This window comes from Molossus molossus, unplaced genomic scaffold, assembly GCF_014108415.1.
Source record: "Molossus molossus isolate mMolMol1 unplaced genomic scaffold, mMolMol1.p scaffold_m16_p_20, whole genome shotgun sequence".
Classification (NCBI taxonomy): Eukaryota; Metazoa; Chordata; class Mammalia; order Chiroptera; family Molossidae; genus Molossus; species Molossus molossus.
This window is the reverse complement of record NW_023425356.1, coordinates 45,145,750-45,267,174: the sequence shown is the minus strand read 5'-3', so window position 1 is coordinate 45,267,174 and position 121,425 is coordinate 45,145,750. Positions and strand designations below refer to the sequence as shown.

Sequence of the window (121,425 nt, the reverse complement as noted above, 5' to 3'; positions counted from 1 at the left end):
CAGTGGTTAGAGCGTCGACCTGCGGTCCAGAGAGACCCGGGTTCGGTTCCCGCTAAGGGCATGTACCTCGGTTGCAGTTTGTCCCCGGCCCTGGTTGGGTTGTACAGGTGGCAGCCACTGGATGTGTCCCTTTCACATCGATGTTTCTCTCTCTCTCTCCCTCCCACTCTATCTGAACAAAATATCAAAAAATGTCCTCGGGTGAGGATTTAAAAAAAAAAAAAGAATTACGGATACCAGAGAATTCTTCAGGGCAGTACCATAGAGACATGAAACAGAAGACCAGGTGCCAGATTGTGATGTTAGGACACCAGATTTTTAACTTTTGAAATGGAAATCGGCATCCTAAGTTTCAACCAGACACCGAGCCGAGTTCTGCTTGATCTGCAGCTTTCTCGTTCGTGCCGGTTGTCATTTTGCTTGAATACCGACGGGAGGCTGAAGCCTAGGACATGTTCTCCTGGACTCGCCACATCGATCCTTTCCAGGTGAGATTTCGGCTTCGTTTGCTTCTCAGGTGTATCAGAAAGCTCGGCAGCAAAGCTTGGAAAGGGCAGCCGGGAGCAGGGAGGGCATGGTGCTGGGTCGGGTGTCACCCAGTGTCTTGGCCTTTGGGAACTTGCTAGCAGCCCTCCTTTTGTAAGAGACAAGAGTGGGCCACTGGGCCTGTAAGGCCGAGTGCTGTGGAGCCCCAGGGAGAACGTGGTCAGGCCTGGTGTGTGAGGTAGTCGATCTTCCTTCAGCAGACACGTGGGCATTGTGCTGTGAGCTGCGGATGTCATCAAGATGGTCCTGACTCCCTTTCCTCGAACCTGCAGTCCTAGCAGAAGAGAGCTGCTTGTGAAGAACCAAATGCCTCAGGATGACATGTTAATGGCAAGGGAACTAAGGTCCAGGGAAGAATCACGGGGTTGGGAGGGGAGAGGTGGGTGGAACCCACATTGAAGAGGGGCTGATCCAGGCTTGTGTGTATAGAACCCTGACTCCAGACATAGAGCCTCCTGGGCCTGAGCTCCGGCGTGAGTATCTGGGTCGCCAGAAATGTCACTTCAGGGGTTTCCTGTGGTTCCGTCAGGTGTGCCTGTCTTTGGAGAGGACAGTCTCAGTCCACTGTGATGCGTCAGTGGCTCTGTGGCATAGATGTTACTAAACAAAGGAGCCTCTGGCACATAGGCCAGCGATGAAACATTCATTCTGTGTTTTCAGAGTTTGCTTTTTACATGCCAAGTTTATTTGGAGATAGACTTGATTTTTACCCTGAGACTGGTTTCAAGGCCAATGGTGTTTTCTGACTGCCTTCAGCGGGGCTGGGGATGTCTACTGCAAAGGTTAAGTCCCACTCAGATGACAGTGCAGATGTTGGGTGCCCATCTTCTCTTAGAAAGACTGTTAATGCCTGGCCGGTGTGGCTCAGTGGGTGAGCATGTACCAAGAGGTCCTGGTTTGATTCCCAGTCAGGGCACAGGCCTAGGTTGTGGGCCAAATCCCCAGGAGGGGCGTGCAGGAGGCGGCCAATCATGTTCTCTCTCATTGATGTTTCTCTCCCTCTCTCTAAAATCAATAAAAAGAAAAGACTATTAAAATGCAGACTCTGATTAAGTAGACATAGGGACTGAGATTGCACATTTCAAACAGGCCCCCCCGTGTGCCAGTGCCTCCAGTCCTTGGACCACCCTTGAGGAGCGCGGACAGGTTTTGCTGCCTGTAGTTCCCACAGGCGCCGTTAGATGGCCCCATTGTCCATGGGATTTGCTCAACCAATAGCCTCCAAGATGAGAATGCGATGTTAGCGTTTATTGAACTCCATCTAAAAACTAGTGTTTGGATTCATCGTTTCTTCTTCTTTTCTTTTTTAAAATTTGGATTCGTTGTTTCTATGTTGGACTGACTCTGGTGGAAAAAATGTTTAGTTCTACTCCTTTTAGAAAAGGAAATGCCTGCGCTGGCCAGTTTGGCTCAGCGGTTAGAGTCGGCCGTGTTCTAGAGAGACCCGGTTCGGCTCCGCGAAGGGCACGTACCTCGGTGGCAGTTTGTCCCTGGTCCTGGTTGGGGTTGTGTGGGAGGCAGCCACTCAATGTGTCCCTTTCATGTCCATGTTTCTCTCTCTTCCTCTCTCTCCCTCCCACTCTATCTGAACAACAGCAACAACAAAAAAATGGAAAAATGTCCTCGTGGAAAAATGTCTGGGGTGAAGATTAAAAAAAAAAAAAAGCCCTGGCCAAACGGTTGGAGCATTAGCCTGCGGACCAGAGAGTCCTGGGTTCGGTTCCTACTAGGGGCATGTACCAGAAGAAAAGAAAATGCCTTCTTGAAATCAAGTTGCTTGTCCAAGAATTTTCCAGCTATCTACTTTCTTTACCATGAGATGCTAAATTCAAATAAAAATATGTCAGAAATTAGCATTTAGTGCTACATGAAAGTTACAATAAACAGACAATTATTTTCGCAGTCTTAAAATTTGGATTTTAAAAAGAAATTAATGTTATTTCTAGTAATTTTATCACTATAAATTCCCCTATAAACCTCACTGGTATAAATAAAACCATTCAGGCTTCCCGTTTGCACCATCCAGACCCTCCTCCGGGCAAGGTGTACGGGTCATAAAGTTAACATGTAACTGAATGAGCCCATTAACCTTCACAGCATCCCTGTAAAGTAACTATTTTAGGTTATCCCATTTTATAGGTGGGGAAACTGAGGCACGGGCCAGTTAAGTAGCACCCAAGAAAATGGTAAGGGGCCATTCAGCTAACCACATACTAGATTGTCATTCATGCTCAAACATTTACTGAATGAATTAATGTTTTAAATTTCCAACTAAGTATATAATGGCGTGTTCCCTGGTAACTGTCCCCTGAAGGGTTTCATGAGCTGGACTGGACATGATGTGGTACCTGTGGACTGGCCACTTCTCTCTGAAGCGCTTGGGTTCCATTTCGACGCCACTCTGAGTGGCTACCTTGGATGACAGTCCTGTGTGTAGTTGAACTCTCATCTCCTAACGAAAGTGCTCTACCCGATTTCTGTGGCTGAGTGAATGGAAGGAGCAGATCTGGTGAGCTCCTGAGGAAGGGACACAGACCGGGATGAACAGGTGAATCAATTTGCTTGTGACACGGTGATACACGGCACTAGGATCCACTTGACTGTCGGATAGCCCAGCCTCAGGGCCACTGAGCCTGTGACAGTCGCCAAGTCCCATGGACTCTAGACAGCAGTTTCCTCCTAGGACAAGGTGACTCTTAGGCCAGTGATTTCAGTAAGTCAGGTGACAGGAAAATGCATTGAGCTCTTCTGAAATCTAACAAACTGGCTGCAGGCACATGTGATGGGGAAGGGAGCCAGGAGAAGGCCCTCAGGTCTTTCGCCAGTGGCCTCAGAAGCCGCTTGCTCATGGTCACAAGCGCTTAAAAATTGCCAGCAGCCGAGTAAGTGCACATAGTACTTCTTTTTAATGAGATACGACTACATCGACACGATTATGATTTTCCCATGACTCTGGGAGTTCCCCAAACCCACATCTGCAGAAGGGAGTCCACAGCTTCCTCTTGCTTCTTGTGATCCCCAGCTGGGGACATCTGCTGGTGACCAGCTGCCAGGTTTCATTCTCCCTCCCAGGGCCTCGTCTCCATGCAGGTGACCCTGCTGGCCAGCCCGGGCCCCTGGGCAAGGGGGCTGGCAGGAAGTTGATCCTCAGATGCGGGGCAGGCACAACAGTGCCTGCATTTGGTAGGCCTCGTATGCGCGACCAGAGCTGCCCAAAAGGAATAGGTGATGACAGTGGCCATTTCGAGGCCTGACCCCACCTCCGCACCCACGATCAGCCCAGAATGGAGACTGCAGGGTGGCCTGCCCGTCCCCTGGGCGGCGTCTGCACCGGCCTCGGGATGCCCTCCGGGCCGGCCTGGGTTTCGGTTCCGGGCACCTCCTAGCCCCGCGTCACGTGGGGCTGTGGTTCCCGTGGCAACGCCAATCCCGGCCGGACGGGCGCGGAAGTAAGCGGGCGCCGCCTGTCCCCCGCCCAGTCCCCGACGCGGCATCGCGGAGGCCGGACATGCGCGCGCGGCGCCCCCTCTGCCTCTGGGTCCTGCTGCTGCCGCTCGCGGGCGCGCTGGGGCGCGGCGACCCGGCCGGGCCCGGGGAGGCGGCCGAGGGGCCCCGGGGGGCGGCCGAGGGGCCGGGCTCGGGGCGGGCCTGGCCGCCCTTCCAGGACCTGCGGGAGCCGCTGCGGACGGCCGGCGCCCTCTTCCTGCGGTACTGGGCGCTCTTCCGCTGCCGGGTGTGGCCCGAGACCTGCTCGCTGGACGAGGAGGCCCCCGCCGGGCCCCTGGGTAAGACCTGGGGCGGGACGTGCACGGCCCTGTCCCGGGCTGATCTCAGGACCACCCTGGAGGTGCGCCGCCCAGCCCCCACCCCGATCGCTGGCGGCGCCGCATGGGCCGGGCTCCCCTCTGCGGCTCCGACTCCGGACAGCTCACACCTTGCTGGCTTCGAGTCCCGGTTGGACAAGCCCAAGTCCCTTTTCCTCCTCTTGTGTTGCTTAAGGAGGCGGCGCCTGGGCTGGGAGGCCCGGGCCCGAGTTCTGGTTCCGCTGTGGCACTGACATTGTGTGGCGGGGTGGGCAGGTCACTGTCATGGACCAGAGGCTCTCTGGGGCTTCTTGTGGTTTCTGGTGATAATTCTAGATCCAGTACTGGTTCCGGGCTGCTCACCCTGTCCTGGGGCTCAGAAGGCCTTTCTTTAAATCAAAAGATTTCTAACTTCCAGCAAGTGGCTTTTGTTTCGTTTTTGCCAATTCTGGGTATACTAAAATTGGCATTTGACACAGAATTTAGAGGCCTTTGGGTTTGGTTGTGGTCAGGTTTGGAACCCAGAGCCAGCAGGAAGGATGAGAGCCCCCAGCCCCCGCGGCCTCGGCGACTTCCCGCGGCTGGTCTGGGCTCTGGGCGGCTGCGGGGTGAACTGAGCCTCTGCGAGGGCTGCATCGACAGCAGAGCCATCGCTCCGTGAAGCCAGGGGTGTCCACCCGTGCCCGCTCCTTGGCAGAGCTCGAGGGAGGCCCAGGAAAGGGCAGTGAGGAGTGGCTCCGGGGAGGGCAGAGGACCGGAGGAACTGGAAGAGCCGCCAGGGGCAGGGAGAGCGGGGGAGCAGGGAGACCAGCTTCCTCCTGGCCCCAGGCTCCGATCCTATCTCACTATCTCACGATCTCACTCCTCGGTTTGCAGCCTGGAGCCTTCCCCTGCTGGGCCGCCAGTATCTGGATATCCTGACCACGTGGTTCTGCAGGTTCCAGGAGTGCAGTGACCACGGGGACTGCAGGGTCTCCAACAACTTCACAGGTTGGCCCTTGTGTGCCCCTGAGGGGCTAGGGATCTGTGGGAAGGGGAGCAGTGTGGGGGAAATGGCGAGGGTGCAAGGGACTTGTCATCATCCTGCCCATAGCCGGCACACCCTCCTGTCCCGCCATGGCTCCCAGGAGCCCCTGTCTCCAAACCTGCAGCCTCATGGCTGCCAGCAAGGAAGACCTGGCAGAGGAGGGCACACACTAGCTGTCCTCGACAGGTGTTTGCTGATTGGATTAAAATGAATAAAACCAGGGTATTTCGATGAAATATTTAGGGAGTCCTGAAACTTCCACATGGGAACAACCTCATGGGCATGGGGGACCAGGTTCCTCCTCCAGACCAGACTCTGCCAACCATGCTGGCGGGTCTTCGGGACCTTCAGAAAGGGTGACTCCGTTCTCTCCCTAAGTTCAATAGTGATTTCTCAGATTCTTCAGAAAATAGCCCTTGGATCCCTTCTGCTGCCAGGCCTGCCCACCGGCTCGTTCTGAGGCCAAAGTGAGGCGGCCTCAGCGGTGTTTGGAGGTGCTCACTCTCCACTGTGCTCGCTCGACTGTTGCTGAGCCTGGTGGGGACCGCACCTGTGTGCCCCTCACTGTCGCCTTCTCTTCCCCACTCCAGGCCTGCGGTCAGACCTGAGCGTGCGACTGCATGGCCAGCACCTGGCCCGGGAGCTGGTCCTGACCACAGTGAGGGGCTACTTAGAGCTGCCCCAGCCCAACAAGGCCCTGGCTCTGTCCTTCCACGGCTGGTCCGGCACAGGCAAGAACTTTGTGGCCAGGCTGCTGGCAGAGAACCTGTACCGCGACGGGCTGAAGAGCGACTGTGTCAAGGTGTTCATCACCCTGTTCCACTTTCCTCACCCCAAGTACGTGGACCTGTACAAGGTGAGGCCTGGCAGTGCTGGGCTGGAACGGGGCTGGGACAGCCCAGGGGCAGCCCTCTGCGCTGGGCGCTGGGCCCTGCAGAAGCCGGGGTGTGGGGTGTGGGGGCCGCGGGCCATTTCGTCAGAACCTGTAACCCTCAGAGACATCACTGCGCACAGTCGGGGCCCTGCACGTGTGAAGGAAAGACATGTCCCAGACAGCACTGGTCCCGAGCTCTGCCTGGCCACACACAGCTGAACAGAGGGCCGTGTGGCAGTCCTGCTACAGAAGCAGGGGAGATGTCGCAGAAAGTACAGAGTGGGGGAAGGAAAACCTCCCTCATGATCTCCCCTCTCACGGCAGTTAGCATAGCTGGCATTCTTCTTGCAAGCCTTTCCCCGGGCTGTTTGGCGTCACTGTAATTATAGGGGACAGAAAGCTGCATGTCCAGTGTTTCTGAAGAGGCCTGTCACATCCTACGTGATTTTCTCCAGATCGCTTACATGTGGGGGACTTGGCTGCTCTGCCGCTTTGGATTTCTTCCATAAAAGTAGGCTGGACAATGACCCCAAGCCCGCGGCGGTGGCCTGGCAGACGGCGCCTGTCTGGCTCTGGCTCCAGCGTTCAGAGTGCGACAACCTGGGAGATTGGGCGCGCGCCTCAGGGCGGAGATGTGCTGAGTCACCTGCAGTTTCAAGGTGGCCTTAGAGGGCAGGGTAGGGTGAGCTGTGGAAAGAACCAGCTGGTTCTGACTGTCGCAAAACTGGGTCTCAGATTCCCCGTCATGAAAAGTGACACGTACACTCTCTCAAAGCACATAGGTCTTGTCACACACACTCGGGACTGTCGTCAGAATCCGGAAAGGCTGGAGGCAGTGGGTGTGGGCTCTGCTAAAACACCTGCCCGATCTGGTGAACCCCACAAAGCAGCCTGTGTTCAGCCGAGAGCTATCTTGCTGTGATGGAGAGCCCCCGTTCAGAGTTGGCTCGTCGCATACAGTTCTCCCCGAGTTAGCACAGTGGGTGCTCTGCTCCTAGAAGTTCAAGGTGGCACTGTGGCCACCTCTGGGCACTTGAGCCTGTCTCTACCTGTGACCCCGGGGAGGGTGAGTTGGCTGTTAGTTCTGGGGCTTCTTCCCGGAGAGGAGGGAGCAGGGCCTGGGCCTGTTCCCAAAGGCAGGCAGGCCCTCCCTCTCCTGGGCTGGCTCCATGCTGTTGGCTTTCAAACCTCGGGGTGCAGGAGATTCACATGGGTAGCTAGTTAGAGGCAGCTGCCCCCCCCCCCAGGTTTGAGTTTGGAGTTCCAGGGCAGAACCCAGCCCCCGGGACCCACTGCAGACCCCTGGGAAGTAGCGCCTCCCGGGGCCCCCTGGCTGGCTGCGCCTCCCAGGGCTCCCCAGCAGCTCTGTGTCCTGCAGGAGCAGCTGGCCGACCAGGTGAGGGCGACGCAGGAGCAATGCCGCCAGGCCCTGTTCATCTTCGATGAGGCCGAGAAGCTGCACCCTGGCCTGCTGGAGGCCCTGGGGCCGCACCTGGAACGCCAGGCCCCGCAGGACCACAGGGCTGCGCCCTCGAGGACCATCTTTCTTTTTCTCAGGTAAGGCCTGAGGAAAACGGCTGGGCCAGGGGAGGAAGGACCTCTGTCCGGTGCTGCCTGCACCAGGCCTGGCCGGGGGTGTGTGTGTGGCCGGAGGGGGGGGGATGTGGCTGGGGGTGAGGGCTTCCGAGCTCTCTTGGGCTGCAGACTCTCCCGCAAGGGAAGCCAACGCGACTCCATGGAACCTGGAAGCCTAACCCCTTGGGGTGTCGCAGGGTGGGGGGCCTCAGGTCTCTGGCTCCTGCCCTGATTCTGTCCCCAGGGCACTTCTGAAACCCTCTGATTCCTCCTCGCCACAGTGGCCCCGCCGGCAACGACTCACTCTGAGGACCGGCCTGGGGAACAGCAGCTGGCCTCCCCCGTGGTTCTCAGGATGGGGCTCCCCTCAGACCCCTGTCTGCACATAGCCTCCCCAGCGAGGGACTGCTCACACCTGGAGTCCCCTCTAAGAAGGGCTGTAAGGTGGTGGCTTTGTTTTCATCGAGGTACGGCTGACTTAGAGCAGCAGATGGGCCGTCTGTACCCACGGCCCCTCCTGTGATTGCCGCGCACTGTGCTTCACGTGCTGGTGTCTCTTTCACAAATTGAAGGCAGGACTCTCCACCAGCCAAAGATGACAACTCACTTTATGGAGATATGTACTCCATTATGGTGGTCTGGAGGTCTGCCCATGTCATGAACTGGCCACCACAGGAAGTCTGACATCTGTCGTCGTATGTAGTTACAAAACTTTTTTCTTGTGATGAGAACTTGTGAGATCTCTTAGCAGCTTTCCAATCTGCAATTCCGTAGCATTATTAACTGCAGTCACCATGCTGTATGATACATCCCTGGGGCTTATTTTTATAGCTGGAAACTGGTACTCTCTGGTCCTCCTCACCCATCCTCCCCACCCCCACCCCTCACCTCTGGCAGCCACCAGTCTGGTCTTGGTATCTATGAGCTTGGGTTTGTTTGTTTTAGATTCAACATTTAAGGGACACTATATACTGTTGGTCTCTCTTGGCCTGACCTACTTCCCTTAGTGTGATGCCCTCAAGGCCCATCCATGTTGTGGCAAATGGCAAGAGTTTGGTGGTGGTGGTGGTTTTCTGTGGCTGAAGAGTAGCAATTCCATCGTGTACAGGCCACATTTGACTTATTCATTAGTTCGTCTGTCGATGGAAACAGGTTGTTTCCATATCTCAGCTGTTGTAAATAATGCTGCAATTAACACGGGTGCACATATCTTTTCCAGTTAGTTTTCATTTTCTTAGGATAAATACCCAGAAGTGGAGTTGCTGGATCCTATGGAGGTTCTACTTTTAATGTTTTGAGGCCCCTCCACACTGTTCTCCAGAGTGAGCACACCAGTTTACACCCCTACCCTGCCAAGTGCCCAAGTGTCCCCTCTTCCCCACATCCTCACCAGCATTTGCCTCATCTTTTTGGTAGTAGCCACTGTAGCAGGTGTGAGGTGATGTCTCATCATACATTTCCCTGATGATTAGTGATGTTGTGTGTCTTTTCATGTACCTATTGGCCACTGGTATGTCCTCTTTGGGAAAATATCTATTCAGATCCCCTGCCCATTTTATAATCTGGTTGCTTGGTTCTTTTTGCTATTGAGTTATGAGTTCTCAGTGTATTTTGGATACTAACCCCTGATCAGATAATGTGACTTGCAAGTATTTTCTCCCCTTCAGTAGGTTGCCTTTTCCTTCTATTGATGGTTTCCTTTGTTGTACAGAAGCTTTTCATTTGGACATAGTCCCATTTCCTTTTGCTCATTGTATTTGCTTTTGGTGTCCGATCCAAAAAATCGTCACCAAGGCCAATATTAAGGCGCTTACTATGTTTTCTGCTTGGAGTTTTAGATCTTACGTTCAAGTATTTAATCCATTTCGAGCCCATTTTTGTGTATGGTATAAGATAGTGGTCTAGTTGCCTATTTTTGCATGTGATTACCCAGTTTCCCCAGCACTATTTATTGAAGAGATTGTCTCTTCGCCATTGTTTATTCTTGGTTCCTTTGTCATATATTAATTGACCATATATGCATGGCTTTACTTCTGGGTTCTCTATTCTGTTCCATTTATTTATGTGCCTATTTTTATGCCAATTATCATACTGTTTTGATCACTGTAGCTTTGTAATACAGCTTGAAATCTAGCTCACACACTGGGAGTCCCCTCTTAGAAGGGCATTATGTTTTCAAGTCAGCAAATTAGTTGAAAATCAAATGCAAACTACCCTGGAAAATTCTTAATGTAGACCCAGTGGAAGGTAGTTTCCCACTAAGTCCAACCTAGTGCGTTCTCTCCCCAACCTGGGGAGGTCTTTTTAAAATTCTCAAGTCACAAGAGGAAGTCACTGGCTGGAAAGTGGGGATAATGTGCTGAGTGAAGAGTGTTCCATGGCTCCCGGTTTGCACCCCCCCAGGCAGGACCCTTCCTGCCAGGCTCTGGGATTGGCTGTGCACTAAGCAGACCTAGAGATCAACTTGTCCAGACCTCTTATTTTATGGAGGCTCCAACTGGGAATGTGCTGCCCAAGGTCTGTTCAAGTCAAGTCTGGGTCCCTCTTGCCCCAACTTTTTAAATTAAGTATGTTGGGATGACATTGGTTAATAGGATCATATAGGTTTCGGGTGTGGGTTTCTGTGTTAGAAGATCTGTATATTGCATTGTGTGCTCACCACCCAAAGTCATGTCACCTGTCACCACACGAGGCCCCGTTCACCTCCTTCTCTCTGGCAACCACCACACTGCTGTGTGTGCCCATGAGTTTCAGGTTTATATCCCACGTGAGTGGAATCATGGTTCTTAGCTTCTTCCTCCCGATTTGTTTCACTTCCTGTTGGCCCAGCTTGAATGCTTCACAAGCAGCTTCTTGCACTGAGAGTGGAAGGCAGACCAGCTGTCCCCTCCCCCAGCTTAGGGAACACTCTGTGAGGATGGAGAAATAGGGTCTGGTTTTCCTTCCAGGATTGGCGAGTGGGAAGGATGAGCTGTGAGGGGCAGATCCTGTTTCATGTGGACCCACAAGATGAGAGGCCACTGGTTTAAACTGTGAGATTTTGGTGCAGGGAAGTCAAGTCCTTCCCGGTCTGTAAGCGAAGGCCGTGGGGCTCCGGCTCCAGGGGCACGGGGCAGGGAGGCCGGCTCCAGGGGCACGGGGCAGGGAGGCCGGCTCCAGGGGCACGGGGCAGGGAGGCCGGCTCCGGGGCACGGGGCAGGGAGGCCGTGGGACTCCGGCTCCGGGGCACGGGGCAGGGAGGCCGAGGGGCTCCGGCTCGGGGGCACGGGGCAGGGAGGCCGAGGGGCTCCGGCTCGGGGGCACGGGGCAGGGAGGCCGAGGGGCTCCGGCTCGGGGGCACGGGGCAGGGAGGACGTCCCAAGGTGGTTTGAGAGAGAAGCAGAGAGCGTCTGTGTGACCGGCCACCTTCGGAGGTGGCCTGGAGGCACACAGCTCCTGGTTGCAGTGAATTAGGTGGAGGCCCCAAAGGCAAGGGCGGCCGAGGAAGGCGTCACCGTATCCTCAGCCCTGCCAGGCAGTGGGAGTCCAGGGGGCCCTCTGAACTGCTGCGCACTGACTGGAGGGGAGCCTGGTGACCAGCCCACTCGGCATTCTTTCACTTCTGCAGAAATGCCCTTAGTGCGCAGCTTCTCCTCCCGTCCCCGAGGCTGACACTGACCCTTCCCCCACATGGGCCTGGGCCAGTCCTCAGCACTGGTGCCAGGGTTCCCTAATGTGACCAGGTGACCCTGCTCTAGCTCGAGACAAAGTTTGCCTTTGAAACATTTCAGTCTCAACACCCTGCTGTAGCTCTGCCCTTTGCCCCAGTGACCCAGACTCTGTGCACTGTCCGAGGTCACCACTTGGGCCGCGAATGGAGGAGGCAGGCTGGGAGAAGCCACCCTGGGGGCCTTGCACCCCAGGATGGCGAGTGCAAGCTGGCTGTCGGGGAGGGGGTGCAGGGCCCACCACCCCAGGGCCAGTGCCATCCCCACCCTTTAAACCTTGACGATTTTCAGTTATTTAGTGATGGGTGGCAAAGACAATGTATTTGAATATGTTAAAGAACAAAAATCCAATTGAATACATTTGATGACCTCATTGACTTTATTGAGCAATTCCTGAACCAGGCAGCATCTCATCTGATAAATAGAAGTGTGTTTTCAGGCAGAAACTAGACTGGGCGTGGGAGTTACTGGCAAAGAAAGGACTGAGCGGCAGGACTAGCTTCCTTTGCTAGGGGAGGGGCCTGTGTGACTTGCCCTCCCTGGGACCGACCAGGACGCCCGAGGCTGCGCTCCTGAAGGCTGAGCCGGCGGCCAGGTCGGGAACCAAGTCCAGCTCCGTGCCGAGGGCTCTCAGCAGTGACGCTGTGGTTTTCTAACAAGTTTCTGGGCTTGATTTCTGTAACGAGTGGTAGGGATTCTGGTGTCTGAAAGAAAATCACTAGTTTCATCCTGAAAGCTTTCCTAAACCTGCTGCGGGGAAGGTGCTGGGGTCTGCGGGCCTGCCCGGTGCGGCGGCAGCTGAAGCGCGCAGTGTGAGGGGAGCTGGAGCGCCCAGCTCAGTCTCCATCGGGGCCAGGAAACTGCTTTCACCCCTTTCCACCGCGTGGAGGCTCCGGGTGGCCACAGGCAGGACAGGGCCACAGGCTCCGGAGGGCAAAGCGACGCCCTCTTCTCACTGAGGCTGTAAAATGGAGACAGACATTAGTGGCTGTTCTCTCTGGGCTGTTGTCAGGGAAAGAGGAGAAAGATTGCATACCCCAGGGCGTGGAAACGCCCTAGAAATGCCTGTATGTTGCGTGACCCTGGAACCCGAGGAGGGAGGAAATCTTCTCTGTCCAGTCCAAGTCTCTGACTTTCCAAATAAGGAAAACAGATTAATGCCTGAGTCAGGTTTCTATCTGTTCTGGAGAGACAGCAGGTCAGGTGTGGCAGTCGCTCCGGGAAGGCCTCTGGGCAGCGAGATTACTTATCATCCTATCCCCGAGCCTGGGGAGAGGGCCAGTCTCCAGAGATGATTTCTGCCCCGCTGACCTCCCGGTCAACAGGTAACCTCTGCCAAAGGCTGGCGCCGACAGTCCCCAAGGGCGAGGGGATGAACAGACGGCCCAGGTTCCGTGGTGGTGGGGAGAGAATACCTGTAACATGAAAGGAGAGATGTTGGCTGTGGGGCAAAACAAGGGAAGTGGAGACAAAGGTACAGAGATGTCTGCTCACTTAAGAAACATTTACTGCCCTGGCCGGTTTTGCTCAGTGGTTAGAGCGGCAGTTCTCAACCTGTGGGTGGTGACCCCTTGGGGGGTCGAATGACCCTTTCACAGGGGTTGCCTAAGACCATCGGAAAACACATACTTCGGATGGCGATTCGTAACAGTAGCAAAATTACAGTTATGAAGTAGGTAAAAGTAACTTTATGGTTGGGAGTCACCACAACATGAGGAACTGTATTAAAGGGTCATGGCATTAGGAACGTTGAGAACCAAGGATTAGAGTGTCGACCCGTGGACCAATGAGTCAAGGGTTCGATTCCGGTTGAGGGCACGGACCTTGATTTCGGTTCCTCCCCATCCAGGTCGTGCCGGAGGCAACCGGTCGATGTGGCGCATGCTCTGCCCCCCTCCCACTCTATCTAATGATAAATGGAAAAATATCTTCAGGTGAGGAATTTAAAAAAAGACATTTACTGACCACCGGCTATGTGCTAAGCACTGGAGTCCATGCTCCTGGCCCCGCCGTGCCCTGGATGCCAGCCCTCCAGCCTGTGTAAACCTGGGGCATAAGGATGGGGCAATCCAGGAGCAGGTCTGACCTCAGCTGGTACTTGTGCAGAGTGACCTCCCTGGCCGGCCTTGGGGGGAGAGGGGCAGCTGGCAGTGTCACTGGCTGGACGGGGCAGTCCCAGAGCCACTCAGCTTCTCTGTGCCCTGGAGCCTGGCACACAGGATGCAGTCAAACTATCAGACACTTGGGTAACGTCCCTGAGAGCGTCAGAGAGGCGGGGAGGAGGCAGCACGGCCCATTCCAGGCCCCGCCGCCTCCCCCCCCCAGTGTCCCTGTTGGTGGCACTAAGATTTCTTCTCGCCCCTCATCTCTCTAACCCAGTCCTCTCCTGTGCTTCAGACCCAAAGCCCTAGTTGCCTAATGATGTCACAACCCCTAGAGAAATCACAGCACAGTAAGTCCAAGCTTCCGTCTCCACCCACCTGTGCCCCACTTGTGAGGGGCAGCTCATGGCAAACACGTGCTCTGTGATGAAGTCCTCCCCCCACAGCCGTCCGCCACGGCCCGTCACCTGTGACACCTACCTGATTTGTTTTTTAAACCCTCATCTGAGGATAGGTATGTATTTTAGAGAGAGGGAAGGAGAAACATCTGTTGTTCCCATACGTGCCTCAACCGGGAACTGAACCCATGACCTCTTGGTGTATGGGATGACGCTCCAACAAACCGAGACACCAGGGCAGGGCCTAAACTGATTCTTAAACCCTTCTCTCCCTCCCCTCTCTAGACGGGGACTATTACGAAGCTCCCTCACTAGCTTTCTGCAACCATCCCCTGCCTCTCCAGTCCCACCTCTGTGACCTAGAACGATATTCTCAGGAAGTAAAACGACCGGGTCACTCCACCACCTACACTTCCAAGTCTGAAACCTGTTCTCCATGGCCATAAGCTAAAATCCACATGCCCCAGACAAAGGCCTCATACCGGCCGCGGCCCACCCTTCATGGCTGCACGCCAGCCCCTCCAGGCAGCCTCGAGCACATCTGCCTGCCCCATCCCCCTCTGACGGCTTCTCCCTGGGCCTGGGCCGCCCCGGGTCTCATCCACGTGGAAGTCCACGGAAAGATGTGCGCTGGGCTCCCTGCACCCAGCAGTCTCAGCGTGTGTCAAAGGGAGACTGGGTGGCCAAGTAGGACAATGTTTTCTGCGTAGACCTTGTGTTGTGACAAGATCTGGGGGAGGGGAGACTCTGTCAGTGTCAGGTTTGAAACCTAAACATGACATCTGTTGCTGGCCAGTGTGACTCAGTGGATCAAGTGTCACCCCAGGAACTGAGAGGTCAGGGCTTATACCTGGGTTGCAGACTTGATCCCCAGTGGGGCGTGCAGGAGGCAGCCGATCCATGTTTCTCTCTCTAAAAAATTCAAAAACATATAGAAAAAAATAAAAAGAAAAGAAATCTGTTAACAAGCTCTTGTCTCTTTCAGTAACCTCGGAGGCAATGCCATCAACGAGGTGGTCCTGGGCCTGCTCCAGGCCGGGTGGTCCCGGGAAGAAATCGCGAAGGAACACTTGGAGGCCCGCCTCCAGGCCGAGATTGTGGCGTCCACAGGTAACTGACTCCCAGCCACAGAAAGTAAGCCGTAGGGTTAGAATGTGCTTTTGAGGTGGACAGGGACCAAATGACCTGTCATCAACTTCAGGGAAGCACAAGAAAAGGGCCAAGATAGCTGCATTCCTTTTCTGAAAATGCTTTGAAAAGGGCAGACTGCCCCAGGCCTGGAGACAGCAGCAGGCCATGTGGCCTGCAAGCCCGTGGCCCTAGGGCAAGGCCTCCAGTCAGAGGGAGGGCGGCTTTCCCTGCGGCCACTGACCCGACCAGCCGGCCGGCCCCTCCCCACTCCCGTGCCCCCCCGCACCAGGCCTGGCACTGACGGCAGACCCTGCCCAGGCTGGGGGCTCAGACCCCCACGAAACTTTTGGTCTTCATTTCAGACAGTGGCTTTGGCCACAGCCGCCTTGTGAAAGAAAAGCTGATTGACTCCTTCGTCCCCTTCCTGCCGCTGGAGTCCCGCCACGTGAGGCTGTGCGCCCGCGACGCTTTCCTGAGCCAGGGGCTCCCGTACACGCAGGAGGCGCTGGACGAGATCGCCAAGATGATGGTGTATGTCCCCAAGGAGGAGCAACTCTTCTCTTCTCAGGGGTGCAAATCTGTGTCCCAGAGGATCAACTACTTCCTGCCTTGAGAGCAGGATGCCACTGCCTGCCTCGCACCAGCAGGACCTGGGGTCGGCCGCGCTCGCTCCCTCTCACACCCTGTTTACCAGGAAGGCCTTAACTCAGAAGCCAGAGCCAATTTAAAATCACTTGGTGCCTTCGAAAGCCACACGGGAAAGAAACACATCCCCCGACTGCTTGGCATCTCAGCTCTTGCCTGGACTGGGGTGTGGGGCCTGAGGCTGCAGGGCCCCCGTGACGGGAAGGGGACAGGGAAGGGGACAGGAGTTCTGCTTACCGGCAGGCGGGTGGGCTGGCTTTCAGGTTGTCATCCCCAGAGGGAAGCTGTGCAGCTAGTATCTGTGAGCAGATCGGGAAGAGCCTCGGGCTGAAAACAAGGTACACAGAAGAATTAAACATGTTTTTAAAGTTAGGGCCTGACATCCCTGTGCCACATGTAAATATTAAAGTTTTTATTTTTCTAAACCCTTCAGCCTCCTTTCTTAATGACCTAGTAATCCTGTTCCCTCAGCAAAACTCCAAATGCAGATGAGGCTGCGGGGCTGGGCACGTGGGCACTGGGCACTCCCCCAGCTGACGGACAGGACAGGACAGTCACGGGCTGGGCCTTTCTGCCTCACACTGAAGACCCTCCCACAGCACACTGCTCGTGTGTGGACACGTCCTTCCCGTGTTCCTGGCCCCTTATGCACACGTGCACTGTGCTCCAGCCACTCAGGAGGTGCTCACGTGCTTCTTCCCCTCACAATTCTGAATTACACACAGGCTGTACCTGTCATCGCCTCCAATGTCCCGATTTAAAGCCCTCTGAGCCCAGGTGAAGTGCACACTTCTGTGTCCCCCATGGGACACTTCACAGCGCTCACTCAAACAGCCGCCTCGGCGAGGGAGCCCCGTCAACGGACCGGCGCCCTCCTGTCAGGCCAGAGTGTCTTGGGGGGAAGGCGGCAGGCGCCTGATCCTACTCCGTACCCAGCTCTAAGACACGTTTTAAGAGGCACCTTCCCAGAGTCACAGACCGTCAGCATCTGTTCAGCACTGGCCAGCACGTCTGATGTCACCAACACAGGTCCAACCCTCTCCCAGCCTGGGGAACCAAGGTGAACAGGGGACATGGTTCCAAGCACTTCTCTGGGGCTGGGTGCCCCGGCTCAGCCGCTACCATGTGCAGCGACAGGAAAGCTATGACCCTGTCTGACTTTGGTTCCACTTCTGTACAAGGGAGCACAACTGTACTTACCTCACAGGGCTTCTGTAGGATTAACTCAGTTCATCTCGATCCAGTGTTCACGTAACAGAACAACAGAAACTCTTGGAAACTGAGGTCAGTTTTGACACCATACTCCAAGGCAAGGCTGGGCCTTCCCCTCCGTTCCAGTTCCTCGAACCCTGGTTAAGAGACAACACCTGGAACTCACCATGTGCCGTGCCCTGTGCTAGGCACTGGAGAGCCACATCCTGTGTGATCTTGAACACTGACATCGGTCCCACGCCCATCACCCTTTAATAAATGAGGGAACGGGGCTCCAAGAGGTGAATTACCAGGCAAAGTATGAAGCGCTGGTCAGGAGAGGGGGTTCGCCCCAGGCAGCCTGACTCCAAGCTCCTGTGTCTGATGACCTTCTAAAACACTTTCCAGATTTCCTCTGCAGAGAGAGAACACTTCCTCAGCACAGGCCGCAGCCTCGTGTGGAGAACGTCACAGTGATACAAAGGGCACAAGAATACAACAGGTGTCTTACCTAAAGACGGCAACAAGACTCACCTGAACTAAACCAAAACAGGTGGGAGAAACGGAGGGCAGGTGGCTGAGGGGGTTACAAGCTGATGTTTACCAGCCCCTCGAACGACCTCACGGGCACACTTGAGTGCATCCTGCTCACACCTGATGAAAACCACTCTAAGGCAATGACTCATTATTAAAAACACTTGAAGACCAAGTCAAACAAGAATAGAATGTTCCCTGTGAGGTTTTGTACTTCCTCTTTCAATGCTACTTTGGCTCCAAACATTTTTGGAACTTACTTGCAATTGTCCTCAAAATGGACTCGGAGAGAATTAAGTCTCTTTCTACAGCCACCTCACATTGGACGGACGGACGGACGGACAGACAGACACACAGACACACACATGCATAATTACTTACCTTATGTACCAGCTGGGCTGCAGATGATGCCTTTGGTCATTTCCAAAAACATGATCCATCCAAGGGTGAGCATCCACCCCTACAGAGGACATTCTAAAGAACGTACTGGAGGGATGACTGCTAACATCAGCTTCCCCACCTTAGACATCTACTCCACACAGAGACAGAGCCTGCTCAGATTCTGTCAGAACCATGGGAGAAACACTCCAATCAAAAGAGCCTACTTTGCCAATAAAATATTGCAACCTTTATTTAAAATACAACACAAGTTGGCAAGCCTTGTGAGACAACAGGCGGACAGCATTCCCCTTTCAAGGGCCTCATTTATTTACATCAAGTTTAACACTGTTAGCAGTTCACAGTCAGACAACAGGGTGAGAGAATTAAATTAGAAAAACAAAACACCTGAAAATATATTACACTAACAAGAACAAATACCTGACAACACTGGCAGTGTGACCCATGACTGACATGTTTTCAGTTAAACCCCACGTTGTCTCATCCCCTTAGCAACGCGCAGTGCCAGGCCCTCAGACCTCACCCTCTGCGCACCCACCACACACACACCTGCAGAGCATGACCTTTGGTATAAACGTTAAACAAGTTTTAAAGAATCTGAAGCATATGTTTTAAGACAAAATTCTGTCAACCAGCACAAAATATTCACACTTATTTTGCCAAGCGAACAGAGCTGGGTTCTCCAGCGATGGTCAGAGGCGGACTGCAGAGGAGAGGTGTTGAGCACAGACCCACACCCCAGGCGGCCTGTGCACGGCTAACAGCCAACCAGGCATGGCTTGCACTCGCCAGAGGGCCCTCTGCGGAGTCCGCTTGCACCCCCTCCCCCAGTGAGTGCAGCACCAGTGTCTGCCTGTTCCCGCTAACAGACCCAGGATGTGAGGGAGTTCAAACATGCACCCTAAGGAACGTAAGGTGAGTACCACATTGTCCTTTCTAGCTTCTAAATATTAATTTCTCTGAAGGACAGTCAGCCTAACCAAAGTGATTTCTCCAGATCTCAGAAAATTGCTTTCATAACAGAGTTCCAAAAACAGTAGCCACTGTGAAAAATAGCTCGTCAAAATGGAGGCAGGTGGGCACACCCGGCCATCAGCTCCCAGAAACATCTGTGCCTCTCGGCATTCCGGCCACTCGCAACGCTGCTAAGGTCCTTCTGGACGGTGCAGAATACCGGCTGGGATGCAACACCGATGACCCTGAAGCAACGCCACACCCTGCAATAGCTTCCGAATCAAGAGTACATTTATTTGGCATACCTGTATTACTGTTACAATTGCTGAAATGAACTGTCCTCATTTATGAATATTTTATTAACCAGAAGTCCCATTCTCCAACTAAAGTTTATGGTGCTTAAACCCATGATTTAAAATGATCTTAAGGCTCAGAAGCAAATCTAAACAAGTTCCAACCTTACAAACTCTATTTCCTTTCTTTAAGCCTAGCATTTGACAGTTTGTTTCCACCATGTCCCAGAAGAGTTAACTAGAAATGCTCCAAGACCGAGTCGTGTGTGCAGCTCGGAAGTTTGCAGGGACAGGAGGCCCCAGAAACGTGCTGCTCCAGCACAGTGATGAAGAGAACAGACACAACACGGGGCACAGGTGCGGCTGAGGACTTCCCGGAGCCACCCTTTCCGCAGAGGCTGCAGGAGTGAAGATCTGCTCACACCCCATCTGACCGCGGGCTGACTGAATACTGCGTGCAGGCTGCTCAGCAGTGAGGAGGTTAAAGGATACAGTTTTTCTAGGAGAGGTAAACAATGTCAAATTTATAATTGTACATAGGAGCAAAGTGAGGGCACCTGGAGGGAGGGGCGGCTCCAGTCAGAGCGCCCTTCCCCGCTCCCCAAGCAGGATGGAGAGAAGCGCAGTGGTCTGCCAGGTCAGCGCTCCCTCTGGGGAGAAATTCCAAGTGGGACTCTCCTGACTAGGGCTCTGAGCCGCTGCTACCCAGCACATTCATTTCTACTGGTTCTAGTTCAATAACGCTGCAACATCAACCTGGCTGACAAGTCTTTTCCTCAGCAAACACATGAAACCCATCCCTGAAGGCACCATCCTCTAGGACTGATCTCCACTATTCCCAAGTCAGCCAAGAAGCAAGAGGACCTGCCCAGCCCCCCTCCCCTGGGGAGAAGCATGGGATCTTCTCCCGAGTATCACAGGATGACACCTTCCCCACCTTCCTGTCCTTTGGATCTAGGGCATTGACTGCACACACTTGATCTCAGAGAGAACATAGACGTTAGGTGGAGGGCATGAAAAGCAGCAGAACCAGAGCAGACACTCATCTCTTCGACACTGCAGCAAACTCCACAGAAGACAGCCTGGAGCTAAGACAGTCACTGAGGTGGATGCTCTGGAGCAGGGTGCTGCCCACGGCACAGCCTGAAACCTGCCATGCGCCCCAGTGATACAGGAGGATGGGGCAGGCAGCGGAGGCCCCGTGGGAACAGAGAGGTAACGGGAATTGTTACTCCAGGCACTATTGGCCTGCCCAAAACAGCAAGCCTTATATTAGATATCTTTTAAGTCTGGGAGTTGGAAAACTCAAACTCTATCCCAAAGACATAAACATCCTGCTAACAGTGGGGCACGCTTCAGAACCAGCCCAGCGCCTTCTTCTGTGACCAGGTTGTGGCCGGCAGCAACTTCCCTGGGTTGTCAGGTGCCCGTGGGGCTGGCCTCTCCCCTTCTCTCCTGCTCCCACAGGTCTCACACTGAATCAGGCATTTACAAAAGAACTGAGCTACGGGCTTTTCAGAAGCTAAGACAGAACTGGAATCTATTAATAAATACATCAGAAAAAACTTAGGGCTAGAGACCCACCTACATAAAGAGGACTGGTCACAGATGCTTAGGGCAGAAAGCTCGGCCCAAAATTAATGCAAGAAGACGATGAAACCCAAAAGGCATCTAGAACAAAACTACAGACAACCCGTCAGCCCAATATGAACTCCCGCAGGAGCAGAGCCTGACAGCAGCGATGAATCAGTAACGGACATGGAAGGGAACAGATGTCAGAATACAGTGCAGTTGTCACTCAAAGTGGCCACTAATGCAGTTTCCTCTTGGGCATTTTATAATCTAACAGGTGAGTTATGTTAAGCTACTCTTCTTAGAAAAAACAAACAAACGTGGATGATGAATGTCCAGCTCATTTATAACTGATAGGAAATCCTAAAAGTAATTTCCAAAACACTGTGTACAACTGTCTAACCTCTTCTCGCCCCCACATCCCTGCCCTGCAAAAATAAAACAAAAAACCCCACGCAAGACACAGGTTAAAAAAGACACTGTCAACATCAACAGGTGATGCGTCGGCTCCCACCACATTCAGGAGGCTAACCGACTGAACGTGTAGTGGACACATGTTCAAAACTAACAGGGCCTTGTTGCGGAGCCGAGGCCTGGAGGAGCTCCCCTGACTGCAGTGAGTGCCATTGCTACTTTTAATGATTCTAATTGAACCAGAATGTTGGTCCCTAGTTTTCTGAAGTCATTCAGCACTGAGCTACAATTTTAGTAAAACATTTACTATACCTGAACATATTCTTTTAGCAGTTTCATATTTATAAATGTCATAAATTACAGAGGTGACTTTACATATCTGCATTTTCAGGTCCCCCACAGGTAAAAGCCTGTAACTCAATCAGCATCTAACCAACTGCTTTAACTTTTAATAGACATTAATAATACAACCTTGTAAGTTAGTTATATTACATTTGATACTTTTTTCTCAAAGTGCTTTCATATACATTATTTCAGTCATTAAAATGGCACAGAGTAAAGTTGTTTGCTTTTTTTTAAGAAAAAGGAATGTAGGACTAGGCTTTCTAAAACTTAAGTTGGTATTTCTTTATTACAAAGTGCAGATTGCTGTGCTGCTGAGGTCTGTCCCAAAGAATGACTCCACACAACTTTTTAAATCGCTGACTTCTGTCGAATGCCTGCTTTGCTAGTGTGGCCATCACTCAGCATTTAAGCCCCTTCGGGTCGGAGTGCTGGAGCGTGTGCTTCAGGTGTGCACGCGGTGCAGACTGATTGTCTATCTGAGCCACTTTGTTTGCAGCATCTCAAAGCAGCAGGAGCGGCGAGGGACCCCACAACCAGAAAGCCGAGAGATCGGAACTCTAGCCTTGACTCTGCCACTAATTAACTGCTCTGAGATCATGGGCAAGTAACTTAACTATCCTTTCTTCCAATTTCTTAAGCTGTCAAGAAAAAGGATGATAGTGCTCTGATCAACGCATCAGGTTTTCTTTGTGTGTGTTTTTAAACTGCAGGGGATTTTGTTGCACATCCCTGGCTAAGATTCTCTGGACTAAGTTTATTAAAGTAATAGCAGTAGTTAACATTTACGGAGTGCTCACTAATGCCAGGCACTGAAGCCAAGTATCTTACATATATTATCACTTAATCCTTATGACAACCCGAGGTAGTTACTATTATTATCCCTGTTTTCCAGTGAGGAAACTAAGGCTCAGGAAGATTAAATGACTTGCTTTCTAGTGTGACCTCTTCATCATTATCTACATTGTATCCTCAACTCAAAAGCTCCATAACTTTAGTTCAATAAATATGGGTTATGTCTTAGCAGAGTCAGCATATTTTATTAACTGGGCACTATTTTATTAGCCAACTTTCCAATATATTATAAGAAAATTCTAATTAAAAATCCAAAATGCAACTGGGGCAAGGAATCCACTATAAAGACCTCAATGTACAGAGGTCATCTGGAAAAACACTGAGGAATTTCTTAGGGCCAAATTTTTTTAAGGCTACATTTCTGAAAATTATGATGGAATTCTGTAGGAAAATATATACATTTTAATTTTACACAAAGCCCTTTAAGAAAATACTTCATGTAAAGCACAATGAAGATGTATTCTACACAAAATACTGCATTTTAAGGTAGGAAGATCTAAACTGAAACTGACTCTCTGCACACGAAGGGCTCGGCTGCGGAGCCCAAAGCCGTGTGCACACGTATACTCACACATCTCCACTCTAGGGAGTTCTCACCGTTTGGAGGAGTCTGTTTGCTCCTGCTCTCAGCTTTGCTTTTAAACCAGATAGAATTAAACTACATTTTTAGTTTCTAAAAGCAGTTTTCTCTGCTTTGAATTCAAACTTTTAAATTTCCATAAAGTTATTTTTAAACTCTGGTCCTTTTCAAGTAGAAAAAGGAAAAACCTAAATCACACTTTATAAGTTGGCAGTGCCCCTTTAACCTTAGCCCTGAGCTCTGCCCCTGTAGCTCCACAGTTCAAGCATCATGTGGACGGGTGCTGCAAGAGTCGATCTGCTGTGGACAGATGGAGAAGCTCAATGCACGAACTCACTGAGCACCTACTACAGGCAAGACAGAGCCAGGTGCCGCCCCTGAGTAAGACACAGCCCCCAACCTCAAGATATTCTCGGGTGAGAATACCGTACTGGGGAGCTTAAATACACTCAGTAGTGTTCCTCCAAGGCTTATTTTCAGAGCTCTCAAGGAAAGATCCCTTGTTTAGGAAGAAAAAAAATCCCCTGAAAAACAATTATAATCCCTCAACTTGCATCCCACAATGACAGGGATAAACTTAAAAAGCAGCATAAAATATTCTAAAGTTTTAGCTTTCCCTGCCCCACCCTTAAAAGGTTAATTGCTAAAACGATTTCAAGTTTCTGGAAGTGAGTAAGGAAGGGGGCGGCTGAGGAGAGGCAGCGGCTGCTGGTTTCAGACCCACGCGAAGCGGCTCGGGCTTCTCTCCCAACCATCACCAGCTGCTTGCGCTGCGCCTTCCAACAGCGGCAGAGCCCGCGGACCCAGCAGGAACACCCGGTGCTGTCTCCTTCCTTCAAACCCTTCTCCTGGCCTGGGCCTCCTCTCAAGCAGCCATAAGGATCCAAGTTTCCTCCTTGGTCAAAGATGCCAAACTCTGTCCAAAACAGTTTTTCCCTCTCAGTATTCTAGCCCAATTAATATAATCTCAACAGCTCTAAGTTTCATGGTTTGCTGCTGAGCAAAGAAGAGAATGAAAAACACTTCCACGTAAGAACACTGCACGGAGAGCTCTCTGGGGAGGCTCCACAGGGCGCCGGCGCCCGCCTGCAGACCCGCGCACGCGCATCACCACCTCTCGGGACAGACAGAGATGGGCTGTGGTTGACAGCGGATCGAGGGCGGAGGCAGGAAGAAGTTCACTCCTCACCAGTGCTGAATTCCTAGCTTCCCAAATAATATTCCTTTGGAAGAAAAAATGTATTTCTTTTTTTGTGTGTTGGGTTCTCCTTGGGGGCGGGGTCATAAAGCTTTAAAAACAGAATGGAGCGGTAACTGGGATTATGCCTGATATTGAGAATATTAGTATCTAAACAATTAGATCTAGCTCCCTGTGACCCTAATTAGTTTCCATAATTATAAATGAGTAGGGAGGGAAAAGGCCTATCTTTCAAAGGCAAAACATAAAATTGAGGGTTAAGTCATTAGGTGTCCCGGATCTAACTGGTGTTCCCTGGAAATGATGTGCTCCTTCAATTATACATTCTTAAAATAAATATTAAAGAATATTCCCAATGTGATCTTCACAAACAAGCACAACGAGGGGAGGGGTATGTGAAAGTAGAAAAGCATGTGAGAATAACTGGGGTGATGCATTTGAAATCCGCGGAGGGGAGGGGAGAGAGTGAGTGCACTCCTCTCTACTTTCTACCTGGACTGTGTCTAAGGCGACGAGGGAAGGGAAAGGTACAGAGAAACCACCATTGGGACCAAACCAGCTTCTCCTCTCAGTCACAGACCTCTGGGCCTGTTGGGTTCCAAGGAGAGTCCCTTTCGTGGGTCTTCTGGTTGATAAAGAAACATACAGCTGCCAAATCCTTGACTAGTATGTCAGTGTGCAGGGGTACTGGATCAGAAAGGGTTCCCTGCGAGAACCTGTCCGTGACCACTAATTTCAAAATCAATGTTGGTTAATGCCTGAATGCCACCAGGAATAAAGGAAGACAGCCCGCCCAGCAGGAGGCAGAGAAGAACCACTGAAGAGACCCCCTAATCCTGTCCATTAGGAAGTGACATACTAGACTGGAAGAAGCGACTTCTGCTGATCAACAGGAAATTTTAGGAGGCTTCAATCTCCCAGCTAGACTCCCCAGTATTCTTACTTCCGGCACCGGTGAGCACACCCATGGAAAGCAGGACAGGAGCAGACAGGCCACCTTTCCCAGTTTTGTAATTCCGGTCATCTGATTCGCAGTTCTTACTGCAGCAGTGACCTTGTGGAAGCAAGGCTAACAGCTGCTTCTAGAAACCTCGCTTAGTCCCTTCCCAGCTTTCCTTTCTTCTGGCTCACCAGATTCGCTAGGCGAGATGGAACACGACCCCCATCGGTACCTCCTGGCGCCCTCCGCCAGCTCCCTCTGTGCGGGACAGTCCCGAGCACTGCCGAGGGCAGCCCTGTCTAACCTCCTGGCAGCTCCAGGTAAGAAAGGGTGGGTTTGGGTCTTCACGGCACCACTCACATGTTCCCTGATGTTCCAGTGCAGCTTCCAATCCCGTCCAATTTCTCTCTCCTATGAGTTTTGCTTTTTGTTATTTTTGAGATGAACCTGTAAACGTGAGATCTCAGAGAGCTGAGGTACTTCACATAAACACACTCAAGTATCAGTCTTTCATTTTTTGAAAACAAGAACACAGGAAAACAAGTCCCTCCCCCTCCCCTCAGAAACGTGTGCCTGTCCCCACTAGGCTAACAGCGGCTACCTCTGCACCACATCGCTGATCTCCTGCACACACGACAGTAAGTTAGTAAGCACGGGATTGGCCCCGGGCACCCCAGCCGCTGCCGAAGACACCTGCAGCTCCTGCAGGCTGAGCTCCAGTTTGCTCACGGCCTCTCGGAAGGCGAACTTGTTGCGAGTCTGAGGGATGCAGTCCACGTAGCCTGAGCAGTAGTCGAGCAGCTGGTGGCCGGTGTCCACCAGCTGGCTATTGGGCACCGGTTCCGAGAGTGCACTGGACAGTAGGTCAGCACATTCCAGCAGGGCCTCCTTGCTAATTTTGTCGGCTGAGATTTTCTCAGCTGCCTGTTTGGTTTTCCTCAGAGCCACTTTAGTACCTGCTGTGCCGTTGGCCATTTTGGCTGGCGAGATGGAAGATGTGGGCAGAGGCACTTGAGGTGGGGGCACCACTGGCCTCCCAGCTTTCCCACTAGTGGGCACTGCCCCCAGAGCCGCCTTTTTCCCTCCTTCCTGTGTTTCTGACGCGGGCTGTCCGGCAGCGGGGGCCGTCGGCTCTTCCGAGGGGTCTGAGCACACGGGTGGATGCTGCAGTAGTCTCATCACTGGTGGTGGGGGTGGGGCACACTTTGGTTTTACCCGTCGGGGTCGGTCTTTGTCTCCAGAAGATGTGACCTGATGCTCGGACAGGAGCTTGAATGTGTTCCCCTGAGAGTCCGTGCCAATGAGCTGCACGTCGGCTGGAGTGTGCTTCAGAGTGGGGGAGATGAGGACGGGCACTTTGTGGTTGTGGGCGGTGGGGGGGACAGCCGCAGCCTTGGCTGGAGAAGCCCAGCCTGTCTGCTCAGCACCCTCTGGGACCCCCGCCATGCCAAGCCGGGCCCCGCCGTTCCTCTCCTTGCTCTTTGGGGCAGCTGCTACTCCAGCCACCCCCACCCCTGGACAGTCCTTCTCTGTGACAGCTGGATCCCCGGAGGGGGTTCTGAGAGGAAGAGCTGTGGCTCCTTTGGGCAAAAGTTTGGCTTTTGGTCTCTCCCTGGTTGGAGCAGCACCTTCCTCTGATTTTTTGGGAAGCATGTCATGGGCCCTGTCCACATTCTCTTCTGGTTGAGAAGAGGTGGACACTGTCCTTTCCAGCTGGATTTTGGACCTCTGGCAGTTTCTGGGAAGGGTCATTGCCATCCTATCCTGCTCTGGAAGCCCTGAGGACATGGAAGACGTAGAGTTCGACCTTGGAAAAGGCTTGGAAGTGGCATCACTGGCTGCGGGTTTACCTGCTCGCAAGCCCAGGGTCTTTTTGATTAAGCGTGGCGTAAAGAAGCCCGTGATGCCAGACCACCCACCGCCTGCAGCACCACTGCCCCCACCGCCACCGCCGTCGTCATTACAGAGGTTCCTCTGTGCAAAGCTCCCCCCATAGCACTTGGGGGGCACAAGATTCGCCTCTTGCTGGGCAGGAGTGAAAGAGAGCCCATCAGCATGCTGCAGAGAAGCAACAGATGAGAAGTTACCCGTGAGTTCGTATTTCTTGTGGGGCTGATTCTCCATTTCTCGGAAGGAGCTGCTGCGTTTGGGGGGTGTGGGAGCATTTCTCTTTTTCATGAAGGAGCTGAAGAAGCCTCCCTTCCTATCCCTGGTGAAACATGTCTCTTTGGCATCTTCCAAGAGGCTGCTGGGTGACTTGTCTCTTTGTTTGCGAGGCAGTGCTGGGGACCCACTGGGGGCCTGTGCACTTCTAATGAACCCTGATGAGAAACGGCCAATCAGTAATGTGAAAGACAAGAAGGCATTTGTTACACTCGAGTTACTAAGGTCTAACTGTAAGAGTCAGAGGAAACTAACAAACACATTACCATTTCACACTGATCAGTGTTCCTACTGTGACATGGGATACACATGGGAAGAAATACCCCGCTGGTTTTTCCTCAGCCTTCAGTTTTCTCCAGAAACTACTGTACAACCTGGCCTCAATCTCAGGGTCACTGAAGAAGTGTTGGCCAGAACTGCAAAGATGGCAAGTATCTGGGGCTCGGGGCAAGGAAATGGGGGGGCGGCAGACTGCATGCAAGTGGGTGCACCAGGACTCCTAACACAGTGACAGAGCTGAGGACAGTGGTAAGTAAAACGGGCGCCAGCCACACTTTCCTCGGGGAAGACAAGCAGGAGGTAGGAACAGAAGCACCATAGCCCACAGTTCTTTAAACAAGGCCATCTGACTCGCCCGCCTAGGGACCCATACCTGGTGCTGAACTGGAAGCAGAGCCGTCGGGGGCGTCTAGGGAGCCTTCGATGTTCTCCTTGTTCTCGGCCTGCTTCTTCAGCGTCCGGGTCTTGGAAGGAAGCACAGGTAGTCGGGGCAGGTAGGGGACGACAGACGAGGAGGCGGCAGCTCTCCCCAGCTCCTCAGCTACCTCTGTGGGGAGAAAGGGGACCGAGGAAAAGAGCAGTTTCAGGACAGAGCAAAGGAGTTCTTTTCAGAAAAGGCATACAACAGTGAGAAAACTGGAGAACAGAGCACTAACATGCACAGATGGAGTCACAGTGTGCACTCTGTTCTGTCTGGCTTCCCTGGCGCAGCACTGTGTCTGTGCAGTCGTGCGCAGCACTGTGTCTGTGCAGTCGTGCTCAGCACTGTGTCTGTGCAGTCGTGCTCAGCACTGTGTCTGTGCAGTCGTGCTCAGCACTGTGTCTGTGCAGTCGTGCTCAGCACTGTGTCTGTGCAGTCGTGCTCAGCACTGTGTCTGTGCAGTCGTGCGCAGCACTGTGTCTGTGCAGTCGTGCTCAGCACTGTGTCTGTGCAGTCGTGCTCAGCACTGTGTCTGTGCAGTCGTGCTCAGCACTGTGTCTGTGCAGTCGTGCTCAGCACTGTGTCTGGAGCCGTGCAGGGCGCTGCACGTGCCGAGGCTTCCCTCGTGCCTGTGTCCCGTCCAGGTGAGAGGGATGCACTGAAGTCCACCCATTCTCCTCCACTTGTTTCCAGTGCTGGGCTACAATGACTACGTTGCTAGAGGCGTCCTGCTACGTCCTCTGCTTCACAATTGCATGAGCAGGACTGGTGGTCATGAGATGCATGTAAATTTGGCTTTTTCCTGCCAAACTATCTCCCCAAATGGCTGTACCAATCTACACTCACACTAGCATTGTATAAAATTCTGGTTACTCTGCATGCTTGCCCGTTTTCTGTTATCAGGTTTTTTGTGCTTTTATTTTTAGTCATTCTGGGGTGGGAATGTAACGAGATCTCATTGTTTTACTTTGTACTTCTCTGACGAGGAGTGATATTGAGCATGGTCTTCATATGCTTACTGGTCGTTCGGCTATCCTTGCTTACTAAGTCTCTGTTCAGGGGCTGAACAAAGCCAATGGATGTCTGCAGAGACCTTTATTTTTTTGGTTGTACCTTGTACTAAAAAGGAAGGGTAGATACATTCCATTTTGTGCAGATGAGGCTCCTGAAAAAAGGTTCACCCATCAAAAAGCGTTGCTGGCTAAACCTGGCCATGGTTCTGTGTTTTTCACTGAGGCAAAGACAAAATTTGCTATTCATTCTTAAACAAAAATGGTGAGGTGAAAGGGGGGGGGGTCAATGGGGGGGGGAAGGAGGGACATCTATAATATTTTCAACAATAAAGATTTTTAAAAAGTGAAGCCAGTAGGATCAATTAGGTCGTAAAATTTTTAATTATTTTACATTTTTTGGTAATTATTTAAAAAAACCTACATCCCATAACAGTGGGTATATGGCACATAATCGAACCAATCCAATGAGAGCCCTTTCTTACGCTGCTATGCACAGCAGCTAGGGGTCAGACATGACCTTGAGGATGCGGACAGCTGTGTCCAATACCACCTGGAGGATTCTGAGGACGAGATCAATGAAGAAGCAAAAAGTAAAGACATGTTGGGTGGGAGAGGCTTTGGGAAGGAGGGAGGGGGAAGGAGAAGCCTCGAAGGTACTTGAGACCATGACTCTGAGGTTAACATCATCCTTGCTTTCCCACGGTTTGGTAACATCATCCCCACTTTCCCTCGGTTTGGTTATGAGCCAATAAATCCTCCTCTTATTACTTAAGGAAGTTTGAGTTAGGTTTCCTTTACTTACAACTAAATACATCCTTTTAAGGTCAGAACTGTGTCTTATCTCTGTGTCTTCAGACCTAGTATAGTCCCTGCCACAGATTAAATGCTTAATAAATTATTAGTTGAACATTAAATTTCTTATTTAGCAACTGTGAATTGAAGCGAGCTTTGAAAATTGATAAGAGCCAATTTTCTTAAAGGATGTAACATTTTCAAGAGAAGCAGAAATATTAACTAAGGATTCAACAGAAGTTAAAAGTTGACACCAAAGCACCAGAGAAATGGACCCTACTCTTTGGCCGATACTCATGATGTCTACCACTTTGACACCACAGGAGAGACGTTGGGGACAGGCAGCTGTTCAATCTGGCCGGAAGGGCCCGCTGTGCCCTCCCCACCTGCAGAAATTCCACATCAAAGGACCAACATGTAAACATTGATTAAACTTTGATGTTCTACTTTTCTTGTTCTTCTCACCTAGACATGATAAATCACTGAGGGAAGTAGACAAAAATCAACTTGCCTGATTTCTTCTTCATAAATATATATACAGATATTTTTTTAAATCCTCACCCGGGGATATATTTCCATTGAATTTTTTTTTTTAGAGTGGAAGGGGGGATGGGGGGAAAGAGGGAGGGGAGAGAGAAACATCTATGGGAGAGAGACACAATGACTAGTTGCCTCCCGAATGACCCTGACCTGGGCCAGGGATAGAACCTGCGACTCTTCGGTCTGAGGGCCATGTGCTAACTGCAAGCCAAACCGGCCAAGGCCTCTTCTAGTTTTTAAAACTTGAACTTAAGCAGTAAGTTCTGTACTCAATTATGAAGGAAAGGAAACATTTGAGAAATACGTATAAAATTCTGGAACTATATCAAAGTGTCTAATAGGCGAGTACAACTAACAATGTCACGTTTTTAGCTCTCTAGGAATAGGCCCTCTTTATAACAAGTTCACTGCTTGCTTTTTGCAGATAATTTGAGAAGAATTATACACAGAATTAGGAAACCCTGTACATGTCCGTACCCTTGTTTTTAGATGGGGGTTCTCACTGTTCACAGCATAACTTCACATGCTCATTCTGAACTCCTCTACGTGTCAATATATTTAAGAATACCATTTTAAATATTTAATTATATGGAGATGATCATTAACAGCCCATTCGATATTTAAATTTTTCTTAATTTTCCAATATTATAAACTACACTCTGCTGGAACATCCTTGTAACTAAATCTTTGTTCATGCCCTTGATTTTTTCCTTAGGATCTATTTCCAGAAACAGAATTTCTCGATATTGCTTTTATGACTTGGTTCTGCCTTTGCAGGTATGGTGCAAGGAGCTGGAATGTTTTACATACTCATTTTCTCTTCTTCTCTTCTCTACGTAAGTGTTAATGCTTTAAAAACTACTGAACTTACTCTCTTTATGAAGAGACTGAATTAATTTGTAATTAAAATATAACTTCAATATGAAAAACAGCAATTTAATAAAAAAGGCAAAACAAGAATAATGAAGGCCAAGAATTCACTCATATCCTGAAACAGAGTCCCAAGCGACACTGCGCTGTTTCTGAGGCGTTACCGCCACCACCCAGCACTAGCCACAACCAGGAGCCACCCGAGTCTCACCTTCAGAAATGCTGGAGTCATGGAACATGGTTTCAAAAGCTTGATGTGTTTCAGCAAAAGAAGGCCTGTCAGCAGGGCTCCACTTCCAGCCTATGTGCCAAAAGAGGAAGTGTTGAAAGTGCCCCACAGGAAGAAATATCCATGGTGCACCTGACAGCGAGTCCACGCCTCATGGTGAGTGCTTGTCAAAGCAGAATTACCGCGTGATCACAATGATAGGGAGTCCGCTGCCTCTCACCTCCACTCAGAGGGTAATGAACCCGCTTCCTAGGGCAAGTCCTATGCAGCCTCTGCTCCTATTCCCTCTACTACAGGGATGGGGAGACAGTTTAGAAAATGGCAAGTTTTCTTCCACTGGAAAAATAACAGAAGTTAAACCTGTCTTCAAACTCACTCTAACCTTAGGAAACTTGAGCTGTACATATTCTGAAATATAACAGGCCATCAGAAGGAAAGAACTTGGAGTCCACATTTGACTAAGAGATGGCAGCAGGCAATGCCAGTGCTCAATGAGAAAATAAGACCTCTGCTCAAACACAACTGTAACTGAATTCACTACCACCTTCCTACTCTTCCCTCTCACCTTCAAGGAGTCAGGTACATGTTTATTCATCACAGAGGTTACTTTAATATATTCTCCATTCTTTAGCAATCATTTTTATCTAGTTGAAAGCCATCCTTCACTACCTAACTCCAAACCCAACTTCTTGTTATCCTATTTTTTAAAAACTGATTTTTAGAGAGAGGAAGGGAGAGACGGAGAAAGAAACATCGATGTGAGAAACATCAATCAGCTGCCTCCCATATGCACCTCAACCAGGGTATGTGCCCTAACCAGGAATCAAACCCACCATCTCTGGTGTATGGGATGACGTTCTAATCAAGTGAGCCACAACGACCAGGGCTAATCACCCTGAATTGCTGACTCAAATCTTCAAAATCAAAATATGCAAAAATACTCACATGCTCTCATAAGTTCATAAACCTTAGGGGGGCATCCTTCAGGCTGTTCCATTCGATATCCCTTTTCCAGTAGATCATAGACCTGAGACAGGTCAATACCTGGATACGGTGACATTCCATAGGTAGCAATTTCCCACAACAGTACCCCAAAAGCTGCATAAGAGATAAAAAAGAAGAGCTTAATGTTTCTTCTCTAATTTATTATTTTATACCATTAGGTAATTAACTTTCAAATTTTGGGTAACATTTAGTTATCCAAAGTATATGCTCCTAATTCTTACAGGATTAGTTGGCCTTCTAAGATATCTGTCATGGGAACATTTCAGGTACAATCTCAAGATGGTTTTCTTTGTATTTCCCATCTTTTATTTAGACTTCCTTTACTACAATGAAGAATAAACTATGACCATATAAGAAGTCTGGGGCATAATCAAACTATTCTTAGAGAAATCTATGATCTATTTAATGATTTTCAGGGTTTGGTTTGGTTTTGAATCCTCAACCGAGGATATTTTTCCATTTATCTTCAGATAGAGTGGGAGAGAAAGAGAGAGAGAGAAACATCAATTGACAGAGACAAATCGATTGGTTTCATCCCACATGACCCCAACCAGAGCCAGGGACCAAACCACAGAGGTACATGCCCTTGACCAGAATCAAACCCGCGCGACTCTTTGGTCTGTGGGCCGACGCTCTAACCATTGAGCCAAACTGGCCAGGGCAAGTTTCACAGTTTTGGTGTCAGCTAATATTAGAGGAGTAAATATAAAAATGAACTCATTTAAAATCAGATAACATCCACTCTAGAAAAAAGAATTTGCTTGATTTTTGTCACTGGTTATTTCTGAGTTTGAGATTTCTGGTAAAGAGTGACTTAGAATCTCACAACTATTTCTATTGGCCCACAATCCAAATTTCCAGACTTGTTCAGTCCCCCTAAATCATACTGCTTTTCATGGCCAGAGAAACAAGATCAGTCACCAGGATAAACCTAGCTGAAATTTCAGCATGCCTTCCTTGAAAAGAGGGTGCTAATGTGTGTCCCTGGGCCCTGGAAACGAGCACTAAAACCTAATGTGGAAAACAAGGAGCTTCACAGAAAAAGCACCATTAAATCCAATGCAATATGAGATCTAGGCTGTGAGCTCTTTGAAGCAGGTACTTCTTTTTTTCACTTTCTTCTTTACACTTCTTTCTATGCTAAGTGCCTAGCACAATGCCTGGCAGACAGTAGGTATTTAATAAATGCTTGCAGCCCTGGCCAGTTTGGCTCAGCGGTTAGAGCGTCAGCCTGCGGTCCAGAGAGACCCGGGTTCGGTTCCCGCTAAGGGCAGTTTGTCCCTGGCCCTGGTTGGGTCGTGTGGGTGGCAGCCACTCGATGTGTCCCTTTCACGTCGATGTTTCTCTCTCTCTCTCTCTCTCTCTCTCTCTCTCTCTCTCTCTCTCTTCCTGTCTCTCCCCCCTCCCACTCTATCTGAACAAAAAACGGAAAAATGTCCTCAGGTGAGGATAAAAAATAAATAAATAAATAAATGCTTGCAGAATGATTGAAGAGGTGAGGGTAAAAGCAAAGGATATTAATCATATATAGAGAAGCTCTGGAGAATTAATAGCATTTATAGAGAAAACACACAGAAAAAAGCTTCTTCCAACCTTACCCCAAACGTCAGACTTAATTGAGAAGGTATTGTAGGCAAGACTCTCTGGTGCTGTCCATTTAATAGGAAATTTGGCTCCGGCATGAGCAGTGTAGGTGTCTCCAGTCATTAATCTACTTAAGCCAAAGTCAGCCACTTTTACCACATGGTTTTCTCCCACTAGGCAGTTCCGAGCTGCAAGATCTCTGTAGGATAGAGAACCCTAGTGTGATCCTATGTAGATGGTGAGGAAAGTAACCGTGAAGGCTCTATTCTCGGTTATTTGTGTCTCAAGCAGAGTTGATAAGTGCTGACAGATACAGGTTTTTATGACAATTGCTGACAGGGTAGAAAGCCTCTAATTGTACATCACTTGTAGAGTTACTCATCAAGAGTAGTTATATGATGCCAGAATAAAGCAGGCTTCATAAAATGACGCTTAAACAATGCGAGGGGTTAGGAGTACCGACCCCACCCCCACCCCACCCCCATGCAGCCAAAAATCCACACATAACATTTGACTCCCCAAAACTTAGCTACTAATAATAGCTAATTACTATTAGCTATATATGTATTATACACTATAATCTTATAATAACATAAGCTAGGGAAAATAATATATTAAGAAAATCATAAGGAAGAAAAATACATTTACAGTACTATATGTATTTATAGAAAAAAAAAAAAACCTGTGTATATAAGTGGACCCTCACAGTACAAACACTTGTTGTTCAAGGGTCAACTACACATTGGGAATGTTTTCAGAGGTGAACAGATACTTTTCTGCAAGGGTTTAAGTTATTAAGACAGAAAGCTATTTTTTAAATTAAGTCACTAGAAGGAAAAAAAGGCTACTGAAAATAGGCCTGGGCAAAATAAAGAGCTTTCTGTTTTGAGGATAGCAAAGGTCCCTCATTAATACTCTAATCAGAGTGCATAGGTTTATAAGTTGGAAGTGACCTCATAATGAGCTCTGTGAAAAGGAAAATTTCCTGAATCATCTGAAAATGTCTGGGAAGGTTCTCACATTCTTCCCTTTATGTGCATGACATGCAAGGTAGCTTCATGGTTAATCGAAGGTAATGCTCAGATGTGACACACCTGTGGATGAAATTCTTCTTCTCTAAATACTCCATTGCAGAAGAGATCTGCGTGGCCATGTACAGCAGCACGACCGCGGTCACCTCCTCTCGGCTGCATTCTCGCAAGTAGTCCAGCAGGTTTCCATAGGGCATGTATTCAGTCACAATGTAAAATGGTGGCTCCAAAGTACACACACCTGACAGTTCAAGAATAAAGCTTGTTTTATTAGTATATATTCAAATCTAGTTCAGTAATCTTTTCCCTCCTTGCTATCACATTCCCTGAAAATATAGCCAAGTTAAGAAGATGGTTGATAAGGGACTCTCTACTTCCAATACATAATTCTGGAAATTCATATGCACTTGAGTATTTGCTGTGTGGGCAAAAGCAGTAACTTGTATTAATTCCATAAGGGATCAGGAAGACCAAACTTTCTGGAGTTCTGTATATGGCTCGCAATTCCCATTCTCAACTGCACGCTAATAGTGCTTATCTAAAAGTAACCACAATTCAAAAGGAGTTCATCACCACCAAACCAGTATTACAAGAAACATTATAGGGTCTTCTTTAAGAAGAAGATAAAAAATATGAACACTAAAATGGCAATAAGTACATATCAACAATTGAATCTACAAACCAAATGAATAAGCAGAACAGAAACAGACTCATACATACAGAGAACTTTTGTTGCCAGATGGGAGGGAACTGAAGGGGTGGGTGAAAAAAGTGAAGGGATTAAGAAGTACAAATTGGTTGTTAGATTGATGCACCACAAAAGGAAGGGTGAGAAGGGGTGGGAAGAGATAAACCAAAGGACTTATATGCAAATATGCATAACCAATGGACAAAGAAAATAGTGTGGGGAAGGCGTGGGGGTGGGGGGGTGCATGAGTGGGGAGGAAAGGGGTCAATGGGGCAAAAATGGGGAACATTTGTAATATACCCAACAATATGAATTTAGAAATAAATAAATAAAAGTAACCCCAATACTGCATATGTTAAGGATTATGTGAGCCCAGCCTGTAACAACGCTTTGTAAAAAGATTATAAATTTTTTCCGTAAATCAAATATGTGGCAGATTCCTTGTAAAGAACCATCAAGAACTATTTCCTTGGGATAGTTTGACTCAATTTGAACACCCAAAGAAAGTGCCCCTATTTTGAAAAGGGCAAAGGGGTCAGACACAGGCTTCTTAGTGACCTGAACAGGTGAGAAGCCAATCTACCAGAGCACAGTATTTTCTGCTTGTAAAGGTAATCTGATGGGCGTGGTCACGTTTAATCTGCTTCTTTTCAATAGTCCTTTGTTTAGTGTTTCTTTATTTTGTGAAATCATTTTGTGACAGTTTTCGATTTGGAATCATTTTGAATGATTCTGAACTTTGAATCTGGGGCAATTACCACAAACTGGGCAGTTTTACACATTGCAATCAATCCAGGCCACTGTTTCTTTGGCAAATTTGTTGTTGTTGCTAATCCTCACCTGAGGATATATGATTCTTGGAGAGAGTGGAAGGATGAGAGAGGAAGAGAGGGAGGGGGAAAGGAAGAGAGAGAAACATCGATGGAAGAGAGACACCTTGATTGGTTGCCTCCTGCACTCACCTGATCAGTGCTGGGGATCAAACCTGCAACCCAGGTAGGTGCCCTTGACCAGAATCCAACCCTAGACTACCTAGTAAGGGGGCTGACAATCCTATCTCGGAGCCACACCAGAAAGGGCTCTTGGGCAAATTTTAAACACAAAGCCTGATTAAAATAGCAACCATTTGTTAAAGTAGATTCACACTTGGTGATTCAAAGGAAAATTTGAAGATAATGGGGTGTTGGGGGACAAGAATCTTTGAGAAAACCTGTGGTCCAGGCAAGCTTTCCTACCTAACAGCTGTACCAGATTAGGGTGCTTGATCTCCTTCATCACCGCAGCTTCTTTCAGGAACTCCTCCACCTCCATGGTATCTTCCTGGGAGGGGCGAGAAGAAGAGCAAACCCTCACCTTAACCATCTGAGTCAACTCACAACCCTAAAACTTCAGCTTTAAAGGTGGCATCTTTTGAATATTTTAACATATACATCAAGAAATGTTTTCATAACTTTATATTCTCTACAGAAGGCTAATTAAGAAAGAAAAATCTGTCCTTAAATTTATCTAATATCTGAAATGAGTGAAAATTAGAAGGGTGAGCAGAATTCAGCAATCACATCCTATCACGGCTGAAACACACACACACACACACACACACACACACACACACACACACAGGAGACCTCAATAATTCGGTTCTTTGATAGCTAACAGCCAGCTCTGAAAGAGGAGACATAACAGTTAGCTGTTTAGATGTCTGTATTCCTGACAAATTCCTTAAGGAGCAATGCATGCTTGCAAGGCCTTAAATATCGTTCCACACTCAGAATGTGCTTAATAAATGCTTGCTCAAAGAACTGACCACGACTCTTACTGAAGAGCAGGTCTATCTATGGGTGATGTGGCAGAGCCACTGAGGCATACAGGAGAATCTTCAGAGAATGGAGGAGTGAACACTCTGAAATCTGATACCCAGATGCTTCAGGAAGAGATCCATTCTTACGGAGATGGGGGAACAAAGGCAGGGATAGAGGGGAAGAGGGGAGAAGAGAGGAGAAAAGAAGGGGAGAGAGGGGGAGAGAGCAAGCCAGAGAGAATGCCCATGATTCTTGAACAATGCTGAAGAATTCTGTCCAGCAGGGGTTGTGCTGAGGAAGCAAAACAAGCCGGTTCACTTTAAAACTTGTAATTTGCTTCCCACCTCCCACTGATCTCCATCGACAGCCTGGAGACCAGCCCCCACGTGGCCCACCGCACTGCAGTGGCGACCTGCCCCTGCACGGTCAGCAGTGGCTCTAGGGTTGAACAGCACAACGTGCTGATGTGCTGGCACCAGTGAGTGGAAAGCATTCCAAAGTTAAAGAGGGGCATGCTAGTATTTCAGAGTGGTTCGGCACAAAAGAAAAAGATGCCTAAAAACGGTGATTCTCAGCAACCCACCTTCAGTGTTTTCACAGCAACTGTCAGGCTGTATTTCTTCCAGACGCCAACGTAAACCTCTCCATACTGACCACCCCCAAGCTTGTGCTTCATGGTAATATCTGTTCGCTCCATTTCCCATTTGTCATGGATGGGGGACACACCGTAAACTGTAGGCTTGTTACACTTGGGTGCAGGGTAGTGCAGCGTTGTCACCAGCCCATCAGCCACGGTGGAGTGATGGTGAACCAGCTCTGCCAAGGTGCTGAAGCGGCTCTCGGCAGTCACATACACCTGGAGGAAGGCAGGGGGGAGCCAAGCCAACTTGAAAAGAAATCATAATGCTTTTTAAAATCCTCACCCAATAATTATGTTTACTGACTTTTTAGAGAGAGAGGAAGGGAGAGACACAGAAACAGCAGTGGGTTGCCTCCCAGTGCCCCACCAGGGGTCGAACCCACCCCCTTCTGGTGTACAGGACAATGCTTCTACCAACTGAACCACCTGGCCAGGGCCAGAAAATTTTTTTCAAGCCCACTATTTCACTGGCCTAAAGTTACAGAGCTAGGAGGTCACCCTCCTGAGGTAAGTGAAAGAATTAAATGATGGCAGCAAGGGAACACAGAGCTCACCCACTCTTCCTCCACTGACTACATTAGCTCTAGTCATGGGGGAAAACTTCAAAGACATCTTTCTGGATCATCAAGATCACTGGTCTTCAAATACTTTTTAAGCATGAAGACTGTAGAACTCAAATATATTAGACAAATAAAGGAAGAGAGTATCTGATTGAAGTAGGCAAGAGGGGACTGTGAGTTTATCAAATACCCCTTCGGAATCTTACACAGAACATAGTTTGAACACCACTGATTTGGATTTTTTTGGTAGAGCAAGGGTATTCAAATATGTTATAATTTTTGTTTAACTAGTATATGCTTTTGAGTGTCTAGGTCATTTTTAAAAGAATCATATTTTATTTCAGAGACTCTGTTACCAAAACAGTAGTTAACCTGTGATAGGTAATAAGTGTAAAGTAAGATAGTCTTTGGACCTTACCTCCCAAGGAGCTTATTTTTTTTTTAAAAAAAGAAACTTTTATTGTATACAGAAAAGTATACAATAAATGGAGAATTGCTGCTTTTTAAAAATAAACTCATCCAATGTTAACATCTCCCACACTGAGAATTATAATGTCACCAACACCCCAGAAGCTTCTCTCGTGCCATCCCCGATATTTAACCCTGCAAAGGTGACCACTCTGCTGACTTCCAACACCTTAGATCAGCTTTGCCTGCATCTGAACTCTATACAAGTGGAATTACACAGCATGTATTGTATTTTGGCTGCCTTCTTTCCACTCCATTTTTTTCAGGTTAATTTTTAATGAATCAGAACCCCCTAAGTGATGATTTTAAAAGCAGAATTTTCATCAAATTAACACTTAAGAGCAAAAATACATTTAAAAAACCTAAACCTTAAGGCAGAAGTAAAACATTATTAAACCAACATGTCTAATACAGACTGCAGAATGTCAGAATTCATTCTATTGTTAGACAGTTGGGAGTTTCTAGTTTGGAACCATTACAACTAATTCTGCTATGAACACCTTGTACATGCCTTCTGTACACATGTGCACTCATTCCTGTTGGGTATTAACCGGAAGTAGAGCTGCTGGGTCTCTCATACATTATTACTTATCTGAATCTACTTGGTTTTATCAAGAGAGAATATGTCTCTAAAGTGGTACAAAAGAGAAAGACAATTCATAATTTTCTTATTTCCTACACTGTACCAGCCATTATGTTTTACAGAAATTATTTCATTTAATCCTCACAAGAATCCAACAAGGTGGGATGGGAAATTGAGGCGTACGTAAGGTCACAAAGTTATAAATAAGTGGTGGAGTTACACAGTAAACCAAATCTGCTTGCTCCAAAGCCTCTGCCTCCCCTACTGTGCATAGCACACAAAAGAAAAGAATGGAAGAAAGGATTCCATCTGTATTTACCGTTCAATAGAAGAACTAACATAAGCCTATGCTTAATAATTCATAAAGTGAACCAGTTCCATTCTAACACAACCATTCTAAACCAGTTGATCTTTCCAACATGTAAATTACTAAATGATTCATCTATATTATCATCCTCACCCGAGGACATTTTTTTGCATTTATCTTCAGATAGAGCAGGAGGGAGAGAGGGGGAAAGAGAGAGAGAGAAATATCGATGTGAGAGAGACACATCGACTGGCTGCCACCCACACAACCCCAACTGGGGCTAGGGACAAACTGCAACCAAGGTACAAGCCCTTAGTGGGAACTGAACCCTGGGCTCTGGTTTGCGGGCCGACGCTGATCGCTGAGCCAAACCGGCCAGGGCAGCACCAATCCTAGAAGCTTCAATTATTACTCCGTGAACTTTCTGGTAGAGATTATTATAATTTTCGGATATAAAAGTTTAATTTATAAATTCCATACAATGTATTAGACATATATGTCTATTTACATATTAATGATTAAAACAGCTAATTTACCCAGCAATTTCCTTCATACTTCTTCACATCTGGCTCAGCATTGAACTATTAATATAATACTGTTTTAAATTTCCATTACCATGTTTTTTTGAAAAGCGTAAGTTCTCTCTAACATGCCAATCAGACCAAACTCACATCAGTGATTATTTTCTTTCATGTCAGCCATAAAAACCATACTCTTCAGTCAGTCTGAGTATAGTTTCTTAGGAGCAGCCAGTCCACACCCAGAGGTGGTGGGCAGTCTTACCTTGGCATCTGTGGTGGTGTTGATCCTGTAGTGATACACACGCCCCTCGTACCTGAGCGAGATGGACAGCTGCCCAGGGCTGCTCTCACTTTCTCGCACCAGGAAACTGCCATTGATTAAGCTGCTCAGTAGATACTCTGCTGCACTGCGTGACACAGGTCCGTGGTACCAGGAATGCTTTTCCAGACTGTTTACTGGGGTGATGTAGTTGCTGGGCACCCAACCTTGGCCATTCTTAGAGCGAACTTCACTCCACTCACCATTCTGGTTGTAACCAAGGACTCGTAGCTTTTCACCTAGCCATGAGGTCACCAAAGAACGAAAGAGATGATGTTAGGATTTTATCTCAAATAAAAGCAATCTATTGTCAAACTTTACACTCACTGAAAAAATGAATCAGGAAGTTTTAGGCCAACAAACTTTTTTTTAAATAATGAAAATAAACTTGGCTGTTCATCATATCTTCACTGATCTCCTAAGCTTATAGCTTAAATAAAAGAAGTATAGTTAGAAGTGGTATCCTGACATTACCACAGGTTTTTAAAGGTTTTTACACCAACTAAAAATGTCTTTAGAAAACTAACTCCATGTATACAAAGATAAAGGGTTACTCAAACGGCTAGAAAATGACACAGTCTCACCCTTCGAAAAGAATTCATTCTTCTCCCAAAAGTTTGTCAAGGAATATATCTTATATATGGTTCAATGTTAACAGGCATTCAAGGATTAGGGATAAGTCATGGGAAGAACAACGTTACTTCTAAACTTCACTTGGCACCAAGACAATAAAACCATCAATGTGAAAAAACAAAAGCATAGACCACAGAGCTTTCAGCAACGTTTTCAGAAAGAAAACTGTTTGCGGGATGGGAGGGAAGCAGTAAGGACTCCCAAAGCACAATATTTTCCAGGACTCAGGTTTTAAATAGATATAGTTTCCCAGTTTCCCTCCTATTCCCCACGGAGAGTGACTCACTCCTATCCATTCCTCTAAAATTAGTGTGTGGGAAAGGAAGCTGAGTCTGATCTTAGAACCCAAGACTCAAGTTACTGAGTATCTTTGCCATTGAACTCAGTGTGTCCTTGACTGCTCCCTTAAAGTTTCCAACTTTAGACTTCATCAAATACACCTTGCCTCAACACCTGCAGCACAGACAACAGGGAAGGTGAAGAGATATCGTCAGTACTAACTGGTCATCTACACGATCCTTCCAAGGCCTTACGCCCCTCACATGAGTGATGCAAGCCTTCCCAGAGAGTCCACATCCACTTCTCAGTGTCAGAAAGCAGAAAAAAGCCAAATCAATCAAAAGCACATGGTCTGGTTATCAGACAAAGGCTAACGAGGAAAACTCAGTCATTCTTCTGGCAGTCATCTAACCTTCTTCAGTGGTCTGCAGAAATGTCTGCCGCCGATAACCACCTATTAGCCCTCACTGTCTCACCACGACACCTGGACAGAGACGGTCAGTGAGAACAGAACAGTGTAGACTAACAAGCCTTTTCTCTATATAAACTATACACTTGTACAGATGGCAGGGGGTGGCCGTGGAAAGGCACAGGAAGAAAGTCCTAGTACTGCCAGAAAAACAAGGTAAAACTTGCTCTGTAGCTTTTCTCTTTTACTCCACAAAAACTGGAAGAAGTAAACACTAAGTACTTTACTAAGCATATTATTATTGCTTCCTTATAAAGAACTGGTAATGACAAATAATCACAATTAGGAGACAGAGAAACACCATGGGCTTCTGTTTGTTTTCCTTCCTCTTTTTGGCAGTGAGGAAAATAATTTTCTACTCTGGAAGGAAATTGACAGGGGTATGGACTGGTAGAAATACAAAACACTGGCCGTATTGACAGAGGAATCCTGGGAGAACTTTGTTTCTTAATTCAAGCAAAATATCATCTTCAAAAAGAAGGGAACTAAAACAAGTATTATTACTTTATTTTTTAAATATATTTTCCTGTCTTTAAAATAATTTTAAAAGCTTCAGTATGACATTGTTCCACATAAATAGGAACCTGGTATAAACATCTGGCATTTCATGGGTTTTAGGAGAAGTCCCTGCTGGCCACAAGGTAAAGGAGATCTAACCCTTGAGCTGCACGCTAGTGGTTGCCATAACTGGTAACAGAGGAGTCAAAAGACTCCATCAACGTTTCCTCGGTGACTGAGCTATCTTGGAAAACACTGACATGCAAATTATATCTAGGAAAGAATGTTCTGAGTCACAGTTTCACTGTGACTGAATTATCAGTAAAGGTGTAAGGGTCTATTGTAGCTCAAAAAGACTATCGCAAAGTATAAAATTTCTATCAAGTCCTTTGATTTATCCTGAAACTGTGTGTAAAAATTTCCTTCCAATGCATAAACACAAACCTCACACATGTCCCGTCCCCAAAATCTTTAAGTAATCTGACAGAGGAGATGATGCACTTTACTTTTTTTCCTGTGCCTTAATTTGGTATATCCACTCCCATTTAATATCTCATTCTGAACCTTACAAATATAAGGCACATGTCTGACAAATAATCACTTAATGTTAGAATTTCATTTACTTAAATATTACCCTGGCCCTGGCCTGTTTGGCTCAGTGGTTAGAGCATCAGCCTGTGGTCCAGGTTCAGTTCCCACTAAGGGCATGTAGCTTGGTTGCAGCTTGTCCCCGGCCCTGGTTGGGTCGTGCGGGAGACAGCCTTTCACGTCGATGTTTCTCTCTCTCTTCCTCTCCCTCCCTCTCACTCTATCTGAACAAAAAAATGGAAAAATGTCCTCGGGTGAGGATTAGGAAAAAAAAATAATCCTGAAATATATTTTTTTCCAGTAGGAGGCTTTCATAGGTTCGAAACACAAGAACAAGCTTAGTCAAATTAGCAATCCCATTCATGTGCACAATGACAATGTCCCATACTTCTATTTCTTTCTCGGAAAACTTCAGTATTTTCTGCCTTTGTTCAAAAAACCAATAATGGACGATTTTATTTGGGCATGTTCCTAGTGTTCCCTTTTATAAGAATTCGCTACTGAAATAAATGACTTCTCTCAGAGCATGACTACAATGAAAACCCTCATACTGTGCCTTTCCCTCACTCACAGCAACACTGAGATAAACTGTCCAGGCCAGTGCCGCACACATTAGGGCCACACTAAGATAAGAGGCTTGTGCCAGACTGTGAATCACTAGACTACTTTCTTCAGGCCAAAAGTCTTGCTCCAAAAAAAAAAAGAAATTGTCAGTTGAACTAAATAATAAATAGTGCACTTAGTGATGTAGTTGGTTTGCATTTCGGGTGCAAGTTCTTGATCTCACTGCAAACTGGAAAACAGTTCTCAGACAAGCAGTCAGACATGGACAACACTTTGAATAGCACTGGGGTCTGGCAACATGATTCAATCAACGAGAAGAGATGTATAGTGTGCCTTACCTTTGCTGGCCTATTAGAATACAAATTCTGAGAATAAGAAAAGTTTATGTATATATTTTGTGGTGTTTTTCCTAAAGTATGTTATCTCATTTTAACCTTAATAAACCTATAAAGTAGACAAAGTGGCATTACCCCATATACAGGTTTTTAAAGAGACAATTACGCCCTGGCCAGTGTGGTTAGAGCATCATCCCATGCACTGAGGGGTAATGGGTTTGATTCCCAGTCAGGCCACATACCCAGGTTGCAGGTTTGATCCCTGGTCGGGGTTTGTGCATGAGGCAACTGATGAATGTTTCTCTCTCTCTCTCTCCTGCTCTCCCTTTCTCTCTAGAATCAATGAAAAACATATCCTCAGTTGAGGATTTAAAAAAACAGATAATTATGAACCAAAAGTATCTGGATCCAGATCACCTAGCTAATTTTAGAGGCAGAACCTAGAAAAGACACCTTTACTTCCTAACCACTAGTGAAAACTGAAAAGTGAGAAGATGTTACTCAGAAGCTCACCTTTAGTGATGCTGAGTGTGTTATCACCACTTGCCACAAAATCATAAAGTGCAACAAAGAGATTAGGATCACTCTCAGTGGCTCCCAGCAAGTTCTCTTTGGAACTCCACCTGATGGCCTCGTTCAGTGCCTGGGGTTCAACATCACAACCATAGGGGCGGTGCAAGGCTTCTGAAAGACAGAGGAAGAGAAAGAAATTCACAGTAAGTTCAACAGTTCGAAATTCATTTGAATTCAGTACATTCGCAGTATTTTAGCTGCTGGCATGAACAGACGGCTCCAGGGACTAACATCAACTATATAGTTGTGGAACAATGAAGAATAAGCAAATGGCACTGTCTCCTAAACATAAGAACAGTTGTTGAAAATATAAAAAGATAGAGAAAACACAAAATGAAAAGAACACATTTAACCACGATTTATATGCATTCACCAAAATCAGAAATTAATAGGAAAAGCACAGTTTTTTCAAAATAAAAGAGAGAAACCTCAAAAGGAATTGACAATTCATTTTATAAAAATACAGGATATTTTGTGGTGGTGGTGGTAGTTTTAAGAGGGAACAGTTATGTTTTTTAAGACCCACCAAACTATCCTCCTCCCCTTACTCTCTCCATATAAAACAAAATGTCAAAAAGATGTGCAGATTTTAAGAAATATGTACATATTGTATAAATCCAGACCTTCTATTTACATGTAAAAATAGTGCTTCTAGAAAAAATAAATTCTAAAATTACCTGTTAAACAAGAAAAATGTTTTGGTTTAATACAAAATATTCTCACCCCTCCAAATTGCCCTTGTGTTACCATGCAACACTGTCTATAATAGCTTGCAACTGTTGTTTTAATGGAAAAAAATTCTACCTTACTTTCCTTTCCCAGGTGGTACATTTTTGTAAAATATCAATAACTAAATTGAAGGCTCTAGAAAATATCACCAATAATGGAGATCTATTGAGTTGCTATCACGTGTAATGGTAGAAGCCTTGTAAGACCTGTTTTCTTCCTCAAGGCTTGATGGTTGCTAAGTTTAGTCCTACTACACAAACAGGTGATCCCTATACCATCTTCTCACAGCCCAGGTCAATTTCCTTAATAACGGAAATTGTTTTTAGCTGCTATGTACTACTATCTGCCTGTGCCATAAAACAACACTTTCTATTAGGTCGCTCCACTCATTTTCAATTTAAAATTGGCTTTTATCATATTTGGAGGAGAAAAAACTTCTAATCTGTGGTTTTACTACTTTTCAAATCCATTCCCTCCTGTGCATCTCTACAGCAAGGCCTTAGCTCAGATCCCCATTGTCTCTCACCTGGACTACCGCCTCCAGTCTGGTCTCCCTCAAATCCATCCTCCACAGAGCTGGCAAAGTGATCTATTTAAAACAAAAATGTGACCATGTCACTAAGATGCTTCAGTAGTTTACCGTCAAGCTAAAACCTCTTTAATATGGCCTCCAAGGGCTTTAAGATCAGGGCTCTACGTATTCCTCGGGCTTCACTTCTCCCCACTCCACATCTCAAATTGTAAATGTTAATATACACCATGGTGCTGCCTCCTGCCTCTCTGCCTTTGTTCACACTGTCCAGTCTACCTGCAACATGGTCTCCTCTCACCCTTCCCTGGACTGGCTGACTTCTCACTTCATAACCCAGCTGCTGTACAACTCTCCTAGGAGGCCTCACATGCTCCTCCTGTTGCTCTCAAAAAAAAAAACCAAAAAACATTGCTGCATTAATACCCTCTATCTTTATCTTTATCTTTATCTTTACAATAGCCTCAATTCATGGTTGCTTCCCAAACTTCACAATGTGCTCTTTGGCATAAGAATGGTATCTTTTTTTCTAGCAAGGAATTACATGTGTTCTTTTTTTTTTTGTTCAGATAGAGTGGGAAGGTGAGAGAGGAAGAGACAGAGAGAGAAACATCAATGTGAAAGGGACACATCGAGTGGCTGCCACCCGCACGACCAACCAGGGCCGGGGACAAACTGCAACCGAGGTACATGCCCTTAGCGGGAACCAAACCCAGGTCTCTCCAGACCGCAGGCTGACGCTCTAACCGCTGAGCCAAACCGGCCAGGGCGAATTACATGTGTTCAATAACTGTTGACTGAATAAATAACCAAATTACACAAGAATGTAAGTGACAGGAAACAATGACATGTATTTAAATCTCAAAATAGCAATAATCAATGTTTTAAAAATGGCTTCATAACTGTCTATACATGAAATAGATAGAAAGTCCTGTTGTAAGTTGGATCTGTAATTCTAACAGTTTTAAATCTATTTCACTTCATCATATTCTTTTTCTTCTGAAAAGGAATGTATCTTTAAAATCCCACAGCTAATTAAATTTTACTTTACATTAAGATTATGACAAACCTAAAGCTATGTCCAGATGGCCTGACAAGTTAATATGAAACAGATGTGTCGCTCCTTGTTTCAAGGCAGAGTCACAGTGAATGGGAACAGCTGTATCATATACAAAATAACCAATTAAGATTATAAAACCAACAAAACATTACATGAAACATCCTTTCTGGCCACAAATACTATGTTTTTCTTTATTCTAATGAAAAATTATCTACTCTAACAGAATTCCCACTGGGCTATGAAATGCCAACCCTTTATTAACATGAAAAGAATTGCCAACGGAAGCACAGAGAACATGCACAGCATTTATTAGGTTCTATACCAGACATAACATGATCCACACTGATATTTCTTGCCAGTGATGGTGGTAACACGTTATGTTTTGTGACTATGACTCTGTTTAATGATTATCAAACAATTCGAGTACATTTTCTTCTTTTTAAGTAGAGATCCCATTGTTTGACATTTTAAGAGGAATGAAAATCAAGGGTAACTTAACTTTTGTATTATCAATGACCAAGTTAGAAACAGGAATCAAGCAGAATCAACTTAAAACTAACTCTTAAACGAACTCAAAAACAGCAAATGCCATAGATTTATACCTTAGTTTGTGAACCCCAGTATATTAACATTTAAAGTTCATAAAACTAATAATTTTAACATCTATCTGTTAGTGAACTAGCGCATCAGGCTGAGCTTCAGAATATAAAGATTACAGACCATTATTTGAGCTTTAAAAAAAAAAAAAAAAACTACTCTCTATTCCTTCCCCCAAATCTGCTTCTCCCATAGAATTTTCCATCTCAGTGAAGGGCAATTTCATCCTTTTAGTTGCTCAGGACAAAAACCTTGAAAGTTTGAGTACAAACTTCTCACTATAAGATGAATAAGTTCTGAGGATCTACTATATAGCATAGTAATTATAGTTAATAATACTGTACTATATACTTGAAAGTTACTGAGAGTAGATCTTAAATGTTCTCTCACCTCAAAAAAAGAAATGGTAATTCTGACGTGATATATGTATTAGCTAAGGCTATGGTGGTAATCATCTCACAATATATAAGTGTATCAAATCAACACACTGTAAACCTTAAACTTACATAATCTTGTATGTCAACTATATCAATAGAGCTGGGGGGGGGGTGCAAAAAACCTTGGAATCATTTACATATCACATCCAATCCATCAGGAAATTCTACTGGCACTAACCACAAAATTATATTCAGAACTTTTTCATTTCTCACCCCCTCCACTACTACCACCTTGTCACCACCATCATCTCTCACCTAGATTATTTCACTAGACTTCTAACTGGTCTCCATGCTTCTTTTTTTTTTTTTTTATCCTCACCCGAGGATATTTTTCCATTTTTTGCACAGATAGAGTGGGAGGCAGAGAGAGGAAGAGGGAGAGAGAGAGGAACATCGATGTGAAAGGGACACATCGAGTGGCTGCCACCCGCACGACCAACCAGGGCCAGGGACAAACTGCAACCGAGGTACATGCCCTTAGCGGGAACCGAACCCGGGTCTCTCCTGACCGCAGGCCGATGCTCTAACCGCTGAGCCAAACTGGCCAGGGCTGGTCTCCATGCTTCTATCCTTGCTCCCTACTGTCTATTCTCAATATACCAGCCAGTTTTTCAAGCATAAATCAGATTGTGTTAATCCTCTGCTCGATACTCTTAGATGGCTCCCTATATCTTATAGTAAAAACCAAAGTCCTAACTAGGGCCTGCAATGTGTCTTACCCAATTCATCTTCCTACTCCTCCTCCCCCAATTTACCTCATTCTGGCCACTGGCCTTCCTTGAACAAGACAGGCACACTCCTGCCTCAGGACCTTTGTACTGCCTTACTTTCTTCCTAAACCATTCTTCCCCAAGATAGCCACATGACACTTCACTCAAATGTTACCCTCTCGGTGCAGCATTCTTTGACTGTCTTATTTTAAAATACATCTATTCCTGACAACACTCCCATGTCCCCCATCCCAACTTATTTCTCTCCACAGTTCTTATTACCACTAAATATATAATTTATATATTATTATATTCATGTGCATTAATCTAACTCCCCCAACTAGCATATCAGTTTTATGAGGACAGGGGTTTATGTCTGCTTGGTTCACTGATAAATTCCAAGTATCCAGAATAGCATGTATGTAAGAGGCTCTCAAAAAAGATGCTCTGAGATCCGAATAGAAAACAAATCTCTGAAGTCAGAAAAGGTTTCATAGAAAAGAAAGCATTCAAATTGGATGAGCAGGAATTCTGTACCAATGACAGTAGAGTGGTAGACTGTCAATGAGCAAGACATGTCTATGACATGTACTTTATATGTACTGAAAAGAAATGTCATCAAGCACAAAGGAGGATTGTTCAAGGCAAGTCAGCTTCTTAAAATCATGTAATTTGACAAAAGGAGAAAAGAATGAGACCGATGGCACAATTTTACGTAAACTTAAAAGATATACGGGGTAGGGGAAAAATAGGTTTACAGGCATGAGTATGGAGAAAGTTTACTCTCGTATTATTGATTAATTATTGTATTATTTTCCATGTCCACCCTGTATTCAGACTAAACAGTACTGTACATTTCTCAAATATACAAAATAATAAATACAGAATAAAAGTAATTTTTGTGGCCAAAGTACTAAAGAACCATGATGGCAAACAATCCTTTTATTCCCTGCTCCCCTTCTCCCCATCTCTGGCTTTATGACTTTTTTGGTCAAGTCAAAAGATCTTATTTCCTTCCTTTCTTCTTTTTTCCTACTTAATCTTTTGTTCTCAGAGAACTAAGGGTCAACTTCCCGCACAATCCGTCTGCACAGGATATCCACTGAAACACCATCCTACCACTAACACAAAACAAAGGGAAAATTCTTCAAAGACAAAAAACATCCTAACATTTTCCTGAGGCCAAGAATGTACATGTACTAAATCACAGAGTTAAAGAACTAAATGAGAATAAGCTAAGAAATAAAGGCAAAAAAGACAAAGAAAAAAATCCCACAGGAAAAGCAAGTAAATGTCACCGGTGTTATCCAGTGGGTCTAGTCTACACCATTTTCCTCAGTGGTTTAAAACAAAAACATCTGGGTGATTCAGATGTCCTGCGCCCATCCAAATGCAAGTGTGTCGGCTCGGAATGTTTTCTTTTTGAACACGGGAAGTAACTACTATGCATTAGGTACCTTAGATAGCCAGTTAATCTTTTATTAATCATTGTTATAGAGTAGATCACAGACTTCTGATGAGACAACAGAAGACTCTGGTTTTCATTTACAGAATACAATACCAGGTAGCAGAAATATATTATGACTATTAAGAAAAGATAGTTTTATTACTTTTTTCTACTAATACACTTGAGGATATAACAAAAATAAGGCTAAACATACAAATAACAGCTTACAGAGAGGAAATTATCAGGATTAAATAAGTTAAGATCCAGACTAAAACTCAAACTCAAATTTAGAGATAATTTCTAAATTTAATTGTAATAAAAATACTTTTCACAAATCAGTCATTCAATAACTTTTATCAGTTTAATTAGAACGCTGTCAGGTAGGAATTAGAAAGATTAATATACAAAATTTTCAGCTTAGGCATTTCCAAGTATTTTACAAATACTTACTTTGACAGAATTCTACTTTACCTGACTGCATATTTTCTAAATAGCTAATACTCAGTAATAACCTCTTTTAAAAACTATTTAAGGTGGCTGGATAAATCATTCAACAGTTCTCAAAATACAATTTAAGTTCTTCATATCAAGTCACATGCATCTTTTTTTTGGGTATGTGCCTCTAGCGGGAACCAAACCCTGGACTCTCTGGTCCACAGACCGATGCTCAACCACTGAGCCAAACTGGCCAGGGCAAGCCACATGTATCTTAATACAACAAAATATTACATGTTATTCATCTATTCTTTCTTTCAATAAGTACTTATTGAGGTTCTATGTAAAATACCAGGGAAAAAACCACACACGTGAAATATCACTGGCCACAAACAAAGACAATAATAGTAATATATAAGATTAATTTTCTGAATCACCCTCCCCCAACTACCACCTCCGAGTCATACCTGTTAAGTTGGGTAGAGCAGTTTCTGAGGCCTCACTGCACAGGCAGCAAAGCAACGTGTCCTGATCTCTTCCATAACTATTAGGTGGAAGTAGAACTGTCCCCAGGACCATTCCTCTGATCAGAAGCACAGAAGTTAAACTGTTCTGTCATGAGGAAGTTTTAGAATTCCACTGACAACCAATGCCACATGCTTGTGACACTGACTCACATACTCAGTAGCCAGAGGGAACCAATAGAAGAGTAAGAATTTACAAGTGCCAAAGTGGGTGGAGGGTGACCTAAAGGAAAATGTTAGTAATTAGCAGAATATTAAGCCAGAATGGAGTTACTTCAAAACCTCGGGATTTTGAAAAAACAAATAAGTAAAAACCAAAACACATATAGGTGACAGATAATAAAACATATAGGGACCAGTATATACAGGTGGGATTTCATTCACAATGGATGACCACGTGAGACTGTTTTCCTTGGAGAAAATCTGTTTACAATAAACACCAAACACTTTTTAAAAAGAGGAAATGCCTAATGAAACTCATCTTTTGCATCATTTAAATTAGTTCAAGAAACCACAAATCCAAAGCCAAAGAAATAGTTACAATCTGATTCATAAGCACAGAAGCCCGGAAATAACTGCTTTCACTAACATTCTGACTCTATAGTTTAAAAAAGGTTAAAAACATGGCATGATAGTGTTAAAAAGTTTTCAGTGCTAAAACTTTTAAAAGCCAAAGCCTCATCTTTTTTAATATTTAGAAACAAAGTTAAATATAATTTAAGAAACTGAAAATGAGAGTACTTCATGAGAATTAAACGAGTAACACCTACAAGTAATGAATGAATTTAGTGGTATAATCTACAAAAGTAATACAAGAATGTTTGTAACTATACAGCTAAAACTACTTATTGATTCAATAAATATTTATTAAGCACCTATTATGAACCAAACACTGAGCCAGGTTGCAGGTCAACAAAGGTAACAGGATAAAATGATAGGGTATCAGGATTGAAATAGCCTTCGATAAAGTTGAAACATTCTTAGAGGAAGAATGATTGGTACTAATTATTAATAGTTTAAACAAATGAAGCTTACACTTTCAACAAAATTAACCTTTATAAAGCCAGTACTGTTAGCATTATGAGGAAAGCAAGAGTTAATGACTAATGGTTACCTCAGTTAATGACTCAGAATTACAAATACTAAGTTGAATTTCTCCTTCCCTAGATTATAAAAAATATAAGGAAAAGGAACTCCACAATCCAAGCTCTCTCTATATATAGCTCTCTATATTATATATCATATGATTACTATTTAATCAGTAAATCTACTATTTAAATTACCAATGATTAATAGTTACATTTTCAAATGCTCTTATATTCTAACCAGGAGTAAATAGGGGATGAATAGATAAACAAGATGTGGTATGTACAAACAATGAAATATTATTCAGCCATAAAAAGGAATAAAATTTTGATATATGCTGCAACACAGATGGACCTTGAAAACATGCTAAGTGAAAATAACAGAGAGACACAGAGAGACAAATATTATGATTCCAATAGAGATGAAATATCTAGACTTTGTTCTAGTTCTGGAAATCTAGTTCTGCAAATGGTCACACAACATTGTAAATGTACGTAAAGCTACTAAATTGTACACAAACCTATTTAAAAATAGTTTCAATGTAAATTTTATGTTATGTGTATTTAACAATAAAAAATTCAAAAATAGCCCTGGCCAGTTTGGCTCAGCGGTTAGAGCGTCGGCCTGTGGTCCAGAGAGATCCGGGTTTGGTTCCCGCTAAGGGCATGTACCTCGGTTGCAGTTTGTCCCCGGCCCTGGTTGGGTCGAGTGGGTGGCAACAAAATATCAAAAAATGTCCTCGGGTGAGGATTAAAAAATAAATAAATAAATAAATAATAAAAAATACTGAGGTCTCCAAACACCTCTGTTATTATGTGTGTTATAGCTAACCTTACTTACCATATTTGAAATTAAAACTGATATTTTAAAAATATTCATGGCCCTGGCCGGTTTGGCTCAGCGGTTAGAGAGTCAGCCTATGGTCCAGAGAGACCGGGGTTTGGTTCCTGCTAAGGGCACGTACCTTGGTTGCAGTTTGTCCCCAGCCCTGGCTGGGTCATGCGTGCAGGAGGCAGCCACTTGATGTCTCTCTTTCATGTCAATGTTTTTCTCTCTCTCTCCCTCTCTCTCCTTCCCACTCTATCTGAACAAAAAAATGGAAAAATGTCCTCGGGTGAAGATAAAAAAAATAAAATAAAAATACTTATGAATTTTAAAATAATAAACCCATTGTTTACATATTTTATTTAAAAAATAACTAGTCTTCAAAAGAGAATTAAGAGTAATTGTAATTTTTTTGCAAATCTCTTTACTGTCTGCTTAAAACAGGACAGCTGAATTTTCATTCTGCATTTAATCTGTTGTAATGTTATTTTTGTTGAACTACATGACATCTTAAATGCACACAGATATATAGATGTAAAAAAGAGTTATTTTAATAATCTTTCAGATTATTATAGATATTCTTCTTTGATACTATAACCAACCTCAGTAAATGGTCATTTTTTTAATGGTTAGCTGTAACATGGAATCTGAAACCACATAAATAAAATGTTCATACTCTGTCAAATTAAAATTTGTTGGTCTGTCTTGTACTTGGACTAGATCTGTCTTGTACTGAAAACTTTCCTAACATCATGCATTGATCATCTGAAAATACTGGTTCACTAAATGCTGATATAGTTCATTATACAATATTGATGTGTCATATTCATTACTATCATCACCAATCTCATCAGAGAAGTTTTAAGTATTGGGAAGTTGTCACAGTCACAATGGTAGCTGCTAATTTTACTAAATTCTAATTTCTGCTTAAAAGCTTAAATTCTACTATTTCCAGCAAAGCTATTTTCTTTGTAGTAGCAAACTCATTCCATTTCTTTGAGAAAATGTCTGCCAAATCCCAATTCTGAAGAGTTTGTCATTTAGTCTTTCAAGTAAAAATAGTGTTCCATGAAAAAAGCAGCTTGCAACTCAAAACAATTGCACATGGGCTCTCTCTAAAAACAGCCATGACATTTTGGTAGTTTTATGCATACTCCCCATTTTGTCACATGGAATATTAAAAATCAACTTATAAGGTTAATCACTGTTACTGTTTTATGAAGGAAATTCTTAAGTAAACACTGGTATTTTTTTACTGCAAGAATGTGGCAGTGACAAACACAATGACTGGTAGGTACAGTTCGGTGCCACTAGCATGATTTCCACTAAGGCACAGACAGTTTTACCTACGGTGCTTTGGCACCATTGGTGCAAATGTCAACACGGGTTTGTTGAAACAGTCAAACTCTGAGGACCACTGCCACTAGTACATACACTGAAGTCAATTTATTTCATTTTGTTTTCAATTTTTAGGCTTTACTTTTTAAATTTTATTTCATTACATAAAATATTTACATGGTTCTAAAGTTGAATCTGCAGAATGAGACATACTCCCCTCTACCCTACCCACTCCTTCCTTAGAGATAACCTAAATTTATATTCTTTATTCTTACCCAGTTTTAATATAAACAGACATACATTTAAATCCCCTCCCCTTTTCTTAAACAGAATATTTTACACTCTTTATCCACTTTGCTTTTCTTACTTAACATATACTTATAAAATCAGTCTATAGTAGTATATAGAAATAATTCTCTTCCTATGTATAACTGCATAATATTTCTTGTCAATTACCATACTCTTAAATGAGGACGGTTTGGAATAAACAGTAAGATTTCTTATTCTAGACTATGACTGTGAAATATATATATATATGTATATATATATAATTTAAATAGTTCATTCATGAATTTGAAGAACAATTAATCAGTGCTTTTTCTGTGCTCAACACTTATAGGCAAGCAGAGATCATCATTTATGCCATAAATTTATATACACAAATCAGCATATACTTTTTGCTAAAGCATGCTGATCTTCCTCTGAATTGAACTGTACAGAACAAACTGAGTAAGGCTCCCCTAAAAATAATCTTCAATAGTTCAACATTTCTCTACAAAGCCAAGTTAAGACAATAATTACATTTCTATTTATAATTTGTGGGTTAAGAATAGTTACAATGATAGGACATTCAGGAGCACCCTTACATTAAATACTGCTTCGCTGTAGTCATACAGGTCAAAGGAAAAAAAGCCTACACAACTACCACTGTAGAAATTAGACTCAAGCTCAGAAAAAAAGGCCGTCATTAGAAGGTACAAGATAGCTCTGTGGGGAATGAAATTTAAAAGACTATAGTATCTACTCTACCCAGCAAAGCTATCATTTAGAATCAAAGTCCAGATGAGGAAAAAAAAGGAAGAGGAAGAGAAAGGACAAAGGAGGAAGAAGGAAGGAAGAGGAGGAGGAAGAAAAGAGAAGGAAGGAAGAAGGAGGAGGAGGAGGAAGAAGAAGAAGAGAAGGAAGAAAGGAAGGATGGATGGAAGGAGAAGAAAGGAGGAGGGAAAGGAGGAGAAGGAGGGGGAGGAAGAAGAAGGGAGGTAGGAGAGAAGGAGGAGGAGGAGGAGGAGAAGTAGAAGAAGAAAGGTTTTTAAAAACCGAATAAAAAGATGGCAATAAATACATATCTCTCAACAACTACTTTAAATGCAAATGGATTAAATGCTCCAATCAAAAGATACAGGGTGGCCCTAGCTGATTTGGCTCAGCAGTTAAGCTTTGGCCCACAGACCAATGAGTCTCGGGTTCAATTCTGGTCAAGGGCACACACCTCGGTTGCGGTTCGGTTGTGGTTCGTCCCCTGCCCTGGTTCGGTCGTGTGGGAGGCAACTGGTCGATCACATCGATGTTTCTCTCTCTCTCTCTCTCTCTCTCTCCCTCCCACTCTGTCTAATGATAAATGAAAGTAAAGGGATGAGCCCTGGCTTTCAAAGCTTCAGCCCTCAGCCCTGGCCGGTTTGGCTCAGCGGTTAGAGCGTCAGCCTGCGGTCCACAGAGACCTGGGTTCGGTTCCCGCTAAGGGCATGTACCTTGGCTGCAGTTTGTCCCCGGCCCTGGTTGGGTCGTGTGGGTGGCGGCCACTCGATGTGTCCCTTTCACATCGATGTTTCTCTCTCTTCCTCTCTCTCCTTCCCGCTTTGTCTGAGTGAAAAATGGAAAAATGTCCTCGGGTGAGGATTAAAAAAAAACAAAAACAAAGCTTCAGCCCTCAGACCGAAGGGTCTCGGGTTCCATTCCGGTCAAAGGCATGTACCTGGGTTGCAGGTTCGATCACTGGCCCTAGTTGGGGTTGTGGAAGAAGCAACCAACTGTCTCTCTCACATCCATGTTTCTCTCCCTCATTCTCTCCCCCCCTTCCACTCTCTCTAAAAATCAATGAAAAAATATCTTTGGGTGAAGGTTAACAAAAAAAAGAAAAAGAAAGAAAGTAAAGGGATAAAAAAAAAAGATATTTCATGAAAATGGAAATGAAAAACAAAAGTTGGGGTAGCAATACTTATTACCGACAAAACAAAGGCTATAACAACAGACAAAGAAGGACCCAGCAATTCCACTTAAAACCCAAAACACCAATTCAAAAAACCATATACAGCCATTATTTACAAGAGCCAAAATACAGAAGCAACCTAAGTACCTATCAATAGATGAATGGCTATAAAGAGGAGGTGTTAGAAACATACAATGGAATATAACTCTGCCACAAAAAGAATTATATCTTGCCATTTGGACAAAATGGATGGACCTAGGGTACCGTGTTGAGTGAAATTAAGTCAAATAGAGAAAGACAAATACTATATAACTTCACTTACATGTGAAAGCTAAAGAACAAAATAAACAAACAAACAAAACAGAAACAGACTCACAGATACAGAGAACATTTTGATAGTTGCCAGAGGCGAAGGGAGTTTGGGGGGCTGGATGAAAAAAAGGTGAAGGGATTTAGAAGCACAAGTCTGTAGTTACAAAATAGTCATATGAATATAAAGTATAACATAGGGAATATAGTCGATAATATTGTAATAACTATGTATGGTACCAGATGGGTACTAGATTTATCAGGGTGATTACTTCATAAGTTATATAAATGTTGGGTTGTACACCTGAAACTAATATAATATTGTACATCAACCATAACTAAAAAGTAAAAAATTATTTAAAAAAATAAATAAAAGATTGCCCTGGCCGGTTTAGCTCAGCAGTTGGAGCGTCGGCCTGCGGACCAAAGAGTCGTGGGTTTGATTCCAGTCAGGTGCATGTGCCTCGGATTGCAGTCGATCCCTGGCCCTAGTCAGGGTTGTACGAGAGGCAACCAATCGATGTGTCTCTCTCACATCAATGTTTCTCTCTCTCTCTCCCTCCTTCCCTCCTACTCTATCTAAAAATCAATGGAAATATATCCAAGAATGAGGATTAACCAATAAATAAATATTTTAAAAAGACTACAGTATCTAAGTTAGAAAACTAGAAAATTGCCCAGGTGGTGTGGCTCAGTGGATTGAGCATCATCCCATGTACCAGGAGGTCACTAGTTTGATTCCTGATCAGGGCACATGCCCAGGTTTCGGGCTCGAACCCCCACTAGGGGGCATGTAGGAGGGAGCCAATCGAAGTTCTCTCATGGATGTTTCTCTCTCTCTCTCCCTCTCTCTAAAAAAAAAAAAAAATCAATAAAATATATTTTTAAAAAAAGAAAACTAAAAAATTAAGGCACTACAAAAGCATAATATAAAGAAAAGATGAATACTCTTTTGTGATTCTATGCTGCTTTTAACTATCTAACCCATCTAATACCTTCTAAATATTTTAGAGAATGAAATTTAAAAGTATGCATGAAAACCAATCAACAAAAAAGATAAATGAGAGCCCTGGCCAGTTTGGCTCAGCGGTTAGAGCGTCGGCCTGCGGTCCAGAGAGACCCGGGTTCGGTTCCCGCTAAGGGCATGTACCTCGGTTGTAGTTTGTCCCCAGCCCTGGCTGGATTGTGCAGGTGGCAGCCACTCGATGTGTCCCTTTCACATCGATGTTTCTCTCTCTCTCTCTCTCTCTCCCCCTCCCACTCTATCTGAACAAAAAACGAAAAAATGTCCTCGGGTGAGGATAAAAAAAAAAAAAAGATAAATGAGAGTGTAAAAAGATTAAACAACAAAATTATTAGTTAGAGGAAGGCATGTTTTCATTTTTTAAATGGTTTGTCTTCAAGTTTATAAAAGCAATATATGCTCATTATAGAAAACTTGGGAATTATATATAAACAGAAAGACAACACAACACCCACTTCTATATTTTTATATCCTCCACTTACAAAATTATTAAAATAATATTGATATTTTTACATTTGGCTCTTTTAATCTGCATAATGATTCATTCATTCACCCAGTATTTATGAAGTGGCCACTATGTGCAAAGACTTTGCCAGGGAGGAAATTTCAGGTGCTAGGCAATTAAAATTAAAGTCCGTAACAGATAAAGATAATAGGATGGAGTGGGGAATTTCACTACTTTAAAGAAGGTGACAGTTAAACTAAAGCAAAGAAAGGATCCAAACTGAGAGAATGTACCAAGTGTAAAAACCCTGAGGAGGGAAAGAACCTGGTGTGCAGAGAAAATGAAAAGTGTGGCTATAGTAAAGAAAAGTGAGAAGAGGAGCATGAAAATAAGTTAGTAAGATAGACAGGAGCCAGCCAGACCAAGCCCTTAAGGATTCAGGAATCTATTCCAAGTACAATGGAAGTCCACTGAACAGTTTGAAGTAGGGAGGTCAGATGGTGTGACTTCCATTTTGTAAAAGGTCATTCTAACTACAAGGTGAAAAAAATGGATTAGATGGAGACCAAAATTAGAAACAAAAACATGCAGCAATTCAGGAATGGAATCATGTTAGCTTGGAATAGAATGATGTCAGTGAAGACAAAGAAAAGTGGAAGAATTTAAAAATTCAGTTTGGAGATGGAATTAATAGAAATGACAGATTGCTTGGATATAAGATAAGAAGAGAGAGGGAGAAAAAGAATGGCTGCCAGCCTGCAGGCTTGAGTAAGTGGGTAATTGCTAAGGAATTCACTCAAAAGCAGAGAAGTAAATTTGAGGAATATAATTAAACACCTTGATATATAAATCTGGGGCTCAGAGAAGATCCTGGGCTGCAGACAACAGCACATAGATGGTATTTAACACCATGGACCTGAATGGCCTCACTTAGGGAGAGAAGAGTTAGAAAAAAGTGAAGATCCAACTTACAAGGGAGCAGTAGTTTGAATACGCAGATTTCTCATTTGAAACCATGGCGAGTAGAAAGAAGTGCAAAAATATCTTAGCTGAGAGAAAATATCCTTTCTGAAGGGTATTTTATGTGGATATAGAATTTTGACAGTTTTGTGAAACCAAAATTTATCAACCCCAAATTCTATATCCACAAAAAATACCCTTTAGCAGATCTGATATAAAAGAATTGTTAAAGGAAGTTTTTCAGACAGGATCAAAATGATACAAGAAAACTTTGAAACATTAGGAATAAAGAGAAACAAAAATAGTAAATAAAATAGACTATTCTGTTGAGTTCTTTAAAATATGTTTGATGGTTTGAAGCAAAAAAGTGTAACATCTTCTGTAGGGAATCTTCAATGTATGTAGATATAATATATAACAACATAAAGAGAGGAAAGAAAATAAAACTATATGCTGGAAAGCTTTCTATATTTCACTTGAGGTGATTAAATATTGAATCTATAAAGACTGTGAAAAGTTTGATACATATACTGAAATCCCTACAGCAACCACTAAAAAACCTCTACAAAGAGATACAGCAAAAAACAATCAACAAATTAAAATGGGATGCTAAAAAACTATGTTAATCTAAGAGAAGGCAGGAAAGGGGAAACAGAGGAACAAACAGAAAAATCAAACGGTAGACCAAATCTAAATATATCAATAATTACATTAAATGAAAATGGTCTACACAATAAAAAGGCAGACTGTCAGAGCATATATATAAGTATGATTCAACTACAGACTATCTAAAAGAAACTCACTTCAAGTATAATCATGTGAGTAGGTTAAAAATAAAATGATGAAAATATATGTTCACATAAAAACTTGAACATGAATATATATAGCATTATTCATAACAGCCAAAAGTGAAAACAACTGAAAGTCTATCAATTAAAAAATGGATAAAGAAATAAAAAAGAATGAAATACTAATATATGCTATAACATAGGTAAACCTTGAAAAAAATTGTGCCAAGTGAAAGAAGCCAATCAAAATGAATACATATTGTGAGATTCCATTTAGCTGAAATGTCTGGAATGGGTAAGTCCATAGAGACAAAATGTAGATTAGTGGTAGCCTAGGGCTGGGGTGTGGGGAGGATATGGAATGATTGCTAATGGCTATGAGGTTTCTTTTGGGGTGATGAAAATGTTCTAAGATTAGACTGTGGTCATGGCTGAAGAACTCTGTGAATATACTAATACCACTGAATTATACACTTTCAAAGGGTGAATTTTATATGTGGATTTATATCTCCATAAAGCATTAAAAACATTATGCTATGTGAAAGAAGCCAGATTAAAAGTCTACGTATAGCATGAGTTCATTCATATATGTCCAAAAAGAGCACATATAGAGAAATAGAAAGCAGATTAATGGTTACCTGGGACTGGGGTAGGAATGCTGACTGACTATAAAACTAGTACAAGGGACCTGCTGGGTGATGAAAATGTTCTAAAACTGGATTGTGGTGAGGGTTGTACAACTATGTACATTTTTTTAAAATCACTAAACTATATCTTTTAAAATAAGTTTTATGAAATATGTCATAATTCAATAAAGATACTTTAAAATAAAGCATAAAAGGTAAAAAACAAAATATAAAATCGAACTTTTGTTCTCTAAGAGAATGAAAAGATAAGATATAGGCAGGAGAAAGTATTTGCAAAATATATATCTATCAAAGGATATGCATCCAGAATAAAGAACTCTCAAACTTGACAGTATGAAAACCAACCACTCAATTAAGAAGTAGATAAAAAATTATTTTCACCAAAGAGTATATAGGAATGACAAATAAGATGTTCAACATCAGCAGCCATTAAAGAAATGCACATTAAAACCACAATGAGGTATCAGTACATGCCTATTAGAGTGTCTAACATAAAAAATACTAACACCAAATGCTAACTAGGATGTGATCCAACTAGAATTTTCATATACTACTGAGTGGCATGCAAAATGGTATAGCACCCTAGAAAGCAAATTGATAATTTCTTGCAAAATAAAACATAAAGTACTTACCAAATGACCCAGAAATCTACTCCAGAGAAATGTATTTATTCCAGAGAAATGAAAACTTATATTCTTACGAAAACCAGATATTGCCCTGGCCGGTTTGGCTCAGCGGTTAGAGCGTCGGCCTGCGGTCCGGAGAGACCCGGGTTCGGTTCCTGCTAAGGGCACGTACCTCAGTTGCAGTTTGTCCCCAGCCCTGGTTGGTCGTGCGGGTGGCAGCCACTCGATGTGTTCCTTTCACATCGATGTTTCTCTCTCTCTCTCTCCCTCCCACTCTACCTGAACAAAAAAATGGGAAAATGTCCTCGGGTGAGGATAAAAAAAAAACAAAAAACAGATATTTATGGCATAAACATTTCTGCCCCAAACTGGAAACAACTTAAATGTCCTTCATCAGATGAATGGATAAACCAATTGTAGTACATCCATACAATGGTATACTACGCGGCAATAAAAAAGGAATAAACTACTGATACACACAACTTGGATGAATCTCAAAGGCATTGTGCCAAGTTTCCCAAAGAAGCCAGTATCAAAAGGTTACAATTCTCCAAAAGACAAAACCACTGTGTCATAGGATAGGGGGAGTAGGGGAGAAGGACCTATTCTATATCCTGATTGTTGTGGTGGTTACACAAATCCATACATGAGTTAAAATTCACAGAAGCAGCCTGACCAGTGGCTTAGTGGTTGAGCGTTGGTCCATGCACCAAGAGGTCACCATTTCGATTCCAAGTTGGGACACATGCTCAGGTTGTGGGCCCAATCCCCAGTGGGGGGCATGTAGGAGGTGGCCAATGAATGTTCTCTCTCATCAATGTTTCTCTCTCTCTCCCTTCCTCTCTCTCTCTAAAATCAATAAGAAAAAAAATTCATAGAACTGTACACCCCCAAAAAAGTCGATTTTACTGTATTTTAAAGGTTTTATTTATTCATTTGAGAGAGACACAGAGAGGAAGGGAAGGAGAGAGGGAGGGAGGGAAGGAAGGGAGGGGGAGAGACAGAGAAACACTGATTTATTGTTCTACTTACTTATACATTCTTTGGTTGATTCTTTTTTTTTTTTTTTTTTTATCCTCACCCGAGGACATTCTTCCATTTTTTGTTCAGATAGAGTGGGAGGGAAAGAGAGGGAGAGAAAGAGAGAGAGAGAAACATCGACATGAAAGGGACACATCGAGTGGCCGCCACCCACACAACCCAACCAGGGCCGGGGACAAACTGCAACCGAGGTACACGCCCTTCGCGGGAACTGAACCCAGGTCTCTCTAGACTGCAGGCCGACGCTCTAACAGCTGAGCCAAACTGGCCAGGGCTTTTTTTTTTTTTTTTAAATACGTTTTTATTGAATTTTTTAGGGAGAGAGAAAGGGAAAGAGAGATAGAAACATTGATGGAGTGCCTCCTGCATACCCTCTACTGGGGATCAAGCCCTCAACCTGGGCATGTGCCCTGACTGGGAATCGAATGAGGACCTGAACCAGGACCTCTCAGTCCATGGGACCATGCTGAGCCACTCTGGCCAGGCAATACTGGCTGATTCTTGTATGTGCCCTGGCTGGAAATAAAATCTGCAACCTTGGCATATTGGGAAAATGCTCTAACCAACTGGGCTACCTGGCCAGGGCCTACTGTATGTATTTAAAAAATAAATTAAAAAGTAAAGCCCAGCCCTGGCCAGTTTGGCTCAGCGGTTAGAGCGTCGGCCTGCGGTCCGGAGAGACCCGGGTTCGGTTCCCGCTAAGGGCATGTACTTCGGTTGCAGTTTGTCCCCGGCCCTGGTTGGTCGTGAGGGTGGCAGCCACTCGATGTGTCCCTTCACGTCGATGTTTCTCTCTCTCTCTCCCTCCCACTCTATCTGTACAAAAAAATGGAAAAATATCCTCGGGTGAGGATATAAAAAAAAAAAAAAAAAAGTAAAGCCCAGGATCCAGGACAAGCCTTAAAGTACTCCCACATTTAGAGACCAAACAGAAAAAACAGGAGGCAGCAAAGAAGACTAATAAGAGCCCACAAAGAAGGGAAAACTACCAAAGTTGAGAAGGCTGATTGAGGAACAAGGGAATGATCACTAAAGTCACCTATTATTGAGATGTTAATAAATGAATGTAAAAAAGTATTAATTGCTTTTATAAGCTGTGCAGTAAAAATTTCTCCGTATTCTTATAAATCTTCCAAAGCATTCTTTTTAATGGTTATATATATTCCATCTTTCAGCGGTTTCATCATTTCCTATTTGGGCCTATCACCAAATAATACTCATATGTACACTGAACCCCCCCAATTTTTCTCTATTTAACTTTACCTCATTAGAGCATTACCTCATTAGAGCAAATTATCAAATCAAAGGACATTTTTATAACTCATGATACATAGTTCCAAACCACTTTCAAAAAAATTTTACCTCTTTATACTTAACTATGCAAAAATGCTCACTTAACAAAGGTGCTTATATATTTCTCTCTCTTTTTTTTTTAAATCCTCACCCGAGGACATTTTTCCATATTTTGTTCAGATAGAGTGGGAGGGAAAGAGAGAGAAACATCGATGTGAAAGGGACACATCAAGTGGTTGCCACCCACACGACCCAACCAGGGCCGGGGACAAACTGCAACCGAGGTACGTACCCTTAGCAAGAACTAAACCCGGGGTCTCTCTGGACCGCAGGCCGACGCTCTAACCACTGAACCAAACCGGCCAGGGCTATTATTCTCATTTTAAAGCCAAACAGCAGTAACTTGTTTAAATCCGCAATTTACTGCTAGTAAAGTAAAAAAGAAAACAACTCCCCATTTCTTTTGCTAACTATTGTTTTATTAAAAAAAAGAGAGAGAGAGAGAAATAGAAACATCGATGTGAGAGAAATACATCAATCTGCTGCCTCCTGCATGCCTCCTACTGGGGATGGAGCCTGCAAACCAGGCACATGCCCTGACCAGGACCTCTCAGTCTATGGGAGGGTGCTCAATCCACTGAGCCACACCGACTGGGCTGCTAACTATATTTCAATTTATTTCTAGTGAGGTAAAACACTTTCCCATTTCTTTTGTTGTTTATATTTCCCATTTTGTAAGCTGTCAAGGCTTGGGCAGTAAATAGAAATCAATGAATAGAAAATTGCAAAATACAACTTCTAGAGTTACTCCCATCACTAGAGATGACAAAGAAAAAAGTTTGATTCTTCCTTACGTAGGGCCTAAATTTCAAACACCTCACAAATAGAGCTTGTCACTTTTATAACGGCATGTATCTCTTGGACTGAACAGCCACCCCAGGTGAACTGTCCCACAACAGACCACCTATCCCTTTTTCATATAGAAACAGAGAGCATTGCGAAGACCTAAGCACAGAATGGTAGGCCTTAAAAGGTGGTTCTCAACCTTCCTAATGCCATGACCCTTTAATACAGTTCCTCATGTTGTATGTAGACAGATCTGCACGTGGGCAGATCTGCATGTGGACGAACCTGCCTGGAGAAGGATAAAGGAGCGGTGTCTCAGTTCCTAAGACCATCGGAAATATGTTTTCCAATGGTCTTAGGCGACCCCTGTGAAAGGGTTGTTCGACCCCCAAAGGGGTCACGACCCACAGGCTGAGAACCGCTGCCTTAAAACACACTCAACTCCATTACTACTAAGATGAGGAAACAAAGCTAGGTCAGAACCAGATGGTCTCCAAGGTGGCAGCTGCCACAGCCCTGCCGGTTATTAACCCCTCTCTCCGCATCCTCCCAAAACAGCAGCTGGCTAGAATTCTAAGAAAGGAGAGCACCAATTCCACATTATGCTACTTACTCTCAGCATTCATGTCTTTTCCTTTCCTATTGTGAACTTAAGGCTTTAGGAACAAATATTGGCTTCTCATTACAAAAAAGATCCCTAGCCCTGGCCGGTTTGCCTCAGTGGTTAGAGCGTTGGCCTGCGGTCCAGAGAGACCATTCGGTTCCCGCTAAGGGCGTGTACCTCGGTTGCAGTTTGTCCCCGGCCCTGGTTGGTGGTGCGGGTGGCAGCCACTCGATGTGTCCCCTTCACGTCAATGTTTCTCTCTTTCTCTCTTCCTCTCTCTCCCTCCCACTCTATCTGAACAAAAAATGAAAAAATGTCCTCGGGTGAGGATAAAAAAACAAAACAAAAAAGATCCCTAAAGTTAATCAGCTTTTTTAAACCCAAGAGAAACACTGGTGTAGAGAAGGGGGAAAGATGCTGTTACAGCTTTTATATTTTGTGACAAGAAGTCTCAGAGTTATTGAATTTTTAAAATTAGCAATCCTTTTTATTAATCCTTATTAGCAAAGCACTCTGCTGGGATTCACTAGAGAGAGATGCATAATAGTTCTGTACTTGTAGAAATTTCACCTTATTGGAGGGAAAAGACAAAAACAGAAGTGATAATTATAGTGAATACATTATAGAAGGTGTAACAGTTGCTGTTTTAGGCAAAGGAAAAGATTACTTAATCAGAAATGGACAGAGGTCAGACCCAAGGAGAATCTAGGAACTTGAACTACCATTTGAAAGATAATGCAGGGTTTAAATACACAGAGGGAGAGAATAACTAAGCATAGTCATGACTGAAATGCCATTTTGATGCTTTGGTGATACACTAAACCGAGAGTGCATGAGAGCTGAGGACAAAGGCCATAACTACAATTACTAACTGACCTAAAAGGGATTAACATGTGAAAGTTTAGAGGCTTCTTTTTCTTCAGTTGCTAACTTTTAATTCTGTACCTTTGAGTTCTTTTAGCCATACAAATCTTCAACTTGAGCCCAATAAATTTATCCTTACCTTTTAATGGATTTGTTTTCAAGGTAGGAAGGCACCCCTTTTAGAATATATAGAAAGAACTAAAGTTTTCAGTTACGGTATTAACTTCTCCACTAAGCACTTTGCATGCATGTCATCTCATGTAAGGACTCCATAATGCACTTTACCATTTTTTCCTTGTTTTACAAATGAAAACTGTCCACTTGGATATTTAAATAACTTAACCAAGGACACTTCACTTTGTGAATGGCAGAGTCCAAAGCTGCTTAATAAAGATTTCTTGGATTAAAAAAAAAGCTTATTAACTTTAGGGATCATTATCACTACTCTGGGAATTAAAGTTAAATTTAATTCAAACTAATCTAAATACATTGAATTGACTGATTTTAATTCAATTCAATTTTTCCCTATCAAGAGAATTTAAATCTAAAAGGATGGGGTTTTGTAGAAGCTTTCTCTAATTACACAACCAAGTATGTCAATATACTTGGGACTCAAAATTTTCTATTGATTATTATCATTTATAATATCATTCTCTACAGCCCTGAAGGATAGGCATTATTATCACTAGCACACAAATGCTCAAAAACGTTAAATTTAACTTGAGTTGGTAAAGCCAGGATTCAAAACCCTAGGTCTTGTCTCACTCCAAAGCCCACGCTCCTTACACTAGTCCAGGCTGCCTCTCTCATTGAATAAAGTCCCTTTTTTACCCTCTAGAGAAGAATCTGAAGACAGCCAGACTCCCCACATGAAATGCCTTTGATCCATCTGTCCATTCATAGGATAACACTGAAGAGTCAAACCTAAGGGACTAATCAAAATGCTAAACATGTACTTGCCAACCAGCCCATTCTATCACAGGAAACTAAATTTCCATATTTACTCCCAGCAGCAGAGTAACCACACATTTTTCCAGAATTAATGTACAATGACTCAGAGAGGAGTTTTAAAAATTTGTATAGGACATGCCAGAACTTAGAATGCATCCTAACATACAACCTTTTCTCTAATTAACAGTACAACTTTCATCTCTTCTTGGAACAATCTTATTTAGATCGAAACAAAATAGACTGTCTTTACTTTTGATTTGTCCTTAAAGGATAAGCAGAGCAAAAGTCTTTCCTTTGTATGGCTCACCTCATAAACCTCTCACATAAAAAAAATAATGTATATGTGGGTATTCATTAGGAGATATTTCTTATAGTTCTAAAGGTTCTCTAAACTTACCCTTTAGGACACATGTCACTATCCTGCAAGTATCTTAGCAACATAACAAACCTTTCATGTGATGCTAAAAATTTTAAAAAGCTGGACTTTCCTGTTTCAGACCAGTGGAGCTAGTTTTACACTATCTATGAAGAGGCACGTCTATGTGTGTCTATACTACACTCCCTATACTTGGGTCCTGGCTATGAGCTATTTCCTGCTGGCTAAACTCACATATTTCCAACTGACTTAACTAAGAGAAACAAAGACCTTATTCATTACCCTTATTTCAGCGACTACTGGCTATCCAAAGCAACAGAGTTCTTCCTACAGCATGAGTGTTAGAGGTAATAAGAAAACACCATACTTCGAATTACAAAATTCTTTTGGTTTAGGGTTCAGATTAACACACATTTTTTGTTCAAATAATCTATAGAAACACTCTCAGCATTCAATCCCTGTTATTTCATTGCTGATTCTATATTTCTCTCCAGCTTAAAACAAGACTATCACTGAAATTACTGAAAAATTTTAATGCTATATCTTAGTAACATTCTGTATTAGTTATTTTTACTAGATCCGTCAGTATCACAGTGCAATACACAGTACTATAAGTGCTATGTGAATACTATGTATTCCCAGGACTATGTGTATTATGACTCCTAGTCAAGTTCACCTTTAGCACTGGCCTAATTTATGATGTGGGGTAAAAATCATAAAGCAGGGGGGAAAATATATATATATGTGTGTGTGTGAGGTGGAGAGACTACCAGAGAAGTAGGTTTAAGGGATGTACAACAACCCCATTTAGTTAGTTAGCTCCATTTCGGATATATTAAGCTCAGGAAACCCACTATACATCCAAAGGAAGACGCAGCATTAGCAGCTGGATCTGAGAGTCTGAGTTCACAGGAGAAGTTAGAGACATAAAGCTGGACTCATCAACAACAACAAATATTTAAAGCCCCGAGACTAGATGAGCTTGTCTCACGTGTATGTAGATAGATAAACGTTTAAAAGAAAGGAAGGAAGGGAATGTACTGAGACAGACTGTTTCATAAATTCGGAACTCTGATTAAAAGTCCTGGGTAGCTACACTTTTTTATACTTGGCTAACACAGACTAACAGAATTATATTAATCTTTCAAATATCTGGATTGAATTAATGTAATATGATTAGATACAGGCTTCTCTGAAGTTCCTTGTATTGATGCAAAATCATTTCTTACACAAATACTCATCTTCTGCACCATTCCTATTTATCAAAACACTAATTAAATTGAATACCAGGCTTTTGGAACATATATCAGTATATACCTAATTATCATATTAGCATGTATCTAAATTAGTACATATCTAATTCTCATAATAAACCTGTCAAGTAAATAACTTATCCAAGATCATACAAATTTGCTTCATCTGTTCTATACACTATATATATATATATATATATATATATATATATATATATTTTTTATCCTCACCCAAGGACATTTTTCCATTTTTTGTTCAGACAGAGTGGGAGAGGGGGGAGAGAGAGAAACATCGATGTGAAAGGGACACATCCAGTGGCTGCCACCCACACGACCCAACCAGGGCCGGGGACAAACTGTAACTGAGGTACACGCCCTTAGCGGGAACCGAACCCGGGTCTCTCTGGACCGCGGGCCAACACTCTAACCGCTGAGCCAAACCAGCCAGGGCTTAAATTATATTCTTAATAATAAAACAAATATTATATATCTTACATGATAATTTTTCTAGTGTAATCATTTAAACCCAGAGTCTCTCAACCGTAACACTACTGACAACTGAGTTGGACAATTCTGCCTCGGGGAGCTGTTCTAAGCACTGCAGGGTGTTCAGCAGTGCACCCTTCCCTCTACCCACTAAATGCCGGTAGCACCCCATCCCCAGCTGTGACAACCACAAATGTCTCAAAAGGCTGTCAAATGTCCTCAGGAGAGCAAATTTAATCTTTACAACAATCCTATGTTACACAGAGCTCTGACAGAAGTTATAAGTGCGTGGTACTCAAACCTGTTTTCAGACTTTGAATCCAGTGTTCATTCCTCTACAATAGATCTGCTTCCCCTTATATGCCCCCAATCCACAATCCACAGTAAGAAAAATATGTGATAGTGTGACCTTGCATACAACCATGTACACATGAACCAGAATTGTAAAACATATTTTTACTACATGTGATGCATTCTTATGTTCCCTTTCCTTTCCCTATCTACCTTCTCAACCCCTGATGGCTTCCCAATGAATTGATTTCACAACCAGAAACTATAAGCCTATTAAGGCAATAAAATGTGCCCATCTGTTGTATTAGTGTTCTGATGTGTTTTACAAAGCTTTTCAACATCAACAGATAGTACAAAAAGGTGTTCTGATTAATCCTAGTCAGGCCTGATGACTCAAATCTTCAGATTTTGGTGCTATGCTAATAAAATCCCAAACTGAACAATTCCCTAAAGTGGGTTCTCCAACACTAGCATACACACAAATCACCTGAAGCCAGTGTTAAACACATACAGGGGCCTCGGTCTAGGTTTCTTTATTCAGTTGGTCTAGGGTGGGACCCAAGAATTTCCATTTCTCATCTCACCCGGAGATGATATTGATGCTACTGATCTAGTTATCAAACTTTCAAACCACTGCCTAGAATTTCCTTAGAAATGGGGATAGTTATAAAAAGAGCACATTTTTTAAAAAGAGAAGGATATGATACGCTGTAACAACCCGACTCAAGATAAGAGTTCATATATTTTTAGATGCTTATTCAAGTCTTAAAAACTAAATGAAATCATACATCTATTTATTTGATAAATAATGAGCATTTTTGATATGCCACACTAATTTGGGTCACATGTTAAGCCAATATTTCCCTAAGTGTGTTCCATAAAATAGGTTAAATAGATGTCACAGGCCATCTACTTATTTAAGTATTCTATAGGTAAATAAGATGAGGAAATGCTGAAGAAAACAAGCCCTATAACAAAGGAAGTCTAACTTATTAGTCACTGACACACTCACGTTCAGAGTAGCCCTTCAAAAAGCAGCTACAGCATGCAGCATATCTCAGATTTCTTTCCTCAGAGTCTCTTTCCACTGAGCATCTCAAAAGACTAGTATTCCAGGGAATGCTCCTGGAATGAACCCCACTTGATCACAATGTATTATCTTTTTAAATGTACTGTTGTCTTCAATTTGCTAGTATGAAATTCACAGACACAGACAACAGTATGGTGGTTACCAGAGGGAAGGGAGGGAAGGGGTGGTAAAGAGAGTCAAATAGATGATGACAGAAAATGATTTGACTTCGAGTGGTGGGCACATAATGCAGTATATGGATGACATAGAGCAGAAATGTACACTTGAAACCTATATAATCTTAACTAATGTTACCCCAATAAATTTAATTTTTAAAAAATCATACCATAAACATATCATCACAGAACACTAAATTTTAGTAATACCTACCGATGAAAATTTGCTGTTTAACTTCAGAACATAAATTTTATATATCATTACTGTTCTGTTCTTGCCCTGCCTGGTTTGGCTCAGCGGTTAGCACGTCGGCCCGAGGACCGAAGAGTCTTGGGTTTGATTCCAGTCAAGGGTGAGTCCCTCGGTTGCTGTTCGGTCCCTGGCCCTGGTCAGGGTCGTGTGGGAGGCAACCAATCAATGTGTCTCTCTCACACAAATGATTCTCTCTCTCTCCTTCTCTCTCTCTTTCTCTCTCTCCTCCCTCCTTTCCCTTCCTCCCTCCCTCCCACTCTATCTGAAGATAAATGGAAAAATATCCTGGGGTGAGGATTTAAAAAAAAAAAAAAAAAATACTGTTCTGTTCAGAATTGTGATACAAGGTTAGAGGAAAGCAAAGATCCTTCCTAAACACATAAAATGTGTGGAATTCAGCATTCCAAGATCTTTGCATCTTAGCAGAAACACACCATTGCCTATGATGTTCAGGCAAAAGATAAACTATCTAAGGGATGAAAGGAATGTGCCAGTCTTGTTTTCCTCATGGAATTCCCAAAGTCGATGAGACTAGCACCTGGTACAATTACTTCAGTGCAAGCTCAGAACCGACATTCCTATGGAGGGACTCACAAATAAATCTAGATCATTCCTAAAGGTCTACAATACAATCCTCTGTAATCCCAGCAGTCAGCTGTTGCACTGACTCTATGGAAGCATGCAACAACTGTGCACATGCACACGTTTCTGTGCATGGAATGTATATGAATGTATCTGCACACATAAACAGAATAACCCAATCTGCAGGAAATTCTAAAATGCGTAACTCTCAATAATAATTCATCAATGTAATAATTATTCAAATGTTTACTGAACACCCACTTTGTGCCAAGCATTATAACAAGCACCAGGGGTGTATCAGGAAACGAACGATGAAATCTGGCCCTCATGTGTCACCTCCAGTTTAAAGACACACATGTCACTTTTATAATATCAACTATCTGAAGTAGGTAAAAGTGAATGAGGATGAAAGTATTTCAAGTAAAGGGTGATTAATAACAGCAAAATGCACAATACATTCTGGAAACTGAGGAAAAAAATGAGTATGGCATCAGGATTTGTTTGTTTTTTGTGTAGATGAAATGAAGTGCTAAGAAAATTAAAATAGGAGACGTAAGCAAGGACCAGATCTTGGAGAACCTTGAATCCCACACCAAGAATTTCAGATTTATCTTGTTGGCAACCAGAAGCCATTAAAGAGCAGTAACAATTTCAAGAGGTTTTCTTTCAGACAAATATGTATACTGAATTTTCCATATTATAGGGAAAGAAACAAATAAACTGAAATAGAAAATATATACAATACACATTAGGTAACTGAGATAATAGTTAAATAAAGCTTCTCTGGCTGCAACAAAACAACACATTCACTTATCAGCTCTTTTCCTAAGGAATTCAAACAAAGAATTTCCTGCATAATATTAATAACTGACATTTGTATTAAGCTTTACTCTTTACAAATCATTTTTAATATACATTGCTAACATTCACACTGTTCTATAAAATTAAAGATTGAGAACACATATTAATTGAAAAACTGCCCTTTTTCTAACATTCAAATTATATATAATTGAGAGGATATGACCAATGTACTCCTTAGTTGAAAATAGTTCAACCTAGCCCTGGCCAGTATGGCTCAGCAGTTAGAACGTCGACCCTAGGACCAAAGAATCTCGGGTTCAGTTCTGGTCAAGGGCAAGTACCTTGGTTGCAGTTCAATCCCCGGCCCTGACTGGGGTCATTCGGGAGGCAACCAATCAATGTGTCTCTCTCATATTGATGTTTGTTTCTCTCTCTCCCTCCCTCCCTCCTTCCTCCCACTCTATCTGAAAATCAATGGAAAAATATCCTCAGGTGAGGATTAAAAAAAATAACTGTGCGACTTCAAAGAATTGAGTTTTCATCTTCAGGTTTCACGTACCCAGAAAAGTCTTACATAATTTATTTTTTCATTTCTGAACAAGAACAATAAAATCATCAAATTTAACTACCACAGATGTCCCTTGCTGATTGCTATATTTCCCCAAGAAAAATAAAAGAATCCCAATGGATACAAATAAATACCTTTCTCCTCACTAAACTATTAATACAGTTAGAGTGCAAAATAATTCACAGCAAAGTAAAAAAGCAAATTAATTCACCTTAGAATAATAAATAATAGGTTATCAGCACTGTCAAAGAACAAAAATGAGAATTAAAAGTTGTTACATGCTACACTTCAAGAAAAGGTACCTTCTTAATCAGGTCTGGTCCTAGGGAAGTAGGCCTTGATGGGCTGGTACCCTCCTTTCCTGACCTTTCTCTATGAAATCTGCCCTTTTTTCCCCCAAGGACCTGAACCCCTCATGATACTCCTATGACTCTCTGTATGCATACGTACATGCACATACAGACTTTCCCAGGTCAGTATTTTTCTATCTGAAGGGCTGAAGTGATTTCATCTTTGATTGGAGGATGGTAATAGGGGGAAGAAAATGGATTCCATTTATTTTAACTACACAGAAGCTAAGGATGTTTACTCTTCCAGGTATGGTTTCTAGAATAGTTGTAATCTAGAGCCTTAGAATTTAAAGATAATCTATGAAATTTAAAGATAATCTAATAACCCTGGCAGGTTTGTCTCAGCGGTTAGAACACTGGCGCTTAAACCAAAGAGTCACAGGTTTGATTCCCAGTCAAGGGCATGTACCTGGGTTGCAGGTTCCATCCCTGGCCTTGGTCGAGGTTGTGCAGGAGGCAAACAATGTGTCTCTCACACATGGATGTTTCTCTTTCTCTTTTTCTCCACCCGCCCCCCCAACTCTGTCTGAAGATAAATAGAAAAATATCCTCAGGTGAGGATTAAAAATATATAAATGTATATGTATATACATATATGTAGTAGTGCCAATAGGTATCATACTTATTAAATATTAGACATATTATTAAATATTATATCAATTATTAAAATATCATTGTGTTAACTAGGACTTAATACTAATTCAAACAAACTGAAAAGTTTGTTGACATCTGAACACTAACTGCATATATGACTATACAAAAGCAAAACAAACTTTTTTTTTTCTTTTTTTTCTTCTTATCCTCACCCGACGACATTTTTGCATTTATCTTCAGATAGAGCAGGAGGGAGAGAGGGAGAGAAATAGAGAGAGAAACATTGATGTGAGAGAGACACATATAGTGGCTACCAACCACACGACCCCAACCAAGGCTACGGATGAACTGCAACCGAGGTACGTGCCCTTAGCAGGAACTGAACCTGGAACTCACTGGTCCGCGGGCCTACGCTCTAACCGCGGAGCCAAACTGGCCAAGTTTTTTTTCAACTTACAAATTACTTAAACCTCTTTCTTAAAAGGGGGGAAAAAAGTTTCACATGTAAAGAGGGAGAAAAGTTTCAAACAAACTTTTCAGTTTGTTTGAATTAGTATTCAGATAAGTCTTAGTTATCACAATATTTTAATAATTGATATATTTAATAATGTCTCATTTAATAAGTATATCTACTGACACTACTATATATATTTTTTTTTCTTAACTAGCTTTTATTACAGTTTCCCCTTATTGTTTGTGTGTCTGTTCATGTAAAATTTTATCTGAAAAACAACCTCCCCCCCCCCCACGCTTTTTAGGTTAATCCTCACCTGAGGATATTTTTCCATTGATTTTTAGAGACAGTGGAAGGGGAGGAGTGGAAGAGAGAGAGGGTGGGAGAGAGAGGGAGAAAGGAAGAGGAGGAAGAGAGAGATGGAGGGAGAAAAAGGGAGAGGGTGAAGGAGAGAGGGAGGGAGGGAGAGGGAGGGAGAGAGGGAGGGAGGGAGAGAGAGAGAGGGAGGGAGAGGGAAGGAGGGAGGGAGGGGGAGGGGGGAGAGAGAGAGAGAGAGAGAGACAGAAACATCAATGTGAGAGAGAGACATTGACTGGCTGCCTCCAACCAAGGCTGGGGATCAAACCTGCAACCCAGGTACACGTCCTTGACTGAGAATCAAACCCTCGACACTTTGGTCCTCAGGCTGATGCTCTAACCACTGAGAAAACCAGCCAGGGCAACAATCCCCATTTTTTATATACTGACCTATGCAGAACCTCTCTCCACTCCTAACAGGTTTTCTTTCTTTATCTGCCATTGACTTTCCCTCCCCTGCGTGCTCTGGAAACATATTCCTCTACTCCTACCTCCTCACCTTGGATGAAGAAATAAGCTTACCATCCCCTGCACTTACAGACACATCATGAACCGAAAGCTTTTCCAGTACTCTAGTTCCTCTTGGACATTCCTCACTGAAATCCCCTGTACCTGTATTGTTTACCTGAGAATTAGTTTGAAATTCATATATTATTACATATATGAATATTACTTTATTCAGTCCAAAGTGTAGTCTTAAAACCTTCTAACAACTGTCTTCTTATATACTCCTCAGTTTTTTCTATTGGTTATAAACAAAAAGGAAATGGTGAAGAAATATAAAAGGGAGATGATCCCAACCTCTTCTTAGTACTACACCCTGTGAAATTTTTTAGAGTACCTTTTATTTCAAGAAGAGGAGAAAAGATATGAAACAGTGTGTTTGGTTTTGTTTTGTTGGGGTGTGAGTTTTGCTTTGGTTTCTGGCACAGAGAAAAAATTAAGAGGATGTCAGAGCAGGCTAACAGATATTCAGCTAGCTCCTTACCCTGCACCCTTGAATTGCTGTTCTGTTCTTGTCCAGTCTCAGAAAAAGAAAAGCCACCACCAGTCCCTTGAAGCTGGCAGAGACTTCCACTGCCAAGAATGTTTCACAATAGTAAAAGCCTAGGAACTATCTGGCTTATTTAGAATATTATAATAGAGAAGTTTGAAGCTACCTAAAGAAAATAAATTAGCTATTTGAGGAGTGGGATGGGAGAAGGGAACTATTCTCCTTAAATGGAAGTACTTAAGGAATAAACATCTAGCTCTTAATTTTAGTCTCCTAGCAGACAGATATCCTAGGAAGTTTTACTGCTGTCTGGCATGCCAGCATCTAATAAATGGGAATGTGAGCTCATGCCCTAGGCAGTAAGACATAAAGGCTGATGAAAGGGAATGATGAAGCAAATTAATAATGGAGATTACAAGCTACACAAATTCTTACCACAGTCTCTTATAATCAAAAGGTTATAAAAATTGATTAAAATTATCACTCCTTTTTAACTACATGTACAAGAGTTCTTTTTTTTTTCTTTTTTTTTTTTGTTACAGATGTTTCTCCTTTTTCCCCCATTGACACCCTCCTTCCCATCCCTCCCCGCCCTGCCCCCAGCTTTGTTGTCCATGTCCATCAGTTATGCATACATACATACAGGTTCTGTGGTTTACCTCTACCCACCCACTCCCTCTTCTGAGGGTTGTCAGTCTGTCCCCTACTTGCACTTCTCTGGGTCTACCTGTTCCTCAGATTGTTATGTTCATTATATTCCACAAATAAGTGAGATCATGTGATATTTGTCTTTCTCTGCTTGGCTTGTTTCGCTTAGCATAATACTTACCAGGTCCCTCCATGTCATCTCAAAGGATAAAAGATCTTTCTTTCTTACAGCTGCATAGTACTCCATTGTATGCACAAGAGTTCTTAAAGTTCTAAGAGTATGTCACCTTGGGAGATACAAATATCTAGGATAGACAAGTGCTATTCAAGAAAACAAAATTAAATAAGGTTATTATTAACTGCAGCCAGTTTTAATTTATAGTGTTGCTACAAGTTCCTATCCTATGAAAAATATAAGCAGTTGAGCATTTTTTAGATGTAAAACTCTGATTTTGATGAGCAAACTTACTAATAAGTATATCAACAGAAAGAAATAAGCTTTAACACCCACACTAGAAGAAGAGATGAACTAGTGAAGAGTAGGTTTCTGTTACAGAGAAGAATATGACTAAAAACACTGTAAGAGGTTAAAAAATAAAACCTGTAAGAGAAATGAGCCCTGGTTGCAAGCTGGGCTGCTATACTAAGCATCTTGATTATTCCAAAGATGCCCTGAGATCCAACCCAACCCTTCTGGCTTCTGCCAAAGCAGCACAGAAACAGCCAAGTCAAGTTCCAAGAATAGTCATCACATACCATCCCCTTCCAACTACAGTCATTCTCAAGAAGACTGCCAGTGTTTGAGAGTATCTGTCCTGGGACTACAGACACAATTTAGAAGGGCAATCAGGTGTACCACTGTACTTCCATATCCACCGAAACCCAAATAAACAGAAGAATAAGGAACCCTGAATTTAATAGCAATTAATTTACTTAATTTACTGCCAATTGTTTCATGTAAGTCATTGGGGGTGCTGAGAATAGGCTAAAACTGTTACCTCTCTCACGAATCTTATTTTCTGGAAAACAGTAAGTGCTAAAATAAACTTTCAAAATACTTAAGTATATAAGGTGGCCCTTTTCTTGCAAAAATGGGGTAGACTTGGTTACATAACCAGTTTAAAAGTAGCTTTTTGGTCAGGAAATAAGGACTACTCAGTTCTTCCTGTTCAGTCACCAGTAGCCAAGGGAAGAATTCCTACTAAATCTTATTTTCCTTATCCCATGATGCCTATTGGGGTATCACAATCTTCTAACAGAATGTCCAAAACACAAGATCCAAGACTTCTGGCCTCCATGCTCATTGTATGTGTAACATATTCTGGTATGTAATTAGGTGCTATGCAATTATACTTGTGTGTGTGTACACACGTATGTATCATCAGAAATATAATTACATAGAAAGGAATAAACACATAAAAGGTTCAAGTTCCAACATGCCAAAATTCTCCTGAAAGTAACAACTGTATTAAAGCTTGTATTGACTTCAGTTCTTGCCCATATGTCAACTAAATATACTTCTATTTCAAATTTTCCATTTGTTCTTATGAAAAATACTTTCTTCTTTTTAAATTTGCCCTTATCCTTGATTCCCTTCTCCCCTTTTTCAACTTTTTATTAACCATCTGGAGATAATTATCTTTATGTAAATGGTGCTACACACTTAGAAAAATCTACTTTCTTATGTGTTAAGTCTACATGTTATGTAACATATAAAATATAAATAATTATATATAAATACATTATACTTCTGTATCACTAATATAGAACAGTGTATAGCAAAACTTTTTTTTGACATAAATTGTGCAAAAACTATGGCCAGCTGGTGTGGCTCAGTGACTGAGCATCATCCCTTGCATCAAGAGGCTGCCGGTCAGGGCACATGCCTGGGTTGTGGGCTCGATCCCCAGTGCAGGGCGTGCAGGAGGTGGCTGTGGATGTTTCTCTCTCACATCGATGTTTCTATTTCTCTCTCCCTTTCCCTTCCTCTCTCTAAAAATCAGTAATAACTTTTATTAATTGTGCAAAAAATAAATTCCGCCCTGGTTATGATTTTTATAGCCATCGAGTACAAATTTTAAAAGTCTATGATAATTCACCCTGGCTAGAGTGGGTCAGTAGATAGAGTGTCATTCCACGCACTTAAGGGTCACAGGTTTGATCCCCAGTCAAGGGCACCTGGGTTGCAGGTTCGATCCTGGCCCCTGTCAAGGTGTGTGGGGGAGGCAACCAATCTATGTGTCGCTCTTACATCAATGTTTCTCACTCTCTCTCTCACCATCCCTCCCTTACAGTTTCTCTAGACTTCAATGGAAAAAATATCCTTCGGTGAGGATTAACCCACACACAAAAAAGTTTATAATATTACAATGTAGATGTACCTGGAAACTCTGTGACAAACTAACTATTGTAAAGTGGCTCATATCTAGCAAATACAAATTAGAAAGTATTTGGAAACTGGAATACACTCGTATCACCAGGCATATAGGGTTTCTGCTTCCCACTGTATAGTCAAACTTCTCTTTAAAAAAAGAGGACAAGCCCTGGGCAGTTTGGCTCAGTGGTTGGAGCGTCGGCCTGTGGTCCAGAGAGACCCGGGTTCGGTTTCCGCAAAGGTCATGTCCTGGTTGTGTTGTGCGGGTGGTGGCCACGCGATGTGTCTCTTTCACGTCGATGTTTCTCTTTCTCTCTCTCTACCTCTCTCTCCCTCCCACTCTATCTGAACAAAAAGTGGAAAAATGTCCTTGGGTGAGGATAAAAAAAAAAGGACAAAAGAACTGCAAATTTAAACATCATGGCAATTCACTGTAAAGTCAGTCATATAATTTTAGAGGTAGGAGAAACTTTATAGATTATCTAATTCAAGCTCTGTTTTTAATAATGACATAACTGAAATACAAAGAGAGGTTAAGAGACTCATCCAATGCAATACACACACACACACACACATATATGTATATATGTATATGTATATATATGTATGTTTGTGTATGTAAAGACCTTGTAGATAGAATTGTCTCCTAAGAATGAATCCCAGTACACTGCAGGTGGGGATGTAAAAATGGTACAGCCCCTGCAGAAAACAGCTTGATGGTTCCTCAAAAAGCTAAACTAAGAATTATATGACTCAGCAGTTCCACTCCCAGGTACATCCTAAAACAAATGAAAACAAGGATTCAAACAGATACTTATATGCCAGTGTTCACTACAGCATTATTCCCAATGGCCAAAATGTAGAAACAACCCAAAAATTTATCAAGAAATGAACAGATAAACAAAATGTGATATATACATAAATTACGCAGCCATAAAAAGGAACGAACTTCTGATATATGCTACAGCATGGTTCTAAGTGAAATAAAAGATATAAAAAGACAAATATTATACAGTTCCATAAAATATCTAGAATAGGCAAGTTCATAGAGACAGTGTAGAGCTGAGGTTACCAGAGACTGTGAGGAGAAAGGAATGGGGAGTTATTGCTTACTGGTGACATTACACTGTGAATGTAATTAATGCCACTGAATTGTACACTTAAAAATAGTTAGCCCTGGCCAGTTTGGCTCAGCGGTTGGAGCGTCGGCCTGCGGTCCGGAGAGACCCGGGTTCGGTTCCCGCTAAGGGCACGTACTTCAGTTGCAGTTTGTCCCTGGCCCTGGTTGGTCGTGCGGGTGGCAGCCACTCGATGTGTCCTTTCACATCGATGTTTCTCTCTCTCTCTCTCCCTTCCTCTCTCTCCCTCCGACGCTATCTGTACAAAAAATGGAAAAATATCCTGGGGTGTGTATAAAAAAAAAAAAAAAAAAAAAAAAAAATAGTTAAAATGGCCAATTTTCTTATATATATTTTATAACAATACAAAAAAAGTTTGGTTTTTTTGTTTGTTTTTATCCTCACCCAAGGACACTCCTGCATTTATCTTCAGATAGAGCAGGAGGGAGAGAGGGAGGAAAAGGGAGAAACATCGACAAGAGAGACACATCGAGTGGTTGCCACCCACAAGACCCCAGCTGGGGCTGGGGACAAACTGCAACCGAGGTATGTGCCCTTAGCAGGAACCGAACCCAGGCCTCTCTGGTCCGTGGGCCGACGCTCTAACCACTGAGCAAACTGGCCAGGTCCCAAAAAAAGTTTTTTTAAGTAAATCCCACAAAAGCTGACCTACTGTAGTTAGGGAGCTCTTAGGTGGAAGAGCTGGTCTACACTTGGAAAAAAAGTGATCAGAGATGTCTTCAATACTACACCCTAATTTTAATTTTTAAAAATTATTTATTTATTTTATTATTTTTTTTTTTCCCCTCACCCGAGGACATTTCTGCATTTTTTGTTCAGACAGAGCGGGAGGGAGGAAGAGAGAGAGAGAGAAACATCGATGTGAAGGGACACATCGAGTGGTTGCCCCCGCACGACCAACCAGGGCCGGGAACAAACTGCAACCAAAGTACATGCCCTTAGCGGGACCGAACCCGGGTCTCTCTGTACCGCAGGCCGACGCTCTAACCGCCGAGCCAAACCGGCCAGGGCTAAAAATTATTTAAATAGCCCTGACTGGTTTGGCTCAGCAGTTAGAGCAATGGCCCGAGGACCAAAGTTGTGGCTTCCATTTCAGTCAAAAGCTCGTACCTCGGTTGCGGTTCAGGCCAGTTGCGGTCATGTGGGAGGCAACCAATCGATGTGCCTCTCTCACTTGGATGTTTCTCCCTCTCTCTCCCTTCCTCCCTCTCTCTCTTCCTCTCTCTCCCTCTCTCTTTCTCTCTCCCACTCTATCTGAAGATAAATGGAAAAAAATATCCTCAGGTAAGGATTAAAAAAAATTTATTTAAATAAATCTAAATAAATTTGGGTTTTGCCCTGGCCATCTGGCTCAGCGGTTGGAACATTGGCCCTCAGACCAGAAGAGTCACAGGTTTGATCAAGGGCACATACGTACCTCAGTTGGGGTTCGGTCCCAGTTGGGGTACCTGGTTGGGGTCATACAGGAAGAAACCAATCGATGTGTCTCTCATATGGATGTTTTTGCTCTCTCCCTTCCTCCCTCCCACTGTCTGAAATGGAAGTATATCCTCAGGTGAGGATTTTTTTAATTGCTTAATTAATTAATTGGGTTTTCACAACAATTGCTGTTTATAAAATAAATCTTTATACAGTACTTAGATTCATACCCCAAAAACTACATTTTTAGTATGCTTACAGTTTCCTTGACTATTGTTTGACCTAAGTGATTTCACAACTAAAATTAGAGTCAAAACAAAACATCTAAAATAAAGTCTTCTCATGAGAACAAATAATGTATCACACACTAAGTCATTAATTCTAAGTTCTGACCAAGATGACAGAACTTTTGATGTCAAGAGACCAAAATTAGGAAACACAAATACATTAATAATACTTACATCTTAAGTAGGAATAATTTAATGAGTCACCAACTTAAAACGTACTAACTCAGATATACTGATCTAGAAGAATAAGGCTCAAATAATCTTGTCCAATTATTTAAAGGGCTCAGACATTCCTCCACATGAAGATGAAGTCTGCAATTCTAATCTTCCTACCCAATATCCTAATCCCATAATAAGCAATGACAGTATTTTAATCATGACTTATCATATATAGTCATTGGAATACTGATTATTTCACAAATCAAATGTCTGAGCAATTTTCACCATGAGAAGGCAAATGACTGGAATTTAACAAGCCAAGAAGATTCATCACGTAACATTTCATAATGTAAACATTAGGAAACAAGAACAGCAGCTACCTTAAAGGCTTTTCGCAATAGAAAGTGCCTACAATAGGCCAAAAGCTAAGGGTACTAAAGTAAATAACACATGGTCCCTGACCCTCAAGAACCTCACATACTAATGAAAAAAAAAGTAAATCAGCTATTATATACAGAAATGTGGCCTGAATGTTTGGCATCATAGAACAAGAGTGACCATTAATATAGACACAAGCAGATAAGGCCTATTGAAAGAGGATTCTTGGCCTGAGTCTTAAAGGAAAAGTCATTAAGTCAGTGATGGAATAAAAGTTAGTGTGTTAGTATGTAAAAAAATACAATGTGTCCTAGCCAGTTTGACTCGGCAGAACAAAGAGTCTCAGGTTCAATTATGGCCATGGTCACATACCTTGGTTGTGGTTCCTCCCCAGCCCTGGTCGGGGTCGTGCAGGAGGCAACACGTCGATGTGTCCCTCTCACATCAATGTTTCTCTCTCTCCCCCTTTCTCTCCCTCCTGTTCTATCTGAAGATAATTGGAAAATATCCTTGGATGAGGATTTAAAAAATAAATAAAGTACAACTGCAATATATAATTCATTCTTTCAAGAAATAATTCTGGACCACCTAGTATATGCCAGGCACAGACCATGTTTAGAGAACTGCATGCATTTTAGTATGGCTGGAGCCTAGAGAGCATGCATGACAAACATTTAAAATGGCAAATATTAATTCATATTGTATTTAACTATAATTCCCTCGTTCTTCCTTCACATTTAAAGAACTCTTCAAAGTCTACCCCCTACCACAAACTAAATGTATAAGAACACACACACACACAGTATAATTACTATCTCATCAGGGGAGAGAGAAAAATCATATCCCAAATGGACATCATCCAATAGCCAAATGATCCTTTCCTGGAGACTTGCAATGGTGCAAACTCCTACCATAAAGAATGTACACGGATCTGGGCAGACACATTCTAATAGCACAGCTGTCTGTCCAGGCATGCTGCTGAAAGAATAGTACATTCCTGTTCCCCAGACACCTTAAGCCCCCTTACAAAAGGGAGTTTAAACAAAACTGTCATATTTAAGCCTCTAATATGTATGTATGCGTACATGTGTGTGTGTTTTCTTTCTTTCTTTTTTTTTTTAAATCCTTACCCAAGGATATTTTTCCATTTATTTTCACACAGAATGGGAGAAAGAGAGAGAAACATCGATGTGAGAGAGACACATCGATTGGTTGCTTCCCACAAGATCCCAACCAGGGCTGGGAATTGAACCACAACCAAGGTACGTTCCCTTGACCGGAACTGAACCCTCGACTCTTTGGTCTGAAGGTCGACGCTCTAACCACTGAACCAAACCAGCCAGGGCTGTGTGTGTGTGTATGTGTGTGTGTGTGTTTTCTACATGATCAGGTAGGTAATAACAGTAGCAATGAACCCCCCTAACATCACCTCTACCCCAAAGTCAGTATCTAAGGATTCCTGAAGTGGAAAATAATTTTATTTGAGAAATGTGTGTATTTCTCAAAAGTCTTGATGTAGGCCACGTAGGTTCAAAGAGAAGATAAGTCACTAACTTACAGGAAATTAATACAGCATGGTGAAGGAGAGAGTACTGAAAATTACAGTAATAGAGGCTGAGTTCTAGGTAACCAACTTGCTAGCTTTGTGATCTTAAAGAACTGTCCAACCTCTCTAAGCTTTAGCTTTTCATCTGTAAAACATTAAAAAAAGAAAGAAAGAAACTGACATTTAGCTAGATTCAGTGACTTAAAACATACCTATAAAAAGTGTATTTTTAAAACATCTACACTGCCCTGACCAGTTTTGCTCAGTGGTTAGAGCACTGGTCCATGGACCAAAGGGTCTCAGGTTCAATCCTGGTCAAGGCCACGTACTTGGGTTGTAGGTTCAATCCCCAACCCCAGTCAGGGTTGTGCAGGAGGCAACCAACTGATATCTCTCTCTCACGTCAATGTTTCTTTCTCTCTCTCCCTTACACTGTATCTAAAAATCAATGGGAAAAAATATATATCCTTGGGTGAGGATTAACAACAACAACAAATCTATACTATATTCAGAATTAAGAAGATAAAATTTACAAACAAAAAAGATAAACAGGATATATATTACATTTAACAATAATTTCCTTAAATATGCTATTACAAAAAAATTATTCCATCAAAATTTTTAAGAAACAGGAAGATGTCTCAAAAATAAGAAAATAGTAGAAGGTCTAAATTCTTAAACCATTAAAACTACTGGCTCGAGTCTAATAAGTATCTACTGATGCCAAAAATAATCACTCTTGAATTAAATTTATTTACTATTACAACTAACAATCCTTTTTTGGTTCCAGGAATTTTCTTGATTGCTTATGTGTTATATGTTATTTTTACTGGAAACTATCCAGTTTCTGGAAACTGCTTTCCAGTTAAAATCTCCCAAGTAATTGAGGGAGGCATAGGTATTTCTCCTACAATAAGTGTTCAAAATTCAAACTGGATATGACTAATCAAGGAACTCAATTTATATTACATGAAATGCTGCTGGTTAAAATGTACGACCCACACTGTGCATATCACATTAAAGACACAGATGCTAGTTTCGTAAGGAGGGAGGTGTTCTTTCCTTTGCCACTGATAGTTGTGACTTCCCTGCCAATTAAGTATTTTATAACCAACTGTCAGTATAGCTGGCTATGTTTGCCTGTGATAAGTATCAAACACCGCTCAAGAAAGCAATTTCTTTTATAACTCTTCCACAAACAGCACACTTGGTTATAAACAGCTTTCATTTTTTTCTTCCACTTTTGGCTGGAACCATTGATATATGCCAATTTATGTACCAACAGGTTGTTTTAGGGTTCAATACTTATTGGCATGTTAACAGTCTTATTACCTCAAAATTTTGAAACTGTAAATATTTTGTAGGAATTAATAAAGTTTGTTTTCTATAACTTTGTAAAAATATGACTTGCTAAATAATAATGTCAACAAGATTTTAGGGTTAAAGTTATTTAAAATTTTTAAATTACTTGTAAAGATACTTTCTCCATTTACTTGAACTACTAAGCAAATTAAAATGCTACTAAAAATACCCTTAGCTACTTGTTAAATCAGATAATTCTTTCCAGCAAAACCATGACAATATACTTACAGTTATTTGCACCTCAAAAATACCAATCAATGTCTTAAAATATCTCATAAATTAAATTTCCTACAAAGCCAACCTGGTCCTTCTTATTAATATTAATGAGGCTCTACAAGTTTTTAAAATAAACATTTCCACTTATACCTTGCATACTTAACTCATAAAGAAATGTATGCAAAATGTTAATTCAAATCAAAATAGGAAAGCAATAAACAACCATAAAGCTGGCATTTCTGATTAAAAGGTTTAGATAACTCATTCCTGGAAATTACAGATTGACTTTCACTTGGAGGAAGAAAATCACAGGCTGTTTGCTACCTTCTTGTTACATAGAAAGCGTCTTTTTATGTATACATGAAGCAGTCACATTGATCGATCACAAAGTGGAAAGTTAACAACAAAATAACTCCTGGCCCTGGCCATTTTGGCTCAGTGGTTAGAGTGTCTGCCTGCGGACCAGTGAGTCATGGGTTTGATTCCAGTCAAGGGTACTTACCTTGGCTGCGGTTTGTCCCCAGTCTTCATGCTGAAGACAACTAGTCGATGTGTCCCTCTCACGTCGATGTTTCGCTCTCTCTCTCTTTCCCTCCCTCCCACTCTATCTGATGATAAACAGAAAAATATCCTCAAGTGAGGATTAAAAATAATAAAAGTTTTCTTAAATTCCTAATATGCTAGGCTTTCTCTTTAACTTCATTTTCTATTCCTCTTCTCTTTCCAACACTATATTTCAGAATGCTTCAGTAACCATTTTGCTTTTCTATTTCCCTTATCCATGACTTCATTTTTTATTCAAAGTACCTCTATTCACTTAGTTAGACAGTAAGAGTTTTGAGGTTCTCAAATTTCAGATTGATTTCCTATGATGCAACTCCTTTCCACAATATCAGACGTACAAGGTTTTCTAGCAAGTTCAGACATATTACTCAGTCACTCGAAAGTTTAAATTTCACACGTTGACATTTTTATGTTCCATTTATTTTCACCACTAGTGACTTGCTTATTTAAAGTCTGTCTAGGAATTTTGAGTTTTAAATACTTTTTAGCATATTGATACATGTTAGAGAAACCAAAGCAGTTTCAAATTCAAAATGTCACCTAATCAAGCCCTGGCCGGTTTGGCTCAGCGGTTAGAGCGTCGGCCTGCGGCCCAGAGAGACCTGGGTTCGGTTTCCACTAGGGGCACATACCTCAGTTGCAGTTTGGGTCATGCAGGTGGCCCTGGTTGGGTCATGCGGGTGGCAACCACTCGATGTGTCCCTTTCATATTGATGTTTTTCTCTCTCTCTCTCTCTCTCCTCCTCCCACTCTATCTGAACAAAAAATGGAAAAATGTCCTTGGGTGAGGATAAAAAAAAAAAAAGTCACCTAGTCAAACTGGAGAGGAAGAAAATAGCACCCAATATTTAATTTGTCAAAACTTTGCAACACAGCCTTTTTAGGAAGGCCTAAGGAAAAAAATTGCATGCTATAACTATAGAAGGAATTGGAGTTTCTTTTGGGACTATTACCGTATTTCTTCAAGATGCCAGTGATACTTGGGGGATCTACACAAACAAACTTAAATCATTACCGAGTTTAATTATAATTCCTAATGTTAACATTTAAAAATGTATGCCTGGCCCTGGCCAGTTTGGTTCAGCAGTTGGAGTGTCAGCCAGAAAACCAATGAGTCTCGGGTTCGATTCTGCACATACCTTGGTTGCAGTTCATCCACGGCCCTGGTCAGGGTCATGTGGGAAACAACCAGTCAATGTGTCTCTTGCACATTGATGTTTCTCTCTGTCTCCCCGTCTGTCTCCCTCCCACTCTATCTGAAGAAAAATGGAAAAATATCCTCGGGTGAGGATTAAAAATAAAATAAAAATGTATGCCTGGCTGGTGTGGCTCAGTAGATTGAGCATCATCCCATTGACTGAGAGGTCCCGGTTCTATTCCGGTAGGGACTTCTGCTCAATCCCCAGTGCCCGGAAGTTGCGATCCCCAGTGGGGCGGGGGGTGGGGGAGTATCAGGAGGCAGCCAATGAATGTTTCTCTCTCACATTGATGTTTCTATCTCTCTCTCCATAAAAACAAAAACAAAAAAAAACAATAAAAAATATTTAAAAAACAAAAAAAGTAAATATTTATTATGAATTCAATTTTCTCTCTTACCCCATTCTTTAACAGAAGTCAAATCCCAAAGAAAAATTAGACCCAAACAAATGTGATAAAGCTCATTGTTTCTAGTACAGTACTGCATATTCTAAGGCTATTTTAGGCTCATAACTAGTCTCTCTGCTTTCACCCTTACCCTCAAGAGTGAACCTTTTAAATCTATCCACCACCCTGCCCCCTAACCGCAACAGATTCCCATCCTACTCAGAATAATATCCTAATTCCTGATGATGTTAGGCAGTTCACAAGCCTTCTGTGAACTGGCCCTCAGCAATCCCCTTCATCCCACACACAACTTTACCTTCTTTTCCTACATTATCATCTCCTAGCATTCCCCTGCGCGGTCAGTCCTTTCTAGTCAGTCCAGCTTTCTCCACCATTCTGGAAAAATAAACACTTCTGCTGTAAAAATATGCTCCAGAATTTTGCCCTTGATGGTCCTTTGGAATGCTTTCCTCCTAAAAACCATTCAAGTGTCACTCCTTCAAAACATTCAATTCTGATGAACAACACCCCCCCCCCCGCTTTCTTTGACCATCCTGTCCCAAACAGCACCTCCTCTATCACTGTCCTTTTACCCAGCTTTATTTTTCTCTAGAACTGATTGCCACATGATATACTAGATAAGTAAGTATTTACTGCCCATCTCCACCCACTCTAATGTAATCTCCATTAAGGTGGCGAGTTTCATTTATTCACTACCACATTCCCAGTGCCAAGAAAGTGCCTGGTAGGTGCCTGAGAGATGCCTGATAACTGTTAAATAAATGAAAATTTTAAATGTCTGATTCTAGAATCCATGCTGTCCACTTCAGTTGTGCGTGCATATCAAAGAAGTCCTTTAAATAATAAATGTTAAGTGTGTATTTAAACTTGGACTACTGATTGCCTCTAGGGAAGAGAATGGGTGGCTGAAGGGAGAGAGAGAGAGCAATTAAAGGTATACCTCTTAAATCTTGAACTGTATTAATGTGTTAATTTTTTATTAATTTTAATAAAATTTTAAAATTTAATAATATTATTGCTTGAATTACATAAACTTTCCAGTTCAATTCTGCATTTTCAAGATGCGGAACACTAATGGCAAAAATACGACATTCTTCATGTTGTTCTGTAATATTTTAAGATTCCTCAGGAATTTCTCAGCACAAGAAGTTATTGGTCCCCCCCCCTTTTTTTTTTCAGATCCTCACCTGAGGATATTTTTCAATTTATCATCAGACAGAGTGAGTGGGCGTTGGAGAGAGAGAAACATCGATGTGAGAGACACACACATCAATTGGTTGCCTCCTGCACAACCCTGACCAGGGCTGGGAATCGAACTGCAACTGAGGAATATACCCTTGGCTGAAATCGAACCCGTGACTCTTTGGTCCACAGGCCAATGCTCTTACCTTTGAGTCAGACTAGCCCAGGGCTATAGTTAGAGTTGCCTTTTTTTTCCCCCCCTTTATTGCTTTAGAGAGAGAGGAAGAAAGAGGGAAAGAGAGAAACATCAGAAACATCTATGAGAGAGAGTATCAATTGGCTGCCTCCTGCATGTCCCCCACTGGGGATCGGGCCCACAACCTGGGCATGTGCCTTGACCAGGAATTGAACTGGTAACCTCTTGGTGCATGGGTTGATGCTCAACCACTGAGCCACACTGGCCAGGCTATAGTCCCTTAAGTGTTCCCTTACTCTCATATTAACTACAACCGTGTCATTAGGAAGTTGATAGCTGCATTCACCAGTTCATTCCTATAGGGTAAAAGAGCCATCAAACAGCAGGTATGATAATGCCTTTACTAACTAATTACGGGATTATATGCCAGAGACACTTATCAGAAACTCCGTCACCAAAGAGAGCAGTAACAAAGAATATCCAGGATATGTTCCAGTATATCCAGAACTTGAGCCCTAGCCCTGGAAATGGCACTGGGTAGGAAGAGGGTTGGGAATGGAAAAGTGGAAGCAGCTATGTAGTCACTTCCCTTTATCCCTTCTAATCAAAGCTATTCCCCTATTTAGACAGGAAGTCACTCCCAGTTTTCTTGAAAACAGTGATCCTCTCAACTGACATGAGGCCACATGAAGAAGGTCAATTTCAGAAGAGGAAACCCAGCATGGTGACAGTAATGAAATCCTTTACAGACCCATACTAGTCCTAAGGGTCTTCCCAGCACTTAACACTTGTATTGCTGATGAGAATCATAAAACTGTAACTTGAAAGAATAAGCACTGATTTCTGCCAGCTGTAAGTCAACAGACTAATGCACTTAACTTTCAAATTCAGATAATGCTGTATACTTTTCCAACTCTTTTTTTTTTTTTATCCTCACCAGAGGACATTTTTGCATTTATCTTCAGATAGAGCGGGAGGAAGAGAGAGAGAGAGAAACATCTACACGAGAGACACACATTAACTGGTCACCACCCAGGGCCAGGGACGAACTGCAACCAAGGTACGTACCCCCAGTGGGAACCGAACCTAGTACTCTTCGGTCCGCAGGCCAACGCTCTAACTGCTGAGCCAAACCGGCCAGGGTTTTTCCAACTCTTGTACATTAAAATATTAGGTATTATATGATAGTATGTAAGCTTAATCTTTCTGTATGAAATCACTTTAATAACCTCTTCTCTTAGGATAGAAAAAAATCACAGGAGTAGTCTTTCAACAAAGTACTGCAAAACAGTTTGTGTACTGTTATATGAAAGATGGAACAATTAATTAATAACTCCCTCAAATGAAATTAGAGAAAATTGACAATCAACTGGAACCTGTCATATAAAAATTAATTTGGGCCCTGGCCGGTTTGACTCAGCGGTTAGAGCATCAACCCGAGGACCAAAGAGTCTTGGGTTCAATTCTGGTCAAGGGCACCTACCTCGGTTGTGGTTCAGTCCCTGGCTCTGGCTGGGGTCATGCAAGAGGCAGCCAGTTATGTGGCTCTCTTGAATTGATGTTTCTCCCTCTCTTTCTCTCTCTCCCTCCCTCCCTTGCTCCCACTCTATCTGAGAAAAATGGAAAAATGTCTTCAGGTAAGGATAAAAAAAAAAAATTAATATGGACCTAAGCAAAAGTACAATACAGTATAGTCTTCCTCTTCTTTTTGTCTCTTTTTAAAAAATGCATTTTAATCGCAAACATTTTGCTGTTCCTCGATAAGCACAATATAACAAAACATGAACCAGTCACATTTCACTCATTGATTAGTCAATGTATACAGCAAGGAATTTAACCATACTCAATAGTTATAGAACTAGTTATGAAAAATGGTCCTAATACAGATACAGATAGCTGGTCTTGGTCATGCTAGTCATAGCTGGCTTTGGTCATGCTAGTCAACCTATCCAGATGTACAATTATAAGGACTTAATTATCCCAACACTCTCTAGCTCCTTCTCTATTTCGCCAGGGAGATAGAGATAAAACAAAAAAAAACAGAATATCAGAATGTCAAATGCAATCAACCCTTCTACACAACATAGAGATGTTACCTCTATAATATCCTACAAAATGATCACCCAAACTCTTCTTAAAACAAACTCGCAGTAATTTCTTACCTCTTTTTATTTTCAATGGACAATAAATATACTTGCTCTTATCCCAGACTGCCTGATTTTCCATTTTCAAAATCACGCTGTCATGACAGCATGTGATTTCACTCATTTGTTGTGTGTACTCATAAACAACAGAAATCCGGTGAATTGATTAGTTAAATCTGACAATTCACTTACTTAATCTTTAAGTACCTATGTGCCAAGCACAGAGGAATGAAATATACACTACACAGAAAACTCATTATCATACCAAACTATAATCATATTATAGACAAAATTTAAAAATGGGTTACAAAAAATGAAGTATACATTTTTTGTTAAGTGAAGTATTTTCTGAAACAATAAGTCTGATCTTTTCCTATTAAATACAAGAGCCTAAATTATTTCCTTGAAACGTTGCTGTCTTAAAAATGAAACTCAACTTTTTACACATTTTTCTTTGGAGCATCAAATAATTGTACTGTGTCTACTTAAATTACTAGAAAGAAATCAAGATAATATTAAACTCTGTTGAACCCCTTTAACAGCAGAATGAATGATCATTTCTTTTATGTATGTCTAAGGTAATCTTTCCTACTTTCTACGGTGAATGGCTACAACAACATACATGATATAATGGAGAAAATTATAACAAACTCAAACCAAGTACAGTGATACCTCGGTTCTCGAACATAATTCGTTCCAGGAGGACGGTCGAGAACCAAATTGTTCGAGAACCGAAGCAATGAAACCCAATAGGAAATAATGGAAATTGGATTAATTCATTCCAAGCCCCAGAAAATGCCTTTTTACTGGCCTAATTTGTATATAATATGTAGAAAAACATAAGTCTCAACAAGAAATAAAAGTGTACAGTATGTCTAAGGGTTAAATTCAGTGTAAAGCGTGACTCTCTCCACAAAGCGTGACTCTCTCTCTGCACTCACACTGATGATGCAAGCAAGGCGCGCTGGGCCGAATGAACGCCATTCGGCTCAACTCGGCTCATCTCGGAAGTTCGAGTTCCAAATATTTGTTCGGATTCCAAGACAAAAGTTGCTCGAATCTCCTGGTCGAATACCGATTTGGTCGAAAGTCAAGGCGTTCGAGAACCGAGGTATCACTGTATCAGCTTTTCTGACCTTCCACTGAAGCACAACTTACAAAATAAATGAGAACCATTACTTTCCTGTGCTAAGAAAAAATAAAAACAGTTTTTCTGAACTGAAAGAAGTTTGAAGCAACCACCACCAAAAAAAGTGACCAACGAATCATACTATGAATTTCCACACTTTAAAAATACAGCAGCCCTGGCCAGTTTGGCTCAGTGGTTGGAGCGTTGGCCTGCAGACCAAAGAGTCCCGAGTTCAGTTCCAGCTAGGGGCACGTACCCAAAAAAATAAAATAAAATACAGCAAATTCTGTAAGAAAGATTTCTTATCTTTTGAGATGACATGGAGAGACCTGGAGAGTACTATCTTAAGTGAAACAAGCCAATCAGAGAAAGACAAATATCACATGATCTCACTTATTTGTGGAATATAATGAACAGTACAAGTTGATGAACAAAACAGACCCAGAGACACAGAAGTAGGGTTCAGACTGACAAAATTCAGAGGAGGGGGACGGGGGCAGGAGGGAATAAACTACATAGACAACAATGCTGGGGGCAGGGGCGCGGGATCCGGAGGAGGATATTAATGGGGGTAAAAGGAGAAACATCTGTAAGAAAAATAAATTTTAAAAAATACAGCAGCCCTGGCCGGTTTGGCTCAGCGGTTAGAGCGTCGGCCTTCGGTCCTGAGAGACCCGGGTTCGGTTCCCGCTAAGGGCACGTACCTCGGTTGCAGTTTGTCCCCGGCCCTGGTCGGTTGTGCGGGTGGCAGCCACTCGATGTGTCCCTTTCACGTCGATGTTTCTCTCTCTCTCTCTCTGTTCCTCTCTCTCCCCCCAACTCTACCTGAACAAAAAATGGAAAGAATGTCCTCGGGTGAGGATAAAAAAAAAAAAAAATACAGCAAATTCCATGACCTCACTTATATGTGGAGTCTAAAATAGTCAAACTCAAAAGCAGAGAGTAGAATGGCAGTTGTGCCAGGGAGAGAGAGGGAATGAGATGTTGGTCAAAGGGCACAAAGTTTCAGTTATAAGATGAATAAATTCTAGAGAGCTAATGTAAAACATAGTGATTATTGTTAATAATAATGTATTATATACTTGAAGTTTGCTAAGAGTAGATTTTAAGTGTCCTTACCACATGAAAAAGAAAATGGTAACTATGTGAGCTGATGAATATGTTAATTAGCTTGATTGTGGTGTGCATTTCACAATGTATACATATATCAAAACATGTATATTGTATCACCAGCATACATCAAAACATATCAAACATACAACTTTATGTATTAATATATACAATTCCTATTTGTTAATTATATCTTAAGCTGAAAAAATATTGTAAATTCTTTCACAAGTGAATCTTGTCATTATAGCCCAAACTAGTTCTACAAGTTACTTTTTTTTGGTAAGCAAACAGGAAAGAAGTAATTTTATTAAATGGAAGATAATTTTTAAACTATAGTGGCAACTGGATTTTCTTCCTAAGTGCTGGAGTATCCCCTAGTGGACTGGTGAGGAACAGATTTTTTTGCTTATTAAATTGAACCTCATAAGTCTTTGATCACAACAAATTCAGTAACAATCCTACCCAAATAATATTTTTTTTTCCCATGGTAAAAGCAAAATTAACAATGGTTTTTATAAATTTCATAACTTTGAATTCAACGGGGACCCTGCAATAAAAAAACCAAACCTGTTTCTTGATGAAATATTTTTAAATATGTTTTTATTGATTTTTTAGAGAGGAAGAGAGAGACATACAGAAACATCAATGTGAGAGAGATACATTGATCACTGCCTCCTGCAAGCCCCACAACTGGGGATCAAGCCCAAAACCTAGGCATGTGCCCTGACTGGGAATCAAACTGGGACCTCTCAGTCCATGGGATGACGCTCAGTCCACTGAGCCACATGAGCTGGGCGAAATAGTTATTTTTGTTTGTTTTTAATATAATCTCTTCCAAGAAGTTTGTTATATAGGACAGTCATGAATTTAGGAATTTAATAATCAATCTTCTTTAACAGTTTCCTAATAATATAATTCAAAGCAAAGGAAGTTATTATAAAAATTACTAAAACTACCTCACTGATCTAAATGTCAATATTGAAATTATGAATATTAAGCAGAGTGCTTTCTAAAGAGCCAGTGGTTACCAAAAAAGAATTTAAGAAACTGATAGGAACTTAGAAATTATTTATTTACATACTATATAACTTCTGGTAATATGTGGAGTTAGAATGACTAAGAACAATTTTTTAAGGCATCAACACCCTACACAAAATAAAAAATTAACAGTGACCATTTCATATTTTTGCAAATAATCAAGCAAAATCTACTGAGGAATACAAAGAGTACACAGCTTTTACAATCATACTTGAACACATTAAAAATAATACTATCAGGCCTTCTCCATCCAGTCATCACACTTTCGGAAGTTCCCTCTTTTTGAAACATTCCTTCCCCACTCATAGCCATTAACCTATTAATTCCTACCCATCATTCAATTCTTAACTAAATCAACACTAACCTCGCTGACTAGATAAAATTCCATTATTATTGCTTCTCATAGCACTATATATCTCATCTTATATTGATTTAAGTAATGGTTGCTCATTTTATTAGAGGGTTAGAGCATTCTATTATTTTACAGAGTTGTTGAGAAAATTAAGTGAACATGTGTAAACCACCTAGAACAATGTCAACCACCACGTAAATACTATTAGTATTAGCCCCATTAAACCTGTCAGAGAGAAAATGTGCTTCTGTCCTCTAAGGCTATTCCTTAGAGAAGAAATTTCAACCTTTTTCATCACATGGCACACACAAACTAATTACTAAAATTCTGCAACACCCCAAAAAAATATGTTTTACTGATCTGACAAGTAAAATAGGTATAACTTTGATTCATTCATATTGGACAGTCACTGTTGTGTTGGCTGTTGTCATCTTTTTATTTGACAATCTAAGTGAAAAAAGGTCAGTGCTCCTGACTAAAACAGTCAGGTATTGCATGTTTTAAAAATTCTTCAGAGACACCAGTGTGCCGGGGCACACCGGTTGAAAATCGCTGCCTTAGAGTTTTATTTTGCTGTTAAAAATCACCTTATTATCAACATTAACACACAGAGTTGTTCTAATCTATGCCTTATCAAATTCTTTGACACCCCTTTCTTCAAGCAGTAAAGTTTAGTCCCTATCCTTTGAGTAAAATTAGGGATTTACTTCTAACATACAGAGTAAGATGAAAGTAAACTTGCATGACTGGAAGGCTAGGTCATAAAAAACACTGTGGCACTCTGTTCACTCAATCTTGGATATGTTTATAGATTTTAGAGAGAGAGGGAGGGAGGGGGAGACTCCTCCAGCAATGAGTTATAAAACATGTAAAATGTCGTCTACAGGGTAGGCTCACTGGAGATTCAATACCGAAGGTTTTTCTTGGGGGCTGGTCACAGAGGCATCCTCTCCTACCATGTACCAGAATTCCAGACTCCCAGGAGGAAAGCAGGTGTTCAGCATAAGCCACATTGTTCGTACAGACAGTTTAGGCACAGTGAGCCATTCTCAGTTCTGGGAATGGTGTGAACCCTCCTAAAATCCAAGTTTCCAGATACCAGCCAAGGGCCAACCTTGTAAGCAGGCCATTCTAAGTTTATCAGTCTCAGCCTGCCATGTTAATTCTCTTCTGCACAACTGAGATGTTCCCTTTGGAAATAACATTTTTTTTTTGTTTTGGGAAATCCTGTTTTCTATCCAAAATGTGTCCCCATTTCCTGTCATTTTAACTAAAATTTCTTTTCCTGAGATTCTTTTGTAATGTATCAGCTATTTATGCCCAACTTTTAAATTCTTTTTTTACAAGCCATAAATACACTAGATACTTATAAAATAATTAAATTCTGTATCTTTCCTTAAGTAGAATACCTGTAAGAAAAAAGTCCTTACTGTACAAGATTTCAAAACCATAAAAATTTAACCTTAGCACCCTGAGATAAACATCATTTGATGCAATTTAATAGATAGTATTCATCAACTATACTGTAACAGAATCAATAACGTTCCTTAAGAAGAAGAAGAAAGTAGGCCTCAGCCCATTAGATTTCTACGTATTACCAATTAGTATGTTCATGTACAAATGGGCTGTTAACACTGTGGGGGTGCCATTCTTTTATAAATCACACCCAAAAACTAAACAGTAAACCCACACTTCCTTTGTCTTGAAAGAAATTAAACAACTCGTGACATTTTAGAAGGAATAGAATATAACTTTGCTGTCCTCCTCCACATTTTTATTCTCAAGAGCTAATGCCTCAGACGAAATATGTTCTGTGCAAAAGGTTATAAGAAAATTAACATCCTGGAATATTTTAACTTTTATAAAAAAGATGATTTTAAAAAGATGTATACAAATATGTACTTTTGTAGTTTTGATTCTATCAGCAAATTAAGCAATGCTGGATTATAAGTGAATTAGTGCCTGATCTGAACCCTGAAATAATTGTTGAAATGTCTTCTGCCTTTTTTTCCCTACAATTACTTACATTAATGTATGTCCTGCCCTTAAATAAATTTAGTATGAGCTCAGCAGAATGAAGAATACAGAAGCCTTCAAGAACTTAATCTAGCCCTGGCCGGTTTGGCTCAGCGGTTAGAGCGTCGGCCTGCGGTACAGAGAGACCCGGGTTCGGTTCCCGCTAAGGGCATGTACCTTGGTTGCAGTTTGTCCCCAGCCCTGGTTGGTTGCGCGGGTGGCAGCCACTCGATGTGTCCCTTCACATCGATGTTTCTCTCTCTCTGTCTTCCTCTCTCTCCCTCCCGCTCTATCTGAACAAAAAATGGAAAAGTGTCCTCGGGTGAGGATAAAAAAAAAAGAACTTAATCTAACTGAGGAAATGGGAATAATAAAAATTGTAAGACTAAAAGTATAGATGTTAAATAGTGTGAAAAGGAGTAAATTCAAAAGAAGTTCTAAAAAGAAGGCAAAAAAAGAATACCTTTCTCCTTTAAGATTTACAAGGTTCAAAATAGATAAAGTAAAAAAAAGAAAAGATAATTAACAAAAAAATTGTATGTTTGCTTTGTATATATTTTGGTTAACAATACAAATCATATGCATAAAAGAGGACTTAAAAGGATACACACCAGATCTTTAATGATTGTTGTCTCCAAATAGGAAGGTAGGTGTTTGGGTTTATGTTGTTTTATTTTTTGCTTATGTTCTTTTTCTCCTGTAATAAAATATACTGTTTTTATAATAAGGAAAAATTAATTTTCCTTTCCTTTTAAAGAAAATGAAGGAAAATAATAAATTACTTTCCCCCACTTTTTTCTAGTTTAAAGATGGAGCAAGATCTTTGTATTTAATAAACATTTCACATTTAAACAAACAATACAAAATACAAACACTTCACAGTTGGCCATTCTTCTCTTGGTTTTGTTTGTAAGCTGTCCCCTTAAAACTCAGTGACCAAAAAAGATTAATACTGTCCTGGCCAGTCTGGCTCAGCCATTAGAGCTGGGCCTGCGGACAAAAGAGTCACAGGTTCAATTCTGGTCAAGGGCATGTACCTCAGTTGCGGTTAGGTTCCGGGCCCTGGTCAGGGTCATGCTGGAAGCAACCAATTGATCTCTCTCTCTCTCTCTGACCCCATCCCTCCCTACCTTCTTTCTACTCTATCTGAAGATAAAGGATTAAAAAAATTTAAAAAGGCAGACACTAAATACTCCAGAAAAAATCTTCACGTTAGAAACGAGATAGTATGCACCCTCCTATCAGTACAGACTGTCCCCTCATGAGGTCCTCCTCTCAAGGTGACTTTCTTTGATCATTCTTCACTTCTGTTGTTTTCCCAGAGATTCTCCTCCTCAAAGAACAACTCTTAAAATGTTCATTGAAAATTACAGCAACAAAATATGCATTTGTATTAGTTAGAAAGATATACACAGAAGCTGATACATCATGATATACTGGAAAGCACAGTGGGTTAGAGTAAGTCTTACCTTACATTCCAGCTCTAAGCTCTGCTATGTATTATAAATTATCTAATTTGGTATGAATAGGAGATTAAGAGGATTCTTTTTTTTTTTAATCTTCACCAGAGAATATGTTAATTGATCACTGAGAGAGAGAGAGAGAGGGAGAGAGAAGGAGGGAGAGAGGCAGGGAGGGAGATGAACATCAGGAATCAAACCTGCACCAGCACCCGCAACCTTTTGGTATACAAGGTGACACTCCAACCAACTGAGCAACCCAGCCAGGACAAGAGGATTCTTTTTGTGGTAGGCTGATCTAAGGTATTTCTCTTTACACAATACCTACTCACTGTAAAAAAAAAAAAATTCAAATAATATAAACATGTAGAGTTATGACTGAAAGATCCCTTTACATCTCCACTATCACCACCCACCAAGGAGCTTAAGAAAAATACTAATAGGATGGTAACTGTTTCATTCACAGCAATCTGGACCAAGAGGAGCCTCCTCTGAATCTAAAAGACTCTAACAGAGTCTAGAGTTTGAGCTCAGTGTGGTCACTAGATAGAAATTCGGGCTCTCTCTCTAAGGGAGGGGGTTAGTGTGCTGCATATAACACAAAGAGGGACCTAATATTTAGCAACCAGCAGTGCAAACTATGGTAGTCATCACTGCTCCCCATCAAATATTTCTAGCTGCCCTCCCAGGTGCAGAGCAAAACTGCACCTTGCCCCATCCCCTTGATATGATGTGAGGCCATAAGACTTTCTTTGGCTAATGAAATATAAAAGGAAGTGATATATGTCTCTTCCGGCTTTTAAAGTTTCCACTAGTACCACTCTTTTTCCCTCCACTATGGCAACTGCCAGCACTCTAGAATGACAGTAGAATGTCTGCCTGGGTCTATGCGTAACAAAAAATAGGCATAGTCCCTCTCCTCCCACCTCCCGTCAAACCCCCCACCACACACACACACACACACACACACACACACACACACCCCATACTGAACATGTTGTGTGAGTGACAAACTTTTGAAGTGTGAATCTTCTAAGGCGGGGGGAGCGGGGAGACGGAGAGGGGGACTGTTGTTACCAACCCATAACCTACTCTATCCTAACTAGAAGACCAACTGATTCTAAAGTTAATATAGCCCTGGCCGGTTTGGCTCAGCAGTACAGGGCAAAAAAAGATGCCAAAAACTTGCAGTCCCTGAAAGAGAAAGATGGAGTATGCAGTCTTCCTGCTTCTTTGTTTTTATTTTTATTTTTTATCCTCAACCGAGGGTATTTTTTCATTGATTTTTAGATAGAATGGGAAGGAGGGAGAAAGAAAAAGAAAGAGAGAGAAACACTGATGTGAGAGACACATAGATTGGCTACCTCCCGCAAGACCCAGACTGGGGTCAGGGATCAAACCTGCAACCGAAGTATGTGCCCTTGACCGGCAATCGATCCCGAGACTCTGGTCCTCGGGCCAACGCTCTAACCGCTGAGCCAAATCAGCCATGCGGATTATACAATCTTAATTTCTAATGACTTACCAGTTCCAGTTTCCATGAAGTCCCGTCTTGATCCCCAGTGTACCCACATACCACTCTCCCTTCCACATCCTCACCACCTTCTGGAGTTGACCATTTCTTTATTTACACACACACACACACAATTTTTTTCTTAAGGCCCCTACAACTAGCTTACTTTAGAATGATTTCAAAGTGACCTTTGTGAAAGGGGCAAGAAAGATTATAATTCACTAGTGCTAGAACTAGCCAATCAGAATGTTGATAGCAGTACCAAAACCAAAAATCTTATACATTTTACTTACTATACATCCAGAAACACTGAAATCTGATCATTAAGCCTAGGCACAGCACACACCTAAACACAATATACACCTTGTGTTAAGGTCTCAAAATTATTTCAGCCTTTCCATTATCACAACTATTGTTTAAATGCATTTAGAACTGCCCTGGTTGATTTTGCTCAGTGGTTAGAGCGTTGGCCCACAGACCAATGAGTCTCAGGTTCAATTCTGGTCAAGGGCACGTACCTCAGTTTCAGTTCGTGCCCAGCCCTGGTAGGGTCGTGTGGGAGGCAACCAGTCGATGTGTCCCTTTCATGTCGATCTCTCTCTCTCTCTCTCTCTCTCTCTCTCTCTCCCCCCCCCCACTCCCGCCTTCCACCCTCCCTCCCATTCTATCTGAAGATAAATAGAAAAATATCCTTGGGTGAGGAGTTTTAAAAAAATGCATTTAGAACCAATAAAATTAGTTTTTAAAATTTGGGAAGTGTGATATGAATTGAATGTCTGAGAGAGAAGAATAAAGTGAGCAAACAGAAGCTAAAACAAGAGACAAAAAATAAATATTGCCTGAGTGTCTAGCAGCCTTCCACTTCCTGTTTCTGAGCCAGCCTAGCTGCATCAACTAATAATGTAGCACTATGACTATGAATTCTCAACATTAGGAATGTATTTACCAAACTTAACATTTCCCTCAGTGCAAAAACATCAATTACTCAGTAACTGTATGCTTTATTCTAGATGCTAACCACCAATAATGACTTTTCTTTATCCAAAGTGTGGAGAAATAACAATTTCTCTAGTTGCCCTATTAAAATATACAAGGGAATTTCTCTGAAAATACATTTATAATATATATGTGTATATATACATATTTCTGTTACATACATACTTTAGCTATATGTACTATATATACTTTCAATATGTTTTAGAAAGTGGATAAAACATGTGTTACTGCTAATAATAACAGCCAGAATTCATTAAGAAATAAGGATAGATGATCTCTTGCCCTGCAATGTTCCTATACCTCCACCATGCCTCCTCCAACCAAATGCCCTATATTATGTATCACAGAAATGTGATCAGGATGGATAATAATGATAGTGTAAACACTCTTTCAGAATAATCCTTTTTCGCCCTGGCCGGTTTGGCTCAGCAGTTAGAGCGTCAGCCTGCAGTCCACAGAGACCCGGGTTCGGTTCCCGCTAAGGGCATGTACCTTGGCTGCAGTTTGTTCCCGGCCCTGGTTGGGTTGTGTGGGTGGCGGCCACTCGATGTGTCCCTTTCACATCGATGTTTCTCTCTCTTCCTCTCTCTCCTTCCCGCTCTATCTGAGTAAAAAATGGAAAAATGTCCTTGGGTGAGGATAAAAAAAATAAAATAAAATAAAATAAAAAGAACAGAATAATCCTTTTTCTTTAAAAAAAAAAAAAGCTCTCTAGGAATATCAGGTTTTAAGAAAATAAGACTGTTGGTAGAAAGTTACTACTGCAGAAAATATAAATACCTACCTAGAAAGAGAATTAGAGGAAGAATTATTAGATGCAATCTAAGTACAGTAAGGTAACCAGACCCAAGACTGACATAGAAAAAATCACTATTCTTCCTAAACACTAGCAATAATTGGGAAATGTAATACAGGAAGATTACACTTACAGTTACTACAAAAATTATAAAGCACCCTCAAATAAGCCTAACAAGAAATGTCAAAACAAAAAGCTGTCCCAAAACATGATGAAGAAAATGAAAAATCTTTTACTTAAGGACATAAAATATTACCAAAACTGGCAAAGGAACACCATGTTCTTAGATGTAAGGACAAAATAATATAACAATCTAATTCACCCCCAAATCATTATCAAAATCCCATCTGGACTTCTAAATCTTGCTCTGGCCAGGTATCTCAGTTGGTTAGAGCAGCGTCAAGATATGCTAACATGCCCTGGCCGGTTTGGCTCAGTTGGAGCATCGGCCTGCGGTACAGAGAGACCCGGGTTCGGTTCCCGCAAAGGGGACATACCTCGGTTGCAGTTTGTCCCCGGCCCTGATTGGTCGTGCGGGTGGCAGCCACTCGATGTGTCCCTTCACATCGATGTTTCTCTCTCTCTTCCTCTCTCTCCCTCCCGCTCTATCTGAACAAAAAATGGAAAAATGTCCTCAGGTGAGGATAAAAAAAAAAAAAAAAAGATATGTTAACATTTCAAGTTCGATCCCTGGTCAGGGCACATACAAGAATCAACCAATGGATGCATAAATAAGTGGAACACCAAATCAATGCTTCTCTCCCTCCCCACCTTCCTCTCTCTAAAATCAATAAAATAAGTTAAAATAAAATAATATTTCTAAATCTTAACAACCCAATCCAAAGGATCTTTAAAAGATAAATATGCAATAACATCCTAATGAATTTTGAAAAAAACACAATGAGGAACTACGTAGAAAAGCATATACACTTTAAGTTTATAATTATTATATAATTAAAAGAATATGTTAATAAGATGCAGGAAGAAATAAAGATCAACGTAACCATGGAGAGAGTTTTTAAAAGATTTGTAAACATTTACAAATTTAACATATGAGAAATATGATTCTTCAAAGCTGTGGGAATTGAACAATTCACTAATTAGTGCAATGAAAAAACATTAACTTGCTTCCAACCTCAAATAAATTGTGTGTGTGTGTGCGCGCGCGCGTGTGTATATAATTAATATTTCAGATAAGTTCAAGTTGGTAATATAAAAAAATACCAAAAAATGAGATATTTTTAATAATCCTGTAAACAAACAATAATTAATAATGATTACTATCTAAACAAAATAGTTAAAACATCTATCTAGAGCATGAAATGATAAAAAGCTGTTGAAAGAACAAAAAATCTAGCCCTAGCCGGTTTGGCTCAGCAGTTAGAGCGTCAGCCTGCGGTCTAGAGAGACCCAGGTTCAGTTCCCACTAAGGGCACGTACCTCGGTTGCGGTTTGTCCCCAGCCCTGGTTGGCCCTGTGGGTGGCAGCCACTCGATGTGTCCCTTTCACGTCGATGTTTCTCTCTCTCTCTCTCTCTCTCTCTCTCTCTCTCTCTCTCTCCCTCCCACTCTATCTGAACAAAAAAATAGAAAAATGTCCTCAGGTGAGGATAAAAAAAAAATCTATACATACTGCCACAGGAAGGTCTTCTAGACATATTGAGTACAAAGAACAAATTTGGTAGGAAAAAAATCCATACAATATAATGCCATTTATGAAATGGCAAAAGAAGTATTAATATATACACACTCATATACATGTATATACATATAAAGTTCTGAGAAAATACACATCAAACCATGAACCGTTTCCTCTAATAAGGGAATATGGATCGAGGGTAGGAATTCCAAAGATTTTCATGTCTACTCTATATACTTCTATAATTGATTTTTCCTTTACACTGGAATATCTCTTTAAATATTTTTATACAACTAAAATATGCAAATTTCAAGAATAATAAAAGCTACTATAACAAAAACATTCATGCATCAACCTTTCTTTCCTGTAAGAAACAGATGGGTGATACAAATTGTGCCTGTTGGTACTGCTAGTTTTAGGAAAATGTTCTCTTAGTAGTTATCTGGAACCACAAAATGCTAAGTGGCAATCTTTAGTCCTAACTCAGTATTGTTATTTTAATTTGCTAGAATTAGCATAGAGAAGAACATGTTAACAAAATTGTATGTGTACATACTATATATCATATTTAGCCAAAGAACACTTTCTTTGACCTTGACTACATCAACTGGAAGGTTTCTAAAGCCCCCCTCTCCTTGGAAAGCAAACCAGGGAATATAAATTGCCTGGGCCTTCTGAGCTTCGTGTTCTGCTGGATCAAAAGCCAGAACTGGCAGAGCTCTCTATGAAGGAGCCGGCAGTATCACCATCAGAGTCAGCACATCTACCATACCAAGCAGAGAGGGAGGAAAAAAGCTGAATATAGTTCTTATTTTTTTAAGCAACCAAAATTAAATTTAGCAGAGTATTATATTTAATGTGTATCAACCTATGCATTTATGAGTGGAAGTTCAATAGAAAATAATACTGAGAAATTTTTCTAATTATAATTAGTATAATGGCCACAATTTACATACTAAAATTAGGCACTAAAACCAAAAAGGCAGAAATTAGTAACCAAGAGTTATTGGACAAAATATCATACTCAAAGATACACAAAACAAGTCTAGTTTTTTTTAGCTGTCTCATGAGGATATTCATCAACATCTATTTAAGAAACATTATTCTTTTGGACAGCAGTTCTATCTAAAATATGGGGGTTTTTTTTGGTACGTGCCCCTAGCAGGAACCGAACCTGAGACTCTCTGGTCCGCAGACAGATGCTCCAACCACTGAGCCAAACCGGCCAGGGTGAAAATATGTTTATTTATTTTCTTTAGAGAGAAAGAGAAACATCAATGTGAGAGAGAAACATCCATCAGATGCCTCCTGCATGCCCCCCACTAGGGATCGAGCCCAAAACCACAGCATATGCTCTGACCAAGAATCAAACCAGGACCTCTCAGTCCATTGCATGACGACACTCAATCCAGTAAGCCACACCAGCCAGGCAAATTCTATCTAAATTGTACCTAAAAACTCTCAGAGAAATCAACATAGGCAATTACTACAGAATAAATTAATAAAGAACACAGAAAATACTCTGTAGTTTAGCTAATTTTTTTTTAATTCTGCCATAGTACCTAAAGAGGAAAAAAAGTCCTTATAAGTTGTATATTGCAAGAATAAACTAATTGTGGCTACATAGATTTCAACACAAGATCATTGGAATACTTCATTTTTAACTATTCTATAAAATAGTGCCACCCTAAAATTATCTATGTTTAGTCTCAAACACCCTAGCATATAAGCTCCTATATCTGGATATTTTATATATCTGTATATATATCAGGATATTGAGAAAAAAATAGTCACCCACACTTTTATCAAGTAAAACTATTAATAATCAGACATATTGTCATTTAACATGTTTTAATCAACCATGACTATTACAGAAATATATAAAATATACAGAATAAATATGAAAAAAATTTTCCACAATTACACCTACTATGTGGCGTGTACTGTACTGTGTGCGAAGGACACAAGGTAAAGAAATCAATTCTTACAACCTAGTATCTTAGGATCTAAGAGTCATTAACACAAATATTTATGCAATTGATACACAATATCATCAGTCAGTAGTTTTCTAAAGAGCATCTACCAGTATGGTCTAATAAATCAACTACAAATATTAGAAAATATATATAGCTAACAATTTATACTTTCTTTCACATTCATAGAGAAGCATGGTTTGGTGCATTCATCTTCTTATAGTGGCCCAATACACAATCACTGATATCTGTTAAGTATTCTGGACAGTTTCTAAAGAGCAAAGAGAGTAAGAGTTGTAATTTACTACAGAGACAGAGGATATAAACACCTTCAAATAAGAATATTAGTAACAATAAGCCTAGAGGTTAAGACAGCAGTTCAATGTTACCATGGGATTCCAAAAGGCATCATTCGTGCCTACAGCTCCCTTGGTTAGACCATAATATCTAAGTCTGAATCTGTAGCCACAGAGTATTCAGACCTAACCCTGGCCTGCCATTCTGAAAACTTCAATACTGGTCTCAAGAGAGATAGGGGAAAAAAGCCTAAGTACCTTTGCACGCGCGCGCGCGCACACACACACTTATATACATATACACACACCCCAAAGGGTTAGACAACATCGTATTCCAAAATTGTAGAATCACAAATAGGCATCCCAATTTCTTTGGTCTCTATAATCTTTTTCAATTTGGGCAAGTAAGGTTTGATGAGGTTTAAAAAACAAAACACCAGATACTAAGTACTTAAAACATCTGACACACAGCACCCAATAGGTGGCAATTTTTTCTTCACCACTTCTTCCAAGAACTGAGTCCCACCCTAACTCTGTCAACAAAACCCTATGTGCCCTACCTCCCTTTTCCCTGATATTCAAGAGTCTTTCAAAGGTGAGTCTCTCAACAGACCTTCACCATATGAACCTTTAGACAAAAAAAAAAAAAAAAAAAAAAAAGTGAGGCCAAAGCAAAAACACATAATATCTTCCTTCTACCAAAAGATGATGTAAAACAGTGATGCTTATATGTGTACACTAGACTTGGGACACATGGACATGAACTAGTTTTAGGTAGAAGACAATACATGTTTTCAGACACAACTGAAAGTCTTTGAATCACCTCTGACCCATTATTCTTCTTAATCTCACGTTACCAATGGTTCTCAAAGTGTGACCCCCTAACCAGCTGCATCAGCAACACCTGGAAATCTGTCAGAAATGCAAATTTTGGAATCCCACTTGAAACCAGAATCAGAAACTCTGAGGGTCAGACCCAGCAATCTGTGTTTTAACAAGCTCTCCACGCTAAAGTTTGAGAACAGCTGTTCTACATAATTTGGTGAAGCATCTATAGTGAAAACTCCAAATTTACCTATTCCAGAAAAAAAAATCTGTTAAGATTGATGAGGTTGACATTGTTAAGTATTTTGAAATCTCATATCCATAGTATAAGAAAATGGTCATTTGACTAACAAAATCAAGAATATAAAAATTCGACTGAAAAATGCTTTTATAAAAAACTTTATAATCAGAGGTAACAATAATACAGGGAGGCACAAAAAGCACTAAAGGATGTCAGATAAAGGAGGTTACAATATAAAAAGTCATTAAATATTAACTATCAAATAAATGTGTCAGATTAGAATGAAAGCTCTACCTAAACTTTACATCTGCATTGGCCTGTGTTTCTGGTTAAACTTCTCTGAAGGAAGAAAAAAACAGCCTATGAAAAGAGTGAGTGAAAAAGAACCATGGACTGTCCTCCAACGGACACCCAAGCCCTAAGACAAGTCATCGTGAGAGGATATTATTTACCTTCAGAGGAATGTAGGCCTATTGTAATTTCAGATTCTCCTATTATTTCAGATCCCCCGAATTTCCCTACCTTTTTGCTCCTTTCTGGAAGTCCTTTAATAACCAGAGTCACTTGAGAGAAAAACAGAGATTTAAGGAGAGAAAACAGAGACTTAAAATGTAAATGTTAAGACAATTCTACACGTCAGCATGCCATCATGTTGACAATACAGTGTCTTAGATAGTTTACAAAACATTTTCACATATGACTCATAATCTTCACAACCGTCTTGAGGTAAGTAACAATGACTACAAAACTGCTGTTTATTGAGTACTTAGTGCCTGGTACTTTCCTTAAGAGCCTTACATAATTTTATTATTTAATTCAACAATCTGTTGAGGTTGGAGTCGTAAACCATTTACTAAAGTCACATACAAGGCAGGATTTGAATCCAATTCTATCTAATTTGAAAACTCATGTTCTCTAAATCTCTACACTCTGACATGATTTGGAGAAAAGGGCTTGAGTTTCAGTCCCATACTTAACAGCTAGGTGACCTTGAAAGTCACTCAATTCTCTTAACTCTTCTTCACCTATTAAATGAGCTTAATACCTGCCCCCACCTATTTCAGAGTAGCAGTAAAAATTAAATGAGGTAAACATCATAAAAGGTCTTCATAACAACAACACAAATATAAATTTATTATCATCATCATTCCCAATTTTGATAAAGAGAATAAACAGGAAATAGAATGGGTATTAGAAGGGGAAAGATGCTGGGTTTTGTCTGTTTTTTTATCCTCACCCAAGGATATTTTTGCATTTATCTTCAGATAGAATGGGAGGGAGAGAGGGAGGAAGAGAGAGGGAAACATCAATGTGAGAGAGATACATCAACAGGTTGCCCACCCACACAACCCCAACCAGGGCCAGGGACAAACTGCAACTAAGGTACGTGCCCTTAGCAGAAACCAAACCCAGGACACTCTGGTCAGCAGGTCGATGCTCTAACTGCTGAGCCAAACCGGCCAGGGGCTGTCTTTTGTTTTCTTTTTAAAGTATGCTGAAGTCCCTTAAGGAGAAACTTCAGCCTTCATAATTTACCTGGGACGCTACTGGAAATTGGACTGTGATAGCATCATCTGTACCACAATTTATATTGCCATTTTGCTAAAAATACAGACACAGCTATGTATCTGTAACTTATACAGATTTGAAATGTAATAAAAATCTAACAGCTAATCTTTTATTTTTACTTTAAGGCTTAACTCTTGTAAGAATCAGCGACCACCATATTGTTCTTTTCTACAGTGTCAACCTGGGGTGCCTATATCTTTCATTCTGCAAAGAATAAAACATAAACTATAGATCCAAAATAAATAAATCAGGCCACTCAAAATGATGAGTTTGATTTACAGGAAAATTTCTATTATTCAAAATTCCACAACTTAAGGTTAACTTTTTTTAATCCTCACCAGAGGATATTTTTCTGTTTATCTTCAGAATGAAAGGGAGAGGGAGGGAAAGAGAGAAAAACATCAACGTGAGATGGACACATCAACTGGTTGCTTCCCGCATGACCCCTACCACGGCTGGGGACAAACCACAATGGAGGTTTCTGCCCTTGTCTGGAATCGAACCCACTACTCATTGGTCGCTGAGCCAAAGTGGCCATTACTTAAGGTTAACTTTTAATAGTATTTTCAGCAAATGAATGAGAGAAGGAAGTAAAGTTGAAGTGAAATCATTCAACTGTTGTGAGGTATGTCAAATATTAAAAAAGAAAAGTATTTAACCCTAGCTTACTTACTTGTTACAAAATATCACCTCACCAAAAAGGTTCAATAACAGAATTCAGGAAAGTCACACAGTACTAATAGCTTTCATACCAAAGACAGACCTATTATTTATTTATTTATTTATTTTCATTTTTGAGCGAGAGGGAGAGATGGAAACATCGATGAGAGAGAACAACAATTGGCTACCTCCTGCATGCCCCCTACTAGGGATTTGACCCACAACCTGGGCATGTGCCCTAACCGGGAATCGAACCAGCAACATCTTGGTGCATATGTCAATGCTCAACCACTGAGCCACACCAGCTGGCCAACAGCCCTATTATTTTATTCTTTCTAAATGACATGCACAAAAATCACTTTTAGCAAGGCAAATTATTATAACAACTTACCATATATTAACAATAAAAAATACCATTCTCATTTTCAATAAGAAAATACCATTTCCTTTTACAGAAGAGAAATCATGGACTCTGATAAACTATTTCTGTAACACGTACATTTTTACTGATTAACTACATACAATATTTTATGTACTTTAAACTTACATGTAAACTCAACAGCTTGTTAGACCTAACTTTCATGCATAAAACTATGTGCAAATACCTCAATACTGAAACTCAAAACAGCGATTTCTACACTAGTTCTGGATCCAGATTTTTTGTGTAAATGTCAAATGAAAGGTGCACTGAGGAGCTTTTGAATCTAATTTATTTATTCACTCAATTCAGAATCTACCACATGTTTCTAGGCAGTGGTTCTCAAGTAGGAGCAACTATGCCCCCCAGGGGACATTTAGCAATGCCTGGAAATGTTTCTGGTTGTCACAATTAGGGAAGGGGCAGGTGGCTGTTGCCAGAAAGGTATGCTACTGGCATCTAGTAAGTAGAAGCCAAGGATGCTGCTAAACATTTTATAAAGCACAGGATAGCCCCCCACAACAAAGAATTATCCACCCCAAAATGTCAATGCTGCCAAGCTTGAGAAACTGATCTATCGAAAAGTTTATAAATACTCATCGGTCAAAAACCAGTACTCACTTCACCTTTGCTTTCTATATTATGTGCTAATTCTGTTTTTATACTAGTCTTGGGCAACAATCTTACCCTATTCCCACCCTTTCAATCAGCTTCTAACTTCCAAACCTGGCAAAAGAATCATCATCTCAACCAATTTCAAAACCGTATAATCTTTGACTCATGCCTATTTTTAATAGTAGTAGTACAAATGGTAGCAGCTAACACATACTAGCTATGTGCCAGGTACTAGTCTAAGTGCCTCACATATATTAACTCATTAAATCTAGGTTTAATTACCATGTACTCTTATTAGGCCCATTTTACAAATGGAGAATCTAAGGCCAAAATGGTTAAATAACTTGCCCAAGGTCACTCAGATAAGCAGTAGCTGAACCAGGTTTCAAATCCAGGCAGAATGGCACCAGAGTTCATGCCCTTAATAATATTCCAAAGTGATCTCTCCTCTTTCACTCTCTCTGTCAGATCATGAAGTCCTTTAAGTTCCACAAGGACAGGGACTCTGTTATACTCACAGCAACATTGTCAGAGCCCAGTAGATAACAGACGCTCAAAAAACTTGTTAGCCCAGCCCTGGCCGGTTTGGCTCAGCGGTTGGAGCGTCGACCTGCGGTCCAGAGAGTCCTGGGTTCGGTTCCCGCTAAGGGCATATGCCTTGGTTGCAGTTTGTCCCCGGCCCTGGTTGGGCTGTGAGGGTGGCAGCCACTCAATGTGTCCCTTTCACGTCGATGTTTCTCTCTCCCCCCCCCCCGCCCTACTCTATCTGAACAAAATATCAAAAAAAGAAATTTGTTAGCCCGGCCGGTGTTGCTCAGTGGTTGAGCGTCGATCCATGCACTAAGAGGTCGCTGGCTCTATTCCCGGTCAGGGCACATGCCCAGGTTGTGAGCCTGAACCTCAGTGGTGGGCATGCAGGAGGCGGCCAATCGATGTTCTCTCTCATCGATGTCTGTCTGTCTGTCTCTCTCTCTCTCCCTCCCTCTCCCTTCCTCTCTCTCTAAAATCAATAAAGAAAAAAAACAAAGACACCCTGGCCGGTTTGGTTCAGTGGTTACAGCATCAGCCCACAGACCAATGAGTCTCAGGTTCCATTCCAGTCCAGTCAAGGGCAATACCTTGATTACAGTCCATCCTTGGCCCTGGTTGGGGTCATGCGGGAGGCAACCAGTTGATGTGTCTATCTCACATCAATGTTTCCCTCTCTCTTTCTCCCTCCGTCCCTCCCATTCTATCTGAAGATAAATGGAAAAATATCCTCAGGTGGGAATTTTAAAAAACCAAAAATGGTAAGTAACTAAATCGCCTAGCCAGGCAAAGTGATTATCAGGACTTGATTCTTGCCATTTTTGCTCTACTATTCATTCCTGGAGTATTTGTTTCACTCCTGACAGATGTCTTCTATCAACAAATTATATTCATTTCCATTGTTCATGCTCAAGTTGTTTCTCCTAAACAGCCTGCCCTAGTTTTCTTGCTCCATAGATCCTATTCCTATCTGTCCTTCAAAACCTATTCCTATCTTATTCTTCATGACTTCCTCATTCTCTGAAAATCTTTGAATAAGATAGTAGAGGAAGAGGATCACCGATGCCTACCGAGCCAAGTTTAATGCATACCAACACTTTCCACAAAACAAAGCTACTTGGATTTCTTCCCTGAAAACTATTCACTCACTCTTCCCTCCTGTGTTTTAGAAAGTGATTTCAATAAAGAGTAAGTCATATAGCACCTTCATAACATGTTCATTCACGTACCCAGAAGAAAAGCTCACTCACATCTTTAATAGTAGACATGTAATTCTTGAATGGCCCCAAATCACGTGTATCTCCTCCACTAAGAAACAACTCAGCTGCCCTGGCCGGTTTGGCTCAGCGGTTAGAGCTCGGCCTGCGGTCCTGAGAGACCCGGGTTCGGTTCCCGCTAGGGGCCCGTACCTCGGTTGCAGTTTGTTCCCGGCCCTGGTCGGTTGTGCGGGTGGCAGCCACTCGATGTGTTCCTTTCACATCGATGTTTCTCTCTCTCTCTCTGTTCCTCTCTCTCCCTCCCACTCTACCTGAACAAAAAATGGAAAGAAAAAAAAAAACTCAGCTTCTTCTTGAAGTCCAAACCTAGAGCTCTCTGAATACAACTCGCCTAGCAGTCACAGATCATCTCTTTCTTTGCATTACTTCCTCCAAAACTCCAGTTCTAATGAACAGTTCACACTTCCTTTTCTTCCCCCTCTTCCCTACACTGTGCAGTACAGTATAGAATAACCTGTCTCTTTTATTCTATAGGCCTCTTCAGTGAAATTCCAGTTTGCTACCTCTCATCCAACCTCAACTATCCATTCCTTTATATAGAGGTCACATATATCTCTTTAGCTTCTCTCAGTCTTAGGATATCTAAACCCCATGAAGGTCAATTTTGTTTTTTCCCCCTTCTCCACTCTTCCTTCCTCTAGAAAAACGGTCTTAGAAGTGGTGTGGGTGGGTGCAACTCAGAGGAAATGCAAAAGAATCCACTGGGCTGCAGGAAAAGATATAAATTAGAACTCTTATACTTACTTTTCATTTCATGCTTTCTTAAATTCTATTTATGTGTACGTTATAAATTACATAACATATTAGCACAGTAGGACAAGTATAAAATTTAAAACATACATTAATTCCTGAGGTTTATGCTCTTTTACTGATAAAAGTGTATGATCAAAAGAGTTTGGAAATAGCCCTGGCGGGTTTGGCTCAGCTGTTAGAGCGTCAGCCCGAAGACCAAAGAGTCACAGGTTCGATTCCAGTCAAGGGCATGTACCTTGGTTATAGTTCGATCCCTGGCCTTGGTTGGGGTTGTACCGGAGGCAGCTAGTCAATGAGTCTCTCACAACGACATTTCTCTCTTTCTCCCCCTCACTCTTCTCCCCCCATCCCCTCTCTCCCTCCTTCCCCTTCTCCTTCCTACTCTATCTGAAAATCAATGGAAAAATATGCTCGGGTGAGGACTGAAGAAAAAAAAAAAAAGAGTTTGGAAATAACTACTCTAAAAATACCTTAATAACCAAAGTCATAGGTTCCAGACTACAGAGGAGGTAAGTATGAGTACATGCACACACAGTAGGAAGAAAACATGTTCATATCCAAAGTCCCAACCAGGCCCACCAACCTCTAACCCCTACCACCCATCTCAGAATTCTCTCCTTCAAAGAACAGAACAGAGGTATGGTTTGGCAAAGCCCTTCATTTTCAGTTGGGGGGGAGGGGGTCAAAGAGTCCTGAGATACTACCCTTATCTTTCCCAGAGAAAGGTATTTCGGGCAGGCACTGTTCACCACCCCGACCCTGCACATCTCCTGACTTGCAGATACACTTTACACGCCACTGTCTCCTGCGACTCAGTTGTTATTTCCCAATATCCCTTTAAAGCACAACTCACGTTCCCTTTGCTAACATCGGCTCATGCTAACACCTCCAGGACTGAGCCCACACCTCCCCTCATCCTTCCCTCCCCTGGCGATACTATCCACCGTCCCCGAGCCGCGCAGTCGGGTCCCAGGGTACAGGACAGTCCATCCACCGTCCCTAAGCCCACTTCTCTTTCCTTCTCCGCCCCCGGGAGCTGCCAGCCAGGCTGGAGACGGGAGGGGGAGGGGTGTGACTCGCCTCCCATGACTGGCCCAGATGGCAGCACATTCCGCCCCCACTCTCGGGCACCCTTCCACCGCTCGACCCCCTGGGGCTGCGTGTCCGCCGCCCACCCCGCCCCAACCCCACCCCCGGCCCCCCGACTCCGTCCGCCGGCTCCCGGGCACACTCACCATGCTGGGTGAAGATATTGAAGCCGGCCTCTGTGGCGCGCCCCGCCAGGTCCCGCCTGCGGCCGGAGGGCCTGGCTGCACTGCTGCCCCGGTTCCCGCGGGGCTGCGGCTGCTGAAGCCCCGGAGCCTCCCCGACGCGGCCCACCTGCTGCCCCATCCCTGCGCTCGCGTACTCCCGCGCCCCCGCCGACCCGCGGTCACATTCCTCCTCGGCTCCGGCCTCGGGCTCCTGGGGCGGCTCCGGCCTCCGTGCCAGTCCAGGCCCCGGCGCTGAGAAGCCGGGCCGCCGGCGGCTCCGCACCCGCACTTCTCACAGCAGCCGCCGCGCTGCCTCTCGGCGACTCACAGAGCCTGCTTTTCCCTCCTCCTCCCGCGGCTCCGCACCCCCAGCGCCGCCGCCGCCATCTTTAAACCACCGAGCACGGGGAGAGCGTGGGCAGAGCGTCTCCCGCCCCCCTCCGGACCAGTCACCTCCGCTACTCCGAGGGAGGGCTTCCCGGCGCCCCGCCCCGGCCCCGCCCCGCCTCCTCGCGGGGTGGGTCCCCAGTGCCCACCTCGCAGGCACGTCCCTGCTGCGTCAGGTCTTTCGGCCCCTCTGCCCCTTCCCCCACCTCGATTTCCCACGTTCCGCTCCGTACGCTACCGCCTTTGGAGGTTGGTGGGTGTCAAGCCCCCGTCCCACCTCCACCTGTCAAATCAATCAGGCCGGCGAGGCGCCCCAGGTGCGCCGCCGGTTAGCGGGCACAGCTTGGGACAGAAAAGCACAGGCCATGTGGTGCTGGCCATCCAGGTGAGGTTCCCTAAAGTGCTCAAGAGAATCTCTTTAAACTCTTGTCAGCAGCACACCTAGAGTCAAAATCATCCAAAATGTACGTGAAGATGGTAAAGAGGTACACTATTGTTTCATTGTAATTTTTTAAAAATTATTTCATGACGGTAGATTGCACTCGGCTCGGTTGTCTGCATTGTGCAGATTGACTGGAGAAGCACTTGTGGCCCCGTTCCTCGTATTGGATTACCGGGAATTCCTCTTGGACTTCTTTACCACCTAACCACATGTGAGTTTCTTTTACCCTCACAATGCTTGACAGTAAAGCTAATCTTCAATCTTCCCACTGGCGTTCTTGACATACGTCTTTTGATGACAAAAGAGGAAAAAAATCTATCTTTGATCCTGTTTCTGAGTCAGAACTTACACACCTTTATCTTATCTAAAGAGAGTGACTCAAGCAGAAGTGTTTTTGTACACGCACACACATACATATTCATGTGTAAATATTCACTTATCTCCCCATTACACATTCTTGCATCTTGATATTGATCCTGTCTTTTAAATTTTCAAAGAATTGGGTAATTATCTTCCTTCGGTTTTTATGCTTCCTTTATAAAAAGTATCAGTTAGTTATGCCCAGTCGGTGTGGCTCAGTGGATTGAGTGTTGTCCCATGGACTGAGAGGTCCCAGCTCGATTCCCATCAGGGCACTTGCCTGGGTTTCGTCCCCAGTGAGGGGTGTGCAGGAAGCAGCCAATCGATGTTTCTCTCTCATATCGATGTTTCTCTCTCTCTCTCTCTCTCTCTTCATTCCTCTTTCTCTCTAAAAAATCATTAAAAACATTTTTTAAAGTATCAATTATTGTAAGTACCACACTGAAATTTTGCTTAAAATTAAAGCAGAGAGGATGGGAGCCATGGCAAAGAAGCAACAAAACAACCACTGGGAAGATAGTTTAGGCAGAAGAGGTAAATGCTGGTCCGTTACATATCTTTCCTAGAACAAGCCTGACCTTAGATGAACCATCAACTGACAATGATACTCACTATTATAAGAGAACAATGAAATTATTCCATTGCCATCCAGGCTGTGGCCAGAAATAATTGAAATTGCCCCCAAAATGGGAACAGAACCACTATGCTTTAGCACTGAACAAAATATAAATTTTCGCCCTGGCCGGTTTGGCTCAGCGGTTAGAGCGTCCACCTGCGGTCCGGAGAGACCCGGGTTCGGTTCCCGCTAAGGGCATGTACCTCGGTTGCAGTTTGTCCCCGGCCCTGGTTGGTTGTGCGGGTGGCAGCCACTCGATGTGTCCCTTTCACATCGATGTTTCCCTCTCTCTCTCTTCCTCTCTCTCCCTCCGACTCTGTCTGTATACAAAAAAATGGAAAAATGTCCTCGGATGAGGATTAAAAAATAATAATAATAAATAAAATAAAATAAAATATAAATTTTCCATGTGGATCAAAATTTTCCTGTTTAAAATACTTTTTCCCCTTTTAATTCCCAAAGTGTTAGCAACTACCGGAGGGAAAAAATCATTCACAAGGGATAAAAGTGGTTATAGAGCACAAATTTGGTTTGTTGTTTTGATTTTTGGTATCTGGGAGAATTTCAGTTTGGGGATAACAGTCTGGCTTCTCTGCTAGTGTTATATAATGCTATGTAATTGATGCATGTTTCATAATAGATGAGTATAGTATAACAGTGTTTAGGGGCAGTAACTCTGAAGACTGCTTGAGTTCAAAAGTGGGCTCTTATACTTACTAGCTATTTGTTCTTGATCAAATAACCTTTTTGTGCATCAGTTCCTCGTCTGTGAGGTGATGATAATAACAACAATACCTACCTTATAGGGCTTTTGTGAGAAATCGATTAATATATAGAAAGCACCTAAAACAGTAGTGGGCATGTGTCACACCAGCGCTTACTACTCATATCAAAAAACATGTAATGTTTTTAGAAGTCCATCAGCCTTTCCAAGCCTAATTTCTACAAGTGGTATAAACTTAAATCATGGAACAAATTCTACAGTATTTATTCAGGTGAACCACCACCAACCACCTCCTGCCACCTTGCATTTAACTAAAAACAAAAACACCAGTCAACCAATAAAAACATGTAGAATCATATGTCACTTTATTAGTCATTCCTACCTAGTTATCACCAGCTACCCGCATATGTGAACAATCACATAAGACCTTTGTTTTTCATGTGGAAATTCCTCTAGCATTGATTCTTAAGATCCTATCTAGGCTAAAGCAAGTATTTTAAAAGGATTCTTGCGCTATCTTGTAGATTTTTTCCATTCTTTCATTTTCAAAGGGAGATGGGAACTTTCAGAAAGGGAGTGAGGGGTGTGACAGGGAGAAACAAGATGTTGGAAATTATTTCATCTCGACATAACCAAGCCAGAATGACTTGCCTGAGAATTACAATTAAACATTCCCAAAACATAAAATGAATTGAGGGCAGCTGTGAGCTCTCGGCAGGGGCAGAAACCAGTGGTGGGATGGGGGCAGGGGTAGCAGGGATGGTGCACAATAGTGAAGGGACCGCCTCACCTGAGTGATGGCCAGGGACTGGTATGAAAAATCAGACAGCACCAACACCAACAGGCACACTGAAGGCATAGATGCTCATCATTTTTATCTTCCCCAGAAGCAATACCACTATTTCCAGAAGCAAGGAGAGTGTGAGCCATGCTTCACTGATCCCTGTCTTTACCAGCCTACATTTCCAGGCTATTGCTACATTTTTACATTATCTCCCATAGCTACTTGTTTCTCTATATCTGTATGGACACAATGTTCATTTGAACTCAAGCTGGATTCTCTTGCTACTAGGCTTTTCCTCCCAGGTTCCAAACCTTTAGCACCAAGCAACTACTAAAACAAAAATATTTCTTCCTCTCATTGCTTTGACCATGCTCCGCTCCCCTCCATTATGTACAATGTCTAAGTTTTTCATCTAATGTTTCAAACTTATTTTCCAGGATACCCTGGATTATAATTGCCTAGTGTTCACCATCTCCTGTTCCTCAGTCCCCCACCACCATCCCTTTTGTGGCAGGTATAGGTACATCCAATTAGCCTCTTTCTGAGATGTCTTCTTTTTTAGCTATGACTTTTGCAATAATCATATTCTCCTCAATATGGTTCCTGAGTGACTCCCCTTATGGCACTTAGATTCTACTCAGGTTCTACCTCCTTCGTAAGCAAATCTCAGACTTATACATAGAGATGTAACAGTTTCCCTGGACTCTATTCGGTCCATACCTAAGACAAGCACAAGCTGGTAACAATTCTTTGCCTATAAAATTCAATTACCCCCCAAATGTGTTTAATTTTGACACATGGCTCAGTGTCATAGGGTTGGAAAGAATTTTAGAGGTCATCTTAACTAATCTCCTGGAATTCTTTCTTTAACAACTCCAGCGAGGGAGCCCATTTATTTGGAAACGTTCTAATTGTTAAAAAGTTCTTCCTAAAGATAAACTGATACATGCCTCCCTGAAACTTCACCTATTTCACCCCTGGTCCTAATTGTGCCCTGTAGCTACACAGAGCAAATCTAACCTTTCTTCTACACAACAGCCCTTCAAATATCTGAGAGCCATCCTATTTCCCTAAACCTTTTCGCTTACTTGTATACATGAATTTTTTTTTGGTATGATTACATTTATGCCTGTCTATATTATCTACATGGGCTAAAATGTTTATGTAGATAATTTGGAACAAAAAAGTCATTTTATAGGTAGGATTCTTTCTCTCTTTTGTTTTTTTCCCCCCAGTTTTATTGAGCTATAATTGAAATATAATATTGTTTAAGTTTAAGGTGTACAACATGTTGATTTCATATACTTATATATTGCAAAATGATTATCACCATATTATACATCATCTCATATAATTACCACTTCTTTTTTGTGTTGAGAACATTTAAGGTTTATTCTCTTAGCAAATCTCAAGTATATAATGCAATATTATTAGCTATATCATCATGCTGTACAATAGATCCCCAGAATTTATTCATCTTATCACTGGAAGTTTGTACCCCTGAACACCACCACCCCATTTCCCTCATCCCCAGCCCCTGCTAGCTACCATTTTGCCACAAATGGCAGAATTGCCTCCTTTCTCATGGCTGAATAATATTCCATGGTATATATATACACCACATCTTCTTTATCCATTCTTTTTAAGCTGTTTGTGCATGCAATACTTTGAATTTTGTTTGTGTGTGGTATATCTCTACATTGTTGTTGTATTAAACCTTTAAAGGCCTATAGAGTGCCAAGTACAGTTCCATTTACAGATCCACACTTTAAAAGTTTTTTTGGATGGCAGTCAGGAGGAGGAAGATGACTCTTATCTGGCTGGGATAGAATAAGTCAGCCTCTTTGAAGATAAGGAGATGGATTAAATGACTTCTTATTGTTCCTCTTAACTCCCATGGGTCTATGATTCAATATTTCTTCTATTAAAAAGCTTTATAAATTATTAAGAGACTATTTCAAATTGGCAGAGCACTATATAAATGTTACTAGCAGCGATAGTAACATCTATTCATTTTAAGTTAATAAATTAGTACTCACTCCTTTTCTATGGTAATAATGAAATAGCCAACTAAATAATCCATTTAACGTGTAGCCTATCACTAACTATAGTGTAATGGAAATGGGCCTGGTTTAGGATTTCTGTGAAATGGGGTTGTTTCTGTTATCTATTGCTGCATAACAAACTACCCCAACATATCGTGGCTTAAAACAACAATGATTTATTACTTCTTGCATTTCTGTGGATTGGCTGGACAGTCCTGCGGACCTCACCTGAGCTCCCTCATGTGATAGCATTCAGCTGGAAGGACAGCCGAGCTGGATGGAAGGTTCACAGTGGCCTCATGTCGGGCAGTTGGTGCTGCTGTCAGGTAGTGTCTTGATTCTTTTCCATTTGGCCTCTTGCTGTGGGCTGAGTTGTGTCCACCCCTGACTTTTGCCAATTCACATGCCGATGCGCTAACTCCCAGTACCTCACAGTGTGACTGTATTTGAAGATAGGATTTTTAAAGAGGTGATTACGTTAAAATGAAGTCATTAGGGTGAGTCCCAAACCAATGTGACTGGTGTTCTTACAAGAAGAGGAAGTTTGGACACAAACACACACAGAAGGAAGACCATGTGAACACACAGAAGAAAGCTATCTACAAACCAAGGAGAAGTCTCAGAGGAAATGCCCCTGCTGACATCTTAATCTCAGACTTCAGCCCCAAGAACTTTGAGAATTTACCCAGCCTGTGGTACTTTGTTATGGCAGCCCTAGCAAACTAATACAAACAATCTAGCCTATTGGAGAATGAACAGGCATATTAGTTTATTAGTATATTAGGGTGACTTAAAACAACAGAAATGTATTTACTCACAGTTGTGGGGGCTAGAACTCCAAGGTCACGGTGTCAGCATGACTGATTTCTTCTGAGGGCTGTTAGGAAGAATCTGACCTTTGCCCCTTTCCTAGCTTCTGGTGTTTGCTGGTAATGTTTGATGGTCTTGGATGCACAGATGCATTACTTCTATCCCTGCCTTCATCTTCACATGGCGTTCTCCCAGTGTGTGTGTGTGAGTGTCTAAATTTCCCCTTTTTATAAAGACATCAGTAGTGTTGGATTAGGGCCTGCCGGATGACCTGACTTTAACCCAATTACCTCTGTAAAGACCCTGTTGCCAAATAAGGTCTTATTATAAAGTACTGGCAGTTAAGACTTCGACATACAAATTTGGGGAAACAAATTCAGCCTATAAAACGGAGCTTTCTTAGGGCATGGTAGTTTCAGGACTCTGAGAGCAAGTGCAGAAGTGCAAGGTCGCTTGAGGCCTAAGATTCCAGACTCTCACAACATCATGTCTACCACATGCTATTAACCAAAGCAAGTCACAAAGCCAGCCTAGATCTAAGAGGTGGGGAAATAGACTGCACCTCTTCATAGGAGTACCAGCAAAATATGACCATATTTTCAATCTTCCACAGGGTCTTATCCTTTTTAAAGTAAGAATTAACGAGGTATACGGCATTGGGCTAATCATAAACACATAGATTCTTAGAATCAGAAGGAACCCAGGACAATCTTGTTCTTACCACTTAATAACTGTCCTCTGCCCTCATCCCACTTCCAGCTCCCCTTCCCTTTCTACCCATGGGCTTTTCCTGTAGGAGCTGACCATCCTCTGTGTATGTGCTTATGCTGTTTCTTCTGCCTTGAAAGCCAATACCTCCTCCTTTTATTTCCATCTTTTAAAAAAATATATGTTTTATTAAGTTGAGAGAGAGAGAGCAAGAGAAAAACATCACTGTGAGAGAGAAACATCAATCAGCTGCCTCCTGCACAACCCCTCCTGGGAATCGAGCTGGCAGCCTGGGCATGTGCCCTGACCTGGAATCAAAGTGCTGACCTTTTGGTGCATGGGACGACATTCAACCAACTGAGCCACACCGACCAGGGTTATTTTCCATCTTTTTATTGAAGCATAATGCTCATTTAGGAGTGTGTGTGTGTGTGTGTGTGTGTGTGTGTGTGTACTGCTTGATGAATTTCACAAACTAAACACATCTATGTCATCAGCATCTAGGTCCAAAAGCAGAATCCTACCAGCACCTCAGAAGCCGTCCCCAGGCTCCATGCTCTCTTCTGTTCTCTACCCATCTCCTCCTCCTTCCACAAAGGTAAGAGCTATTGCAACTTCAATGGTGTATGTTAATCTTTACATGATTTTGTACTTTATATAATGGAATCATATAGTATGAAATCTTTTGTCTGACTTTTTTCACTCAATATTACATGTGTGAGATTTGTTTATATTGTTTATAGTTGTAGATAATTTATATTTTATTGCTATAGAGTATTGCACTGTGTGAGGCTATATTATACTTGAATTATCCACTCTATTGCTGATGAACATTAGAATAGAATTCACTCGGGGCTATTACAAATAATGCTGTTACGAATATCCTTCTGATGACCATAGATAGGCATTTTGCTAGGTATTTACCTAGGATATAGGGCATGTGATGTTTGACTCTAGTAGATACTATCTAGTAGTTTTCCAAAGTGGTTTTACCAATTGAAACTCCCACAGTAGAGAAGGACAGTTTGGTTGCTCCAAATCCTCACGAACACTAGATATTTTTCATCCTTTAAAATTTTAATCCATTTTATACCTCTTTTACTGACAAACTCCTTTGT

At 42.3% G+C, this 121,425-nt stretch overlaps 2 protein-coding genes across 2 annotated transcripts; one reads left to right on the top strand and one right to left on the bottom strand.

The window, feature by feature from the left end:
- Positions 1-4,054: 4,054 nt before the first annotated feature.
- On the top strand, positions 4,055-16,333 carry TOR3A (torsin family 3 member A). Its single transcript, XM_036271998.1, has 6 exons — positions 4,055-4,331; positions 5,226-5,339; positions 5,967-6,232; positions 7,629-7,807; positions 15,018-15,142; positions 15,526-16,333. The coding sequence occupies exons 1-6, from the start codon at positions 4,055-4,057 to the stop codon at positions 15,774-15,776; spliced, it is 1,212 nt and encodes a 403-aa protein (XP_036127891.1). The 3' UTR covers positions 15,777-16,333.
- Positions 16,334-25,560: 9,227 nt separating this feature from the next.
- Positions 25,561-113,772, bottom strand: ABL2 (ABL proto-oncogene 2, non-receptor tyrosine kinase). The gene is made up of 12 exons (XM_036272488.1): positions 113,414-113,772; positions 46,087-46,149; positions 44,772-44,942; positions 40,836-41,131; positions 38,078-38,350; positions 36,931-37,015; positions 35,071-35,248; positions 33,991-34,175; positions 32,333-32,485; positions 31,370-31,459; positions 27,896-28,069; positions 25,561-27,401 (listed from the first exon to the last, which is right to left on the bottom strand). The coding sequence occupies exons 1-12, from the start codon at positions 113,568-113,570 to the stop codon at positions 25,678-25,680; spliced, it is 3,549 nt and encodes a 1,182-aa protein (XP_036128381.1). The 5' UTR covers positions 113,571-113,772; the 3' UTR covers positions 25,561-25,677.
- Positions 113,773-121,425: the final 7,653 nt, after the last annotated feature.

Excerpts from the sequence above, each read along its gene's own strand:
- TOR3A (XM_036271998.1), top strand. The coding sequence starts at position 4,055 with ATGCGCGCGCGGCGCCCCCTCTGCCTCTGGGTCCTGCTGCTGCCGCTC. Across the intron at positions 7,808-15,017 it reads ACCATCTTTCTTTTTCTCAG|TAACCTCGGAGGCAATGCCA; the intron begins GTAAGGCCTGAG and ends TGTCTCTTTCAG. Across the intron at positions 15,143-15,525 it reads CGAGATTGTGGCGTCCACAG|ACAGTGGCTTTGGCCACAGC; the intron begins GTAACTGACTCC and ends TCTTCATTTCAG.
- ABL2 (XM_036272488.1), bottom strand. The coding sequence starts at position 113,570 with ATGGGGCAGCAGGTGGGCCGCGTCGGGGAGGCTCCGGGGCTTCAGCAG. Across the intron at positions 46,150-113,413 it reads CAATATCTTCACCCAGCATG|ATCACTTTGCCAGCTCTGTG; the intron begins GTGAGTGTGCCC and ends TGTTTTAAATAG. Across the intron at positions 35,249-36,930 it reads TAATCTGGTACAGCTGTTAG|GTGTGTGTACTTTGGAGCCA; the intron begins GTAGGAAAGCTT and ends TTGAACTGTCAG.